The following is a 123,876-nucleotide window of genomic DNA, read 5'->3' on the forward strand; positions in this document are numbered from 1 at the left end:
GTCCTCCTGAATCAAGGGCCGATGCTCTATCCACTGTGCCACCTAGCTGCCCCATAGCACACAGTTTTTGTTTTTTGTTTTTTGTTTTTTTGCGGGGCAATGGGGGTTGAGTGACTTGCCCAGGGTCACACAGCTAAGTGTCAAGTGTCTGAGTCCGGATTTGAACTCAGGTACTCCTGAATCCAGGGCCGATGCTTTATCCACTGTGCCACCTAGCTTCCCCCCATAGCACACAGTTTTTTGTTTTTTGGTTTTTTTTTAAGCACACAGTTTTAAAGAAGAATATCATATATTCAAAATTAAGAGAAATTACTCCTTCTACCTTGGGTAGGATGGTGACAGTAGTATCAAATCTCTTGCACCTTAGGAGGTACCATTTATCAATTGGGGAATTGCTCTTAAAGCTGGAAATTTGACTCAATTCTCTGTATATTTTTCCTGTTTTATTTTCAATGTTATTTTTCACTATAACATCATTAGTTTTCACAAATTAGTACTTTCTGTAAAGCCATAATAGAAACATAGAATTTCACATATGGGAGAGCATTTAATCTAAGCAGGAATCTTCTCTGCAGAACTTCTGACAACCAACTTGAGAATCTCCACTGAAGGGGGGATTCACATCTCCTTTTATTTAAAAAAATAGTAAACATTTTTATTTGTAGTTTTGAGTTCTCAATTTTATCCCTCCTTCCCTCCTTCCTCTCCCCGCTCCCTGAGGTGGCAAACAATCAGATATGGGTTATACATGTGCAATTATGTAAAACATTACCATGCTAGTCATTTTGCACAAGAAAACTTGATTAAAAGGAAAAAAATGAAAGAAAATGAAAAATAGCATGCTTCAATCTATGTTCAATCAATATCAGTTCTTTCTCTGGAGGTGGATAGTATGCTTCATCATGAATCCTTTGAAATTGTCTTGGATCATTATATTGTTGAGAATAGTTGTCATTCACAGTTCTTCATCAAACAATATTGCTGTCTCTGTGCACAATGTTCTTAGTTCTGCTCACTTCACTATATATCAGTTCATCCCCTTTATATTTTAGAAGTGAGACCCTTGTCAGAGAAACTTGCTACAAAGATTTTCCCCCCAGTTTCTCATTTTTCTTCTAATTTTAGTTGCATTGGTTTCTCTTGTGCAAAAAACTTTCTAATTTTATGGAATTAAAATGATCTATTTTAGCTCCTGCAAGCCTGTCTTTTGCATGGTCAAGAACTTTCCCCTATTCATAGAACTGTACCTCAGAGGTAACTAAGTGGCGTAATAGATAGAGCATTGGGCCTAGAGTCAAAAAGATCTGAGTTCAAATTCTACTTCAAATTCTTACCAGTTATGTGACCTAAGCAAGTCATTTTCTCCAACAACCCTCTCAGACTCAGTTTCCTCATTTGTAAAATGTGAGTAATAATAGCACCTACCTCCCAGGGCTGTTGTGAAAATCAAATGAAATATTTATAAAGCACTTAACATAGTAAATGCTTGTTTCCTTCTTTCCTGTTTAGAATTTAGGATATTAGTGATTTGACTCCTTTGAATGTCAACATTTAGTGATAGTAAATGGTATAGTCAGAACTTGAACAGGGTTTGCCTATTGCCAAATCCATGGTGTTTTACCTCCACTATGATACATTGCCTCTCTGTTTACCATCTTGATAATACTTTGATGGGTCACTCTTGGTGAGTAAAATAGCACCAACTGCCTGAGTGTGTGAATGTGGTTAAGGAATAATGATAAAGGCAAGCTCATGAAATTTCCCCAAGCTTGAATTGCTCAAATCTTATTTTAAAACATTCATAGCAGAGGGGAAAAATGCCACTTACTGTATCCCCAAGAAGTCCATACCTAGCCTTCATCAGGACATGTACAGGAAGGAATTTACCCAAGGTTGAAAGTTCACTGAACATGCTGTGCTAATTATCTGAAAATGACTTGTTCCAAAAGCCAGTCAGTAACCAGTAATCCTATTAGCTTGAATTCTGGAACGGTTACCTACCTGCAGTAAAGAGTAATTACAACTGCCAGCCAGCAAATAATTGCTCCATCATCTAAATGTGAATGGGGAATCTTCTCAGGCATTTCTTACTATTCGGAAATGAGTCAACTTAGTCCATTGTCTCTGCCTCTTGTGCTAACAAATTTGGGCTCTCTGCCCACTTAAGAGGTAGAATGGGGCAAAGGAGCTCTTAATTTGGTGGAAGCTGGGAAGGGCAGGGATTACCCCAACATGCCAGCCCCAGGGCTTGCTTGGGCAGCTTCCAGGAAAGAGTCCTAAAGTCGCACCTTCTCCACAAGACTTGAAAGGAGTGTTCTGTTGCTCTTACCTACACTTACCTTTTCCCTGAAGGAGTGTGTAGCTGCTGCAAGTTCCAGTTTCAAATCTATAGTGTTATCTCTTAATCCGAGTGATTGGCCTGTGGTAGGGTTTAAAAATAAACCACATTTATGATAAGAATGCTAATGATAACCGGTATTTACATAGTGTTTTACTATACAGTATCTCATTTAAACCTCACAACAACCTTTTGAGGTATATAAGACAGACATTACCCCAATTTTACAGGTAACCTCTCCTAACTCCAACCCTCCTCCAGCATCGCATATGGAGCCAAGACACTCCTAAAGTAAACCTTAAACTAAACTAAACCAAGCTAACCTCCAAGAAATATGGTGGATCTTTGTACTCACTGTTCAAATACAACAGTTGCTTTTCTGTATTCATCACACACACCATTTCTTAAAGCACAATAATATTCCATTATATTCATGTATCACATTTTGTTTAGCTGTTCCCCAATTGATGGACATCTACTCAGCATTTCTTAGCTATCACCAAAAGTGCTTCTGATATGTTGGAACATAGGGGGCCTTTCTTCTATTGATGGCTTCCTTGGAATATAAGCCCAGCAATGGAGTCTCTAGTTCCATGGACATTTTAGTCCTTTTATTTGCATAATTCCAAATTGCTTTCCAAAAGGGTTGTAGCTCTGCCAACAATGTAATAATAGTAAATAATAGCTATACTTTATAGCACTCGTGCTAAGCACATTACGATCCTCACAACAACTCTAGGATGTAGGTGTTATCAATGTTCCTCTCTTACAAATGAAGAAACTGAGGCAAACAGAGGTGAAGTGACTTGCCCAGGGTCACACAAATATAATGTATCTTATCATTCCACAACCCCTCCAACATTGACTACTGCCATTTTGGGATAATTTTTGTCAATTTGTAGGATGTGAGATGAAAACTCTGATGTGGGATAGAATTAGGGTCAAATTGATCGTGAGTCCTCTCAAAAGAATTACAAGACTCAGTGACTCAGTTTCCAAAGTTTTACTGCAATACTGTGGGTGACCACAGGGAGAGAATCAGAATAGTGGAAAGGTATCTCTCGAATAGTTAAGAAAAGACAGTTATATTTATAATATGGATAAATTGATTATCAGTCTCATTATAATAATCTCCACCTTAGGGAGGTACAGAGGAGGGCCTGTCTTTCTCATTATAATAATCTTCACCTTTGGGAGGTACAGGGGAGGGCTTATCCTAATTTGGAGTTCCTGGGGTCCTAAGCCAACTCCCCAAGGCAGGTACCTTTTTCAGTGGAGGTGTGTTTTGGGGGTTTACACATCATAAGATGAATCTGGGGACAAATTTGGCCTTTTCTGCATATGTCTCTTTCTGATTCCCATGCTTAGTTTCAAAACATCTTCATTTGTGGGTGGCTAGGTGGCGCAGTGGACAAGCACCAGCCCTGGATTCAGGAGTACCTGAGTTCAAATCTGACCTCAGACACTTGACACTTACTAGCTGTGTGACCCTGGGCAAGTCCCTTAACCCCCATTGCCCTGCAAAAAAAACAACAACAAAAAAACCCCATCTTCATTTATCATTTATTTCTAGTTTAAATTTCTATAGCCTGTCATTTAGTCTAAGGTATTCATGGCCTAGCTCCCTCTGTTCCCGTTATGGGTACTGATTACTGTGGGTAAGAGAATTTAGCATCCTGACTTGTAAAGTTATTCATTAACTGGGGTCTGAATCCCTTTTAGGGCTCATATCTGAATTTGAGCTTGGGTCTTAGGTTTTTCTGTTAACCCCCTTTTTGCCTCCTACATCAAACTCTAGGTTGTTTTGATTATAATTCTCTTATTAGTAATTTGGAGCATTCTATCATGTGGTTTTGAATACTTTGTAATTCTTTTGAGAACTGTTTGTTTCATATCCTTAGACCACTTATTTACCTGTCTCTCTGTCTATCCAGCTATCTACCTAAATTGTTTATACCTCTTGTATACCAAACCCTTATCATAAAAAATTGACACAAAGATTTTTTTCTATTCAACCACTTCCCTTTTTATCCTGTACATTAGTTTTATCTATGCAGAACATTTCCATTTTCAAGTAATCAAAGTTATTTATTTTATCTTTTATAATTGCCTCTATTTCCTATTTGGTCTAAAATATATCTTCTACCTATAACTCTAACAGGTATTTAAATCCATTTTTCTTCTAGGTTTTTTAATAGCATGATTCTTAATATTAAGGTCACATATCTATTTAGAATATAGTGTAAGGTGTTGATCTAAACCTAATTTCTGCCAGTCTGCTTTCCAATATTCCCAGGAGTTTTTATCAGATAAGGAGTTGTGAGGATTAAAAATATGAGTGACATAGTTTCTGAGTAATTTAATCACTTTATTGATAGGCCAATAGGCTATCAATAAAAGGATGGCCAAGGGCCATCTCTCTCAGACCAAAGACCCCTAATGGTGGTGGAGTCACAGCTTAAATGCCTTTTGAAGAGGAGGTGTTCCTGAAGGATGCCTAATCACTTCTGATTGGTCAACTTAATTTGGAAGTAGGCTATATTAAAAAAAAAGGGCTAATACCAGACCACCCCCAACCTTGGGCTAACTAAAGAATTCATATCTTCTTTCAAAGAGGGGAATAGCCACTTTTTGGAGAAGAGGACTTCCTATCTACATAAAAGGTCTATCTCCTTAACAAGACACAATGGGAATGAATCTTCACCCCAGACCAAATTTTTATGGCCCTAATCAGAATTAAGAAGGGTCAATCTTATCAAGATTCCTAGAGATTTAAAGCCCAGACCAAGACCAAGGAGAGTTGATTTTATCTTATCAAGAAGGACTTTGGAATGGGGGGGGGGGGAGGCCAGGAACCATTAGGACTGAACCTCCAAGATATTGGTTACAAATAATAATTTCTTACACAGTTCTTTCCTAGGTAATTTATGTTTTCTACTTCATCAAACACTGATTTATTTAGTTCAATTTTTTTTCCGATTCTTTTTTGTCTAGTCTGTTCCATTAATCTATCTCTATTTTTAAGATAATACCAGATAGTTCTGATGACTGCTGCTGTATATTATAGTTTGAGTTCTGGAAGTGCTATTCCCCCCCTTGTCCCTACTTCTTTTCATGAATTCCCTTGATATTCTACATCTTTTATTTTTCCAAATGCATTTTGTTACTATTTTATTAAATTCTATAAAATATTCACTTGTTTATTTGACTGGTACAGTATTACAAGTATAAATTTATTTCAGTAGTATTGTAATTTTTATTATATTGGCATGGCATTGCCATGAGCACTGAATATTCCTCCAACTATTTTAGGCTGTTGTTGTTGTTTTTTTAAAATTTCCTTAGGGAGCACTTTGTAATCTATAATCTATACATACAATCTATACTTGTAATCTATGAAGTCTTTTGTGTGCCTTGGTGGGTCAATCCCTAGATATTTTATACATTCTATAGTTACTTGGAATGGGATTTCATTTTCTATTATTGCTACTTGTTTTGTTATAATTATATAGAAATATTGTTTTTTTGAGGATTTATTTTGTAGTTTACAACTTTTCTGAAGCTATTGTCTCAGTTAGTATCTATGCTGATTCCCTAGGATTTTCTAAGCAAACCATTATCTCCTAAGCACATAAGGATAGTTTTATCTCCTCTTTACTTACCTTTATGCCATCAATTCCTTTCTGTTGTCTTATTGCTATGTTAGAATTTCTAGAGTTACATCAAATATTAGTAAGGAGAGTTGGCATCCTTGCTTCATTCCTGTATTTATTGGAATTTATTTATTTGGTGTACCACCATTGCATATTATGTTTGGTTTTGGTTTTAGATAGGTGCTTTACACACACACACACACACACACACACACACACACACACACAAATTCCCTCAATGGTTTCCCCCCTGCCAATTATTAGCATAAAAGATTGTTGTACTTTGTCAAAGGTTTTTTCTGCATCTATTGATATGATCGTGTGGTTTTGAATTTTTTTGTTTTCAATATGATTAAATACATTTGGCTTTCAATATGATTAAATATATTGATTCTTTTCCTAAAGTTGCACCCCTGGTATAAATTCTACCTGGTCATAATGAATGATTTCTTGGATAAATAAACAAAGTCTGTTTGACAGGATTTTGTTTAAAATTTTTGAGTCAATTTTCATTAATGATATAGGCCTATAGTTTTTTTTTCTGTGTTTTATTTTTCCCTAGTTTAGGCATTGGAACTATTTGTCTCAAAAAAGAATTCAAATAGGAGTCTTTCTCAATTTTTGAGGATAATTTGTGGAGTTTAGTTATCATTTTTTTTTTTGCAGGGCAATGAGGGTTAAGTGACTTGCCCAGGGTCACACAGCTAGTAAATGTCAAGTGTCTGAGGTCAAATTTGAACTCAGGTCCTCCTCAATCCAGGGCTGGTGCTTTATCCACTGTGCCACCTAGCTGCCCCCTATCAAATATTCTTTAAAAGTTTGATAGAATTCTCCTGTGAATCCATCGAGATCAGGGTTTTTTCCCCCTTTGGTAGTTCCTTTATAGCTAAATCTATTTCCTTTTTTGAGGTTGAGTTATTTAAGATCTATATCTGGCTTTTTGATAATTTGGGTATTTTATATTTTTGAAGGTATTCTTTTATATATTTTATGTTCTTAGTTTTGTTAGCATAAAACTGCATCTAATATGTTCTAGTTATTCTTTTTATTCTGTTTTGATGTGATTTCACTTTATTAATTTGAGTTTTTGCTCTCTTCTTTTAAATCAGATTTTCTACAAGTTTATCCATTTTATTGGTCTTTTAATAGAGCCAGTTTTAGTTTTCATTAATATTTCTATGTCTTTTTTGTTTTCAATTTATCTATTTCCTATCTAAATTTTAATTTCTCCACTTTTTTGGCTTATTTTAAAAAAATTGTTAGATCCATTGTACATAGTATCAACAACATTGTGTGTTGATCAACTGTGATAGACGACTCTTCTCAGCAATACAATGGTCCAAGATAATTCCAAAGAACTCATGATGGAAAATGTACTCCAAATCCAGAAAAAAAGAACTATGAAATCTAGATGCAGACTGAACCATACTATTTCTATTTTTGTTTTCTGAGGTTTTTCCCTTTTGCTCTGATTCTTCTTTCACAGCATGACTAATGGAGAAATATGTTTAAAGTGATAGTACATATAAAACCTATATCAGACTGCTTGCTGTCTTGGGGAGGGGGGAAAGAAGGAAGGGAGAAAAATTTGAAACTAGAAATCTTATAAAAACAAATGTTGAAAACTATCTCTACATGTAACTGGAAAACAATAAATTTTTTAATGAAAAAATTGTTGGATTTCTAATTTTTAAAAATACACATTCAGATCATTAATCTTTTTTTCTCATTTAATGTACGTTTGAAAGAACACGATGTTTTCCCTGAGGACAGCTTTAGCTACATTCCAGAAATGTTGGTATATTGCTTATTATCATTTTCTTTTACACAGTTACTGTTTTCTGTGATTTGTTCATTGACCCACTCATTATTTAGGATTTCATTGTTAAGTTTCCATTTGGGTTTATATTTTTTGTTTGTGATTTCTGAAACAATTTCTATTTGTATTTTATTATGATTTATAATGGATTATTAACTATTCCTGCCTTTTTATACTTGTTTGTTATATCTTTGTGCACTTAGGTGTTTGATTTATGTTAAAGTTCAGTTGGTGCTGAAAAATCTGAATATTCTTTTGCTGTCCTATTAAAGGATGGCATGCAACTTTTAACTCTAGTTTTCCAGCAATTTATTTGGTTCCATATTTTCTTTTGTGTTTATCTTTCTTAGGCTTATCCAAAACTGAGAGAGAGATATTGAAGTCTTTTGTCACTATTGTGTTACTATCTATGTCTCTTTGTAGCTTAAATACTTTTTCCTTTATAAACTTGGATGCTAAGCCATTTGTAGTATATAAATTTATTACTAATATTTGTTGTCTATGGTTCCCTTGAGCATATGATTTCTTTGTTTTTTCCTTTTTATTTTTGAATGTTTGCATATAGCATAATTGCAACTCCTGCTTTTAAAAAATTCACTTGATGCACAGTCATTTTTTACATTCCCTCCTTTTTATCTTATGTCTTTTAAAAAAAAATGTGCTTCTTGTAAGCAACAGTTTGTGGAGTTTTTATCGTATCCAATCAGTCACTTTTTTTGTTTTATTGGATTGTCTAATCCATTCACATTTGAAGTTATGAGGGTTAGGTTTCTATTTTCCTTCATCTGTCTCTAATATTGGATTTTTTCCAGGTATGATTTTTTTCTCTTCTGATATAAATACAGTACTATGTTCTTTCAGCTACTTTACCTTAATCTTTTTAAGGTGGCCCTGTTCCCACTGGCTCTCTTTACTTTACCCATGGTTCCTTCCTTTAATTTGTTATCCCTTTTCTCTGGGGTTTTGCTTATTTATTTCTTTTTCGTTTTTATCTGGTTATGTGATTCTTCCCCCCTTTTTTCCTCCTCTTGAACTAGTCCTGCTCATTAGTTTTCTAAATTTCATTTTTTGTGTTTCTTTCCAAAAAGGATTTCTCTCTCTCTCTCTCTCTCTCTCATTCTCTCTCTCATTCTCTCTCTCCTTTTTGTTTTTGGTTTGTTTTTGTGGGACAATGAGGGTTAAGTGACTTGCCCAGGTCGTATGTGTCACGTGTCTGAGATCAGATTTGAACTCAGGTCCTCCTGAATCCAGGGCCAGTGCTTTATCCACTGTGCCACCTAGCTGCCCTTCTTACTCTCTTTATTAACCCTCTTCTCTTTTCTCTTTTCTCCTCTACACCCTCATTCTCTCATCCACAACCATTATAATTATCTGTTTTCTCTCTCTCTTTTCTATATTACTCAGGCAATCAAAGCTTCCAAGGTATCAATTCTAGGCTCTCTCCCCTAAACAGTTTCTGTCACTGCCTTGTTTAGACTCTTCCATGCAATCCCCTTTTTCATTGTGCCTCACTCCCAGAACAATACCAATTTTATAGGTTATGCCGCCCACCACTGATCTATGCCTCCCCTAGTTACCATTTTATTAAACAATTTTTGATTTCCAAATTCTCTTCCTCATTCCAGCCCCTTTGCTACTCATTGAGAAAGCAAGCAATATGATATAAATTATACATGTGAAGTCATGCAAAATATATTTCCATATTATCCATGTTGCCAAAAAAAGCAAGAAAAATAAAGTGAAAAAAGTATGCTTCAATCTGCACTCAGAGTTCAACAGTTCTTTCTCCTGAGGTAGATAGCATTTTTTATCATGAGTCCTTTTGAATTGTTTTGGATCATTGTATTGATTAGAGTAGCTAAGTCTTTCACAGTTGATCATCATTACAATATTGCATACAATATTCTCCTGGTTCTGCTCACTTCACTTTGCATCATTTCATATAAGACTTCCCATCTCCCTCATCATTTTTGTTTTTTGTTTGTTTGTTTTAGTGAAGCAATTGGGGTTAAGTGACTTGCCCAGTGTCACACAGCTAGTAAGTGTTAAGTGTCTGAGGTCAGATTTGAACTCAGGTCCTCCTGACTCCAGGGCTGATGCTCTATCCACTGCGCCACCTAGCTGCCCCCATCATTTTTAAAAAACAGCAGAATAGTATTCCATCACAGTCATGTCTCACAACTTATTCAGACATTTCCCAGTTGATGGGCATTCCATCAGTTTCCAATTCTTTGCTACCACAAAAAACTGATATAAATATTTTATACATATGTGTCCTTTTCCTTTTTCTCTGATCTTTTTTGGGGTGCAGACCTAGTAGTGGTATTGTTAGGTCAAAAGGTATATGCAATTTTATAGCCCTGGTTACCTTTTTATTCCCATTTGCCTCAAAATCTTCTCCCTGTGTCCATGCACTCTCATTCCCCCAGGTGTCAGTTGCCTTCAGAAATTCCAACCTCACTCTCTCAAGGGAGGACAAGCAGACTTTTCAAGCACTAAATCTCCCAGAATACACATAGTGCAAGGAACCTATCTATCTTCAGAGACCATAGGAGTATTTATCAGTGGAAGCCCCCTCCCACCATCAAAGCAAGACCTCATTTCTTTCCCAACCTTTTTAATCCTCTTTTCCTCACCCATTCCCATGTAGGTTCTTCTCTTCCTGAGACCATGAGGGTCACCTTCCACTGACTGCAGACCCTTGATTTAACCCTGGCACATCCCACATTCCTTTCTGTTCCCCGATGTCCCCCCTTTCACGGTTCTTCCATGTTGTAATGTACGACCACAAAACAAACAAATAAAAACATTAATTCACCTGGTGATAATGCCCAATGTCTACATTTTCACTGTTAACTCCACTAGGCTTCCACCTTTACCCCTGTCCCCTCATGTACATTGAGAAAATAATTTATTACTGGTCTCTCTGATGTCACTCTTTTTGCTGATGCTATTATTGGCTGTTACATTTATTCACTCCTTGTATTTCTGTTATTTGGGGTGATCGAGAAGCAAATAATCTCTTAATCTTTGATTTTCTTTCTAAAAATCCTTCAAACACCTCTTTATTATTTAATGTCCGTCTTTTTTTCCACATAAGGTTCATCTCTGATATGCAGGATAGGCCACCCTTGGGTGTATCCTGAGCTCCATTGCTCTTCAGATCATATTACTCCATTCCTTCCTACATTTTCTGGTGGATGCAGAATAGTTTTGCATTATTTGAATTACCCTTCCTTTCTATTTGAAGGTTTTCTTCTTATTGCTTGAAGAACTTGTTATTTCTGAATTTGTTAAATTTAAGCACTATATGTCTTGAAGTTTGTGATGTTGGGTATTTGTTTGTATTTTTCCTGGAGGTCATATGCAAATTTTTTCGATTAGCATTTAATTTTCTATGCCCAGAAATTCTGGGCAGTTATCTTCCATTATTTCCTGCATTATGAAATTAAGGATTTTTTTTTGTTCTGTCATACTCTTCTGGGAGACCTATGATCCTTAGGTTTTCTCTAAACATTGTCTTCGAGGGGGCAGCTAGATGGCACAGTGGATAGAGCACAGGCCCTGGAGTCAGGAGTACCTGAGTTCAAATCTGGCCTCAGACACTTGACACTTACTAGCTGTGTGACCCTGGGCAAGTCACTTAACCCCAATTGCCTCACTAGAAAAAAAAATTTTAAAAAAAAAAGAGAAAATATACTCACTATGCAAGCAAAACTTACTGATCTCAAAGACAATGTTTTTTGTTTTGTTTTGTTTAGTAAGGCAATTGGGGTTAAGTGACTTGCCCAGGGTCACACAGCTAGTAAGTGTCAAGTGTTTGAGGCCGGATTTGAACTCAGGTACTCCTGACTCCAGGGCCGGTGCTCTATCCACTGCGCCACCTAGCTGCCCCGAGTATATTTTCTCTTAATGTTATTTTTGTGTGTCTGTGTCTTCTTCTAGATTATCCTTCACTTCTGTATTTTGCATCCCTACTCTATTGTTCTCTCTTTTTTTACTTTGGTGAGATTTGCCATTGCAGATTCCAGTTTTTCTATCTGTCCATTATTTTTGCTATTTAACACATCCATAACTTCTGCTCTTATAATTCTCATTTCTCTTTTGAAATACTTAGGAACAGGATATTGTGGTTCCATGTTCTCCTCATATTCCACAGGGCCCTCTTCTCATCAAGTGTTGGATCATTTTCCCTTTTTTTTTACAGTGTTTATTTATAGATTCCTGAAATCATTTCCTAGACCTGGGGCCGAATTTCCTTCTGTTGTTAATGTGTTCCCTTTTGATATGCTGCTTATGTTCAAAGTCTTTGAATTTCCTTCTTCCTGAAATCTTTGGTTATTTCAGTCTTTTTTTTTTTCCACCCTGATTTCCCCTATTCACTTTCTGACTCTGTCCCTTTTGATGGTGTTTTCCTTTGGGGTTGGATCTCAAAGAGTGTCAACCTTTTCTCACACTGGAGAACTCATGGTTCACCAGCTGAGGTCTCTGGTCCAAGTGATTGTTGGGTGGTCTGAACTAGACCCAGCTGGATGCTATGCTTTATCCTTGAGGCTTAGTGAAGCAGGCCTCCACACACATGGTGTCCTATCCTGATGTCCTATCCCACTCCTTCTGTTCCTTAGTTCTCTTCCCTGGCACTGTCAATTTAGAGCTTTGCTGCTGTGGTGTCACAGGTTGTCTATCACTTCACTGGAAGTTCATGCTGGTGCTACAGGGTTGACCCAGGCAGCAGCAGTTCAGTGAGCTTCTTCACTGCTATTAAATTGTTTTCCAGCTTTGCAGAACTGGTGCTCTGGGTTTGTGGCTTTTGCTGTTGAAAGGCTGACACATGCTTCACTGGTTGTCTGTCAGTCACAGCCCAGTCCATAGGCTGAAGATGGGGTCTACTCATCACTGAAAAGAAGAAGGGTATACTGGAGTGTGGAGATTTTTTGGAGGGGCGGGGGAAGCATGGGTCAATTCCTTGGGTCTGGTAGTGCAGCCTTGCTGCCTGTAGCATGGTTGATGAGGGAATGGAGCTGAGTGAGTTCAGGGTCTGTGAGTGTTAATGACTTTTGGATTTTTAAAAACATTTTGGATTCTGTGTGTCCTACACTATGGAGACAGAGGAAGTTGCTTTATCTTTGCTTCTTAATTTCTGTTTTAGAGAGAGTTGAGAGGTCACAGAGGTAAGAGAAAATGTCTAATTCTCCATGTTGTTGCTCACATGACCCAGCAGTCTTTTCTTGTACATCCCTAAATATCTTAGAAATGGGACCTTTATCAGAGATATTTGCTGCAAATATCTCCCCCCACCAGTTTTCTGGGTTTTTTTTCTAATTTCAGCTATATTGTTTTTGTTTGTATAAAAAAGTTTTAAATTTTATCTATTCTATCTCCTTTGAACTGCTCTATCTCTGATTTGGTCATGAACAAATAGGATATTGGATAGATCTTCCCCTATTCATAGATCGGACAAGCAATTTCTTCCATGGTATGTTAATTTGCTTATGATTCACCCTTTATGTCTAAAATATATCCATTTTGAACTTATCTTTGCCTATAATGTGAGATGTTGGCCTATACCTAGTTTCTGCCAGTCTACATTCTAGTTTTCCCAGTAGTTTTTGTTGAATAGTGAGTTCTTATGCCAATAGTTGGGATCTTTGGGTTATAAAGTACTAGGTTATTGTGCTTATTTGCTTCTATATATTGCATACCTGATTTGTTCCACTGATCAACTTCTCTGTTTCTTACCTAGTACCAAATTATTTTGCTGATTATAACTTTGTATGTATAGTTTTATGTCTGCTACTGCTAGACCACCTTCCTTCTCAGTTTTTTTCATTAATTTCCTTGATATTCTTGATCTTTTGCTTTTCAGATGAATTTTTGTGAAGGTGACATACAGAGATGATAAATCAGTATAGTCTTTTCTATCTCCATTCTATATTTCCCAGAAGTATTTTTTTTTGTTTTTATTTTATTTTTTTGGTAGGGGCAATGAGGGTTAAGTGACTTGCCCAGGGTCACACAGCTAGTAAGTATCAAGTGTCTGAGGTCAAATTTGAACTCAGGTCCTCCTGAATCCAGGGCCAGCACTTTATCCACTGTGCCACCTAGCTGCCCCCTCCCAGAAGTATTGATATTAATTTGTTGTCTATGGTACCTTTTAGTAAAATGTAGTTTTTCCATTTATGTCTTTTAATTAGGTCTATTTTTGCTTTGTCTAAGGTCAGATTTTTTTTTTTTTAGTTCAACTAAAGCATAATAGCTTCTGCTGTAGTCCCTTATTTTTACTTTGCGGACATCTTTCTGTTTTAAGACTGTTTCTTGTAAATAATATATTATTGGATTCTGGTTTTTAATATGTTCAGCTATTCTCTCTTTTATGGTAAATACATCCCATTCACATTCACAGTTATGATGCTAAACATGTATTTCTTTCCATCTTATCTCTTGTACTTTTCTTTCTCTTTTTCCTCTGTCCTCTCTTTCATTCTGTTTTGCTTCTGATTATTGCCTCCCTTAATCTACCCTCTCTCTTATTACCCCATATTTTCCCTTAACTCCTTTCTTTACTCTTTTCCTATTGGATAAAATGAATATCTGTACCTAACTCTGTGTGTGTGTGTGTGTGTGTGTGTGTGTGTGTGTATTCTTCCCTCCTTTAACTAGTTCAAATGAGAATAAGGTTCAAGTGTTGGCAATTCTCCCCCTTATTCCCTCTGTTGTACAAACTCTTCCTTGTATACTCTATTTATGTTAATTTCCTCTATTCTTCCTCTCCCTTCCCCTGTCTTGAAGTGAACTCCTCTTCTCCAACTTTCCATTCTTCTTTTGAGGTCATCCAAACATGATAGAATCATATATAGACCCTCTGTCTAATTAGATTACAACTAAGACCCCTGGTGATCATAGAGTTCTGACAGCTTACATGTATAATCTCCCCCATGCAATAATGTTAATAGTTTAACCTTGTTTAATTCTTTATGATTTCTCATTCATGTTTATCCTTTATATGGTTCTTTTTCAGTCCTGTGTTTATATATCTGATTTTTTACTCCATTCTAGTCTTTTCATCATGAATACTTGAAATTAAATATCCATTTCCCCCCCAGTAGGATTATATTCAGTTTTGCTGAATGTTTTTTTTTGTTTTGTTTTTAATAATGTATATATTTTTATTTCAGAAAATAAAAATCAGTGACCAGAATACACATATATCTAAATTAATATTTACATAGGAAAGCATTTTTGATAAAGTAAGTGCAAAATCATAAATTTATCATTAAAACTGTAGACATTTTATTCATGGTTGAAAATGAAGATATATGCTCCAATGTGATTGGCATGTAATTGGAACTTAATATGTGTTGACTTGTTGATGTGATATTCCAATTGTAAGTACAAATACAGTGACCACCATCCTCAACAAATTTACAGGAAGAATGGGAAAATCTCATACTGTAATTACTATTGCAAAATATAGTACAAGAGTATTATCGGTTATCCTTTAGGTTACAAATAGCTGACATCTCATTTTGCTTCTATTTCATAGATATTTTTTTTCTTTCTAAAGGAGGAAAGAAAGGATTAGGAATTATGACTTTTGTATTTTTGTTTCATTTTTGTTCTTTTGGGTTTTAGGTTATTCTTGATTGTACACTTAGATCCTTTAGATCCTTCTGAAATATCATATTCCCAGATCTCTGATTCTTTATAGTGGTAGCTGCTAAATCTTGCATGATCCTAACTGTAGTTCCTTGAATCCTTTCTTTCTGACTGCTTACAATATGGTGACCACTAGATTTTTTTTTCCATTTCTACTTTGCTTTTTGGTTCTCAACTATCTGGGCAGTTTTCTGTTATTATTTTTTTTTTGAGATATGATGTCTAGGCTCCTTTTTTGTTTATGTCTTTCAGGTAGTCTGATGATTATTAAATTATCTATCCTTAATCTGTTTTCTAGATCAGTTGTTTTTCTGGTGAGGTTTTCCACTTTTTTTTCTATTTTAAAAGTTTTTTATTTTGTTTTATTATTTTTCCATATCTTATGAAGTTATTAGCTTCTATTTGACCAATTCTAATTTTTCAGGAGTTATTTTGTTCAGTAAAGTTTTGTACTTCTTTTACCAAGCTGTTAATTCTCTTTTCATATCTTTCTTCCATAACTCTCACTTGGTTTAAAACATTTTTTTAAAACAACTTTTTATCTCTTCTAGGAATTCCTCTTGGGCCTGTTTCCAGTCTACCTTTTCTTTGAGGCTTTAATCAGCCTCCTCAGACTATATTCAGAAACATTTTACACTAAATTATGACCCCTTCACATACCACTATGATTTTCTGTTATATATATATATCACTGATGTGTCATATGTTCATGGAACAAAAATATATTCAAAGCCTTTTTTTTAGGCTGGAGCCACAGTCAAGAAAAAGATATCCACACAATGGTCATATCAAAAAATGCATTTCTCTTTACCTTATCTTTAACACCTCTCTGTCAGGAGATGGGTAACAAGATTAATCATAGATCCTCTAAAGACTTGGTGAGTCATTGCATGGATCAGCGTTCTTAAGCCTTCCAAAGCTACTTATCTTTAGTGATACTGTCTTGGCACAATTGTTCTGGTTCTGCTCACTTCAGTCTCCATCAGATCATGCTATCCAGGATTGTCTAAAATTATCTATTTCATAAATTCTTACAATGCAATTATATTTCATTACAGTCTAGTGCCACAATTTAGCAATTCTCCAATTGTCCAAGTAGAGATCTGAGGCACCCCTCTTGATTCTAGTTCTTTTCATTTTTCCCTCCTTTAATTTCCTCTTCAGTATCAGGAAGTTTCTTTTGCTTGAAACCCTCTTCCTTCACCCTCTACTTCCCTCCATCTCCAACCAAGAGAAAAAAAGGGGGAAAAATCCCTTATAACAAGCATAGTTGAACAAAATGAATCTTCAGAGTGCCCATGGCCAAAAATATATGCTTCTCTCTGAACCTTGAGGTGATCCTTTTTCCATTAGGAAGTGAAGAATTGTTTTGTAACTACTGATCTCATCATACAGCTCAGTAAATAACCTTTTGTAAAACCTAATTGATGTAAACTATTTAGTCCATATTGGAAAACACAATGGAATAAGGTTTGTGAGTGACAGTAATAGAAAGCCCTTTCAGGTTTCCCTTAGAACTCTGAGGGTTGTGATAGTATTCTCCCCTCTGGGAATTTAGCCTGCAGTTGCCTTGTGAGTTGAGCGAGTGGCCTCAGAAAGTTTGCCACTCATGATTAGTCCATCTCTTTTTTTCTGGTGATAAATCTTTCTGAAGATTTCCTTTATAGTTTTCTTTGCACAAGATTTATCATTGGCAATATACTGCTGCTGAGTTGTATCCACTCTACATCTCTCCATTTTCCTTTGGATAACCTGCAATTCTAATTACTCAGATGGTGATATTCCATGATTTGTAGTCATACAGCATCACTGGGTGCCGGTAGTTGTAGAGTTCTATTGTGGAACCCTGGCAATATTGCCTTTGGAAGGTGACTATAACCCACATGACACTCCAGGGTGTGACTGTATATAAGGATTCCCAGGACATTTGCCTGATATGGGAAGATCGCTATGTCTTCCTGGGACTGCCAGTTTCTGGGAAGGTGGCCAAGGTGTTTCCCCTGCTCCTGGGTATCTTACATGTGGTGATTACAGCTGGTACCACCCAAATGGTTTGGGGTTAGTCTTCTGTTATTAGGTGAGTCTGTAATGTTACAGTCTTCCTGAGTTAATCTGGGGCTGTGCTGGGATACAGGAGCTGTCTAAGACTTGGTCCCATCCACCTGAGGGGTGGTCTCAGAACTCCAGCAGAATAGCATTATCAACACCATGGATCTTACTTCTTTCCTCCTTTCTCAACAGAGGACCTAGAGCAGATTGTGCAGAGGCTCAGGAAGCAGCTACCAAGCTTATGGGGTGTCCCTCTACAGTGGCATTGCAGTACAATCAGCTTATTCACATCCACCCTGAAACCCTGAGAAGCTGCAGCCCCACCTGAGCCTGAACAGAATGTATCAATCACCACTCATCTTCAAGGGACAGCATGAGCAGATGCTACCCTAACTGGATCTGCATAAATTAGCTTCCAAGATGCAGCTTTGTACCTTTGGAGCAGATCAGGCATGGATAGGCTTCCTGATAGGAAACTTTGGAGAAACCACTCTCAATTGGCTATTTCCTTTGATGAAAGAGAGGATTTCCCTTTCAGGGAGATTAAATGTGCTTTAAGAGTAAGCTCTTAGTAGTGGACAGGTACCCCTACAAAAATATGTTGCACAAACTATAATAATATTAGGGTTATGGCAAAAGGCCCTGTCACTAGCTCCTTTTATCAACAAATTTCAATAATTATGAACAGTTCTAGGTTGAAAAGAAAAAGAACAGGTAAAAATATTTATTTAGTAAGGGGGTGAAGGAAGAGTTAAAAGGTTTAATTATTAGGGCATCTGGTTCCTACAGTCTTGGCTAGAATAACAGGTCTTCCAATTTGGTTCAGTGACCAGATGGAGGAGAGGGGGGAGACAGCATGGGAAAGTGGGAAAAGCACTGGACTGGACTTGGAGTCAGGGAACCTAAGTTCAAATCCCATGTTAGACCCTTTCTAGCTGTGTGATCATGGGCAAGTCACTCAATCTCTCAAGGACCTCAGTTTTCACATCTCTAAAATGTGGATGATATTGATCCTATTGAGCTCACAGGGTTGTTTATGAGGAAAATGTTTTGAAAATCTTAAAGAGGTATATAAAATTTGAGTTAGTGTAGTTATTGGGCTCAAGAGTATAGGGAAGGGGGAAGCTAGGTGGCACAGTGGATAAAGCGCGAGTCCTGGATTCAGGAGTACCTGAGTTCAAATTTGACCTCAGACACTTGACATTTACTAGCTGTGTGACCCTAGGCAAGTCACTTAACCTTCATTACCCTGCAAAAAAAAAAAAAAGTCTAGGGAAGACAAGATGGGGGCAAGAGATTTCCAAACCAATGCAATTAGAGACAAGTAAGGGTCTTTGGGCTCCTAGGCTTCAGGAGCTGCAAGCTATAGAACTATTGGTCTTTGTTTCTGTTGTAGTACCCCAACCAGTGGACTAAGACTTGGGAAATAAGCCCAACCAGGAATGAGGTGGGAAATTTCTTTGTTTTCTTGATATGCCTTCGGCCATCATCTTCAGTTTCCTTTTACAGAGGTCCCCCTCTCCCAGGTACCTCTTTCCTCCTCCACTTCCAATGACTTTCTTTTTTTTTTCTTTTCTTTTTGGTGAGGCAATTGGGGTTAAGTGACTTGCCCAGGGTCACAGAGCTAGTAAGCGTTAAGTGTCTGAGGTCGGATTTGAACTCAGGTCCTCCTGACTCCAGGGCCGGTGCTCTATCCACTGTGCCACCTAGCTGCCCCTCCAATGGCTTTCTTTACTCCACCTTCTCCTGAGGTGATGATGTCAGCGGTTGGAGCCTGTGCCAAAGTGGGGGAGAGGAGGTACCCTCTCCTGGAGTAGCTGTGCCCTGTGGTCAGCATATCCTGCTACCATGTCTGCTCACCTTCTCATGCCAGTCATGGAGATTTTTGGGTTTAGCTTCACTGCTGGGGCATGCCTTCCCATACTCTAGGTGAGTTTTCTCTAGTCCAACCCTACCTGCTATCTCCCTTGGTAGCCACCTTACCAGCAGGATCCAAGAGTCTCTCTCCAAAGCTGCTGTTCCACTTCTAGGACCTCAGCCGCTTCCATCTGGCCTGCAGCTGAGCTTTCTCTTACGTGTTGTCCCCTCAATTAGAGTATGAACTCTTCAAGGGCAAGGACTATTCTCGCTTTTTCTTCTTGTATCCCCAGTGCTTAGTGCAGTTCTTGGCACATACTAAGTGCTTAATAAATGCTTTTTCATTTATTCATTCAACACCCCACACCATGCTTTCTTATCTCCTAGTACGGCATTCTCTACCACCCCACCAAATAATGGATAGTTTTTATATACATAGCAAACCACCTTTTAAAATACTGTTTTGGGGCAGCTAGATAGCGCAGTGGATAAAGCACCAGCCCTGGATTCAGGAGTACCTGAGTTCAAATCCAGCCTCCGACACTTAGCTGTGTGACCCTGGGCAAGTCACTTAACCCCAATTGCCTCACACACACACACACACACACACAAACCTATCAATAAAATACTGTTTTAAATAACAGAGGCAAGTAGCATTTTTGTAGCATGTCAAAGTTTTCAAAGTCAAGACAAGTAATTTACATATTCCTTATCTTATTTGAGCCTACTCATTTGAGTGTCCTATTTGAGTCTGTCCCTCAAATACTTGGGTAGAAATACCAGCACACTTACTCCCTGCGTCGACTTATCCCACCATGGAGAGTGTAGCCAAAAGAAAACTTCCTTCACTGTGGCAATTTATTCTCTTCCTCCCAATATCCTGACATGGACATATCAAGTGCCATCCTGGTACTTGATCTAAGGATCTTGATGAATGAAAGGAAAGCCTGTAGGGCATTGTTTGGATTCTCTATGGAGAATTTATTTCAAGATAGATAAGAAATGCGAGTTAAATAACTACTATAACACCTTTTCAAATACAAGATTATTTATAGTGTTTTATCTGGCCTGGTTTCAAATTTCTCAAGTGACAGAGAATTTACCGTTGGTTTGGGGGTAATTATTTAACAGTCCAGCATTCTAGAGTCAGGCCTATTATTCTAAGTAGAGAACAGCCAGAATTTCCTTTCCCCCATATTTATCTCACTACTATAAATTATATCCCCATGTGTCAAGGAAAATAATTCTTCTCCTTTTTTGATGTTGACACATTTTAAATATGTGTAGGTTGGGACCACCAGGCAGAATCAGATGAGCCAGCTAGACAAAAGCCCAGGCATGGCGGCTTCTTGGAATTTGCATGGATGGTATTTGTGTTTACTGTGGCCAGCTGGGCTTGCTGGTGCTGAATACAGACTCCTACAGAGTCCATTTGCTCCTTCTCTAGCCCTGCCAACTGTTCCAAGCTTCCAACTGGGCTTTTGTGCTTGTCTTTGATTGTTGGGGGCCCTTAGCAATATTTCCTTTAACCTTTTCCTGCTTTGGCCTTACAGCCCTATTTTCTTCCAGCAAAGGTGGTGTTCTACATTAGGCATCCCTCCAAAAGAACAACACAAGAGAACAAGAGTAAATCAAAAGCCCCTCGGGGGATGTTTTCACTATATTATTGTCTGGGTGGCCTCTGACTGTATGGGTCTAGCCACCCTTGACACAGGCATGCATGAATAGAAAAGGTCGCAGAAGGGGCTATCAAGGACACAGCTGTCACTGATCTTGTCACACAGATTAATCGCTGTCCAAACCCTTTGGTGATTTTTGTGCCCAGGACCTTGGGCAGCTTGTAGCACAGCCTGGAACACAATACTCCCTGAGGACACACACAACACAGGGAACAAAGAGACACAGAGGGAAAGCTTGGAATAACATACCCACAGCACTGTACTCTGCCATAAAGTGCTCACTCTCTCTCTCTCTCTCTCTCTCTCTCTCTCTCTCTCTCTCTCTCTCTCTCTCTCTCTCTCTCTCTCTCTCTCTCTCCCCTCACCTATTCCACAACAAATCAATACATAATTCTGTAACCACAATATGATTGTGGGACCTATAAATCTCAGCCCAGAGGTACTATTTCATCCATCTTTTTTCTGCTACTTATGGGCAGCCTCAAAATAAGAGAGAAGACAGTCCTCAGAGCTATGGACCATAGCTGCTGCCTTCCTGTTCCCTTAGCTCAGCTGCCCTGTTGCCCTTGGTATAGTTCTCCAATTCCCAAGTTGTCAGGGCAGGTTCAGGCATCTTAGCTAATGTGTTACCTAATTTAATCAAAAGAACTAATGAATTTCAGGTCCTGGTGCCAATCATTAAATAATTGTCACTTAAAATATATTCAAAGTTTGTAAGATATAGCACAACTACAGTACTTTAAAAATCTTAGAGTCAAATATAGATCATTACAGATCTCCCAGTGCTGGGAAGAGACTTTAGTGATAACCTAATTCAACTCCCTCTCTTATTTTACTGAATCTTGGAGAAGTTCAGTGACTTGGCTAAGGTTATATAAATAGTTAGGGCAGAGCCTTTAGTTTTCAACATTTGTTTTTATAAGATTTTGAGTTCCAAATTTTTTTCCCTCCTTCACTTTCCTCCCCCCTCCCCAAGACAGAAAGCAATCTGATATAAGTTACATATGTATAATCACATTAAACATATTTCTGCAAGGGCAGAGCCTTTAGCTGGGAATCCATGTTTAACTCCTATTCCACAGCTCTTTCCACTCTGTCACTTGATTCATTATTATATTACCTTGTCTATAGTTAGCTAAATTAACAAGGCAACGTACATTATTATTATTTATTACATTAAATAGCAAGGATTTAAAAAAATGGTTTCCTGTAAACACTAGAGGACGGGGGATATGTTTCTTATGAATCTTGAAAGCTGGGCTTTAGAATAAATAGTTTTTCACAAGTTCACTCATATCAATATGTGTTGGCATATTTGAGATGTAAATTAAGTCTTTTGTCTTTATTACATGTTCCCATTTTAAAAAATCCCCACCACAGTTCATCTAATTGCCCAGGGTCTCAAGCAATGATGAATAAAGTTTTAGAGTAATTGAAAATGTAATGAATAATACCCAGGGCAGTAAGTAAATCACCAAGTTCATTAATTCAAAACACCCAAACACAATTTACAGAACATTCCAAGAATAGTCACTATAAAATAACTTTACCTAAAAGAAAGGAATAACAAAGGAGAAAGTAATTTTCTTTTTTTTTTAACTTGCTTTCAACAGTGCAAAAAAGATATTAAATATTTTTTAAATTTTAAGATATTAAATATGAACAAAACTTAATATATGTTATTTTAACCAGAAGTTTATTAAACCACTGATTTGGGGATCAATGTAGCAACTTAGTAGAATTTTGTACTGTGAGGGAATGGGGAGGGGGAAGGTGAGGGATTGAATCAGGAAATCTATTATGGCCCTGCCATTAACTGTTTGACACTGGGAAACTCATTTAATCTGTCGAGGCCTCAGTTTCCTTATTTATAAAATGAGAGGGTTGGATTAGATGAGTTCCTAACCTTTGTCAATCCAATCCTCTCTTTGGCTTTCATTAAAACCTTCCCATGTACCCTATTCAAAGTAAAGGGAAATAATTCTAGAATTTATCATGTATATGCTCACAAATTAAATAAAATAAAGAGATTAACTATACATAAAGAAAACTTTAGTGTTTACAAACTTATTCAATTTACAGATTTCTTTTTCACTAATACTCTTCCTTCTGAAATATTTCATTAGGATGATATTATTATTATTTACCATACTTCATTGACAAGCTTCTTGTACTCTCTGGGGGTTTGCATACCTCAGGTCAGTTAACACCTGAATTAGATAATCTCTAAGGTCCCTTCAATATTTCAAATTCCATACTTTATATAATAATTAAGAAATCATTAAAGATTCAACAGCAAGAATTACCTGCAAAGACCATAAAATTTTCTATCTAGAGCAGTTCTTAACTTTGTTGGTATTATGTATGGACTCCTTTGGCAGTTTAGGGAATCCTATGGCTTCCTTTTCAGAATAACATTTTTAAATGTAGAAAACAAAATCCATAAGATTGCAAAGGAAACTGATTCTACTGAAATACAGTTATCAAAATATTAAAAAAAACAAGTTCAGGTTAGGAACCCTGATCGAGAGAATGAAGAGGACACAAATAATGATAATACAGATTAGGGCATTATTGAGTGCTAGGAGAGGTAGAAACAGAGAGGGTCATGAAAAGAGGGACCACTTTAATTGGGGGAATCAGGAAAAGTGTCATGGAGGAGGTGACAACTGACCTCTGCCTTGAAGGAAGGGAATGATACCAACAGATAAAGATGAGATTTGGAGTAGAAAGGCCATTAAAGGTCTTTCTCCTAGTTCAACCCTGTAACGATTGGAATGACGCCACCTGCTGGAGACTTACTGTAGAAGAGTTCTGCCCATGAAGTGAAGGTCTTTGAGGACAAGACCAGGTGTCTTTTCTTTGGCGTCAGGAAGTGACGTTGGCTAGTGGGAGGAAGAAGGAAGAGACTGGCGCTCTGTCTTGCTCTCTTTTCTTGGGGACGCTGGTGGAGAAGAGAGCTAGAAATGCGCTCTCCCTCTAATAGATAGGAATCTAGGCCTTTTCTTCTCTCTTTACCAATTCTTATTCTCCTTAATAAATGCTAAAAAGCCTAACTCTTGCTAAAGCTTATAACTTATTGGCGACCACTCATTAGATATTTTAGACAGGATAGCTAGAATTTTAGCCTTAACAACCCTCTCATTTTACAGAGGAGGAAACTGAGGCCCAAGGTCACACAAAGTATCAGAAGCAGGATTTGAACACAGGACCTTTAAAACCAATATTCTTTCCATTCTTCAATTTTTTTCTAGAGTTTTTTCTTTCCACTCTGTACCCCAGTTCACCTGGGAGCAGCTAAGTGGCATAATGGATAGAGCACTGAAGTTGGGAGGACATGAGTTCAAATGTGACCTCAGATACTTACTAGCTGTGTGACCCAGGGCAAGTCACTTAACCCCAATTGCCTTAAACATCCAGGGAGACCTCCAGTTGTTCTGATGTATATCTTGCCACTGGACCTAAATGGCTTTGGAGGAGAGAATGGGGTTGGTGACCTTGCATAGCCCTCCCTCACTTAAAAATCCAATTCGCTGCAAGTCATGACATCACCCTGATGTCATGGCCCTCTTTGAAAATGAAGGACCAACAATAACAACAGTTCACATGCTGCAAGAACATCAAAAGTTATATTCAGCTCTAGTTAGTTATATTCAGGTCACCCGAGAACCTAGAAAGACCATTGTGTTTGCTGTAACAAACCAGTTAATAGAATGTTGGTCTCAAGACAAAATCAGTGTATGATTCTAAGACATGGATTCTGCTTTTTTTTCCCTAAAATTTAATGTCTCTTATGTGAATGTAATGGGGTGAAAGTATCAGAAGAGAGTTCTATACCACATGTTCTGGAGAGAGCAAGAGTAGAAGTCATTTCTTCTTTTAAAGACTGATGAGCTCTCTCTGCCTCAGTGGCCAATGAGGGGATTCTCTCAAAGTGCCATGGTCTTTAGCACTGTGCCAGAGCCCAAATAGCCTAGTGGAAGTGGCCCAACATCTCAAAGATTGGGAGGTCACCTGTTTACCCCTACTGCATGTGCTTAAGAGAATCAAGTTATATCCTGAATGATTCAGTCTAAGGCAAGAGGTTTCCTGGGGGTGGGGTCTGTGAACTTGAATGGGGGGAAAATATGTTATTTTCATTAGCTCTAACTAAAATTTTAATATTTCCTTTGGTTACAATTTTAAAAAAATATTCTAAGAAGGGGTTCATAGGCTTCATTAGATTGCAAGAAAGGCCTTTGACACAAAAAAGGTCAACAACCTTTAGTTGGACACATCACTTATCGTGTAGTAAGGATACCTAAGGATTATACTGCCCTCATCCAATATATTTAAACAAAGATGTTAATGTTATGCCAGAGAAGTCTTTGGATTTTTAGAGCCTTGTTGACTTGAATTTTAATGCTTTGGCAGAGAATTGGAACAATTATTTAGATGATTCAGGCCAAAGAAAACAATCCACTCTGAATTACCTGGCTTAGTTATTTCTGTTTGATCAAATAATTGCCAACTCTCCAATTGATTTCATGTGTGGCAACCTAGCCCAGGCTCTGTGAGGAGATAGTCTGTTTGGTTTGGGTTTTTAATAACTGTGAAATGTGGGATTTAATCTTATAATTGCTCAAAGAAAGTAAAAAGTTGAGAGCAAGAAGAAAGAACCTAAAATAAATGAAAGCAGCTTAACTGATATATAATGAGGTCAGTTGCTCACTTGAATTTTCTCTCTGTGAAATTTGGCTGAGAAATTATCTCACTGTAATTTTGTCTTTGGGGACTGAATTATCTGGTTTGGTTGTCTACATTCATCATCCTAAGTAATTGTCAAGACTTCTATGTGTAGAGACAATCCAAAAGGTCCTTTTGCCAATTAATTTTTATCTTGCTTATAAAATGTCTGGTCTTCTTCTGATGAAACAATTCATCTACATTCAAAATTACATTTACATAACATCAGAACTTCCTAGAACATACAACTGAGCCCTCTTAAACTTGACCCTTATGTTAGCTTCCTTATTTCTATTTGAAGGTAACTTCATTCTTCTAGTCACATTGGAATCATCCCTACCTTTCCTCTTGTTCATTGTCTTTCAGTTATCATTCATTCAGTTATCAAATCTTTGTTGATTCTAGCTACAGACTTTGTGAGACCTGCTAGTGTTGTGGATACAGTGCTGTATCTAGAATCAGGAATGAGTTTAAATCTTGCCTCTGATGGCAGATGACCGCGAATAAGTTACTGAGCTGCTCCGACCCTCAGTTTTTACTTCTGTAAAATCCACAGTATCCAGGATGATCATAGATTTAGAGCCACCTCATAGGGTTGCTGAGAGGGTCAGTGAGATGATATATGTAGAATACTTTGAAAAGCTTAAAGTGCTAGATAAAACTGATTTTTTTATTATTGCCTAATATCTCTTGCATCTACCCATCTCTCCATTTTCAGTGCCACCCTAGTCAAAGCTCCCATCATCTCTCTATTGACCTATTGTAATAATAATCTTATCTGGTCTTTCTCCCTCCATTGTCTTCCCTCTACGATTTATTCTCCACATTCTTACCAAAACTACCTTCTTAGTCCACAAGTCACATCACTCTTCTCTAGTAGATCCTCTAGCAGATCCCACTGGCTAACAAATAAACATCTTAGTTTGGTACTCAGGGTCTTCTGTGATCAGATTTAAACCCACCTTTCCAAACTTATTTCATATTTTCCATCTGTTCCTATTAAACTGAGTGACTCCTGCCCCTGGGCATTCATGCAGGTCATTGCCATGCCTGGAATGGACTCCCCTTTCTTTGTTATCACCCCTCTTCCTTTCCCCGGGTTCTGTCTATTACAATCTTTTACCTCCTTCAAGGTCCAAGTCAGGTGCCAACTTTTTCATTTCATTTCTTTTCAATTCCCTGATATCCTCAAATAAAGTGATCTTTCAAACTTTTGACTCTCTCAATTTGACATCTCCTATGCACTAAATGATACATTATCATAATTGTGTTCTTGTCTTATTCCCTTGCAAGATCATTCTGGGCAGGGACTAGGTCACTTTAAATCTTTGTATATCACATACAGTTGCTTCACAGCAGTATTGTATAGTATTAAGAGTCCTGGGCTTGGAATCAGGAGATCCCTGGGTTTGGCCTGGCTCTAATACTTACATATCAGTAAAACAGGAATAGAATTGGGAATGGGATATAAAATAATATCTGTTTAATTTATCTAGCTGGGTTTTTTGCCTGCCAGAGGGGTCCATGGCACAAAACAGGTTGAGAACCTTTGGTTTAAAAGATTTCCTCAAAGAACTGATGTAGCTGTCACTACATGATATGGTGTTTAGGTTCCTAGCTCTCTCCATGTACCTTTGAATCCATCCCTTCCCCTTTTCTCCAGAAAATTTCCCCCACTATTCTCTCCACTGTCTAATCTTCAATCTCTGTCAGCTCCTTCCTTGATGCCTACAAACATGCTCGGGTCTCCCCCCATCCTACAAAGCTGGATCCTACCACATTTGCTTGTTATAGTCTATCTTTCCTCGCATAGCTGTTGTTGTTTTGTCCTTCATTCTCAAAGAGGACCATTGACATTGGGTGATGTCATGACTTGCAGTGAATTGGATTTAAGTGAAGGAAGGCTATGCAAGGTCACCAACCTCACTTTCTTCTTCAGAGCCATCTGGTTCCAGTGGCAAGATATATAGATGTATATACACGCACATATATATGTATGTATACACACACACATACACATACACGCACACTATATGTATATATATATATATATATATATATATATATATATATATCAGAACTGGAAATGGCCCCAGTGTTTTTATTTTTTTGCAGGGCAATGAGGGTTAAGTGACTTGCCCAGAGTCACACAGCTAGTAAGTGTCAAGTATCTGAGGCCAGATTTGAACTCAGGTCCTCTTGAATCCAGGGCTGGTGCTTTATCCACTGTGCCATCTAGCTGCCCCCGTGTACTTTATGATACACATATACTGGCCTGATTGAAATATCTCCCATTTCCCATTTCCCTTCTTGGTGCCTTTGCACTGGCTGTTCCCCATGTCTGAATTTCTCTCCTCCTTCACCTCTGCCATTGGGTTTTCCTGGCTTCCCTCAACATTCATCTCAACGCCACCTCCTCCAGGAAGCTCCATTACTGAGAGAGAAGGGCTATCTGATTACCTTCTATCTGCTCTGTATGTGTCCTGTGTGCATCTAATTCTTTACCTGTAGTCTGCCCCATTAGAGGTGAGCACAATGCCTGGTGCATAATAAGCAACTTAGTGTTTCTTTTTGTTGTTTTACTGACAGTTCTAACTAGGGCAGGGCAATTGACGTTTTGTCCCTGGGCACTGGAATTTAGAGAATATTGACAGCACTTGCTATCTTTCCAAAGCTTTGTGCCTAGTTACAAAGAATAATTAGTTAAAACAGGATAGTACCAGATGGCACTGGTGATCTCTTTTCTCAGGCCTTGACCCTCTATGCCTGTCCCAGTGGAGAGACATTTGATGAGCATTCCTTTAATGCTATTGTTAATATTTTTATTATTAGAGCATGTTAGATGGAGATTATGCTCTGCCAGAGCCAGTAGAACTTAAAGGGAAAAAGACAGCATACTGTAGTACATTGGGAATATGTCTATGTCTGTCACTTATTAGCTGTGTGACCTTACTAATAAAAGGTCACTTTTATTAGATTAGATTATTTTATTAGATTAGATTAGATTATTAAGATGATAGGTAGTTCTTTAGATCCATTATTTCATTTAATTCCTCCTAAAACCCTGTGAGAAGGATAGCACAATTATTATTATCCCCATTTTACAGATAAGGAAACTGAGATGCAGAGACACTAGATAATTTGCCCAACATGACATAGAAGGTGACAGAGTCAGAATTAGAATCCAGATTCTGTAACTCTAAATGCAGTGCTCTTTCTACTATGTAATATAGTCAGTCTCCCCTTGGGCAGTGGGGATACTGTATACACTACTCACCTTAAAGGGATGTTTTTTGAAGTAATGGGTATAAAGTGTTTATACAGCTCAATTTGATGTGGGTAGAAATACCAATAAGAGGTAGCACAGTGTAGTAGTCAGGGAGAGCCAGGCTCAAAGTTCTTTTTCTGACATATATATTGACTATGTGACCATAGGAAGGTCACTGAAACTTTCAGCCCCTCCAGGCAATTAACTCTCTCAGACTCTATTTTTCATTTGAGTTGCAGATTCACATCAACAGAAGGAGATTCCACAATTGGAGCTCCCAACACGGATGAAATCACAGGTCTAGACCAAAAATAGAAATTGCAGATTTTGGTCTCATAGCAACACAAGTCTCACAGACTCATTGCTTTAGGGCTCCTCCTCAAGTTTGTCCATAGCTCGATGTCATGTTTCTACCAGCATAGCACCTCATAAATATTCATGGTTAGTGTCACCCTATTTGTCAGCAAAGCAGTATAAGGTGGAGTGACTGGGGAGCCAAAATCTGGGGATACTCTTCCTCCTACAGCAACCTTTCACAATCCTCATGCTAGATGGCACCAGCCCATTGGTCCCCCTTCTTTCCTGGGCTCAATTTTCCCTACTTCTCTGTACTACACACACTTGCCATTTCATTCCCCTGCCTCCTCCTGAGAAGGTGGGAGTTGTGGAGTTAGGGTAATGTTGGCAATGGTACAGGCGCTCACACTGGTTTCTCTAGGTTGTGAGCCCAGGTGATTGGGAAGATGATAGTACCTGTGACAGTAATAGGGAAATTAGAAAGACAAGAGGTCTTGAAGGGAAAGATAACAAATTCAGTTTTGGACATGTTGAGTTTAAGATTTCTACTGGACATCTAGTGTGAGGTGTCTAATATGTAATTGGAAAAGCAAGACTGGAGATTGAGAGAGAAGTTACGGTTGGACAAACAGATGTGAGAATGATCAGCATAGAAATGATCATTGAATCCATGGGAGCTGATGAGATCACCAAATGGAATGGTATAGAGGGAGAAGAGAAGAGGCCTGAGCACAGAGCCCTGGGGACCACCCAGGGCTAGCAGGTTTGACCTAGATGAAGATCCAGCAGAAGAGACTGAATAGGATTCATCAGATAGGTCAGAAGAGAACCAGGAGAAGGCAGTGTCATGAAAACCTAGTGAGAAGAGAATATCAAAAAGACTATCATTGATAGTGTCAAAATGGCAGAGAGATCAAGAAAGATGCAGAGAAATGGCCATTAGATTTAGCAATTAAGAAATCACTGGTAACTTTGGAGAGAACCGTTTCAGTCAAATGATGATGTCAGAAGCCAGACTATGGAAAGTTAAGAAAAGAGTCAACAGAAAAGAAGTAGAATAAAAAAAGAAATAAAACAAAATAGAATTACAAGCAAAATTAGAACCAGGATATTTTTTGGAAAAAAAAAGTAATTTTCTGATAGTTAATGAAAAATAGATCAACATAGTAAGGACTTAATGGTTTGCCAAAAAAAAAAACAACTAAGCTACATGCAAGTTATTTTATTTTTTATATCATAAAAGTATTTTATTATTTCCCAGTTACATGTAAAGATAGTTTTCAACATTTGTTTTCATAAGATTTTTAGTTCCAAATTTTTCTCCCTCCCTCCCTTCCCTCTCCCCTCCCCAAGACAGCAAGTAATCTGATATAGGCTATATATGTACAATCACATTAAACATATTTCTGCATTAGTCATGTTGTGAAAGAAAAATCAGAAAAAAAGGGAAAAAATCTCAAAAAAGAAAAATGAAAGTAGAAACAGTATACTTCAATCTGCATTCAGAATCCACAGTTCTTTTTTCTGGATGTGGAGAACATTTTCCATCATGAGTTCTTTGGAATTGTCTTGGATCATTGCACTACTGAGAAGAGCCAAGTCTATCACAGTTGATCATTATACAATATTGCTATTACTGTGTACAATATTCTCCTGGTTCTGATCACTTCACTCATCATCAGTCCACTTTAATCTTTCCAGGTTTTTCTGAAATCTGCCTGCTCATCATTTCTTACAACACAATAGTATTCCATTACATTCATATACCACAACTTGTTCAGCCATTCCCCAATTGACGGGCATTCCCTCACTTTCCAATTCTTTGCCACCACAAAGAGAGCTGCTATAAATATTTTTGTACATGTGTGTCCTTTTCCCTTTTTTATGATCTCTTTGGGATATAGACCTAGTAGTGGTATTACTTGGTCAAAGGGTATGCACAGTCCCATAGCCCTTTGGGCATAGCTCCAAATTGCTCTCCAGAATGGTTGGATCAGTTCACAACTCTACCAACAATGCCTTAGTGTTCCAATTTTTCCACAGCTTCTCCAACATTTATTCAAGAAACTTATTTTAATCAGTGTGAAATGAGTGATGATTTTCTGATCAATATGATTCCCCAAAGTTTCTATTCAGATTACATTACTTTCTGGAGTAAGTATAACCAGAGCTATTTAAAATATTTTATATTATATTAATATGTTAAACTTAAATAATTTAGAAAATTTCAAATTTTTATCTGGGTATTTGGGGAAAATGTACTAGTATTAAATGGGATACTTAAGGAAGTTTGTCTAGTTTTTAAAATCACTTCACTACTTACAATGACTTTTAAAAAGTACCCTTAATCTGGCTGTAGGACTGTGCTTCTAGGAGATTAGACCTAATAAAATCCCATTAATATACTTCTAAAGATTTGTATTGGCTATTGCTTGTCATGTTTTAATGAAACAATATTTCTTCTAATAATTGCACATGACTTTTTAAAACCTCATTTATTTCAAACAGGTTCCTAAAGAGGGTAGTTGAGAATTTCTCTCCTTAGGGACAGGGAAGAATAAAATAAGCTAGATATGAGTTAGGTAAGAGATAAGAAACATTGAAATGTATTGTCTCAAGGTGTTTAGAAATTTGACTCTTGGTTTACAACAACAAGGGGAGTAGGGAATGTAGTAGAGATCAATGAAGTGGCTAAGACATCTTTCTTGCTGACACCTCTGGTTTTTACAGACAAGTTTTTCTTTCTTTCTTTTGTTAGGAACTACAGTAGGTATAAGAGAATCCCTCAATATTAAACAAGATGATAGACCAGTCCCTCCAGTTTTATAGGGATTGTCTTCATTTAGACAAAGAGGTTTTGCTTTTAAGTGATCCAGGGAGACCAGTTGAACAGTTTCATTCATTAATTTAACCAATCTGGAAGCTAGCCAACCTGCTGTGTTGTCATGACTTTAAATTCTTGACCCATTCACTTTTTAAAAGTCTTTCTCTGATATAAAAAGAAACACAGTTATTAGTAATCTAGCAACTAATATTTTGTGAGCATTTTACTGTGTGTAAAGCACTGTTAGGAATTATGGAAGCTAATGTGAATAGCATCAGCCTTTGAGGAACTTATGATCTCTTTGAAGAAGAAAACCACTAGACTCCATTGTTGGAGAAAGGTATAAAGCATGCTGACTGGGCACAATACAAATTCTTACTATCTAAGTTCAACTGGGCCTCTGTTGTTGCTCAACAAATCTTGTATATTCCTCCTTCATTGACTTCCAGAGCACTCCTACCACTGTTGTTTCAAACTGTTACCATACTCCATAAGAACCCCAATAATGCCTTCTATCATTTTGGTATTTGATCTTTCCTCCAACTTTACTGTGATAATTGTGGCCTTCCTACATCTACTTTAAAAAACAAACCTGGGGCAGCTAGGTGGCGCAGTGGATAGAGCACCAGCCCTGGAGTCAGGAGTACCTGAGTTCAAATCCGGCCTCAGACACTTAACACTTACTAGCTGTGTGACCCTGGGCAAGTCACTTAACCCCAATTGCCTCACTTAAAAAAAAAATTTAAAAACAAACAAACCAACAAACCGAACAACTCTTCTATCTAATCTAAATCCAACTGTTCACCTCAAAAACGCCCTTTTAATCCATACTTTCTTCCTGCTCCAGAAGACTAGGTTCTCCTATCTGAAGGTAAGCTCTTGAACTATTATTATTTGGGGGGGGGGGGCAGGCCAATGAGGGTTACACAGCTAGTAAGTGTCAAGTGTCTGAGGTTGGATTTGAACTCCGGTCCTCCTGAATCCAGGGCTGGTGCTTTATCCACTGTGCCACCTAGCTGCCCCTATTCTTTATTTTTAATTATAAAAGTATTTTATTATTTCCAATTACATGTAGAGATAGTTTTCAACATTTGTTTTTATAAGATTTCTAGTTTCAAATTTTTCTCCCTCCCTCCCCACCTCCCCAAGACAGCAAGTAATCTGATATAGGTTATATATGTGCAATTACATTAAACATATTTCTGCATTAGTCATGTTATAAGAGCAGAATCAGAGAAAAAAGGAAAAACCTCAAAAAAGAAAAACAACAGCACCAAAAACAAAAGAAATAGTATGGTTCAATCTGCATCCATACTCCACAATTCTTTTTTTTTCTGGACTTGGAGAGCCTTTTCCATCATAAGTCCTTTGGAACTATCTTGTACCGTTGTATTGCTGAGAAGAATCAAGTCTACCACAGTTGATCAACACATAATGTTGATGATACTGTACACAATGGCTTCCTGTTTCTGCTCATCTCACTCATCAGTTCATGCAAGTACTTCCAGGTTTCTCTGAAATCTGCCTGCTCATCGTTTCTTACAGCACAATAGAATTCCATTACATTCATATACCACAACTTGTTCAGCCATTCTCCAATTGATGGGCAGCCCCTCAATTTCCAATTCCTTGCCACCACAAAAAGAGCAGTTATAAATATTTTTGTACATATGGGTCCTTTTCCCTTTTTTATGATTTCTTTGGGGAAAAGACCCAACAGTGGTATTGCTGGGTCAAAGGGTATGCACAGCTTTATAGCCCTTTGGGCATAATTCCAAATTGCTCTCCAGAATGGTTGGATCAGTTCACAGCTCCACCAACAATGCATTAGTGTTCCAATTTTTCCACAGCTTCTCCAACATTTATTATTTTCCTTTTTTGTCATATTAGCCAATCTGATAGGTGTCAGGTGGTACCTCAGAGTTGTTTTAATTTTAGCTGCCCCTACTCTTGAACTATTATTATAGATCTTGACTCCATTCCTTCTACTCTGGGACCTTGATTCATCAATTATAATCTATTGTCTTAAAATAAATTGTTCATATTTCTGTGGTATCACAGTTTACAAAGTACTGTCTTCACAACCCTAATTACCTTTTGCCTAGACAACTGTAGTTTTCTCCTAACTGGTCTCCCTGACTTCAGTTTCTCCTCTCTCCAATCTTCCTACATCTGCCAAAATAATCTTATTTTTGCTTAAGGTAGTCATGTAACTCATCTGTTCAAAACCATATGTTTTCCTATTGCCTACTGGGTAAAATACAAATTCTTGAGCCTAGTGTTAAGGTCCTCCAAAATCTGGCTTTAACATAAATTTCCAGCCTCATTTCACCCTACTTCCCTTCACATACTTTATGTTCTAGCCATATTGGACTATTAGTTGTTTCTTGACTTCTGACTTCTACCTTCTCTGTAAATTCTGGTAGGTTGTCCTCCATACCCCAAATATTCTTTCTTTTTTCTGTCTGCTTGAAATCCTTTTCTTTCTTCAGGGCCCAGTTCAGAGAGTACCTCTTCTATGAAGCCATCCCTGATCTCTACAAATTAAAATAATTTTTCCCTTCTCAGGTACCTTATAGCACATTATCTAGACCTTTCTTCTATCATGATAACATTTTACTTTGTACCACACTTATCTGTGGATATGTCTTATTCCCCTTTATAATTTTGAAGGCAGGTTCTGTGCTCTTCAGTGTTTTATCCCTAACACCAAGCACAATGCCTTGCACATAGAGTGGTAGGTGCCTAATAAAGGTTTATTGAATTGAACAACCATATGAAGATAAGTCAAATTAATATTATGCCTATTTTACATATGAGGAAGATGAGGCTCAAGGGGGAGTACCTTGTCTAAGGTTATACAGCTAATGAATAGCAGAAATAAAACTTAAATTCAGATCTTTTGGTTCCAACTATAGTAGTATTCTTTCTACTCTTTCTCTATCATTGTCAATTTCTGTCTAGTTCAGCTTTTCTATCTTGAAAAAAAATGTTCCCTTAACCTTATTTATTTATAAGACTTATTTCTTTTCAATTCACAGAACAAAACAAAAGAACATAGCACAGTACAATAAAAAGATGATTGCACATAAAACTGCAAATCTACCATGTACCACTTGTTATTCACTCCAAATATATAATCAAGTTATCATGTAAAATTTTTCCTTTTTTTTCTTTCCTCCCCTCACCCCACCCAAGAGATGCCTCCATTAGACAGACAGAAAGATAGATATAGAAATAGATATACACACATATATGTAAAATTATTCTATACATACTTCTCTTTATCAGTCTTTTTCTGGATGCAGATAGCATCTTTCTTCATATGTGCTTTTTTTCCTGGGGGGGGTGGTGAGGCAATTGGGGTTAAGTGACTTGCCCAGGGTCACACAGCTAGTAAGTGTTAAGTGTCTAAGGCGGCATTTGAACTCAGGTCCTCCTGAATCCAGGGTCGGTGCTCTATCCACTGCGCCACCTAGCTGCCCCTCATATGTGCTTTTTAAAAAGTTGTGTATTTATAATAGTCAAAATGACAGTTGCTCAAAAAGTCATTCTTAAAACAATATTGCTCTTACTGTTTACAATGTTCTCTTGGTACTGCTCATTCTTCATCATTTTATGCAAGTTTTTCCATGCCTTTCTAAGCTCACTGAGCTCATCATTTCTTCTAGGCCAGTAGTATTCCATCATAACCATACGCCACAACTTGTTCAGCCATTCCCCAAATGATGAGGATCCCTGCAATTTCCAGTTCTTTGGGACCACAAAGAGAGCTGCTATAAAAATCCCATTCACATTCAAAGTTATAATTACTATTATATTTCCCTTAATTTTATCATTCCTTCAGACTGTGCTCTATTTTTCTACTTTTGCTCACTAATAAACTTGTAGAAAACATAGTTTGCATTTATTTACCCAGTTTCTTAATATTTACTCCTTTTTTAACCAACTACAATCTGGCTTCCACCTACATACCTCTACTCATACTAATCTCTACAATGTCATAAATGACTTCTCAGTGCCCAAATGCATTGGGTGCAGGCCTTTTTCTCAATCCTTATTTTTGGACTCTCTGTCCAGCATTCAATACATTTGACTCCTTTTTCATTTGGAAAATATGCTAGAATAGTAAGGCACCTCAGAAGTCATCTAGTCTAACTCCTTACCTGAAACATGAATTTCCTTTTTAGTATATCAAAATCCAATAAATATTTATTAAAGCACATAATTTTCTGACTAGGTAATGGGGATTTTTAAAAAATGAAAAACAAGACAAATTGCTTCTAGATTAAAATCCAAAAAATTCAGCCAGGCTTTTAAGGCCCTTTGTAATCTGAGTACCAAAAGGCATCTCAATTTTAGGTAGTAGGGACTAGTCCTGTGATTTATTGGTATAAAGAATTGAGGGAATTACTTCTGGCAATGCAAGTTAGCTTGCTCTCTACTACTTACAGAATTAGATGGTCGCCTAGACTTCCAAGAGGTTAAGTGACTTGCCCAGGGTCACACAGTCAGTACATGTAAGAGGCAGACCATGAACCCAGGTCTGCCTGGCTTCAAGGATAGCTTTTTATCCACTAAAGACAGGTTGTCTTTCATCTCAAATATGACCTAAACTAAAGAGAGTTCATTATCTTTCCCTCCAAACCTATTCCTCTTCTGAAATTCTCTGAATTGTCAAGGCCGTGAATTTCCTTGTAGGGGGAGGAAGGAATAAGCATATATATTAAGTACTGACTATGTGCCAGGTGCTGTGTTAAGCACTTTACAAATATCTCATTCGATGATATTCTTTTAAATTACCTAAGTTTACCACACTGATGTAATTCAACTCCTCCCTCTCACTTACCTCAAATATCCTATCAATTGCCAAATATTGTCCTCTCTATCTCCACACCATCTCTCACATTCCTTCTCTTGGGTGTTCACCCTCCTTTCATAGCTACCACACCCTAGTTCAGGCCTTCATCACCTCAAGTTTCCTACTTGGTTTTCCTGCTTCAAACTTCTTCCCACTCCAATCTATCCTGACAAAATTGCCAATCATTTCCTTAAAGTACAGATTTTGGTCATGTCATCCCCATTCAATATACTCTGTTGTTGTCCATTTGTATCTGACTCTTCATGACCCCATTTGGAGTTTTCTTGGCAAAGATCGTGGAGTGGTCTGCCATTTCTTTCTTTAGCAGTAAGTGTTTGAGGCTGGATTTGAACTCATGAAGATGAGTCTTCCTGATTCCAGGTACTCTATCCACTGTGCCACCTAACTGCCTTAAATACACTCTAGTAGTTCCCTAATATCTCTACAATAAAATACAAATTCCTTAGTTTTGCATTTACAACTTGGGCCCTTCCTCTTCTTTTTAGTTTTCTTACATCTTATTACCCTCTGCATTCTGCAATCCAGCCTTATAGATCTACTTGCTGTTCTGCATTATAACACTTCGTGTCTCATGTCAATGCACTGACTATCCCTTCTCCATGCCAGGAACCTCTGGTTTCCATCGTGCCTCAGCTTAAGCAATGCCTTCTACATGAATGAAGCCTTTCCTGCCACTATTACCCTCCCTCCCAACACTACTTTACATTCACTGTTTATAATATAGATATACTTACACATATGACACACATATATCTTGTTTATCCTATTAAAATGTAAATTCTTGGCAGGCAAGTACTTTCACTTTTGTTTCTGTGTTCCCAGCACTTAACATTGTGCCTGGCCCACAACAGCATTTAATAAGCATTTAATGTTTACTGATTGATCAATTGGTCTTGTACATAGCTATCATCTTTGAAGTCCTATGCAAAATATTCTTCTTCACCTACTCTCCAGTCAAATTGTAGTTCGATGTTCCCTGCATGTGATGTCCCATCTCCCACACTTATGCATTTTCATAACAGGCACCCCCCACCCCACATTTGGAATGCATTCCCTCCTTACCTCATCTTCATAGAATCCCTAGTTTCCTTCAAGGCATAGCTCAAATAGCATCCCTTTACATGAAGTCTTTCCTGATCCTACCAGGTATTAACATCCTGTATCCCTCTTTAGATTACTTTATGTTTACATCTCTATTTAAAGTATTGCCTTCCATATCAAGGGGGTTGGGGTGGGCGCCCCCATGATCCCCTTTGCGCCAGAGAAGAAGTCTGAATTATTATGGTATTAGAGATAAAATATGTTGATATCATACAATACTATACATATATTTTATGTCTGCTGGCCTTCATGTGTCATCTGCGACTTCCCCAAAACTCCCAAGAAATTCCCATTTAATTTTTTATGCCAATCCTGCAATATATCGAAACCGTGATGGGAAAAGTGATGTGGAAGGGATAATTGTACTTATCTGTGTTAATGTTATAAACATCCAATAGAATGTGCCCCAAGGGCATAATTTTGTGTCTCCATTGTATAGCTTGGTGCCTTGAAGACAGAAGGCACTTAATAAATGTTTACTGAATAGAATTCAATTGAAAACCTCCAGTAGTGGAGAATTCATTACCTTTCCAGGCAGCTTCTGTGAAGTTTTCTGTCCTCATCCCCTACCCATCCACCACCTCTCTAGCTCATCCTTTTTCTCCATTATTGGCTATGCTTCTTACCCCCATCTTATAAACAATCAGCGCTCTCCTCTTCTCTCTTTATGCTCTCTCCCTCTGAGATTTCATTATCTCTCATTGCTTCAATTATTTTACTCAGGTGACTCAAGTCCTGGTAGGCATTTTCCCTGTCTGCATCTTTAACTTACTGCTAGGTATTTCTATCTGGATGTTCTCCTGTTATCTTGAGGCAACATATTTAAATCTAAACTCATAATCTTTTCTCACAGATTTTCTTCCCTTCTCAACTTTTCTATTTCTGCTGATGGAATCACCATTTTTCCATTCACTTATGCTTGCACACTTAGAGTCACCTTGATTCCTCTTTTCCCCAATCCCCACAAATTCAATAACTATTAAGCTCCTACTATATGCAAATCTCTGAAGAAGATAAAAACCAAGACATGGTTACTGCCCCCAAGGAGTTCACGAATGTTTCCCAATTGGCCTCTTTATCCTAGTCTCTCTCCTCCAAGCCAATTTACACAGAAAATGTCAGATTACTCTTTAAAAAAAAATAAACATTTTTATTTATAGTTTTGAGTTCCAATTTTTATCTGTCTTTCCCTCTCTTCCCTCCCCCCTCCCTGAGGCAGCAAGCAATCAGATATGGATTATACATGTGTGATTATGTAAAACATTACCATGTCAGTCATTTTGCACAAGAAAACTTGATTAAAAGGAAAAAATGAAATAAAATGAAAAATAGCATGCTTCAGTCTGTGTTCAATCAATATCAGTTCTTTCTCTGGAGGTGGATAGTATGCTTCATCATTAGTCCTTTGGATTTCCTTGGATCATTGTATTGCTGAGAATAGTTGTCATTTACAATTCTTCATCAAACAATATTGCTGTCTCTGTGCACAATGTTCTCTTGGTTCTGTTCACTTCACTATACATCAGTTCATGCAAGTCTTTCCAGGACTTTCTAAAATCATCCCACCAGATTACTCTTACTAAAATATTGCCTTGTCTATGCTTCCTCTGCTCAGTAATCTTCAATGACTTTCTGTTACCTACACTTTAACTCCTTTTTTTTTTTTTTTTGGTGAGGCAATTGGGGTTAAGTGACTTGCCCAGGGTCACACAGTTAGTAAGTGTCAAGTATCTGAGGCCAGATTTGAACTCAGGTACTCCTGAATCCAGGGCCGGTGCTTTACCACTGCGCCATCTAGCTGCCCCCACTTTAACTCTTTAGACACACATTCAAAGCAATCCTCAATTTGGCCCCAGCTTTCCTCTATATTTACAGAGATTCTTAACTTGGGGATCATGAAACTGGTTTAAAAACACATACACACATATATAACTATATTTCAATATAATTGGCTTTATTTGTAATGCTATATGTTTTATTTTATGCACTTAAAAACATTATTTTGAGGTCCATGGACTTCACTAGACAAGGGGTCCAAGACTAAAGGAGCCCATATCAAGATTGCTATACATTCACTTATTCTCAGGGAAGAAAACACAAAGCAAAAGAGGAAACAAGGGCTTTGAGATGTAGTGTCAGGCTCTCCTAAACCAACACATGTGTTTTAGCTGCCATGTGCGAGCAGTGTGCCATTTTTGTTGAGGTGGGTAAAAGAGCAAGCCTCCCCTTCTCCGTGACTCATGGGAGACTCAGAGAACCACTTGTCATGTATTTTATAGACAGAAAAGAAGTGAGCAAGTCAGAAGCTGTTTCTCTTTTTAGAACTGGTACAGCCCTTTCTTTACCCACTGCTGTTGCAGGACTATGGGACCAATAAGAGGATGACTTCAATATCTCAGCTTTGATTTCAGCACACAAGGTTGGTTGGGAGCAGGCAGCACAGCCCCATATGTAGTCCATGGAGTATGATCCCCATTACACTTGAATTTCCTACATTGGGCAAACTGGCTTGCTCATTTTCTCCCAGACAACACACCATATATATTTCTGAGAATTTCTTTACTTTTTTCTTCTGGGTAGAACGCCTTCTCTCTCTCTCTCTCTCTCTCTCTCTCTCTCTCTAGGGCAATGAAGGTTAAGTGACTTGCCCAGGGTCACAAAGCTAGTAAGTGTCAAGTGTCTGAGGTCAAATTTGAACTCGGGTCCTTCTGAATCCTGGGCTAGTACTTGATCCACTGTGCCACCTAGCTGCCCTTCCTTTTTCTGATTAGGTAATTACTTCTGTTTCTTCAAGTTCTAGCTCAAGTGTTATCTCTTCCAGGAAACCTTTCCTAAATATTCCATTTCACCATGATATTTTCAACCTCTGTACTCCTATAACAGCTCTTTCTACTACTCATTTGGCATCTAGCTTCTGCACATGGTATATACTTGATAAATGTTTGTTGATAATGTTGATATAAAGGCATAACTAATACCACCAGGCACCATAGGGTAAGTACCAGTGCCAAATGAAGGAAGGGAGAGGTTATTTGGTGTTGGGAAAACTCAGATAAGGAAGATTTGATATGAGTACTTAAAAGATGAATAGGCTGTTATTACATATTCAATTAATTTACATTTATTATAATTTAGTAAAGGGATCCTTATTCTTTTTTGGATCATGAAGACCTTTGGAAGTCAGGTGAAGTCTTTGGACGAAGCTTTTTCCTAATAGTGTTTTTAAATGCATAAGATAATACATAGGCTTAAAAAGAAAACCAGGTTAAATGAAATGTAGTTATCAAAATACGAGAAAAAAAACAAGTTCACAGACCCAAGTTAAGACCCTCTGCTCTGGTATGTACAGAGTCAGTGAGATGAAAGGATAAATATAACACAGCTTTAGTTTTCCAGGAGTCTATAATTTAATAAGGGGATAAGACCTATACATGGTAGAATGGGGCCCACTATAAGAAAAAAAGCTTTCTAATGATTAGGGTTGTCCAAAAGTGGAATGTACTTTTCCAAAAGATAGTGAGTTCCCCATCAACAGGGATCAGGTAAGGGCTGAAACTGTCAATATTGTTAAGAGAATGCTTTCAAAGTCATGGTTTGTACTAGATCCTAGATGGGATAACTGAATGTGGGGGTCATGAAAAATCTGGCAACAGTAAAAGGTTATATATACCTATTTTATATACTTATGTACCCAGGGTTGCATAAAAATTTCTCTGGTGAAAAGGGGTCCCAAGGTTTAACATAATGTTTGATACATAGTAAGCACTGTACTAGATGACCTTGGAGGTCTCTTCCAACTTTGAGATACTATGATTCTATAAAGTTTTTTTATATCTTCAAGTAAGTCAAATCAATAAACATTTCTTAATTGCTTACTATGTATCAAACATTATGTTAAACCTTGGGAATGCAAAGAAAAATAAAAATAGTCCCTGCTTTTCTGGAGATCACAATCGAATGGAGGAGACAAAATATAAATGACTATGTACAAAAAAGAAGTATACAGGATAAATTGGAGATCATTTCAGAAGGAAGGCACTGGCATTAAGGGAGAATGGGAAAAGCTTCTTGAAGAAGGTGAAAATAAAACAGAATATGAGTGCAATAAAGTCCAGGCAAGGTAATATAATAACATGGAAATATTTAAGGTAAACAGCAGTTTACCTCATGTAATTCAATTCAACAAAGATTTATTAAGTCCCTGTCCTTGGCACTGGGAATAAAAAAGATGAAAAATGACACTATACAAGGAGGAACATGTACACAGATAAGTAAAAATAGGTAGTAATGAAGACAAAGGAGAGATTCAGGGACAGCACTTTAGGCACTTTGAAGATAGAGCCATCATTTGTGTGTGTGTGTGTGTGTGTGTGTGTGTGTGTGTGTGTGTGTGTGTACATATGAATGTGAACACATTTTTGCATGAAGGCTTAATGGAGGAGGTGCTACTTGAGTTGGGCCTTAAAGGAAGAGATTTTTTTTTCACCAACCAACATAGATGTCATTTATTTATTTATTTACAATAATAAACATTTTTATTTATGGTTTTGGGTTCCAGTTTTTATCCCCTTTTCCTTCCCTCCCCTCACTGAAGTGGCAAACAGTCATATATGGGTTAAACATATATGACTGTGTAAAACATCATCATATTTGTCATTTTATACAAGAAAACTTGATTAAAAAAACAAAAGAAAGTGAAAAATAGCATGCTTCAGTCTGTTCTTTCTTTGGAGGTGGATAGTATGTTTCATCAATAGTCCTTTGGGATTGTCTTGGATCATTGTATTGTTGAGACTAGTCAAGTCATTCACAGTTCTTCATCAAACAATATTGCTGTCTCTGTGCACAATGTTCTCTTGGTTCTGCTCACTTTCACAATACATCATTTCATACAAGTCTTTCCAGGCCTTTCTGAAGTCATCCTGCTTGTCATTTCTTATAGCACAATAACAATCCATCACCATCATATACCACAGTTTGTTTATCCACTCCCCAACTGATGGACATTCCTTTGATTTCCAATTCTTAGCCACCACAAAAAGAGCTGCTAGAAATATTCTTGTAGTTAGGTCTTTTTCCCTTTTTGGGGATGTCTTTAGGATATAAACCAATCAGTAGTAAAGAGATTTTTTTAAAAAGGATTTTAATGGGCAGTGATGAGGAGGGAAGGTGGCCTCGGAATGGAGGAGAGCCTCTGTGAAGGCATGAAAGTAGGAGGCGGCAGGGTGAAAGTTAGAAAGGTAGTAGGTGTTTTATTGAAACAGTACATAAAAGGAAATAGTATTAAATAAGCCTAAAAAGCACTTTGATGTGTGATTCTGGAAGATATTAAATGTCAAATAAAGCAATTTATATTTTATCCTATGGGAAATAGGGAATTATTGTTGGCTTTTGGATAGGAATGTAACAGATGAATCCTTATAATATAAAGGGTTGGCAGTTATGTATAGATTGGAGAGGGAGGAGAAAGCAGATAGGAAAACCTGTTAAGGAAAACCTGTTAACTAATTTTTTTTAAGGGAGGCAATTGGGGTTAAGTGACTTGCCCAAGGTCACACAGCTAGTAAGTGTTAAGTGTCTGAGGCCGGATATGAACTCAGGTACTCCTGACTCCAGGGCTGGTGCTCTATCCACTGCCCCACCTGTTAACTATTATAAAAGTCCAGGTGAGAGATGAACAGGGTCTGAACTAGGGTTGTAGCTGTATGAATGGATTGAAAAGGGATGGATGCAGAAATATTGCAGAACTGGAATTAACAGGACTTGTGGTGAGTGATAGAAAAATCAAAGCTATATTACATAACAGATGACACAGTTGTGCCTTCCACAGTGAAAACCTTAGCCTAGCTGACTTTGCCTGGTGTATTAGTAAGTATTAAACATGGAGTCAGAGGAAGTGGGTTGAAACTTCAACTCTGCTGCTTAACACTTATGTTGATTTGGATTCCTTGGGCCTTAGTTTCCTAACCTTTAAAAGGTGTGTGTGTGTGTGTGTGTGTGTGTGTGTGTGTGTGTGTGAGAGAGAGAGAGAGAGAGAGAGAGAGAGAGAGAGAGAATTTGGACTTAATGGTACTGAGTTCAAATTCATATTCTTTCACTTAGTTGTGATTATTAGCTATCACTTAGTTCTACCTTCACAACAAATCTCCTATACTACCCCTTTTCTCTTATAACACTGATATGACCTTGGTACAGACCCTTATCACCTCACACTCAGGTGACTGCAATAATAGCCTTTTGGTTTTCCTGCCTATCTTAGTTCTCTCTCTATTCCCCACCGTCCTCTGCTCCCTTGTCAAATTAACCTTCCTCAAAGTGGGGGTCAGACCATATCATCCCCTCATTCAATAAACTCCAGTGGCTCCCAGTTACCTTCAGGATCAAATATAAAATTCACTGTTTGGCTTTTAAAGCCCTTCCTAACCTGACTCTTTCCTTCCTTTCAAGTTTTCCTACACCTTACTCCTCCCCCCACCCTCTGTGCCACTGGCTTCACTGATGCTCCTCTCACAAGACACTCCTTCCAGCTTGTCCCGTCTCCCCTGCCTTCTCATAAGCACCTCTGGCTTCTTTCGGGTCCCAGCTTCTACAAGAACCCTTTCCCGATCCCCCTTAACACTAGTGTCTTCCCCTCTATCGATTATTTCCGATTTATCCTCAATATAACTTGTTTGTACTTAGTTGTTTGCCTGTTGTCTTTTTCATTAGACTGTGCTCCATGGGAGCAGGAACTGTTTTGGTTTTTGGTTTTTGCTATCCCCCAATTAGCGGGATTAGCAGAGCAAGTCATTACACCGTTTGCCTCAGTTTCTTCATATGTAAAATGAGCTGGAGAAGGAAATGCCAAATCACTCCTAGATCTTTGCCAAGAAAACCACAAATGGGGTCACCAAAAGTTGGACGCGAAAATTAGCAGTATGAATGACACATAATGGGAGCTTAAGAAGTACTTATTTGACTTGACTTGTGTAACTTTAGGCAACTTACTTTCTGGGCCTCAGTTTGAAGATACTTTAAAATGAGATTGGATTGGGTGGCCCGGAAGTCCCTTGCAGCTTGAAGTTAACGATGCGCTATTTCTCTCATACCCCACCTCCCACCCCCAGCTTAGACAAAGAGCCAAATGACTACATCTCCCACAATGCCCCGCGCCCGAGCGGACGCACGCTCACTGCTCGACGCCTCGTGTTTCCCTTCCGTGCGTGTTACGGAGGGGGGGCCGACGGCCCTGGCCCGGAACCATGGCCCTGTTCCCGGCCTTTGCGGGCGTTAGTGCGGCCCCTGAGTCCTCTGCAGGTGGCAGCTCAAGGAAGGGTAAGGCGTGAGTGGGCCGAGGATTTGGGTGGGGTGGAGGGCGTCACCGCTCGCCCCGCCCGGCGTGCCAGGCCTCGGGGTGTCGCTTCTAGCTCGACTCTCCCGACATGCCCCGCAGCGGAGCAAAGCCTTCTGGGAAAGGGGCCGAGGTTCACCCTGGGGTTCTGCATGGGCTTGGTGGGAAGGCAGAGGCATTGTGTCCCTAGAAGGAAGGATGAAGGGGAGTGGATGATGAAAGAGTCAGAGAAAGTCGATGTGTGGACGGTGTATGCGCCAGACTTGGGTGAACGGGGCCTTCGTTGTTGTTGCCTCCTGTGTGTTCATTATAATGAGTGTAGAGCTACAGATGAAAGTTCAGGCAACAACAAAAGACAGGGTCTTTTTAGCTTTTAATGTTAAAATCAGAATTAGACTGTGAGCTCCTCGAGGGCAGGGGCTGCCATTTGCCTCTCTTCATGATCCCAGCACCTAGCACATAGCTGGCACATTAGGGGGTGCTTGTTGATTGACTTAGCAAAAGACAAGGCAAAATTCCCCTAACTCAGTAGTTTTCAAACTTTTTAGTTTTAAGACACACCCTGCCCCTTTTTCCCCACAGGGGAAAGTATTTTATTTGTTTTTATTCTTTTAAAATTAGATATGGGGCAGCTAGGTGGCGCAGTGGATAGAGCACCGGTCCTGGATTCAGGAGGACCTGAGTTCAAATGTGGCCTCAGACACTTGACACTTACTAGCTGTGTGACCCTGGGCAAGTCACTTAACCCCAATTGCTTCACCAAAAAAATTAGATATAAAACCTATCCTCCAAATAGACACCGCATATCTTATACAAAGTTTCTGTTTAGCTTTGAAGTGTTCAAAGACTACTGTAGGAATTTTTGAAATACCATAAACATATGATTATTGTTCCTCAGAATTTTTTTCGGGGCAGTGGGAGTTAAGTGACTTGCTCAGGGTCACACAGCTAATAAGTGTCAAGTGTCTGGGGGTCGAATTTTAACTCGGGTCCTTCTGAATCTAGGGCCTGTGTTTTATCCACTGCGCCACCTAGCTGCCTCTGTTCCTCAGAATTTTGACGTAGGGAGCTATTTACAAAAACAATTGCAATTAGGTACCATTTTGGGGGGGAAATTAACTTCATGTAGTGTAGCAGTAGACTAATACATTTCAGTTAATTTTCTGGAATATGGGTACAGTGTATAAAAAGAATTTCACACCCACCATAACATGTACTACTTCTCTTATTTACATAACCATTAAAAAAACACTTGTTAAAATGGATTTTTATATTAGTTTTCCAACTTGTAGCCTTTCAGTAACATTTTCCTATTTTAAAATTTTAATAATGTATGCTACTAGCTTTTTTTTTTTCTTTTTTAGTGAGGCAGTTGGGGTTAAGTGACTTGCCCAGGGTCACACAGTAAGTGTTAAGTGTCTGAGGCTGGATTTGAACTCAGGTACTCCTGACTCCAGGGCCAGTGCTCTATCCACTGCGCCACCTAGCTGCCCCCAAGGAGCTTATATTCTTTTTTTTTGCTACTAGCTTTTAAAAAATATATCCTGTTTAAAAATAATTTAGCTCTCCCCCTTACATTCTTAAAAAAAATTTACTTCCTTAAGCTGGTAAAAATTATTGAGAATTGAGAACTCAACGAACTTTTATTTATATAAGTTAAAGTAAACTATATTTACTCTATTAATGAAAATTGATAAATTAAAAAATTATTTAATTCATTTAAAATCACAAGTCACCCTATGACATATTAACATAATATTTTAAAATGAAAAATATAAGTGGCCCAAAAGAAGACTTGTGTTTTCCAAAACAAAAAATTGTGAGAATAATGCCATTGTTTTACATATTTTTGCAAATCTCTTTAATGTGTGGCATAATAGGCAGCTCGATTCTCGTCTTCATCTTCATTTAATCTGTTGTCATATATCTTATTTTAGTTGAAGCATATGAAGAAAATCTGCACTCACACTGATATTTGGTTGGAGAGTATAGTACTATTTTAATAGATAATATCTTAGTATTATTTTTAAAATCTTGATATTGCACACCTTCTGAAAGGGTCTTTAGGATCCCCAGGGACCACACTTAGAGAACTGTTGCCCCAAATGAAAGTGTTTTCTCTGGTTTAGACTTTCCTAGAGCAATTTCCTAGGATAGTTCTTTTGTCCTCTTTACTTTCTGCATTTCCTTATCCTTAATCTGTGTATGTATGGTTCCTCTTAGTAGGTGGTAAAATATTTGAAGATCAGGATTATTTTTTTTTAAGTTGTGTGCCCCTGTAGTTATCATATTACTGTGTTCAGTTGAATTAAGCTTTTGCTTTTGTACATTAAAAAAAAATGTTTAGATTTGTTTGGCAAGTGAAGTTCCGGCCAGAATTCGGTGACAGATGGAGTAATAGGAAAAAGAAAGTAGGATGAAACCAAAGTGGTAAGAAAGTTGGGATGTGAAAAGCCAAAGTTGGAAGAAAGGATTAAGTCCTCCATGAATGTTTATATTTCCATTAAGAATTAATTAAGGGGGGGGGGTGCAGCCAGGTAGCACAGTGGGTAGAGCACCAGCCCTGGATTCAGGAGGACCTGAGTTCAAATCCAGACTCAGACACTTGACACTTACTAGCTGTGTGACCCTGGGCAAGTCACTTAACCCCAATTGCCTCAAAAAAAAAAAAGTTGCAAAGAATAAATGATGGGGGCCGCTAGGTAGCCCAGTGGATAAAGCACCAGCCTTGGATTCAGGAGGACCTGAGTTCAAATCCAGACTCAGACACTTGACACTTACTAGCTGTGTGACCCTGAGCAAGTCACTTAACCCTCATTGCCCTGCCCCCCCAATGATGATGGTAAGAGTTTAGATTTCGAAAATGGTAAAAATAGATTTGTGCTTGTATTTCCATTTATTATTATTATCTCACATTTTTATAGTGGCTTACTAAGTACTTCCCTAACAACAGCCCTTTGAAGTAGTTTGTACAAGTATTATTATCCCTATTTTACAGATAAGAAGATTATGTCTTAGATTAAATGATTTATCCAAGGTACAAAGATAATAAATGCTACAATTGTGATCTAACCCAGAGCTGACACCAAGTCTAATGAACTTTCCACTACACTTTTATATAGAAAAATATAAAATTAAATATCCCATGTGCATTTGTCACACTTAGATTGAATCATTCTTATTTGTGTTTGTGCTGCACTAACCATTAAATTGAAAATTTTGTGATTGTAGGGACCATGTCAATAATTTTTTTTTCCTTTTTGTTGCCCTGATATGTGATTTCTTTGATGTGGGATCTTTTGCTGAGGAAACTCCTATGAAGTTCTTCAACTGTTTTACAGTTTAAAGCCCTAGAAACTTGACTGGGGTCCTGGAGGGTATGACTTAGCCAAGGTCATGCCATCTGTATGTGTCGGGGGTGGTACTTGAAATCAGGTTTTTCCAACTGTGAGGCCAGCTGGATATCCACCAAACCATGTTTTTGGTGGGCAGCTAGGTAGCACAGAGGATAGAGCACCAGCCCTGGATTCAGGAGCACCTGAGTTCAAATCCAGCCTCAGACACTTGACACTTAATAGTTGTGTAATCCTGGGCAAGTCACTTAACCCCAATTGCCTCATAAAAACAAAAACAAGCCATGTTTTCCCTTTTAGTAATAATAATAACAGTTCATATTTAGAAGTTTATTCTCTATAAAGTGCTTTATTTTATCTGATTCTAACTTAACTCTTGTGAGATATATAGTACAAATATTTAATCTTTTATCTCATCAACCTACAGATAAGGTGACTGATAAATATTTGTTGAATTGAACCGTGAGGGTAATTAAAAATCATCTAGTCTGAATGGTCAAAGGATATGAACAGTCAGTTTTCTGATGAAGAAACAAACCAAAGCTATCTATTCCCATATGAAAAAATGCTCTAAATCTCTAATGATTAGAGAGATGCAAATTAAAACAACTCTAAGGTACCACCTGACACCTATCAGATTGGCTAAAATTACAAAAAAGGAAAATAATAAATATTGGAGAAGCTGTGGAAAAATTGGAACACTAATGCATTGTTGGTGGAGCTGTGAATTGATCCAGCCATTCTGGAGAGCAATTTGGAATTATGCCCAAAGGGCGATAAAGCTGTGCATACCCTTTGACCCAGCAATACCACTTTTGGGTCTTTTTTCCAAAGAGATCATGGAAAGGGGAGAGGGACCCACATGTACAAAAATATTTATAGCTGCTCTGTACATGGTGGCAAGGAATTGGAAGTTGAGGGGCTGCCCATCAATTGGGGAATGGCTAGACAAGTTGTGGTATATGAATACAATGGAATACTATTGTGCTGTAAGAAAAGATGAGCAGGAGGAGTTCAGAGAAACCTGGAGGGTCTTACGTGAGCTGATGATGAGTGAGATGAGCAGAACCAGAAGAACATTGTACACAGTATCATCAACATTGTGTGTTGATCTACTGTGATGGACTATATTCTTCTCACCAATGCAATGGTACAGAAGAGTTCCAGGGAACTCATGATAGAAGATCTCCAAATCCAGGGAAAAAAAAAAGAACTGGAATATAGGTGCTGAATGAACCATACTATTTCTTTTGTTTTTGGTGCTGTTGTTTTTCTATTTTGAGGTTTTTTTGTCATTGATCTGATTTTTCTCTTATAACATCACTAATGCAGAAATATGTTTAATGTTATTTTTTATATATGTATATATATATATATATATATATATATATATAATATCAGATTACCTGCTGTCTAGGGGAGGGAGGGAGAAAAATTTGAAACTGGAAAGCTTGTATAAACAAAAGTTGAGAACTATCTTTACATGTAATGGGAAAATAAAATAAAATACTTTATTAATTTTTTTAAAATCATCTAGTCTGGTGTTATCTTATAAATAAGGAAACGAAGGGTAAAATGACTTGCCCAAGGTCACAGAGCAAAGCCAAAACTAGTTTTCATTATTCCCAGTTCAGGGTATTACTTCCATTATTGTTACCCTTTGATTTGACATAGACCATGCTCCTTTATATGTTCTGTACTTTTGTAGTGTGTTCAGAACAACCTTTTTTTCTCCTTTGCTTAGCATAGATTTTTTTAAAATAGTATTTTTTCCAATTACATGTAAAGACAAATTTTAACATTCTTTTCTTTCTTTTTTTTGGTGGTTGTAAGGGGAGGAAATCAGGGTTAAGTGACTTGCCCAGGGTCATACAGCTACTGAGGCTGGATTTGAACTCAGGTCCTCCTGAGTCCCAGACCAATGCTCTATCCACTGTGTCATCTAGCTGCCCTTCATTTTTTTTTTTTTAAAAAAAGAGTTCTGAATTTTTTGCCTTCTCCCTAAGACAGTAAGCAATTTGCTAAAAGTTATATATATACAGTTATATAAAAATATATTTCCATCTTAGTTATGTTGTGAAAGAAAAAACAGACCAAAAGAAAAAAAAAAAGAAAGTGAAAATAGTATGCTTTGATTTGCATTCCGATTCCATCAATTCTTTCTCTGGATATAAATAGCATTTTTCATCATGAATCCTTCAGAATTTACTTGGATCATTGTATTACTGAGAATAGCTAAATCATTCATAGTTGGTCATCATGCAGTGTTGCTGTTACTGTGTACAATGTTTTCCTGGTTCTGTTCACTTTGTATTAGTTCATATAAGTTTTTCCAGGTTTTTTTTTCCTGAAATCTGCTTGTCATTTCTTATAGCAAAAATAGTATTCCATTAAATTCACATACAACAGCTTGTTTAGCCATTCCCCAATTGATGGACATCCCCTTAATTTCAAATTCTTTGCCACCACAGAATGAGCTGCTATAAATATATTTGTACAAGTAGGTCCTTTTCCCTTTTCTTTTTGAAGGGGGGCGGGGTTCTCTTTGGGATACAGACCTAGTAGTCCTCACATCATTTTCAAGTGTACAACTGAAAGCTGGATCAATGGGTAAGCAGTTTGATTACCTTTTGGGCATAGTTCCAAATTGCTTTCCAGAATGCTTGGGTCACTGGACCACCTTCTCAATACCAATTACAATTCACAATTGAATACTTTTACTCAAGCCTCAAAAAAAATCTGTGAAATAAATCGAAGTAAGTTGCTTAGATGGTGCTACATCTATTTTTGTAGATTAGAAAGCTAAACCTTGGTTTCAAGTGATTTTCATTCAGTAAGTGGCAGAGTTAGGTTTGGAACCCAGGTCTCCTGATTCTCATTTCACTTTACCACACTGTCTGCTGAAGAGCAGTTGTGTCAGCAGTTTTCTAACCCATAGCTCAACTCTGAAAACAAGGCTTTAGTGTTGTGCTTGATCATCACTCAGTATGACCGACTAAAAAGCCTGCGACTGGGTGTCCAGATGTTTTAAGTGTCAGCTCTACTACTTAAATAGCTCTGCGGCCTTGGGTGAGTCTATTAACCTGAGACTTAGTTTCCCTACCCCTAAAATTGGGGTGGAAATAGGATATAAAATATCTGTCCTGCCTTGCTGCTCAGTTTGAGAAATATGAGACAAAGTATATAAAGCGTTTTGTTACTATAAAGTACTAAGTAAATGTGAGCTATTCAGATTTTAAGGTTGTTGCATTTTTGTTGGCTTTTTTCAGACATCAGTTTGGTATGCCAAGTAAAATTCATCAAAGTCTTGAGTTACCTCTTCACAATGTTGACTTCTCATTTTTGTATTTTGGAATTCATAGGCAGTGTAGTGTGGTAAGAAGAGTACTGGGTTTTGATTCAGGAGATCAGAGTTTAAATTTCTTCTCTATCAAGCTGTATGACCTTAGACAAGTCACTTGACTTTTCTGAACCTTAAATTTCACCTCTGTTAAAAGCATATACTATGAGTTGTATGACATACCTCATAGAGTTGTGAGGAAAACCTTTTATAAACTTTTTTTTTTTTTTACTGAGGCAATTGGGGTTAAGTGACTCGCCCAGGGTCACACAACTAGTAAGTGTTAAGTGTCTGAGGTCGGATTTGAACTCAGGTACTCCTGACTCCAGGGCCGGTGCTCTATCCACTGCGCCACCTAGCTGCCCCTTTATAAACTTTTAAGATGCAGCATAATGTGATTTATTATCATTATTGATTTTTCTTAAATTTTGATTTTCTCTACACATATTTTAAATTATTTGTAAGCATAGTTATATAGTTATCTGCCCTGTGATCTGTTGTCTAGAGTTGGGGATCTAGGAGAACTTTCCTCATTCTTTAGTAAATTATATGCCATCTTCATCCCTTAATATTTGTTTAAATTTTTAATCTTCAGATATGGCTCACTTATCAGTCAACAAATAAGTTTTTAAAAATCTAAACTAATATCCTTTAATAACAATGGTGTATGAGTGCAAAAGTTCTTAGATTAAAAAAAATTTTTTAGTGAAGCTTAGTTCAAGGTTTGCTTTTAAATTTTAAATTGTTCATGTTAATTCTTCCATCTGTCCACATTGTAATTGAATTAAAGCACATTCACCATTGTGGGAGAGTGTAGTTACATAATAAAGACTTGACAAAAGTATTTCAGAGTTAAAGTATTCAGGTAATGAGTCACTGTATTATTTCCTATAAAATTACATTAGAAATACAAAGTCGGAGGCATGCCTTAGTCTTTAGTTCTTCTAAGATACCTGCTTGTTCTTTGTTAGGCAAAAGGCCAGAAGTGGTTTCCCATGTGTTGTTTCTACCCTGTTTCTTTCTCTGAATGTGTGTGGTAAAATAATATGAAAGTGTTAATTGCCTAGCAAGTTTCAGCCTGTCCATTCATTTTACTTACAGGGCCAGACTATTTGCCAGCCAATCAGATTCCTCCTTTTAAGTTCTCATTTAAGCATCTGGTATTCCAGTGGACCTTTTGATAATATGTAACATCCTGCTCAGTATTTGCACACTTATCCAAATAGATATTTTATTTCAGTTGTACACTTGAAAATGATGTGAGGACATAAATAAATACAAAAGTGGATCCTGTCATCTGATTTCAGTGAGACATCTCTTAATTTCAAATAATGTCTTCCAGACTTCAATTAGAATTGAAGTGATGTTGAAAAATTAAATTAAATTAATAGTAAAGTTAGGAAAAAAAAAACATTCAGTGGAGACTTTCCCGTGGGTTCTGCTGTTCTACTAATCTCTCTGCTAACCTCCAGTCTTGTATGAGATATTAGATGCCTCTAACTGGATGTGTAGGGATCTCAAACTCAATATATCCAAAACAGAACTCATTATCTTTACTCCTAAACCTTCTCTTCTTTTCAGTTTCCCTTTCTTTTTGAGGGAACCACCAACCTTCCAGTCACCCAGGTTCTAAACATGAGTCATTCTCACATTTTCCCAGTCCTTCAACCCTCATGTCTAATCAGTTGCAAGATCTTTTTGAGTCTATTCCATGATATTTTTCTACATACTTCTACTCATGGCTACCACCTTAGTTTAGGTTCTCACCAGTACCCGCCTGCCCTGCTGCAATTGCCTCTTTATTGCTCTCCCAGTCTCCAACCTCTTCCTTCTCCAGTCTATCTTGTAATGGGGGAAATGGGGTAGGGATGGGGTTCTTAGGAATTCCTCTTTAAAGAATTACACCCTCTTGCACACAAAAGGTAGTTAGAATAAGGTGGTAGTTTATTTAGGAGCAAGGGAAGGGAAGGGTGGGGGGAGGGAAACCATGAAAGAAATCCTTGGACTTTTCATGGGGAGATTGGCATGAAGCACATGACTCAGAGGTACCAAATCTCCTCGAACAGGAGACTGGAAGGTACTTTTATAGCGGACTGATGGGGGTGGACCATCTGCCTGTGAAAAGTTCCTTTAGTGAGAGATGACCATCCCCCACTGGTGGTAGCTGGGGGAATTGGGTGAGGAGTGGAGGACCATCCCCCACTGGTAGTGACTAGAGGAATTGGGTGAAGGGTGGCTACCCCTCTTCAGAACACAAAGGCCACAGCCACACCCAAATTTATCTCCCCAGGGTAAGGGAGACCAGAATGAAGGGTAGGAATCCGAAGCTAGCTCAATCGATTTGATTCAGTTTATCTCTCTAGGTGTTATCTGTCCTCTGGTTTAGTTTCTCAAGGAGTGCCCCATGACACTTTCATACAGCTATCAAATTGATATTCATAAAATTCAGGCCTGATCATGAGGAACACCCATTCAAGAAGCTTCAGTGGCTTTCTCTTGTATCTAGACTAAAAGACATACTCCTCCATTTGGTATTTTAAACCTTTCACAATCTGGTTCCAAGTGACCTTTTCAGGTTTATTTCTTTCTATCATGAATTCTGTGTTCTGGCCAAACTGGCCTACTTGCTCTGCATAGACTGCATTCATATTCTCTCTCTGTCTCTCTGTGTGTCTCTCTGTCTCTGTGTTTGTCTCTGTCTCTCTCTCTCTAGTTGGACTATACTTCCTCCTCACCTCCATCTTTTAGAACTCTTTACATGATTCAAAGCTCAGCTTATATGCCACCTCTTCCTGGAATCTTACCTTCCCCCGCCCCTCTTTTACTAATGTCCCTCCAGATGTTACTTTATATGCTCTTTGTATATATTTGGAATTTAACTTTGTGCAATGTTGTATGCCTTGCCCCCAACAGAATGTAAGCTTCTTGAGAGTAGGAACATTTTTTCGTTTTTGGATAATACATAGTAAGCACTTAATAAATGATTATTGAATGAGTGAATAAATAGCATGTTAGACTTGTATAATGCCCTGCATTTGAAGATGTTAAGGCACTTTTGAGAGTATTACTGTGGTTTCTCGGAGTCAGTTTGGGCTTTGTCAATAATAGCACCATGGCTTGAGATGTCATTTCCCTTCCCCTCTTGACTTCTAGTGAACTGGGCTGTAGGTAGGAATGTCTTTAAGGGTTCTTTTCAGCTCTGGCATTTTAGGATTTTAAGTCTTCACTTTTGAAAAAATATTTTCTCATTTGTTAAATATTTCCTAAAATTTTTTTAACATTCATGTTGAAAAATTTTGAGTTCCAGATTCTCTCACTCCTCCTGCCCCTACTTCAGTCCTTGAGAAGGCAAACAGTATTAATTATATATGTGAAGTCATGTAAAACTTATTTCCTTATTAGCCATATTGCAAAAGAAAGCACATAGACACACACACACACACACAAAAGCAAGAAAAATAAAGTTAGAAAAGTATGCTTCAGACTGCATTAAGTATTCATTTTTAACACTAGTCTAGAAAGATTGGGAAGTATAACAATGAAAAATACAACTATTTTTATTGTTATTATTTGTCCTTCTTGAAGAGAACCTTGACATTGGGGTGATGACTTTCAGTGAATTAGATTTAAATGAGGGAGGGCTGTGCAAAGTCACTAGCCTCTCTCCATCAGAGCCATTTGGGAGATGGATGGATGGATGGATGGATGGATGGATGGATGGATGGATGGATGGATGGATGGATGGATGGATGATAGATATCCAGACAACTAGAGATGGCCCTGGATGTTTGAGGCAATCAGTGTTAAGTGACTTGCCCAGGGTCACACAGCTAGTAAGTGTGTGAGGCTGAATTTGAACTCAGGTCCTCCTGACTGCAGGGCCACTGATGCATCCACTCTATTCACCTTGACACCTTGCTAACCAACAACACTTTTAAAGTGACTCTGAAGCACCAGGACATTATTTCAATTTATTGAAGGGCTCAGAGCAAGTTCTTGATGAGTTCCTTTGCAAACCCAAGAATTTTAGCTCCAGTTACCCTAGCCTAACTAACTTCTTTATAAACGGCTTCTTACAGGGTCTCATGTGGCAAAGCCTTGCTTGTTCCTTCTGAAAAACTCTGGAATAGAATTAGACTTTTTCTTGTTTAAATTTGTCTTTCTCTTAATTTTATCCTCTTCATCTCCATTATTAAAAAATATTTGCATAAAATAGGCTTTTCAGGTATATGTGTAGGTTTTGTTGCCCCTTTACCCTTTCTCTTTATTTGCTTGGAGAAGTTGTTGGGGAAATGACTGTGACCTCTGGTGGAGAATAAGTAGATACTGAGCAACAGGATCTGCTTTCAGGTGTATCTTCCTGGGAATTAAACCCTAGGGACTGGGGAACTACTTTAGAGGTGGGGTGGGAAAGAAGGGGGCTTGGGCCTGGGAATGACAAAGAAAGACTCCAAGAAATTCTCTTGTAAGAAATTCTATTTAGCATTTGTGCCCCAGTGATTTGAAGTGCACCCATTAGATTACAAAGTCCTTGAGTCTGGAGGAGTATACCTTTTTTCTAATCCTACCCACAGTGGTCATTCAATGAATGTTGGACCAATATAGCATTGTGAACTTTGTTCATTCGGGTCTCTTTCCTTTTTGTGCCAAAGGCCCATGTACTCTCTGTCCATTGTTGGTTCTGTTATCAGGGAGCAACCAATTTGAATAGCTTTAGATAATTGTGTTGTGCCCATGTGCCTATACTGAGAAAAAACAGCTTTGTAGATACAGGTTAAATAAATTAAAGAAAAGCTTTTGAGTGATAAAAAAAGAAAGAAAAAATAACAGTGGAATTTCATGATGATGTGAGAAGTTCTGGGAACTGAAGAGGCAGAGCTTATTAAAATGATTGCCACCCTGCTGCCAGAATTTGGTTAGGCCTTATGCACCTGCAGAGCATGGCTGGTGGTGTATTTGTACTAAAGGCAAGGCAGAATTTAAACATTTTCACCCCATGAACCTATTTCTATAACTACTTTAGCACTTGTTTCTTTTTATTTTGAGTTAATAAGAGAAGAAAAATGTAGAACTTCTAATTACAACTCAGAAATTCTTTTGTAGGTCTCTGTGTATTTTATAACCAAATTAATCTTCCTCAAACGCTGCAGTTATCATGTTACCCACTGAGTGGTTTCTCATTACCAGTAGGAGAAAGACTATAGTTTGACCTTTAATACCCTTTACAATCTAGCTCAATCTGAATTTCCTACCTTAGCCCCCTTCTGCTTTCCAATATGAATCATTCATTTGAATGATGCTGGTTATTCACCCTCTCCCAAATATTCCCAGGCCTTTGTCCATGTCATTTCTTCCCTTTCCCCCAGCCCCATCACTGGTCAGAAATGATCATTTCCATATATGAAAATCCTTCCCATTCTTCAAGGTTCAGCTCAGATACTAACTTTTTCACATTGTCTTCTCTGCCTTCCCAACTCATAGTGTCTCCCTCACTTGTAATGTTATAGCGCTTCTCTGTACATTCCAAGTATGCCTTTAACAGCTTTCTTTACTTTGGCCTGGACTGAGCCTTTCACCCCATCCATTTTGATTACATAAAAACCTACTCTTTTTGTGAGATGAGCAGAACCAGAAGAACATTGTACACAGTATCATCAACATTGAGTGTTGATCTACTGTGATGGACTATATTCTTCTCACCAATGCAATGGCACAGAAGAGTTCCAGGGAACTCGTGATGGAAGAGGATCTCCAAATCCAGGAAAAAAAAAAAAAGAACTGCGGAGTATAGATGCTGAATGAACCATACTATTTCTTTTGTTTTTGATGCTGTTGTTTTTTTTCTATTTTGAGGTTTTCCATCATTGCTCTGATTTTTTTTCTCTTATAACATGACTAATGTAGAAATAGGATTAATGTTATTGTGTGTGTGTGTGTGTGTGTGTGTGTGTATATATAACCTATATCAGATTATCTGCTGTCTAGGGGAGGGGGGAGAGGGGGGAGGGAGGGAGAAAAATCTGAAATTGTAAAGCTTGTATAAACAAAGGTTGAGAACTATCTTTACATGTAACGGAAAAAAAATAAAATACTTTATTAATTAAAAAAAAAAAACTACTCTTTTTTCAAGGCCCAGCTCAAGTCCTACCTGTTAGAGTATTGATCTTGAGTGAAGTATCTTATGGCATGCTATAGGGCCTTGTTGTTACCTCCATCCTGTTCAACATTTTTGTCAGTGACTTTAGTGAAAACACTGGAGACGTTTACCAAATTGTAGATACAGAATGAAAGTGATAACTATTATGTTAAATGACAGAACTCCAAATAGGATTTTTCTTAACAGACTGAAATGGGCCAGATTCATCAAGATGAACTTTATTACAGATCATTGTAAAAGCTTGCACTTTGATTAAAAACAATTATCTCTGCAAGGGTAGCACAGAAGCACAGTGTTCAGAACCAAGGGAGCTATACTTCCATTGTATTTTGTGTCAGTCATCACATTGTAGGATCTTGGAGTTGGACATAACTTCAGAAACCATCTAGTCCAACCTGTACATGAATATGAATTCTCTCTACAGTAAGACTATAAGCTACATGAGGTCAAAGCCTGCCTTGTTTTTGTCTTTATATGCCCAGCTCCTAGCCCAGAACCTGGTATATAAGAGTTACTTTGATAAATGCTTCTTTAATTTAATTAAATATATTTATCAAGTAGTTACCCAACCTTTGCTTGAAGACTCCTAAGTCAGGGAAGCCTACTACAGCCTGAAATAACTCTTTCCACTTTGGGGTAGCTCTGATTGTCACCTGGCCTCAGTCTTCTCCAGGATAAATATCCTTAAGTCCTTCAACCAGTCCTCATGCGTCATAATCTCAGGATCCTTTGCCATTCTTATTGCCTTCTGGATGGGATCCAGTTTATTATTATCCTTCTAAACATGTAGTGATCAGGACTGAGCATAACACTCCAAATGCATTCTGACCAGGTTAGAGTATAGTAGGACGATCATCTCCTTGGCTCTGGACTCTGTGCTTCCATTTAGTTTCAGATTCCACAAGATGTTTTCATTACCATTCCATACTTTTGGCTTGCATTGAATTTGTAATATGTGAAAATCCCTGTTGTGTTTTTTTTCAGCTGAACTACTAGCTAACTTTGCCTTCCCTTTCTTGTCCTTATAAAGTTGATTTTTTTTTAACCCAAGTGTAAGACTGCATTTATTGCTAATATATTCTATCAGCTTGGTTTCAGCCCAGTGCTTTAAGTTGTCAAGATCTTTTTGAATCATAAAATTTAGTGTTAGGTTTTCCTCTGTTTGTGTCATCTGCATAGTTAATAAGCATGCCATCGATACCTACATTCCAAGTCATTGATAATGTTAAAACAGTATAGGGCTGAGCACAAATTGATAGCAAACTTTTTATTGCCCTTTGGGACCAGCAAAAAAACATTTGATGACTTTGATATCACTTCCAAACCTTTTCTTAAGGCTAAACACCACTAGTCCTTTGCATTCATTTGCATATGGTATGGTATGTCCTCACTGGCCTCATTGCCATCCTCTGGACATATTCCAACTTTTCCCTGGGCTTCTTAAAATTTGATGCCTAGAAGGGGCAGCTAGGTATCGCAGTGGATAAAACACCGGCCCTGGATTCAGGAGGACTTGAGTTCAAATCTAGCCTCAGACACTTGACACTTAATAGCTGTGTGACCCTGGGCAAGTCACTTAACCCCCATTGCCCCATGCAAAAAAAAAAAAACAACATTTTTTTTGATGCCTATAGCTGATTACGGTGTTCTAGGTGTGGTCTGACCTGGGCAAAGTACAATGAAACTACTACCTCCTTTGTTCTGGACACCAGGCTTCTCTTCATGCAGTCTTGAGTAGCATTAGAGTGAGCTATTTATTTATTTACTTTTGGTTGCCATGTCACATTGTTGACCCATTTTGAACTTGTAGTGCATTAAATAACTCAGTTCTTTTCCATAGGCACTGCTATCTAGTCATGCCTCCCTCATCATGTACTTGTGAAGTTGATTTTTTTAAGCTAAATGTAGAATTTTGCATGTATCCCTGGACCTGTGATAGTCCTATTCAATTTTATCTTATTGGATTTGGCCTGTCATTCTAGCCTAAGATAGTTTTTCATTCTGTCATCCAGGGAGTTAGTTATTCTTCCTAGCTTCATGTCATCGGAAAATTGACAAGCATGCCATCTATGCTTTCATCCACGGTACTAATATATAAAATAGCATGCAATCAAGATCCAGACCCTTGGGACACACTGTCTTCTAGGGACTTCCTCCCATTTGACACCTAACCATTCATGGCTACTCTGCCAATCATTCAGACATTTCTAAAACCACCAATTATATGCATAGCCTATTTTCTCTGTCTTGTCCAGAGAGGAACATCAAAGACTTTGTTAGATGTCTCTCTTGAATGTAGATATACTATATTGACTATCTTTTTCTGTATCTGCCAATGTAGTAATCTTATCAACAAAGGAAATGTTGTTAGTTTGGCATGACCTATTATAGACAAAGCTATTCTAACTCTGTTGATGTTGTTCAGTCTGTGTGGTCATTTCAGTTGTATCCAACTCTTTGTGACCTTGTTTGGGATTTCCTTGGCAGATACTGGAGTGGTTTGCCATTTCCTTCTCCAGCTCATTCTACAGATGAGGAAATTGAGGCAAACAGGAAGATTAAATGACTTGTTCAGGGTCACACAGCTAGTAAGTGTCCAAGGCCAGATTTGGACTCAGGTCTTCTTGACCCGAGGCCTAGCACTCTATCCACTGTACCACTAGCTGCCCTATTCTGATTCTTAGTGATTATCATTTCCTGTTCTAAAAGCTCATAAACTGTTCCTTTAATACTATATTCTAGTGCAGTGGATAAAGCACTGGCCCTGGATTCAGGAAGATGTGAGTTCAAATCTGCCCTCAGACATTTGACACTTACTAGCTGTGTGATCCTGGACAAGTCATTTAACCCTCATTGTTCTGCCAAAAATTTTTTTTTTTAATTTTCTAGGATTTTACCAGAAATAGACTAACAACAACAATAATAGCTAGCATTTATATAGTGCTTTAAAGTTTGCAAAGTATTTTACATGTTATTACCCTCAATTTCATAACAGCCCTGTCTGATGAGTGTTATCTTCATTTTATAGATGAGCAAACTGAGGCTGTGAGAAGTCAAATGAATCTCCAAGGGTCACACAGCTAGTTAAATATCAGCCTGGATATGAATTCATGTCTTACTAACTCCAGTACCAGCACACTCTTTACTATGCTCCTTGGTTGCCTTCAAGAAGTCCAGCTTGTTGGGGCCTGGTTTACAGACTGTACCTTCTAATATATTTTAGAGATTGGGGAAACATTCACTTGCCTAGAGTCTGGTGACACCTCCCCTATTCCCCACTGATCCAAGATCACAACCCCAGCTCACCAGAATTAACACATATGTTGATTCTTTCATTGCCCTTAGAATTTAGTCTAGGTCTGTTGACTTGAACTTATTCAGGGCAGCTAATTCTTTTACCATCTCCTTACTTATTTTGATCTCAACTCCTTGTTAAATATTTTTGTTCCATCTCAGTTGAAAGATCATTCTTCTCAGTAGACAAAACAAGCAAACTAAAAGTTAAGAAGTTCTGTCTTCTTACTCTGATCTGTTGTTCTTGTGCCATATATCATAGGTAGGTATCCTGTCCTTTCTTTGATTTTCCTCTTTCCCCAAAGAGATTTTTTTAAAAAGCCATTTGTATTGGCCTTAGCATTCATCAGTCTTAGTTCATTCTAGATTTTAGCACTATATTTACAGGCCTATGCCACTCTTGTATGCATTCTTTGTTACCTTCCCTTTCTTTGTTTTTCATTGCACGCTTTCTAAAAGTCTAAATTGGCCAAAGAGTTCCCTGTGGAACCCCATTGATCCTTTAGATAGCTTTCTCCCCAATTTTCTTCATCACTGGAATAATTTCTGTTTGTGTTTTCAGAATTCTATTTTTGAGAGCTTCCCATCCTTCTTGGCCCTATTTCTGTATAGGATTGTAGACAATTAGGTCTTACCTATCCTTCCATTAGATGCTTTGAAATAATGTTCTCCCAAAGTCTAATGGATGTGTCAGTCCATTTCCTGGTGCTTCTCCCTGACTATCTTTGCTTTCTGCCTCATAAAATTGTGAGTTCCTGTCACTAGAATCAGTCAATTAATCAATAAGTATTTATTAACCACCAACTATGTGCCAGGCATTGTACTAAGCATGCTGGGTAATCAAAAAGAGGCAAAAGATAAGGAGCTCAAATCTAATGGGGGAGACAACAAACAAGTATATACAAAGCAAGCTGTATATAGGATAAATAGGAAATAATTTACAGAGAGAAGGCACTGCAATTAAGAGGGGCTGGGAGAGTCTTTCTGTGAAAGATGAAATGGGACTTAAAGGAAACCCAGGAAAGTCAGTTGGCAGAGTGGAGGAGAGAGAGCATTCCAGGAATGGGGGCACAGCCAGAGAAAGTGCCTGGAGCCAAAAGATGGACTATCTTGTTTGTGGAACAGCCACAAGAATACATGTAGAGGAGTAGGGTATCAGAAGACTGGAAATGTAGGAGGTGGCTAGGTTATGAAGGCCTTTGAATGTCTGTTTGTTTTTTGCAGGGCAATGAGGGTTAAGTGACTTGCCCAGGGTCACACAGCTAGTAAGTGTCAAGTGTCTGAGGCTGGATTTGAACTCAGATCCTCCTGAATCCAGGGCTGGTGCCTTATCCACTGTGCCACCTAGCTGCCCCCAGGCCTTTGAATGTCAAACAGGATTTGTATTTGATCTTGGAGGGCATAAAGATCCATTGCAGTTTATTGAGTAGAGAGGTGATATGATTGGACCTGTGCTGTAGGAAAATCACTTTGGTGGCTGAATGGAGGATGGATTGGAGTGGGGGGAGACCAGTTATGAGGTAGTAAGGGCCTGCACCTGAGTGGTGGCAATCATAGAAGAGAAGGGGGCATATTTGAGAGAGATTGCAGAGGTGGCATCAGCAGGCCTTGGCAGCAGATTGTATATGGGTGGGTGGGGGAAGTCATGAGTCAAGGATAGCTCCTGCCTTTCAAACCTAAGGGATTAGGAACATAGTGTTCCCCTCTACCATGATAGGGAAGGTAGGAGGCTGGTAGAGTTTAGAGGGAGAGAGAATGAATTTTGTCTTGGACACATCAAGATCAAGGATATGAATATCTTTGTATGTGTCTGAGATAGGGTGAAGGAGTAGCCCATGGGAAGTGATTAGGCTAGGGAACTGAGTGCTTAGGGAGTTTGAGAAAGAGGCAGTATAATTATTGAAGTCACCTAGTATGAGGACAGGAATTGAGGAGGAGAGAACAAGTGTGAGCCTCCTTGAGGAAGGAAAGGGAGTAGCTTAAGGTCTGATTTTGATCGGATGGTAGATAGGAATAACATGAGCCTCAAAGGAAGAGAGGTTACTGAGTAATGATGAAGGGAGGAGGAGAGCCTGGAAGTGGCAGTGGGGAACAAGGAGTATTCCAATTCCCCCCTACCTAGGCCACTGAGAGAGGATGAGTGAAGGTGGAGCCTGTATTGGATAGGGTGCCCTGGTGGGCTGTGTCATCATTGGGGAGCCAGGTTTCAGTAATAGCTAGTAGTTGGAAGGAGTGGGAGAGGGAAGAATTTAGGATGAAGAAAAGTTTGTTGCCTATGAAAGACATTCCAGAGGGCACAATGCTAGGAGAGGGTAGCATTTGGATGGAACTTTGGGGTGGGAGGGTTGAGGGAGCTGGAAATAAGCAACCAGGTGATGGGAGACAGGTAGGGTAGGTAGATAATGGGGTTTGGAAAATGATCTACAGGGGCTCAAACTGGTTTTGAGAATGTTCATCACTGAGTGGAGGGTGCCATTCTTCCTAAGGGAGGTTGGAGAATCTCCCCTTGTCACCCTCCTGTTAAAAATCTATAGTGACTTCCTTTTGCTTTTAGGGTACCATGTAGACTCCCTAGACGGCCTTTTAAGCTTGTCTACAATATGGCTTCAGCCTTCCTTTCATGCTCATCATGGACTTGAGTTCCAGTCAAGCTGGACTGCTAGCTATTCTAATTTGGCATCCAGTCTCCTGGTTCTGTATATTCCCACTGATCATTCTCCTGCGCCTTCAGTGAATGAATGAGAAAAGCATTTATGAAGCATACACTATAATGCACTTTATCCTCATTTCTGTTGTTCAAGATCCTCTTTGTTCAGGCTGGATTTAGGTGCCACTTTCTCTATGAAGCCTTTCTCGAATCCTGTAGTTGTTAATGCTTTCCCCCTCAAATTACTTTGTATTCCAAGTAGATTGTAAACTCCTTAAGGACAGGGATTATTTGAGTTTTGTCTGTCCTTAACACCTAGAATTGCTGAATTGAATTGATGTTGATTTACAATGTAGCTGGATAAGACAAGAAAATTTGTAGTCTTAAATATTTAAGCATGCTAAAACCCTGTCCTCTGCCAAATAAACATTTTTCATAACTCTTTTTGCTGTCCTTGACTATTTAGTATGGTTTGCTGACATTGGCAGTGAATTAGGTCATTGGCTGATTGGATGAATTTCCTGCTTTCTAGAACATATTGAGCTAATTTTATTGATCTTTTTTTCCCTTTTCTTCATGTGTAGATTTAGACTGGTTGAGCAACCCAAGCTTTTGTACTGGAAGCATACCAGCCCTACAACAAAATACTGTGGAGATTGCAGCCCTAACTTCTGAGAAGGAACTGATCACAAGGTAGCATCTTCTTTGACATTTTTCTTAATGGATTTTCTCTTACATGCTGTTATTTGCCATTGAGACTAGTATAAGAAGGAATTCCTGAATCTTAGCCTAAATGAAGCTCCTTGAAAAACTTTAATAAACACTGTACTAATTTTTCCAAACTATATTTTCCCTTATCTGACTCTGACGTTTCCTTTTTTCTTTCCTTCTCCCTTCTCCTCCCCCTCCTTCCATTTGGCAATGAAATCACAGGTAGTGTCTCTGTAATTAGGCCAGGAGGGAAATGTCAGTATCATGATTCTTAAGCAGCTTTTTTTTATTTTAATATTTATTGGTAACATTTGTTTTGATACAACAGACATTTCCAAACAAATCTCCAAACATCCTCCCTTCCTTACAAGGTTCATTCCCCAGAAAAGATATATCAATTTATTAATACAAAGGAGGGCGGAATTCTTAGACAGTATGGCACTACTACATTAAATGTTGTAGTTGAAGAGAGTTTTGTTGCCTGGCTGTGTTGACTTTATTTACATTGTTATAGACAATGTAGATACTGTTCTTTTGGCTCTCTCTAAAGCAGTTTTACTGACCCTCCTTAATAATCTCAAATCTTACAGTTAAGACAGCTCCTTATGATCTCTTTTCATAGAAATTGATTGTTGTGTCTTTTACATTCTACTCCTGGGTTATATGACATTGTAAGAAAGTGTTTTGGTTTTTTTTAAACTAATATATAATTTATATCCAGTTTTAAAAGTCCATTGCTGAAGATTATGGAAAAGACTCCATGGCTCTGTCTTGCTCCTTAAGTAGCATGCCTGGGCCTCAGTGCTATGAGCCTTTGTTTTAACTGAGGAAAGGTAAAGCAGAACTTGGGAAAGAACTGTTTAAAGTGCTCTGCTTTAACCTTCAGAAACCATGGACAAGACTTAGGTCCAGTTTTTTGCCTTTAAAACCATGTTAGTGGGAATAGGTAGGACTAAATATGTGCTTCTTAGAATGTTGCTTTTTTAGAGTACCCTATTATTTAATTTGGTAAATTAACCTTTAGTTGCTTTTTGTTCAGAGGTATACATTAATGATGGGTACATCTAAAACATTAAGCGTGGTTTGCTCAAAATTGGACCTATCATTTGATTAAAACCTCTTGCTGGGGCAGCTAGGTGGTGCAGTGGATAGAGCACCGGCCCTGGAATCAGGAGTACCTGAGTTCAAATCCGGCCTCAGACACTTAACACTTACTAGCTGTGCGACCCTGGGCAAGTCACTTAACCCCAATGGCCTCACTAAAAAAACCAACCAACCAAACAAACAAACAAAAAAACCTCTTGCTTCATTATTTTTTTCTTTATCTGTAGGACTTTATAAACTTAGCTGAGAATCTCTTGGAAAGATCCTATAAGAATACCTAATTTGAAGTTCTCTGTTTCATTTGTGGAAGCACTATTTCTTGTCCTGTTTTTCTCTCCCCCTTCCATCTGTGATTGTTTAGTTTTTCTTAATATTTCCCACAACTATTTGAGAAGAATTATAAGATTTGTTTTTCTGAACAGGAGCCCTTTGAGACCGGAGCTTTCAGAAGGCAGTGATACATACAAAAAGCTTAAACAAGCAAGTAGAAAAAAGAAGAAAGAAAAGAAGAGAAAGAAAAAACACCAGCACCATAAGAAAACCAAAAAAAAATATGAGCAGTCTAGTGACAGTGAATCGTATTCAGCTACTGACTCTGAAAAGGAGACATCTACAGGAGGCATCATTGACAGTAAAAAGGAAGTTGAGAAAACAAAGTATGTATTTTGTTCATAAATACCTATGACATTTGACATTTGGATTTTTCTTTCTCTGGAATCCTAATGTCATTTGCTCTCATGTGTGTCATACTAGGTGTTCCCTGCTGTCCATTTATTTACATAGGCCTTCTCTCCCACCTGCATATTAGAATACAGAGGGACCTCAGTGTTCATCTGGAGCAGTGGTGACAAACTCAGATAGAAATAGGGGCCACCAAACTCTGCCTAAGGAATCCTAGGGGCCACATATTTTTATTTTTAATTTTAATCAATTGGGTTTGGGCCAACACTCCCACCTCTGATTTAGTTTAGCCTCCCCCTCCTTTATTTTTTTTTTTAAACCAGGAAACTGAAATCCAGAGAGGTTGAATGACTTGCCCAGCATCACACAGCTGGTAATTAGAAATGATTTGAACCCTGTTCCAGTATAAAACTTGCTGAGTTTTTCATCATTTAAGCATAATCTTTCTTTTGCTTGCATACAAAAATTTGGAGAGAGAAATTTTAAATTTTAAATAAAATATGCATCTGATGTATACTTTAAAAATAGTTAAAGCACTTTGTAGCTCTTAGGGGACTTCCATCTTCTTGTTCTGTGCATGGAATTCCCATTGATGTCATTGCACACTACTTTGAGCCAAATATGGAATATAGCCTTCTGTGTTTCCACTCAACCTGTAAACAGTGAATCCTCAGGGGGGTATTTTGTCATCAGGTACCTGCTGTAAAGCGCTTCAGAGCTCTGAAGTTCTTTCTATGCCACCCGGATATGCCAATTTGGGTCTCAGATGTCATTAGTACACCAATCACCACATTTTACCTTCTTGCAAATAAGCAGCAAAGTAAGGAAGTTTCAAGTGGAGTTGAAAAGAAATAGTCATCCTGGGGGCAATTCTTTTCATGTGTTGTTGACCATTTCCTTGTTAGTTCTAATAAGCTGATTTTAAAGTTTGTTTTCAAAGGAATTTGCATGAACCCAAGCTGTCTCCTCCTGGTTTTTCTTCTCTTTGACGTTTCCTTCTCTGTCTTTATCTTCCCAGATTCTTCTTATCCTTGCCCCCTAAGTATGGGTGTCTTCTTCCTTGGCCCTCATCTCTCTTTATTCTCTTTATCTGGGGGATCTCATCTATTCCTATGGGTTCAATTATCACCTCTATGGAGGTAACTCCCAAAGCTGTCCATCCAGCCCAATGCTGTCCCCTAAGCTCTATCCAGTTCATCCTAATGCCGGCTGTATATCTCCATGAGGATGTCTCATTAGCCCCTTAGATTCAGTATATCCCAAACTGCACTCCTCATCTTCTCCCATTGAACTTTCTTTTCTTCCTAACCTCCCAATATCTGTTTAGAGTACCAGTATATCACTAGTAACCAAGATTCGACTTTTCCTTTGACTTTTCCTTTGCCCATACCATTCTACATCCAAATGGTTGCCAAATGAAATGTGTCTATAGGGTGGTCACTCACTATTGTAGTGCTTCACGCGTTTCACACTTGATGTGTGGACACCTATTCACTGTTTGCTTACTCTAATCCATTCTCACAGGCAGGTCTGGGTTCCCAGAGAAAGACTACCATATGCCTGTACTCATACTCTTTCAGAGTTCTAGGGATATTGCTATAGTGAGGGGAATACACTTTTCTTACTTTGCACTTCCACTTTCAAGCTCCCACTGATGTGTTTCCATTTATGCAAAACTAGCCATTCACAATCATGACACTTTTAGACCTTAAATATAGCATTTACTAAACATTTAAGCAAAAGAAATAATCATATTGCAGGTACTCATATATTGAAGCAAATGTGTGAGTAGCAAAAACATCACATAAACTTGGCTCACGCTTTGCCACCAGTTCACTCAGTATCTGTGTAGGCACTTAGAGAAAGGAGCATATGAAAGGAAAACCATTTTGCTCAGGTTAACTCACAGCTCTGGCATGGTCAACTTGAGTGTCCTCTTTCTCTCTTTGCATTGTCCATAAAAATTCCTTGATAAATGTAGCTTCTGTGTTGAATCACTACTAAGTGGAATTAATCTACACTCTGCTTAACTAACAAATCACTGATTATGACCATGCTAATTTATCTATCAGGTGACTTCTCTTATTCTTTGCATCCAAGATGTTCTTTATACCCAGCTAGACTTATCCCTTAAACAGCAACTGCATAGTCTCTATCACTTCCAGCTTCAGGTTCAGCTTATGTAGTTCTGAAATCCGACCTTTCACTTCACTTATCTTTCTTGGTTCTGACCTTGGGTCTTCTGCAAATGACCCCAGCTTAGTGTATGATTAGTAACCAAATTCTCATTTTCTATCTAAAATTAGGTAGATTATATCTGTTGTACAGTAATTGAAGTGTTTTAGTATCCATAGTTCCCAAGTTTTTAAATCAAAAGGTCTTCAATTATTCTAATCCAAATCATTGAAACATTCTTTGGTTTCCACTTACTTCAGTATACTATAACTTGTCACATTTTAAAATGAGCAACTGTGCCCCTAAAAATGAATTGTCAGTGCAGTCTTAACTAATGGCTGCTTCTCTCAGAAGCAGACTTATGTCTACTACTTCCTTAGAAAGTCTTGTCTACTCCATTTCCATAATATATTAAATATGTCCCTTCCTCCCCACTCAGACTGCCATCATCCTAATACAGGGCTTGGACTATAATAACAACTTCCCAATTGGTCTCCCTGCTAAATGGTTCTTTCTTCTTCAGGCCATACTTATTTTATTGTTGTTTCAGCTGTGTCTAACCCTATATAATCCTATTTGGGGCTTTCTTGGCAAAGATACTAGAATGGTTTGCCACATTCTTCTCCAGCTCATTTTACAGATGAGGAAACTGAGGCAAACAGGGTTAAGTGCCTTGCCCAGGGTGACACAACTAGTAAGTGTCTGAGGCTGAATTTGAACTCAGGAAAATGAATCTTCTTCACTCCAGGTCTGATGCTCTATCCACTGTACCACCTAGCCACCCACTTTACTTAATGGAGCTGCCAAATTAATTTTGCTAATGCACAGTTATGAGTATGTTATTCTCCTGATTAAAAACCTTTTGAAGCTCTTCAAATAAAATACAAACTCCTTAGCATGGCTTTCAGGACTCTCCACAGTCTGACTCTATCTAATCTATCTTTTCAGCCTTATTTCACATAACTCTTCTTCAGACACTCTTAAGTTCCAGCTGGACTACTAACTGTTGTTGCCTGTTCTTTACCTGTTGCCTCCCACTTCTATGCATTCCCATGGGTCATCCTCCACATACCTACAGTTGAATCAAGATTCTTCTTCTAGACTCAGCTCTAGACCTGTCTTTTCCATGAAACCTTCAGTGTTTTCCCTCAGTGTTCTGTTCTTCCTTAGGTTCTTCTTGAGCCCTTTGCTGCATCTCTGCCTCCACTCCCACCTCCGCCCTACCCCTATATTTTATCTTGAAGCAGCTAGGTTTGCTCAGTAGATAAGATTAATTTTCCTGAGTTCAAATTGAGCCTCTGATATTTACTAGCTTTGTGACCTTGTGCAAGGCACTTAATTCTGTTTCCCTCAGTTTCCTCATCTGTCAAATGAGCTGGACAAAGAAATGGCAAACCAATTCAGTTTCTTTGCCAAGAAAACCCCCAATGGGGTCACAGAAAGTCAGACACGACTGAAAAATGGCTGAACAACAATACTCTATCTTTGATTATGTTCCTCTGCATAAATGTCCTATTTTTGCAAGTAGATTATAAGGTCTTTGAAGATGGGACTTCTGGTTTTCTTCTCTGCATTTCTGTCTACTAGTACAGTGCCTTGCATTGTGTAGGGACTTGATAAAGGTTTCTGAAATTGAACCTTCATATGAAACAACTAGTGAGTCTATTTTACAGCTAGTGGAAAATGAATCTTTTTTTTTTTTTTCCTGCAGAGCAGTGGGGGTTAAGTGACTTGCTCAGGGTCACACAGCTAGTAAGTGTCAAGTGTCTGAGACCGGATTTGAACTCACGTACTTCTGAATCCAGGGCTGGTGCTTTATCCACTGCGCCACCTAGCTGCCCCCTGGGGAAAATGAGTCTTAAAGGAGTTTCTACAAGTCCAGGGAGAGCTGTGTTAGCAAATACACATTTTTCACCTATGCTTAACTTTGTAGATAGAACTTTCTCTCCATTGTATGTCAACACAAATAGCAGCATTTGTTTGATCAGTTTATTGACATTGTGCTGAAAATTAAAAGCTTTACTTAAGGTTGAGTTAGATGATGCATATGAATTATGCATATACCTGCTAGCTATCTACTTCATTATCTTTCCTAGAACTTGCATAGTCCCTTTTTGTCTCCCCAGGATCTGATCTCACTGGATAATTTATACCCAGGTGAGGAAAGAGCAAAGGGTACTGGTGAGGGCGGGATATAGGTCCATCTCCTGGCGTTCTATATTTCAATGCAGAAGGGCTGACTCCTTCTGGTTCCCTTAGGAGGGAATCACCTACTGTCACTTTTTCTCTGGGTGAAACTTTTCTTCTCCTTCTATTCCCCACCTAAATCAGTACCACGTACTGCTTACTAACCTTAATAACTAATGAAGGAGAGATACAAAGTTGTTGGCTCTCAGGGTGGTCTGCAGCTGCTTGCCTATCTTTGGAACATCTGGATATTGCTCTTTCTCCTCTTCCACCTTGGCTTCTCTTTTCCCTCTGGGATGGTTCCACACTTTGAATTGATGAGGTTTCCCTCCCTTCTTACTCCCTTCAATTTTTGTACTGGCAGAGAATATCTTCAGTCAGCTTTTCCCAAAGGGAATCATTCCAGAGACAGACCAGGAGTATTCCTCTTCTTTTATCTTCTGGGATTTCCATAAGATTTCCTTATATGCTTTGTCTAAGAACAGCATGGAACTTATTTCCATGGCAACATGGCCATAGGCAGTGATGGAATAACTATTAGTAATTGCTTGAACTTTCTTAACCACTTGTGTTGTCAACTCCATTATGAACTGGTATGGTTTTTGTTTGTTTGTTTTGTTTTTCCAAAGGCTTATCGGAGAGAAAAATCCTTATGGATTCTTCCTTATGTTTGGGTGACTATATTTCTAGTTTAACACTTCAAAAGCCTTTACAATTTATGTTAAGATATTTGGAGTAAATTTAAAGGTGGGATATTAAGAAGATGAATGTGTTTCCTTCAAAAGTGCTAGAATACAATGCTGGTAACTGGGTCTGTATCCCATTTAACCCCCACCATGTGATATAGATAGATAGATTTCTGTTTTGTAGCTAGATTGATAGATGGATGTGTCTATCAATCTATCTATCTATCTGTCTATCTATCTACAAAATAGAGAGTACTCAGAACATATATTCCAGATCAAAGATTCCAACCATGAATAATATCTAAGACTTAAATGAACCCTGCCAAGTTAACTTTTTTAGTACATTTTTAATACATTTTAATACTTTTTAAAAATACATTTTGAATATAATTTATTAGCCCTCTAAGATAAAACCGATAGCATTGATATGGTATGAACAGCATTGGACCTGCAGTCAAAAGTCCTGGCTTAAGAGTTGGCTCTCACTTATGAGTGATGTGAGTTACAGAATCTTAAGAATTGTAAGGTACTAAAGAAATCCTGTAGTTCAACCTTTATCTTAACAATAATTTCAGCTACAGTAACTTGATAAGTACTCAGTCACCCTCTAATAAAAGACCTCTAGTCACGGGGAACTCACTACCTCCTGATGAAAAAACATTTCACTTTTCAGTTTTAGTTGTTAGGTACAGAAGTTTTCATTAAGTGAAACTGGTATCTGCCTCCCTGCAACTTTCATCTGATGTTCCCAGTTCTGTCCTTGTACCTGACTTTGCTGGGCCACATTTTCCTCACCTTTAAAATGAGGAACTTGGATTAGATCATCTCCAAAGTCTTTTCTAGTTCTAATATCTGTGACGCTGAAGGCAGGCCACTTTTTGGCTAAAAGCTATGTTCCCCTTTGAAGTTGAAATAATTTAGATAGATAGACAGACAGACAGTCAGGCAGGCAGGCAGATAGATAGGTAGGTAGGTGCATAGATATAGACAGAGATAGACAGATAAATAGGAAGGAAAGAAGAGAAAGAAGTACTTTAAGGTGGGATGTATTTTGGTGTAATAGGAAAAGCAGTGGAAGACTTGAGTTTTAGGTTCAGCTCTGACATTTGTTCTTTGACTGTAGCAAGTCACTTTCAACTCATTTGAGTTTCAGTTTCCTCATTTACAAAGTGAGAATAATACTACATCCACTAACTACCTCATAGTTCTCTAAAAAATACTTTGTGAACCATAAATCCTAGAGGAATGTGAACTATTAAAATTATAATAATAGTCCTCTCCTAAAGTCATCTTCTGATTCCTGACCACGGCATAGAGTTGACCCTGTGTTCTCAAAGGCTATGCTTTCATAGCCCAACCCCAGGAAGTCTTGTCAGGTCAAGAAGATTTTAGGTACAGACCTAGTGATGGAGTGTGTTGTCTTTTGTCAGAAGACAGTAGCTAGTTTCAAAACTTTATCATTGGACTGATGGCTTCCAGGTGATATGTTGGCCACAGAAACTCATGAAGACCATCAACTAAAGTATGCAGAAGCTATAATATATATATGAGGAGGGAATGCCTACATTGATGAGTTATGTATCTTTTTGAAGTATAAAGTGATGAGAAGCATCATTCTATACATCTTAACTTGGGAATAAATATGTATGTGTGTGTGTGTGTATATATATATGTGTGTGTGTGTGTGTATATATATATATGTATATGTGTGTGTGTGTGTGTGTGTGTATATTGACAGTAAAGTTCATTTTTGAGATATGGTATGTGTGGTATGCATAGTTTAGTGGCCATTGTTCACGTCCTTAACTGTTTCACTGAGTTGAGATTCCTGTACTTTCTCCTTCCATGGCATGTGCACATACTGGGCATTTGGGTATGCTTGATACTATGTGGGATTTCAAATATTTAACTTTCCTTGTTTTTACAAATAATAAATATTTATCTGAGGGGTTTTTAAAAAGCTGTTTTTGTCTCTTTCCTTTCCTTGTTCATCTCTCCCCTTCTTCCCTTTCCCCCCCTCCCTTTGTCCAGCAGTCAAGAAAATAATGCCATTGACAATAGTGGAAGTCGCTTTGTTTGGCTTGATGACATTCAGGCTCTGACAACAGAAACCTTCAGAACAGATAAGAAACCAGATCCAGCAAACTGGGAGTATAAATCTCTTTATCGTGGGGATATAGCAAGGTACACATTATGTTCTGTCCTTAAAATTTCTAGAAATAAGTCATCGATTGTAATCCATTGTCCTGAGTTCTTCCATTTATACTTTTCTTCATAATTGGTATTATGTTGAAATATGTTGTCAGAATAATGTCTGGTTTTGCCCTAAAGTTGTCAGAAACATGTATGTGATAGTATTTCTTAATTTTTTTTTTTATTTAACAAGCACTTTGTTTACATAGGACACTGTTATAGACACTGAGGGCAATACACACATAAATAAAATATAGTTTTTGTTCTCAGGGAGCTTACAATCTGACAGGGGAGTTAAGATATGCACATAAATAACCATAATTCCAACAAGAGTGTAATAAAGGCATAAAAATGGTACAGAGTGTTGTGATAGTTCAGAAGGGAGAGAAATCATTGCTAGCCTGGGGAAGGGGTAGGTAGAGAGAGCAAGGGAAAGTTTCAGGAAGGAAATAGATGGTCCTTTGAGTTGGTCCTTCAAGGGTGGGTAGAATTTCAATAGGTTGAAACGAATGGGAGAGTGGGGTGGAAAGCGTGTTGGGTGTGAGGAATGTTGTGAACAGAATCACAGAGGTGGGAAAGCATGTTTGGAGAATTGATGAGTAGCCCAATTTAGCTAGCGCATAGAGTGTGGGAGAGTAATATGAAATAAGACTGGGAAGTTAGGTGGGGACCAGATTGAAGTGGACCTTCAATGCCAGGTGAAGGAGTTGAGACTTTATTTGGTGGCTTATTGTAGGAGATTTTTGCAGTGGAGAATGTGCATTAATGGAGTAGAGTATGGCTTGGTACAGGGGGACATGAGAATTAGAAAGAACAATTAAGAGTCTTTTGCAAAGTTGAAAGTATTGAAGTAGTTTTAGCTCTAGTACCCATTCCTCTGACGCCTGCTCTATCAGATCCCATAAGGTTTAGATTCATGGCATAATATAGAGACACTGAGCTCATGTACATATTTATAGACTCCATATGTTTCTGGCAAGTAGCTAGGGGCATGACCCTGAGGTAACTGGAAGAATGGTTCCTTGACACACTCAGGAAGATTCAGAAGAGGGAGAGGTTTGAAGGGAAAGACAATGGATACAGATTTGACATGTTGGGTTTGAGATGCATTCAGGACATATGTCCCAGAGGCAAATGATGATGGAGTTCAGGAAAAGAGATTTCAAAAAAGATGGAAATACAGATATGGAGCATCAGTTGGTGCAGGGAGATTTGAGAATCTGGAAGAACCATTAATAGCTAGTTCTTCCAGCTCTTCCAAGGTAAGAGGTAATGAAGGCCTCCTTTGTTGGCTGCCCATCTCTCCAGCTCTCTCTCTCCACATACATTCCATAGAAACCCAGAGTCACAGAATAGATGACCACTAGTTACACAGAGTATACTTTCATGTCGCTCTAGCAAGTGGGAGAGCAGTCCTTTTACTCCTCCCTAATTGAGTCTCTAATTCCATTCCCCACAGAAGCTGTCCCAAAACTCTCCTCTCTTCAAACCTCCCGCACCACTCCTTACTCATGAGATCAACGAGAGAGAGCTGAATAGACTAGAGGACATAGAAATAGCCTTTTAGTTACATCCAAGGTCAGGGGCCAAGATGTAGAGAAAGAAAGGACTTAAAAAGGGAAGCAAGATAGTAAAGAGAACCAAGAGGAAGCAATGTTGTGAAAACTCAGAAGAGAGATTATCCAGGAGGAGAGGATGGTTGATAATGTCAAATATCAAGGAGGATGAAAATTGAAAAAAGTCTATTAGATTTGGTACTCAGAAGATCATTGATGACTTTAGAAAGGGAAGCTTTATTTGAGTGAGCCAAATTGCAATGGTTGAGGAGTGAGAGAAGAGGAAGTAGAGACAACTAGCAAAGGAGTTTGGCTGAAAAAAGGAAGAGAGGTATAAGTTAATAGCTTGAGAGAATGTTGGGGTCAAGTGAAGGGTAAAGGATGAGAAGGGAGTCTTGGACATATTTGTAGGCAACCAGGACCATGAGAAATTAAAGATGAGGGAGGGGAAGATAGACAGTAACTTATAAATAGTGAAAACCTTAGACTAAAACAGATGAGTGGCATGAGGCTTGAACAGTAGTGTCAGGAAGCCTAAATCCCAGAAAGAGTTGAGTTTTGGGGGGTGGGGGTGGGAAGGCAGAGGAGGTGTTGTAACTATGTTTGAAGGAAATGAGGGATCCAACGTTGGTTGTAGTGTTAATGGATGACACACAAGAAAGCAGAACTATTCAACTTTTATTTTTTATTCCATCCTCCCTACCAAAGAGAATAAACTGTAAACAGCACAAGGAGTGTGGCAGAGAGGAACCGGAAGCAAAGGTAGCCAGAGTACCTAATTTCCCCTAGGACCACTGTGTTCAGTGGTCCAGATGCAGATAAGCTCTCTCCTAGGATACTGAAAGAACATATAGGTATCATCATAGAAAAACTGTTGGTCATTTCTGAGAAGTTGTACAAAACAAATGTTACCATATACTAGAGTTGGGCAAATGTGCCAATCTTATAAGATAGGAGAAAAGGTAGATTACAGAAACTAAAGATAAGTGAGACTGATGATAATGTTTAAGAAAAAATTTAGATTATTAAACAAATGGTTTGTAAGCACCTAGAAAAGAATGAAGTGATCACTAGGCACAAGCATAGGTTTGCCACAGTCATGCCAAAGTCATCTCATTTCTTGTCTTGATATTAATAGACTGGTTGGTTACCCAGGGAAATACGACAGACATAGTATATTTGGATTTCAGTTAGGCATTTGACAGTCTTTGGTCATATTCAAAGAAGTATAAACTAGATGATAATACAATTAGGTGGATTTGTAGCTTATTGAACAATCATAATCCAGAACATATTTAGACATTAAGGGTATAGAATTTGTAGGACTTGATGACATTTACTTCATGATATATTTGAGGCCTTTTTTCCTCATTCCGAAGTATTTATTGTACACTAGCAGAGCTCCCAGGGCTTTATTAGAAGCATAATCATTCATGAATATCATTTTCAGTCTGAACAAAGGGCCCTAGTGGCATGCCACAAGTCCCAATTCTTGGTATTTTGTTTTTGTTTTTGTTTTTGTTTAAAAAACAACAAACATAGACATAGAAATAGTGCTTTTCAAATTTATGGGTAACAAAAGGTTGGGAGAGAGAACCAATATTTTAGATAGAATCAAGATTCAGAAAGATCAGAACGATAGGCCCAAATTAACAAAGTGAAATTTAATAGGAGTAAATTTAAAATACTGCACTTGGGTTCAAAAAATAAACTTTATAACTATAGGACTAGGGAGGCAACACTTAAAAGCAATTCAAGTAAAAAATAACTTCAGCAAGTTTTTGTTTTTGCCTGCAATTTCATTGTGATCTATCCGAATGATGTGGCTGCAGTCTTAATCAGCATTAGAAGCATGGTCTCTAGATCAAGGAAGAGAATAGCCCTAATTCTGCACTTGTCAGTCCATGTTTGGAATATTAGGTCCAGTTCTTAGTGCAACATTTTGATTCACTTTTGTCAAATTTGCCACACTTGGTAGAGGATGGTGCAGGGTCTGTAGATCATGTCACTTGGGAGAAGGGTATGAGAATAGCTGATATTTAGTCTGGAGAAGAGAAGATGTGCCAGCAGTTTTCAACGAGTTGAAGGCTTGCTATGGGAAAGAAGCTCTTGTTTTATGTATTAGTTGAGGGCAGAATTAGGACAGATGTGTCAGTGATAGGGAAACAGCTCTTAGTTCAGTGTAAGGATGAATTTTCCACAACTTAGGTCTAAATAATAATAAAAATGGCCTGTCTTACAAGGCAGTATACTTCTCTGTCAGTGGAAATGTTCAGGCTGAGGCTGTGGCCGACCTCCTGTCAAGAAATGTAGAAGGAATTATTTATTTACTTATTTTGCATTGGGAGGAGTCCAGTAGATGACAGCCCAAAGTTCCTTATGATTCTTGATGATAAATGCAATATTAATATATTTATTATAAAAATAAGAGAATGCAACACTATTATGATATTAATAAGTAAACCAAAAGGTCTTTGATAAAGTCCATCGAACCTTTTGTTTAATACTATTGTTTGAGAGAAAGCAGATTTGATTTGGACTCAGCATAGCTCTTAGCTTGTCAGCCACTGTTAGGGTCTTTGCTGCTTGCAAGTAGGATGAAGGGTTTTTTGAGGGGACTGTGGCAAGAATTGGAAAAGAGGATTAGACGTTAGAGAAGTTTTAAGGTAAGAGAGGAAGAGGAGGAAGTTAAAAAGAAATATTCCATATTATGTAATATACATGTTACCTATAGACTGTGTCATATATTATTATTGCTATTCTTTTATGTAAAATATGAAACAATTTGCTTGTGGTGGAAATTAAGGAAGCTGTGATCATTAAAATACAGAAGTGATGGGAGGGTTTAGGAGCATAAAATATATAGCTAACCTACAGAAATAAGTTTATGTTTAAGGCTCATATTACATCCCTGATAGTATTGAACAGTGGTGCTTCATTTGTGCAGTGGTATTTTCTTGAAAGATTGAATATAAATCAAATTGTATTTTACTTCTAACATATTATAATTTTAGAGAGTCTATACATCTCTTTATGCCATAGCATGCTTAGAGATAACCTTTGATTCTCAAAGACTTCCCTAACCAAGCAAAAGATCTAGAAGGTCCAACCAAAGCAGGAAGCATTCAGTTATATATGGGCCTGGCAACAGACCACATGGTTGTTCACATATCAGCCTAATTAAGGGTTATCAGAGAGTTGGCCACCAGAGGAGTTGCTGTTTGAATTAGTTTGAGGAATACTGAGGTGAAATCGTGGATCTTTCAAGTAATGAAGTAAGTTAGTTTAATTTCTGATTAATTTTTGTTTTGGGAATGTGTTAACATGGTTATGTTAATGATTAGTATTAAATTTCTTTATTGACCCTACTCTCTGTCAGGTAGCTTATAAAACACACACCTAAATAGCCTGGAAGAAATCTATATAAAGATTATAATGTGATTAATGACTGCTGTTCATTTGTTTTGTAATTTGGGATTTTCACAATCTTGGATTTTCTGAAATTCCACACACTGTTCCTCAGAAAAATAGATGATTTCATCAGGAGAAGACAAAGTAAATATCTATCCATTTCTAGCCTGGGTTTTTATAAAATATGCTTTTACTTAGAAGAAGTATGCTAGCTTGATTTTTAAAAAAGCATACTTCAGAAGTTATGTTAATGATATAAAATATTGTCCAACTGTATAATATTGTCAAGGCCCTAATGTTTCTTAGATTTAACCTTCTGTAGGGTTTTCAACCTACATACACACACACACACACACACACACACATATTTCAGTATAATTGGTTTCTTTAATAGTCCTGTGTATTGTATTTTACGTATTTAAAAAACATTCTGGGAAGGGTGTCTATAGGCTTTGCCAGACTGCCACTAGTGAATGCTGGTTTAACTGAGAATTTACAAACTACTGGGAAAGAAATTATACATGAAAGAAATTAGTTAGAGGTAGTATAGTGGAAAGATGATAGGAATGCAAGAGAGAAGCCTTTGTTTCTGGTCCTGGTTCTGCCACACGGTCACAATGTGACCTCGATAGGTCTCTTCACTGGGCCTTAACTTCCTCCAACTGTTGATTTAGAAGTTTGTAACTTATTTAACACCTGTTATATTCAAGACATTGTATTAAGTGCTATGGATGAATATAAGGAAAAATATTAAATGGTCCACATTCTATTGATGCTTATTGTCTAGTAGGAGACCTCAGAAACCTTCTTGAGATCCAGCTATTTGTGATAATCAAACGTATACATATCCATTTAGTAACATTTGTTTTTTTTTTTTGTTTTTTTGAGGTACAAGAGGAAGGGTAACTCTTGCCTTGGCATTAACCCAAAAAAACAACGTATATCTTGGGAAGGTACCTCCACAGAAAAGAAACAATTGCATAAGAAATTTGAACGCTATTTTTCTAAGAAAAGCGTGCGTTCAGTTAGCATTGATGGAGTTGCTATTTGTAGCGCAGCTGAAGTATTCTTACCTGATCCCAGCCCATTCATACCAGTGAAAGACTCTGATGATGAAGTTCCACCTTCTACCTCAACTTGGGTCAATCCTCTGGGAGTTTATGATAAATCTACAACATTGTGGTTACAAGGACAGGGTCCTTCAGACCAAGAGACAAAGCAGCCTGTGTCTCAGAAGGATAGTGAAGATGCTATTCTAAAAGCTAAAGTAGAGGAATTTAACAGAAAAGTCCGAGAGAATCCCAGGGATATTCAACTATGGCTGGAATTTGTGTCTTTTCAGGTAAGTGTTATTGTCCAATGCTGAGTTTAGGTTCTCTCATTTGAGGTTAGCACCCCTAAGTATGGACAAATAAAATAGTTGTGCTGGTTGTTAACTAAAATATGTGGACACTGGGGTGTTTTGGGCCATTCATTTTGCATCATTTAAACAGTTGTTACTTTCTATCCCAGAAATTGAATGCCTTTTGTCAGTCCGATAAAAACTATTCAGTACAATTATTAACAGTTCTTTTATGATATAATTGGGATATAAACCCAGTATTTTGAATGATGGGACATAAACTAAAAAAAGGTTATAGCCCAAACTTGACTGATGTTATAGCTAGATAAGACTCTCTCAAATTTCATTTTTTTTCTTAAAAAGGAAATTGTTAATTCTCTTGTTATCAGAAAAGTGGGGATAATTGTTCCTTTTTCGTGCTTCTAAGAAGAGCTGTTTGAGATCGTGTATGTACTGTAAAACATTTAGAATGCCTCAGAATAACTCCATGTCGTTGTAAAATTGTAACTTAGTTTTCCTTTTGTTTTGAGGATGAAGTGATGAAAGGACCCAGCCTATACACCATCAGTGAAGGAGAGCAAGAGTCTAGAAGAAAATCACTGAAGCTAATTCTGGAAAAGAAATTGTCCATTTTAGACCGTGCCATTGAAAGCAACCAGAACAGTGTGGAACTGAAGCTTGCCAGACTAAAACTCTGTACAGAATTCTGGGAACCATCTACTTTGATTAAGGAATGGCAGAAACTGATTTTTTTACACCCCAATAATACAGCCCTATGGCAGAAATACCTTTTATTTTGCCAGAGTCAATTTAGCACCTTTACAGTATCCAAAATTCACAATCTGTATGGAAAATGCCTCAGCACCCTGGCAGCAGTACAGGATGGGAGCATCTTATCTCATCCAGCATTGCCTGGAACTGAGGAAGCTATGTTCGGTAAGAAGATATCACTGTGACATGAAATATAGAAAGATAGTTGTAATTAAGGGCATTTTTGGTGTGTGTGTGACAAAAAAATGTACTGAAAATGTCTTGAGTCTTGCTTCTTGAATTGATAAAGCAAGCATTGCTACCCCCATATGGATGTAACAGATGCTTCTCTCTTGCGAAAGTACTTGTAATATAAATTGAGTGAATTGCCGATATTTCAAAGACGAGCCCAGAATATTAATGTGAAAAGCAGATAGATGTAAGGTTTTCTAAAGATACATCCTTCCATCTTATAAAATAAATTGCTTTTGAATTACATTTAGTAGCAGTGTAATGAAAGTTCAGTATGTGATATTTTTTCTTAGTTTTTGAGGTTTTGTTTTGTTTTTTCTACTTAGTAAGATGCTGCCATTTGATGGATAAAAAAGTAGACATTTACTGAGTACGTTTGGAGCCAAATCATCAAATTGACAGACAGTAATCCACTACTCTCCTTTGAGTCATAAGAATCTGTACAAATTATTTAAAATGTAATAAGGGGCATGTGCTACTTCTGGTGAATGAATGTATTAGATGACTGGATAAAACATTTCTCTCTGGTTTTAGAAAAGCTGATATTTTATGTTCTTTTTGGAGAGAATCTACTAAAAAAAAAAAATTGAAAGCAGCCTGCCAAGCTAGATCCCAAATTTTTTTAGGAGAAAAAAATTTTACTGGCTTTTTTACTCAAGGATGGATTTACTGTTTTCATAAAATAATCAAATTATCACTTATCCTCTGCTCATGGATGATTAAATATTCTTATGTGAGTAATTGTTACTAGAGTGAAACCAATTCAAAGTTTCCATCATAAGATTTTGATTTGTTTATTCTAGGCCATAAGCACATGATAAAATTTGCTGGTGAATAATGCCATCTAGTGCTAAAGTGGATATAGGTCTCTTTAATTTTTGGTTAAAATCCAACATACTGTACTAGGCATTCATAAAGCTTTTCCAAGTACAAGTAAAACGACTTTGTGATAGTTAATAATTAGGCTAAATTTTCAACTCATTTCAAATACTGTGCCATTTTAGTTCTGATATTTTAGCCCAGAAGTAGATTAGTTATGAAAATGTGAGTGAATACATTTTGTTATTTGGTTATATAGGTATGCCAGAATGTTAAATAACATTTAAAGCTTTTAAAAATGTAAAGCTTTTTTTTTTCTCTTGAAAAAATAATAGAGATCTCGTTATTCTTTTTGTCTTTAGCATAGTGAAATCCTTCTGTTTTAGACTACAGAGGAAGTTTTTCCTAGATTGTGTATCTTTTTTGGAAGATGAGCTTCTTTTTTTTATAATGATGTTAAAAAGTAATTTTCTTTCTCTCTTCCCTCTTTTATAGCACTCTTTCTTCAGCAGTGTCATTTTCTGAGACAAGCTGGCCATACTGAAAAAGCAATTTCTTTGTTCCAGGCCATGATTGACTTTACCTTCTTCAAACCTGACAGTGTGAAAGATCTCCCTACCAGGGGACAGGTCAGTAATTTCTACCCTCTTATTTCTAGTATTTCACATTAGAAGGCCATCTTGAACACACTGGAACCTGAGGGCCAGGAAAGAAAACCAAGGGTGACTTGTAAAATGGTAGTCAGATGGAAGAAGTCATTTTCAGTAAGTCATTCTTCCTAGACTGTGCTGGTTAAACTAGCTTTTTCTTCTGAACAAAATTCAGTTATCCCTTATTTTTTAACCTGTAGTCAAAAACCATTTATTGACTGCCCAGTTTTTTGCCCAGGTACAGTGGGTAACATAGAAGAGGCCTCATGGCTTTTGAGTGAGGCTTCTGTTTCACATATGAGACAATTATGGAACAAGGTAGCAATAGCTCTAGCATTGTGTGTGTGTGTGTGTACAGACATGAGACAATTTGATAACTAGAGAATATGACATTACTGAAAGAGGAGCTAATATTTTTCAATGGAACATAATTTGGACTAAAATAGTTAATTCAAATTCACTGTAGTTCAAGTTCAAATTCTGACTCAGCTGTGTGACCTTGGTTAATTTACTCTAGCTATAAGTGTTGTAGATTCCTTACCTATAAAATAAAAGTGTTGGATTGGATTACCTTTAAAGTCCTTTCTGTCATTGATATTTTGTAATAAAGAACTTGTTACATGATTTCAGAAGCAAGATACTAAGATATGTGTGATAAAGAGTTTGAAGGATTTAAAAAGAATGGGATATAAAATCAAATGTAGTCAGAGAATGTTTGGGAGATATGTTTTAGGTTTGTTCTCTATCTTTATAGCAGCGGTGAAAGGCAAACCTAAAAGGAAAGAGTCCCATTTTAGGTAGTTTTGTGTCCTTCCTTCTCATATAGTACATTTTTCCCTACAGACTGACTTAACTTTTACTGTGGACAAACAGAATGCACAGTATTTATGGAGCAACACTGGAATTTGATCATTGCCTGGTTCTTCAACCATGTTTAACTCTTTCACACTCTTAATATTAATTGCCCAGTTAACCTTTAAGCCACCAGATATCTCTCTAAATTTATTCTTAGCTAGAATCAAAGATGAAATTAAATGTTAGAAGTTTTTTTTTAAAGTAATTCTATTTATTTGGTAGTTTAATCTTTTGCACATGAAGGTGCTTAATGCTGTTTTATGGTCACTGATGAATGGCAGCCTTGGGTTAGTTGATTTTTTAAGAAAGAACATTGGGGGGCAGCTAGATGGCGTAGTGGATAGAGCACCGGACCTGGAGTCAGGAGTACCTGAGTTCAAATCCGGCCTTAGACACTTAACACTTACTAGCTGTGTGACCCTGGGCAAGTCACTTAACCTCAATTGCTTCACTAAAAAAAAAAAAAAAGAACATTGGGTGTCATTTTGAACCCCTTTCAGATGGAATGTTTTGCTCACATATATTGGTAATTAAAGAAGTCAACTTCTTGAATCAGGTAGAGTATAAATATTAACCAATACATGTTGTTTAGCATTTATACTCTACCTGATTCTAGAAGGATTTTAGTCAAGTTTAAAGTTAAGCTTACTTCAAAAATACCACAATTCTAAATAAAAATAGAACAAAGATCAGCTAGAGCATAGCAGAGAAAGATGCTACAGGAGAGCTGAGACAAGCCAATTACTACAGTTGGATAAATTAGCTTTGCATTTCTTGGTAACTAAGGCAAAAAGAGAAGCCCTTTGCTACCTAATTACCATTTTTTTGGCTAAAGAAAACATACAAATTTGTTTGTAAAAATAAACTTTTTCCTAGAATCAAGAAGGAATTTCATAGATTCTTTTTTTCTTTTCTTTCTTTTTTCTTTTTTTTTTTTTTGGTGGGGCAATGAGGGTTAAGTGACTTGCTCAGGGTCACACAGCTAGTAAGTGTCAAGTGTCTGAGACTGGATTTGAACTCAGGTTCTCCTGAATCCAGGGCAGGTACTTTATTCACTATGCCACCTAGCTGCCCTAATTTCATAGATTCTTACCGTTAGAAGGAGCATTATGTATTTAGTTATCTGGTCCAAGTTCCAGTTATATACAGGAATCCTCAATATAATACCACTAATTTGTTTTGCTCCTTATGGCTATGTAGAAAGAATCTCTTGTCCCTTTTCAAGATGATGACCAGATGATAATTATCATCCCCTCTCCCCCCACTTCTCCCAATTCCACTCTAGGTGAAACATTCCTGGATGTTTCTACCATTTTTCAAATGGCATAGTTTTAAGACCAATCATCTGGTCACCCCTTCAGGATTTCCTCTGGTTTCTTAGTGTCCTTCCTAAAATATGATACCTAGAATTGAATTGAATCCTCTAGCTGTGATAACGGTAGTACAGAATGTAGTGGGACTATTTATTTTTTAATTATTTTTGATTGGCAAAAATCTTCCTTCTTTCCTTCCCACCATTCCCCCTCTCAAATGAGGAAGAAAAACAAAATCCCTGCTGCAACATGTATAGTCAAGCAAAACAAATTACATCATTGGCCAGATGCAAAAGAAATGCCTCATTCTGCACAGAGTCCTTCACTTCTTTATTAATTCCTTTGGAATTGTTTTTTCATTATACTTGTCACAGTGCTTAAGTCTTTCAAAGTTGTTTGTCTTTGTTGTCATTTATCTTTGTATTGTCATTGTATTAATTAAGTGTCACTTCATTCTGCATCATTTCATACAAGTCTTCCTAGGTTTCTCTGAAACTATCCCCTTCATAATATCTTACAACATAAAAGTATTCCATCACATTTATATATCATAACTTTTTCAGACATTCCCTAATTGATGGGTATCTCCTTAGTTTCTAATTCTTTGCTACTGTAAAAAGAATGACTATAGAAATTTTCATATAGTCTTAGAGTTTGTTTTGTTTAGGATTAATCCCTTCTTTAATCTAGCCTTCCTCTTATTCCTCCCTCTCCCTTCTCCTTCCCTATTTAGTGAAATGTATTTCTTTATTCAACTGCATGTGTATTCTTTCCTCCTTTGACCAGGACACAGGAGAGTGAGGTTCAACTGTGACCCCACTTCCCCCTTCTTCGTTCTCCTTATTTTTATAGACTTCTACTTGTATACTCTGGTTATATGAGATAGTTTTCCCTGACATTCTCCCCTCTTTCCCAGGTCTCCCAGCATAGTTCTCTTCTCTCTCCCTTTCTCTTCTTTTAAGGTCATCAAGACACTGCAGAACCAATTCCAGATCCTCTTAAGTCAGGGCTTCTTAACCTTTTTCCACTCGTGACCTCTTTTCTCCTGAGAAATTTTTACAAGACCTCGGCTATACAGGTATATAAAATAGGTATACATAACTTTTTACTGTTGCCAGTTTTTTTGCCATCTCCACATTCGGTCACACAACCCCACCAAGGGGTTGCAACCCATAGTTTAAGAAGCTTTGCTCCAAAAAGGCATCTTCTGTGTCCCTGATGATGATGATAATAGGGTTCAGAGTCGGCAAATGTATCATCTTATATCAGAATGTAAGCAGTTTATCTTTGTTCAGTTCCTTTTATGGTTGTTTATTTGTTTACCTTTTTATGCTTCTCTTCACTCCAGTGTTATACTTCAGAGTTTCTGCACAGCTCTGGCCTTTTTATCAGGAGTGCTTGAAGAATATAAACGTGTGTGAAATTTTATGGGAAGGTTGATCGACACTTGTGAGCAGTGTTATCTCATAAAGCGTAGAGATGTACTAGAGGTTAAAACAATTGAAAGTCTGGAATATTTGGGGTTAAACAAAGTAACCCAAAAGGCATTTAAGCATGAAAATAGAAGGAGGGCAACAGATAGAATAAAAATGGAGAAGATTTGTAAAAGTCATTAAAACAAACTTTTCTTCATTAAGAACAGTGGAGCTGTGATATTTAGACCATTACTGTCCCAGATGTTTTTGTAGACAAGGTAAAAAGGGCACTAAAAACAACAAGGCAGTTGAGCTGAACCAAGTGCATATAATAGAGGTCTAGCTGGAGAAGATGCAGGTGTGAGGGTATGACGCAATCAGTATTTTTGTTTGAGTGTCTGAAAGAGAAGATACCAAAAGCGTAGAAAAAATCTCAGACTTTCTAAGTGCCCAAAAATGATGACTGAAAGAACATCACTAACCCATACTCTATATGCCTTCTCTCCCATATACACAAAATCTATGCAAGTCACTCATTTGTGTGGACATTCTTGATAAGCAAACAAGCAGACTTTCACAACTGATAGTCAACCATAGCTTCACTGTGTCATAATTGACTTAAATAAATAGACTCTATGTGGTTCTATTGTGCTTACTTGTTGATTGAGGGGAAAAAATTAATTCACCAGCGCAAGACACCATATTATGGGCTGTTTTAAAAAAGTACTTCCCATCCCATGTCACAGTCCTTTAAGAGCCCTTGAGAGATGTAAAAACAGAAATGACTATTCAGCCATCCCCCAGTGATAGACATCAGGTGCAAGGAATGGGACAGGGAAGGAGATGCAGCATAGATCTGAAGTGGAAGAGGAATTCCTTATGGATGGTGAGGTTCTCCAGACACACTTGTTTGCACATGACATTGTTCTGATGGCATCAGTCTTCAGACACTATAGAGTATCCTGGAAGAGATCTATAGTCACTCAAATGGAGTTTGGTCTGACCATTCGCTTAGGAAAGAATGTTCATAAAGAATGATAAGAACTTGGATTTAGGTGGACAACACACAGAGCTTGTCGGGTATGTAGATCTGACTCAGTACAGGGGGACAGTGAGTTTAGTCCAGAGTTAAACAGGATTATGAGAATGGGCTGTATCATCATCAGTAAATTACAATGCTCCTTGATGACCCCATACTCCCTGTGAAAGCAAAGGCCCATTTTTTTTGGGGGGGGGTGTTAAGTGACTTGCCCAGGGTCACAGAGCTAGTAAGTGTCAAGTGTCTGAGGTCGGATTTGAACTCAGGTCGTTCTGACTCCAGGGCCGGTGCTCTATCCACTGCGTCACCTAGCTGCCTCCGACCCATCCTTTTAATAACAGCATTCTACCAGTGTGTGTGTAAGGAGGCAATACATGGAATACAACAGTCTCTGAAGGAATAAACATCAGTATCACATGGAGGGCAGTATAGAGGGATATGGTGGGATGAAGCAGGCAGAAACAGTATGAAAATTTATGGGTAAATGATCAAAATTGAAAACCAAAGGTCATAGAGAATGGAGAATGTCTTCATAGGTAGACACTTTACCTATTATTTGGGAGAACAGTTCTTTCTGAAAGAAATATGACTATTCAGATGAATCTAATGATGAGTGAGGCAGCCACAAATACCCAGTAAGGAGCTTCAGAGAAGAACATCAAGGAATTGTAGAAAAGGAAGGGAAGATGGACTGATCATGGCAAGGACAAAGGATGGCAGGTGGACAACCAGATTGCTCTACTGGGATTTTTGCAGTGGGAGGACAAGGCATGTTGGGTGAACTTCTTTTGGTGAGGTGATTGATGGAAAGAGACACACAGGATTGGTAGGGATCCATGGGTAACTAGGTGATATAGTTCAATAGAGTGCTGGACTTGGAGTCAAGAAGACATGAATTTGAATCCTGGGAAGTCAGTTAACTTCTGTCTGCCTCGGTTTCCTCATCTGTAAAATGGGGATAATAACACCTACTTCACAGGATTATTGTGAGGATTTAATGGAGAACATATGTTAAGCACTTTACAAATTTTAAAGAACTGTTTATGCTTGCTACTAGTGGGAAAAACTTCCAAATCACTGAGCTCACAGCTCATTTGAGAGTCCCTGTTAATTATAGGACCACAAAAATGAGGTCTGCCACGGAGAATTGTGAAATCCTGCCCTTTCCTATGTTTTCCTCAGTGCTATTCTGTGTGGACTAAGGACACTATCAAGAAGATTTTATAGAAATGAGACAGCAGGCATATAGGTCAGTAATTCCGATTTTTTTTTCCTTTATTTAAATAAAAGCACTATTCATGATCTTTTGCATTCTTTTGCAGCTTGCTTCTTTGGAAGTACTTGAAAATCAACCCCTGTTGCCTTTAATATTGTGTTTTGTTTTGTTTTTTCCTAAGTGAGGCAATTGGGGTTAAGTGACTTGCCCAGGGTCACACAGCTAGTAAGTGTTAAGTGTCTGAGGTCAGATTTGAACTCAGGTCCTCCTGACTCCAGGGCCAGTGCTCTATCCACTGTGCCACCTAGCTGCCCCTTTAATATTGTGTTAAATCCAGAATGGGATAACCTAAGCAAAGATCCTACTGGTATGCCTCTTCATGATGACATGGTGACCTAGAGTTCCCAAGTGACATACCAGTGAATTTCAGACTTTGTTAGGTTCCTCCAGATTGGAAAAGCTTTGACTAGAGACCTAGTAGAAGACTTTGATTCTGTTGTCTTAGAATAAGGTTAACTAAGTATGAAAGGCCTCATTACCAGAAGGTTGACTGTCAGGGAATAAATTTTGGAGCCACAGTAACCCATGAAATGGACAAAAATACAAAATGGCCCTGAGTCCTCTGTGACCCTCCTCTGCTTCTATAACAGTGGTAGCCAAATGGAGGAAAAGAGGGCAGAGGATGTCAAGAAGCCCACTGATTTTAGGTCACTCACAGAAATTAGCTTAGGCACTGCAACTTTAAACATAGTCTTTGTTCAGTGAGGAGCCCGATGACATGTTACTGGAGGAATTGTAACCACATGTTGCATTATTTTTTGTATTTAATTTGCCTTTTTTCCCTTCTCTTGATAGCACCTTCCCCTATTATTGTAAGGGTACAGAGTGCAGTTCTGAAATTTAATTTCAAGGGCAGATAATCCTCACAGCTCCTTCCTTAGCAGAGGTGAAATACATTTCAGAATACAATACTAGCATTGACCCATTTATCTTGGCCTACCCATATGTGACTCTGCAATTTTGAAAATACACAGGATTATTCAAGATTCATGTTGTATGATCTTTCCTCTCAATTCCTATGCTGTCCATAGCTCACAAACTGCATATTCATATCATATCTTTATTATTATTAACTAAAGAGCACAGAATCCTATTAATATTGCTATTATATTTATAATGATTAATATTTCACTAGATGTACAGGCTCATAAGTGTGATTACTCTGGGAATGCAGATCACCAGCCCATCCATGCCTACTCTTCCAGGGTGATTCTTCTTGTCCATCAAAGATGTATCAATCCAACACAAACGGATGACTTTTTCCTCTGGGTCTTTTAAACAACAACAACATTGTGTGGGTGGCAGGCTAGCACTCAGGCTCTTTTTAAGTCATCCTTTGTCCTTGCTACATGACCAGTTCACCTTATTGTCTGACCACACATTTCCTAAATGATATCTTTTATGACACACATTAATTGTTACTCATATCCTATAGCTCATTTACACTTATCATGTATCTCTTTTTGGTTCATCTCTATCCCCAGTACCAAGATATCATAAGATATAGAACCAGGCTTTTAGAAGCCTTTTTCATGTTTGTGTATATAATGATAATTCACATTTCTGTAGTGCTCTAAAGCTTACAAAGTACAAAGTATAAAGAACCATCCAGTGAGGTATAAATGGGGTAAGTATTATCCTTGTTTTACATATAGCAAAACTGAGACCTGGAGGGTTAGAGTGACTTGTGCATAGTCGTAAATGTTAAAAATCAGGATTCAGCTCCGTGTTTCCTGACCCAGTCCAGTGCTTTTTCTACCACACCAATAATTCTCTAAGTGCTTTCTTGGCAGCAGCAGCAGCATTACCACCATCATCACCTTCTTCCTTAGGCTCCTTGAACTTAAGTTATTTGTCTATGGTTTTCTAATTCTAAGTCCAGTGGTGCTGCTATTATGTTCCATGAGATAAATCTGCTCTGGGAGGTGAATATTTTTATTCTCATTTCAAAATAGGAAGTTTATCCTGGCCCATGATTTGTAGAACCTACCCAGTAGCTCTGTCGGTCTGTTTGCACTTTGCACAGTGACTACTCATTTCTAGAATTTTTAGTCATTTCTCTTCATCCTAACAGGTGGAATTCTTTGAGCCCTTTTGGGATAGTGGAGAACCTCGGGTTGGAGAAAAGGGAGCAAGAGGCTGGCGAGCCTGGATGCACCAGCAAGAAAGGGGTGGCTGGGTTGTTGTTAAGCCTGGTAAGTGGTTTAAATGCTCTTAGGAGTTTTTCAGGCTTGGAATTTTTGCATTATTCTCTGTTTACCTGTATAGGCTTTTGTTTATTGGTAGACTGGGGACACTCCACAAGTATCTGAATGTCAAAACCACATTAAAGCTGTTTGTCATAAGGGAATGTGACTCTTGTTTTTCATTCCTTCACAAGTTAGAAGGTATAAAGTCATCAACTGGACTTTCTTCCAGTAAGTTACACATGTGAGGGTTTCAGTTTCTTTCCAAATGAAGTTACTTTAATTTATCTTTTTTATAGATTGCTCCTGCAAAAGTCATAATCTTATTCCTAGCTTTTTTTTCCTTCTATTTTTAGTGTGCATTTAAGTCATTCTTTTTTGTTCCCTTTGCAGCTCACAGGCTGACAGATTATTTTAAAATATTTGCCTTTTTTTGAAGTGTTATAAAATAATTACTAACTAGCCTTTATGTAATTCTCACTCTGGATGACCCAGGATTATTTACACTCTTGCATTAAGGTATTTTAGGATAGTCAGCATGATGGAGTGAAAGAACATTGTTAGCATTAGAAGATATGGGTTTTCTCTATTAGAAGAAAAGTGACTTTTCTGCCTCTACCAGCTGGGTGACCTTGACCAAGTCACTTACCTTCATTGAGCTCACTTTCTTCTGTAAAGTGGAGATAATGAAGTGAATGACATACTTTTGAAGTTGTAAAACATGATATAAATTTTAGAGGTTCTTATATTGCTTTATCTACTTAAACTAGTGACTTAACTTAAAATGAAAATGTAGTAGTGACTTAAAAGATGGCCAGCTATACTGCTTATGCAGGTTTTCAATTAGAAATAAGGAAAGCTCATAGGATAATAGGGTTCGATCTGGAAAGGGACCTCTGATAGAAACTTACTTTACAGATGAGAAAACTGAGGCCAAGACCGTTTAAGTAACTTGCCTCCAGTCACACAGCTCATAAGTGACAAGACTGGAGTTTCAGTCCTGGTCCACTGTGTCACTTACTTCCAGTTGAAAGTACTGATAAATTCAGGGAGGAAGATGATGTTTCCACCTCAGAAAAGGAGCTGTGGTGGGTTTAGAATATGTCCTAAAACCACATAGTTTTTCATAAGACTTTGCCTTTATGAGTAGTGGTGTCTCTTGGGGTAATGTAGTATACACTGATTTAGGTGTTTGAGAATTTTTTAAAAAGAGAATTTGAGAGAGGGAGGGAGGGAGGGAGGGAGGGGGAGAGAGAGAAAGAGAGAGAGAGAGAGAGAGAGAAGGAAAGAAGGAAAAACCCAGATCTTCCACTCTTAGGAATAAATTCACAAGCATATCATTTAAACACATAATAATTTGTGTCAACAAAACTAGATTTAACTAATTTATATTTAAATATAAAATATAAAAATGTATACCACCTAATACATTGTGGAGTGAACAAATGAAAGAAGATATTTCCAGGTATATAAGCACTCAGTTTCTCTGAATGAATGAATCAACATTATTCAGCATTTTATAGTCTTTTAAAAAAAAGTAGCTTCCTTCTTTTGAAATCCTGTCACTTATTTTATCTCTCTCAAACAGTTTTAAAGTAGAAAAAAAATGTAAAATATACATCTTCACAGTAATAGCTAGAGAACATTTTTCAGAATTGCCAAGTTGACCACATTTTTTGTGAAAGCTACCCAAATGTATTTGGTCACAAATAGTCACACACAAAGTTAGTCTTTTCAGAAAGATTACTGCAGGGAAGCTTCTGTCTAAACTTAGTCTTCCCTCCTTTCTCAGGTTTGGTTTGGAAATTCTAAAGAAGTTTTACCTTAAAAATGCCTTTGTTTTTGGGAAACTAGAGTGTAGTAGTTTCTTCTAAGCACCTTTGTCCCTCCTAAGGAGGAGGTGACATTCATTAGACAAGTTTTTTGTCACATGTACTGCCTTCATTGTTTTGCCCTTTTTCTCTTTCTCCTGTCTTTTTCTTTTGGATCTTAACAGTTTTAAAATCTGGCTTTGACTAATAAAAACATTAGTGTTGCTTTTAAATAAACTCATTGCCTTTGTTCTTATATTGAGTGTATTTTTTCAACTTCATGTCACTTATTTGAATTCTTTAGCCAATAATAATTTCATGTCTCGGTTAAGAAACTGTGGGTCAGGACCAGTTGCCTTTGTGCTGAAAGTCTTTTAGACTGGTTCAAAGGAATATTTTATTTGTAGAACTTCAGGATAAGATAGGTAACAGATTATGTTGAAAACGGATTTTTTTTTCTCCAACAGCTGCCTAGGTTAGACTTTTACTGTTGTTCTGTAGAAAAACACTTAGAAAATTCTGATATTGAGTTATTTAAACATGCCTCTGCTTTCAATTTTAAATAGTTTTGTGGTATTTTTGTTTTTTTCATGGAAATTTACAAATGATTCAATAATGCTCTTTCTTATTCCCTATATTGCAATTTGGGAAACAAAATAAAGTGTAGTATAGTATGTTTTGAATTAGTTGTCTGATTTTCAGCAAGTCCTAATAAACATAGCTCAGTATCATTTCTAAGGCCCATAGTTGGTATCACCAACTAAGTTGGTATCACTGGCTGGGAATTCTAATTGCTTTAAAAAAATTCAAGTCAATATTGAAAGTTGAAGTTATGGGGCAGCTAGGTGGCGCAGTGGATAAAGCGCCGGCCCTGGATTCAGGAGGACCTGAGTTCAAATCCAGCCTCAGACACTTGACACTTACTTGCTGTGTGACCCTGGACAAGTCACTTAACCCCCATAGTCCCACTAAAAAAAAAATAGAAAGTTGAAGTTATATTCTATTCTAGTAGTCTTTATTGCTCTGCTTCTCTCATTATTTTAAAGATTATCTTATTACAAGCACTAGGTCTTCTTGTTCTCCATAGGATATCAAAATGAGAAAATACATGCTCATGTGTTTATATATCACATGTGAGATATATATATGTATGTGTATACATATACATATGCATATATGTATATGTAATATATACACACAACACAGGTCAATACTGGGATTTTGGTTGGTATTCACCTGGGACTGGTAATTCTGTGTTTTGTTTCTGGCTAGATGAGGATGAAGATGAACCAGAGGAGGATGACCAAGAAATAAAGAATAAGACTCTTCCCAAGTGGCAGATCTGGCTCAGTGTCGAGCGTTCCCGTGAACAGAGGCACTGGCTGCCCTGGCGCCCTGACAAAACAAAAAAACAGACTGATGAGGATTGTGAAGACCCAGAGAGACAGGTAAACACCCTCGCCAAAGGTGGTAGGGATTTGTTTCTTTCCCTGGTTTCTGGTTTCTACCCATTTTTAATTATGGAAGAAAAAGGCTCCTGGCTGAGTTACAAACTCTTTTTGAGGAATGAGTTGATCCTGAGGGAACCAGCCTCTTCCAGTTCATTGATGCAGAGCCTGTTATTCACCGATTCATAAATGCCCATCTGACTTGAACTGTGGGTATTGGGATAAAATGTCACTGCTCATTGGTAACACAGGGTGACTCAGTCTGATAAACATCCACTTCTTGAAAGATGGGGTTGTCTTCTAGGTTGTTGTTTGTGTTCCATGTGAAAATATTAGGGCTAAGATGGGGGAGAGGAGAACAGTAGTTGTAAAGCAGGCCTTTGGAAGGAACTGTGTGAGGTCACAGCTTACCCTCAAGCCACCTGTAGGAGCTCCTGTTTTATCATCCTCTTTACTGCCAACACTATCAGAAACAAAAAGAGAATTAACCCTGGGACAGTTTTTAGTCCATCGGATTCTTTCTTAAAGGAATTAGCCATTTTATTACCACTATTCAATCATGCAAAACATAATTACCTTATTAACCCTGTTTTAAGAAAAGATACAAACCCTTAGGGGAAAAAAACCCCAAAAAAATACAGAAAGTGAAAAATACTATGTTTCAGTTGCATTCACAATCCATCAGTTCTTTCTCTAGAGGTGAATAGCATTTTTCATTTTGGTTCCTTTGCAATTGTCTTGGATCATTGTATTGCTGAGGAAAGCTAAGTCATTCACAGTTGATCATCGTTCAGTATTGCTGTTATTGTGTATAGTGTTCCCCTGGTTCTGCTTACTTCACTTTATATCAGTTCATATAAGTCTTTCCAGATTTGGACAAAAATATTATTTAACCAGTCCAGCAATTTCTGATGAACTTTAAATTTTGCCTCAAATGAATTTTTAAAAATTGCTGAAAAGGTATTGATCCATTTTACTTATGCAAGGTTTACAAATATCAGTGATTATCAGTCAAGCATTCATTAATGAATTTGGAGACTGAGCAGGGAGAATCAGTGATGGAGCTGGCCAGGGCCCTCTTCTTCACTTTATCAGCAATGATCCCCTGTGACTGTGCATTGACCCCTTAGCAGGGAGTGCTGGTAGAGGAGTGCTCTGTCTTCTTTCTTCCCCAGCTCTCTCTCTTATCTCACATGGCCAGGAACAGTTCTGAAGGCAGTGAGTATATTGAGTCCCATTACAAAGAAGGGGTAAGGGGCGGCTAGGTGGCGCAGTGGATAAAGCAACGGCCCTGGATTCAGGAGTTCTTGAGTTCAAAATCCGGCCTCAGACACTTGACACTTACTAGCTGTGTGACCTTGGGCAAGTCACTTAAGCCCCATTGCCCTGCCAAAAAACAAAACAAAACAAAACAAAACAAAAAAAACAAAGAAGGGGTAAATGTTTGTGTGTCCCTGTGGGATTGAGGGGTGTGTTGGGTGGCTTTAAAACAGGCATGAAAAGAGTTTGTAGGGAGTAAAGAAGAGTTAAATAGACAGGAGGATGGGTCCATTGTGGCACCTCGCCTTTTATTTGTGAAGCAAATATCCACCTGGGTAGGTTTTGAATTGTAATGAAGGAGGGAATTCTATTTTGGTTCCTGGAATTGACCCAGTTTCACAAGACGGCAATTATATTGCCTCATGTGTGACAAGTTATAGGTAAAGCATGAAAAATTTTCTCAGTCAAGTCTCACTATCTTGGTATAGTTAGTCGTATTAATCATTCTGAAAAGTCAGAATATTTAACTTTTGGAACATCAGTCTAAAGCTGAACTAAGAAGTTGCCCATTTTTGCAGCTGTATTTTCAAAACCATGATGGGTAATTTCTGTGACTATGTCATGAGTGAGCAACAGCTGTGGTTATAGACCATCATTGGACAAGACAGTACATTGGTGAGGAAGGGCAGTGGTTTAATCAGGGAGGAGTTCCATCCTCAAAGTCAAAGAAGCCAGTTTTGGGTCCTCACACCACCATTTACACACTGACTGTGAACAAGTCACTAAACTTTGGGCTTCTCATCTCGGGGCCACAGTGGCAAGAGGGTTAGACTTGGTGTCAATATGGATCCTGTTTCAGACACTCAGTAGGTGAGACCCTGAGGAAGTCAGTTAATCTCTCTCAGCTTCAATTTCCTCATCTATAAAATGGATATAAAAATAGCATCTCCTCATAGGGTTGTCGTGAGGATCAATTAAGATAACATATGAAAATCACTCTGCAAACCTTAAATAGAAATGCTAGTTACTATTATCTAGAAAGTGGGGATGAAAGTAACACCTACTGCAGGGGTTTGTTAAAGCAGGGGTTTGATTAAGTAAGAATCTGCATAATGAAAGTGCTGTCTTTGTGAGCTGATCATTATTGTACCTGTTGATGCTAATGTCATGCTCACTGAGGCCCTTGCATCCTTGAGATCAAACAGTGCCCCAGTTCAAGAGAAGCTAGTGTGCTTCAATCAAGAATTGGAAAATCATATTTGAAAAGAATACATGGGGGCAGCTAGGTGGCGCAGTGGATAAAGCACCGGCCCTGGATTAAGGAGGACCTGAGTTCAAATTCTGCCTCAAACACTTGACACTTACTAGCTGTGTGACCCTGGGCAAGTCACTTAACCCTCATTGCCCCGGGGGTGGGGGGGGTGGGGAATACATGAGCAGTGATTGTCTGCTTCTACTTCTTACTTGTTCCCCTCTCTTGGCTTGAAGTAGTCATGACAAAAAACCTTTTAGTTTCAAGCATTCTGGTCAAAAGTCTTTCTTATTAGAAAAAAATCTCTTGGATAATTTTTCCAAAGTATTTTAGCAGTTTGCTGCTTTAACCAGATTGTATTGGAGATAATTAAGCTTCTGATGTTGGATTCATCAGTTCTCATTGTATAGGAATTAGATGTGGAAAATGTGGGAGATGGGCTTAAATATGCATATCCTGGTAGTTCCCTTTTTCTAAGACATCCTTGCTTTTCCTTGTCTCATTCTAAGAGAAGAGCATGGAGAAAAAATTCACTTGATATGTAATTAGTTGGGTTCTCTGTGACCAAGCTTTTACTTATATTGCCTTTCTCACTGTTAAAATCCAAGAATATCTTCCATTCCTATCTCACCATTTCATCATTTTACCACCACTCCCAAATCTCCACCCTCTCCCACTTAATCAGGATGGCTTATAAGACACTTGGGGGCTGTAGATTTTGAAAATGGTTTTGTTAAATCAATTTTAAGTACTCTATATTTTCTTACTAGGATCTTGAAATTGTTTAGTGTGGTCAATTGGCTGTGGATTTTCCTTTTGCTGTGTTTGGTTTATTGATTCTTTCAGCCTAATTTCCATTTCCTAGAGCATTTTTGCCCAGAAACTATAAAGTAGAAATGTGGTCTATTTTATGATTACAATGATGTACACTTGCTATTTATCTGAATAATTACTGAAACAGTTTTGCTGGATTTTAGAACTAATGGGATTAGATGTTTATATATGCCAGTTAAAGTGATTTTAAAAACACTTGGCTTAAACTTATTAACTTCTCAAAAATACTAATTATATTATTTTGAAGACATTTTTCCTCCCTCTCTCCAGCTCCAGATATTGAGGCCTGTCATCTTTGAATCTTATAGACAAACCTAACACTTATCTATGTACTATTTTTATACTTCAGATACTGAATCATCAGGACACCCTTATGAAAATAGCTGTGAATAAACAATGGGAAGTTGGTGGGATTTTTCCATTAAACTCTGAAGCCTTGGATATGTGACTAATAAATTTGTCCTTTTTTTCAGGTGTTATTTGATGATCTAGGGCTGTCTCTCATAAAACTTTCTAACCCGGATCTAAAATTTCAACTGATTGATGCGTTTCTACAATTTTTGGGAGTCCCTTCAGGCTGTAATCTTCCAACTTCATGCCTCTATCTTGCCATGGATGAAAATGGTATTTTTGATGATGGGCTTTCTGATGAAAAGCCATTGACTTTTTCCAACCCATCATTTTCTGGGGTTAATTGTGTAGGTCACATGGACCAAATGGACAGACAGGGACAGCGGATGGGTCACTGCAAAGAAGGCGAGGAGTTCATACAGAATATATTTCATCTTGTGTTGCCCCTATTTTCAGGGAAAGAAAAATCTCATCTATGCCTCTCATGGTTACAGTATGAAATTGCCAAGGTAATTTGTGTTCTTTCTATATTTGTCTGATGCTTCATTGATTTCTGGTTAACTTTTATGGTTTGTGTTGGTTGAAGTTTATGGGCTGTCTCTGGGATTACAGTACAGCATTGTGATGAGAGTGCTGGACTTTGAGCCAGGAGGCTGGTGTTAAATACTAGCCCCATGTGACCACGGGCATATGACTTCACTTCTCTGTCTCAGTTGTCCTGTCCTGTGTTCCCCCTCCCTCTGGCCCCTACCAATTACCCAGTAATATGAAGATAATACCTCTGGGACCTACCTACCTCATAGGGTGGTTAGGATCTAATAAGGTAGTACTTATAAAGTACATTTTGAACCCTTAATATTATTTAATTGCCAGCTATTATTATCATTATTGCATGTCATAGGAGTAACCCCCTTAATAATCCTTCAGAATAAATCTTTTAATTTGTTCTCCCCATACTTTGCAAGTGTGACTTCATGCTTGGGAGAACAATGAATAGGATGAGAGTAGATAATACGAAGTACCAAAATATAATGAATACTATGTTAGTGGTTTATTTTTTCAGATTTCTGTGGTTAGGAAGCAGTAAGGCTTAAGAATTTTGATTAAGTTTAGATAAAGTTGATTATATCCCAATTCTTTTGGGGGGGGCATCATATACTAAAAATTATGTGATTGACCTGCTCTGCCATCTGCTGGACACATTAAATATTGACTCTTCTTGCTTCAAATTCCAAAGGTTAAACTTTAGATTATCACTTCAGATTGTATTATTAAAGTAACATCTTTCATAAAATTGGGCTATTAAATATCTTGGAAGTAAAATAGATTAAGGATTGACAACCACGTGTTTCGAAATTTCAGATAGAAAAAGGATGATGTTTTCACTTCTGTGGAATAAATGGGTTTTTGCTGAATTAAACCTGCATTACTGCTGAATTAATGATAGTTGTACCATCTGTATCTCCAAAGTTGGAGGAGATGACCTGCCAGGTCCCTTCTACCTCAAAATCTATGGTCCTGTGATCTTAAGAATATAATGATGACATGATAAGAGCAATATAACATAGATGACATGTTTTTTCTGTACAGAGTTGGAAAAAGAAAGAAGTTCATTTAAAAGTGCAGAGTGAACTTAATTTTAAAAGTTGCCAGTGTTTTAAGCCATCCATTTCTTTTTTTCCTGTAGGTCACTTGGTATCTGCAAACCAAAAACAAGAAGAGACTGAAGACTCAAGGGAAAAAGTGCAAAAAACTGGCCAAGAATCTCCTCAAGGAACCTGAGAACAGAAACAACTTTTGCCTCTGGAAAGAGTATGCCCGTCTGGAGTGGTTACTTGGCAACACAGAAGATGCCAGGAAGGTTTTTGACACAGCTATTAGCATGGCTGGGCCACAAGACTTAAGTTCTAGACTCTATGACTTAAGTCTGCTCTATGCTGAACTAGAAGTGGAACTCTCAGGGAACATGGAAGGGTCTGCCACATCCAGGGCAATTCATATATTAACTAAACTGACTGAGAATGGGCCATATATACCGTATACTGGCCAGGTGTTACCTGTGAACATTTTGAAAGCCCGAAAAGCCTATGAGCACACACTTCAGAAGCATCTGAATGAAAGTCCAGCCTCTGACCCATCTCCTGTTAATTGTTCTGGTTATCTCATTAGCTTGGTTGGCTGCTTTATGCTTTTCCAGTATTTGACCATAGGGGTTAATGCTGCCATGCATGTATATAAGCAGGTGTTTGACAAACTTAAAGGGGCCATTTCATCAGAATTCACAGGGACAGGTGCAAATATTGGAGCCCAAAATTTGACCAATACCCTCGAAGCTGTCACACTGATGCACACGAATCTACTCAGGTATCACATGAAAGTTAGTGTGTTCCCTTTGAATCCCCTGCGAGAAGCACTTTCAGAGGCGTTAAAATTGTATCCGGGCAACCAGGTTCTTTGGAGGTCGTATGTACAGATCCAGAACAAGTCCCATAATGCTAGCAAGACAAGAAGATTCTTTGATGTCATCATGAGGTCTGCCGAATCCCTGGAGCCACGGCTGTTTGCAATCCAAGCTGAGAAAATGAGAAAAAGGCTGGTGGAAGCTGTTCTGAGGTAGCTGCATAATAATAGCATAACCCCTGTATCCTGCAAAGAACCATGGGTATTACAGAATGACAGATTTGAAAATGTATCAAGATATTTATAATGCAGTGCCACTAGTATCCTTAATTAGAAAGAGTTGGAGTTCTCTCTTTCCCAGTACCTTACATGGCCTCCTTTTGGTAGCGTAGAAAGTTTGATGAATTCTGATTATGCTAAATAAATGGCATTCACCAATTTCAACTTAAAGTTGTTTGGGTGGTTACAGTTAAATGTTTTTTTTAAGTGAAAATTGCATTGTTTTAAAGTCACTCAAATCCAATTGGGTAATTCTTGACTCTTTATTATAACTAAGGGTTAACCAGTGGTTTTGAGGTGAAGCATTAGTGATTGCTTTCATTTCGTGTAGGAGAATTATTTTGGGGTGTTTGATTAAGATATGTTGTGCAAAGAGGTCTGGTCTTCAGGCTAGAGGGACTAGATTCAAATTCCTGCTCAGCTCCTTATTGCCCGTGTGGCAAAAATGCACAAGTCACTTTGATTTTTTAATATATAAAATGAAGGGGTTGGACCAGATGATGTCTAGGTTTCCTTCCAGCTCTAGAACACATACCTGAGTAGAAACTGTGCCCTAAGAGGATCTTTTAAAGGAACTGGAGACGTATACTATGGAGAAAAGACATCTGATTTGGGGAGGGGGTGCATGGCAGCTGTCTCCAAAGACCTCGGAGATTGTCCTGCAGAAGAAAGAATAGTTTTAGGAGTAATGAGTGGAAATTGTTGAGAGGCAGGTGTGGGGACCATCAATATGAAGAAAATATTTCTTATAAATTAAGCTTTGTCTAAAAGAGCCCCTTCAGAGGATAGTAAATTCCTCATCTCTGGAAATGATCAGGCAGGTGCTGGATGGTTATTTGTTGAGGATGTTGTGAAGGGAGGTATTCCCTTCCTTTAGGTATGGACTGGATTAGGTAACCTGTGGGATTTCTTCCAATTCTCAGATTTTGTCATTCAAAACTCACACTGATTTGTGTAGATTACATCACTACCATTAGATTATAAACTCCTTGAGGGCAAGGATTGTATCATTTTTCATGCTTATGCATGCCCTAAGCCAGCACAGAACCTTGTTTAATAAATGTTTGGATTAGATTGGATTTTAATCATCCTGTATGACTTATACTTTCTCTACCTTAAATTTAAAGGAACAGTTAATTTTTTAGGTCTCTCAAATAAAGCATAATTGTATCCTACTGATTAAAAGCCATGTTTCTACCTCACATACATTATTCAGCATCTACCTAGGCACTGAAAAGGTCACAAGGTTGATAGGCCAGGTATGGTGGCATATGCCTAAAGAGAATGAGACTGGTGGATTATTTAATCTGTAGAGTTCTAAAATGAGCAGACTGAGACAACCAGGTGTCCACACAAAGTTCAACCCTGAGGTGGACAGTGGGGGACCCAAGTTGCCTAAGGACAGGCAAACCAGCCTAGGTTGGAAACAAAGCAGATCAAAGCTCCCATGTCGATAAGAGCAGCCCCTGCACTTCCAGCCTAGGCAAGGTAAAAATAAATAAATAAAATAAAAAAATAATAACAATAATAAAATTTAAAAATTTTTAAAAGTTAAGAAATTTAGATAAGGCATGCTCTTTGAATTATGTAGGGTAATTGTAATTGTGATCAGCTCTGCTTATAATTGGAACTTATTATTACCAAAAATTCTCTTTCTTCCCAGGCAATAAGACAAAATAATTTATCTCTTTAAGTCTCTATTTTATTTTTTCTTATAGAGTAGATGCTGGAGAAATCCATTCAACAATTCCTGAAACAGGCTTATCAAATCGAATCAAAGCCTTGTTTGAAAATGCAATCCAGAGTGATAATGGCAGCAACTGTCCCTTATTATGGAGGATGTATTTGAATTTTCTGGTAAGAAATTAGAATTTTGGGCTTTCTCTTATTTTGCAAAGGTTTAGTTGTAGAAAATGATCGTAGGAGTAATTATTTTTGTACAGTTAATCAGTTTAATTCCACAAACTATGTGTTTTAGATACCAGGTGGTATCTAGTGGTGCCAGGGATCCGAAAACAAAAAGCAAAGTGGTGTTAGCCATCAAGGCCAAGACTCAGATGCAGATATGGACATCACAGAGCAGATTGTGAGACATGTAAAGCAGAGGTCTACACAATGTTTTTAGAATGTTGAGGAGGGAAATAACATTTCAAACTGGGGAGTTCTTCAAGGAAAGGTTGGGTCTTGAAGAATTTTATCAGGTAAAGATGTAGAGAAAATAAGTTCCATGGGGAGATGGTCTGTATGAATATACAGAATTGGTGGAGCAGGATAAGAATAGGGAACAACTTAGTGGTTGAAGGGACACAGAATAGGTGAAGGGAATAATGAGAAGGAAGAGTGGAAGGTAGATTGGAGTGAGCATGTCTCAACTGCCAGGCTGTAGCATTTGTGTTTTACCCTATAGACAGTGGGAAGCAACTGACTGTTTAATTAATTAATTAATTGATTGATTGATTTTTTTTTTTTGGTGGGGCAATGATGGTTAAGTGATTTGCCCAGGGTGTCACAGCTAGTGTCAATCAAGTGTCTGAGGCCAGTTTTGAACTTGTCCTCCTGAATCCAGGGCTGGTGCTTTATCCACTGCACCACCTAGCTGCCCCAACTGACAATTTTTGTTGTTGTTTTGTTTTTGCAGGGCAATGAGGGTTAAGTGACTTGCCCAGGGTCACACAACTAGTTAAGTGTTAAATGTTTGAGGCTGGATTTGAACTCAGTCAGGTCCTCCTGAATCCAAGGCCAGTGCTTTATCCACTGTACCACCTAGCTGTCTCCCCCCTCCCCCAACTGACAGTTTTTGAACAAGGGGTCACCACAGTCAGATTTATCTGTCAGCTGCAAGGTAGATGGATTAGGTAAGGGAAACCAGAGGCAGAGAGGCTGTTGATAGAAATAAGGCATTTACAGTATCACAGGTGAGAGGAGAACAAGACGATTCATGAAATACAGGGCGGTTCTGAGCAAGAGGGCCTTGTAACTGATGGGGATGCAGAGTCAAAGCCAAACTTTAAGTCTTTCCTGAGTTGTTAGAGTAGAGAAATCAGTTTGGCTTGGGTTTTCAGGGCTCTGCTACAACAGTGATTTGGTTCTCTGCCATTCATTCCGCTCACAATTTCAAGGCCCTGGTTATCTTTTCACATATTTAAGTAAAGTGATTTGATTCAGATCTGGAGTGTAGACTCTGTGTGTGTGTGTGTGTGTGTATGTGTCCAGGTTATATTTTATGATTGTTTAAAAAGTTATAATGACTGTATCATCATAGAATGTTGTTGCATATGGTTTAAATTTCTTTTTACTCAACAAATATTACATTTCTATGTGCAGTATAGTATACTAGGGTCAGGGATAGACACAGAGATGATGAGACATGTCCTGCAAAGATAAAAATCTCCTGGCTTCTAGAAGAGGTTACAGTCTAGTAGGGGAAAATAATAATATATGAACACAGATAAATACACACATTTAAAATATAATTGTATGAGAGAGTATAAAAGGTTATGAAATTAGATGAAGGATAAATCACTTCTACATAGAGGGAATCAGGAGTTAGGGTTCATGGAGGTGATGGCATTTTAGCTGGACCTTTAACAGTAGGGAAAATGTCAACAGGTGAAGATGGTCAGAAGGGTATTTCAGGCATAGAGGATTATATGAAATTAGGTACAGAAAAAGGAAAGTTTAGAGCAATAAATAATCCATCTTCATTGGAACACAGAGAGATAAAAAGATATGTTAGAGTCAGATTATGGAAGATGTTGGAGGCCAGGTAAAGGAGTTTGGTCTTCATTCCTCTTTTGGGGTTTGAAATTAATTTGGAAGTGAATTTAAAGTAAAAATGAATTAAGTGTTAGAAATGAATTTAGAAATTAGGGTTAGGGCAGCTAGGTGGCTCAGTGGATAAAGCACCGGCCCTGGAGTCAGGAGTACCTGAGTTCAAATCCGACCTCAGACACTTAACACTTACTAGCTGTGTGACCCTGGGCAAGTCACTTAACCCCAATTGCCTCACTAAAAAAAAAAGAAAGAAAGAAAGAAAAAAAGAAGTTAGGGTTAGAAACTGGGGAATCATTTGAGAAGGTTTAAGAAGAGTATGATGTACTCCTACCAGTACACCAACAGTCTTTATGTGAGCATGAAGACAAAAACGGGCTGCTGTTTGCTCACTGCTGGGTGCTGGTATACAAAGATGAATAAGACACAGAGCCTTCTTCCCTCAAGAAGTTTACAATCTAGGAGGTTGGAGAAGATAGAGATAGAATTATATTACAAATAAAAGTGCACAGGAAGAGTACCAAGTGCTATGAAAAATTCAGGTAAAGGATGAGGATTTCTGGTTTCAAGGGATCAGGGCAGCCACACAGAGGACCTGACCTTGGACCTTGAAAGATAGAAAGCCTCTCAACAGGCAGAGTCGGTGAGGAGAATATGCCAGGTGTGGGGAGGGGGCAAGTGAAAAGCGGTAAGAGAGAACAGCTTGGGGAATGATGAGCAGTCTAGTTTGTCAGAGTTTAGGAGGAAAGACATGAGAAACTATTCTGGAAAAGCAAGTTACAACCGGATTTTGGAGGATCTTGCTTTCTGGGCTCAGGAGCTCATAGGTCACATTCTGAGTAAAGACTTGAGGGCAGGGGCAGCTAGGTGGCCCAGTGGATAGAGCACCGGCCCTGGAGTCAGGAGTACCTGAGTTCAAATCCGGCCTCAGACACTTAACACTTACTAGCTGTGTGACCTTGGGCAAGTCACTTAACCCCAATTGCCTCACCAAAAAAAAAAAAAAAAGACTTGAGGGCAGCTCATTGGAACTGATAGAGAAGACACCAGTCTTAGTTAATAAGTAGAATCATAGACTTCGAGCTGGAAGATACCTCAGACCATTTAATCTAAATCCCTCATTTTACAAGTGAAGAAACTGAGGCTGAGATTGGTTAAGTGGCTTGAGTTGTAGATTTGTCACTAGCTACTTGTATGACCTTACACCAGTCACTTAACCTACTTGGGCCTGAGTATTCTCAACTGTAAAATAAGAAGAGGATTTTATAGGTGATTTTTCAAGTCCTTTCTAGCTCCAAAGTTCTGTGATTCTTACCAAGCAAGTGAGCTTGTCTAGCATATAAAAAGTGGCTAGCCTGCTAGACTGGTAATTTATCCCTAATTTCTTATCCAAAGATAGAATGTCATTAAATGTCAAAAAAACATAAGACAGATAGTAAAAAGTCCTAAAAGGTCAGGAAACAGAAAGAACAGTGTGATGGGGAAGAAGAATTCATGAAGGAGCTGAGGTTTTAACATAGGTCATATAGGCCAGGTCTGCCCTGGAGAAGTTAGCTGGACAAAAGAAACGGCTGTGATTTACTCACTATGGGCTTAATAATGTTAAATTATAGTTTTACCATTTTTTTACTTTTGTAAAGATTTTCCAGGATGTTGTTTCAAACTTTTATTGTTGTGACTTCAGTGACTTAGCTCTTTTCAGGTTGGGGTTGCACAGAAGCTGTTTATCTCCCGAAAGTGCAAAGAAAACAAGTTGAATATGATGGTTTTGTTTGAGTGAGAAAAGAAGCATCAGTAAACAGAAATTGTGGGAATGGCACTTCTGGCTTGTTAAATGTGGGATCTTATTTTGCCATCCTCCCATATAATTTCCCCTCCCTTTTGCCAATCACAGACAGAAGTCAGTATAATTTCAAAGGCTGCTATTTTTAAATATCGGTGGGAGGGGAAAATTCCTTTTCATTTTGCCCTTCCCCATTTGATGAATCAGTATATCCATCTCGCCCACTGTCAGTCTTGCATAAGCACTTGCATGATTATTGTATAGCAGTAGTGTTTTCAATGATTGTTTGGTAGATATCACTGTTTTCTCAAATTCACTTTCTATAATACCATACAAACCTTCAGCAGTCCAAATTTGTTTCCCACTGAGGTAATAAAAAAAAAAGTCTGAAGAATGTGGCAAACTTCAGGCTTTTCTTTTTCTTAGAAAAGTTTCTTTTCCCTAAGTAGAGGCAGCATACATCCATCAGATGAGAAAACAGAAGAAACCAAAACCTAATCATTGTATAGCTTCTTTAAGTGGATAGCTGGATATGAACCATTAAGCATACTTATCTCTAGGAAGTTAATGAACATCTTATAAAAAGGTTGCCCAAACCTTTGGGACTATTGCTTGTTAGTCTAGACTCTGACTTGTTGATTTTTCTATGGATTGGGGATTTAAAAAATGAGTCGTTGAGAGAATTACTCATATGAGATCTGAGTTTAGGTTGCTAGCCTTGGCTACATACACAGTTTTCTTAACATTTTGCTTAGTCCTTTTACAAAGTCCAAGACTCTTAACCTATTTTCATTTGCCCACTCCCCACACTTGGCATATTCTCCATACCTATTGAGATCCTTTCTGTGTTTTGAGGTCCAAGATCAGGTCCTCTGTGTGGCTGCCCCTGATCCCTTGAAACCAGAAATCCTCACCCTATACTTGAGTTTTTCATAGCAATCGGTAGAATTCGTGTGATACCAACTAGCTTTCCAAGTTCTTAGATCTAATTGATATTAACAAAGAGAATGTCTGCTTAGCATAATGACATCTTTGTATTCAGCCTTGAAAGCGTTGAGTTATCAAAATGAGAAATCACCCTTCCTTCAAGTCCTTGCTCTAGTGCTGTCCCCAAGAAGCCTTCTTGGATGTCTCCCATCCTCTGCCCTCTTTCTTCTTGGATCTCATCAAAAGTACTATGTACTTTCTGTATGCAATTACATATATATATATATTTATATTTATTTATTTATTATATTTTTTTTTGTACAACTGTAAGCTTCTTAAGGGCAGGAAACATCTCTCATTCATCTTTGTATCCCACACAGTGACTGGCATTAGTACTTTGCACCTTATAAGAACTTAAGAAGTGTTACTGATTTGAATTAAAAGAGCTAAGTTGAATCTAATAATATATGAAGGCCTTTACTCAGGAGTTTAGCTAGAACCTCCTATTCTCACCATTAGCGACTTTTAGAGAACAAATAAAGAGGATGTCGAAAGCAAATCCAGATGTCATTTTCCATTGACTTTTCTTTTCAGAAGTTGCCTCCAAACTTGGTCAATGTTCTAGTCACAGGAAAAAAGCCTTTCCAAATTCATCTCGGTGTTTGAAGACTTGGATTTTTCTTTAAAAAAAAAAAATAATAACCTGGCAGCTACCATCACCAACTGTTAATCTTTGCTATATTTTATACTTAGGCATTTATTTCATCTATCCAAGTAACTCGGGCAAATTCTCAAAAGAAGACTTGAGAGAGAAATTACAACTGCCATTGAGCTTGAATTTATTGCATTTCTGGAAATATCCATGAAATTTCTCACAAATACTTTTTGGTGATTTTTGAGAAAGTATGGAAAGTATATTCTCCTTCCTCTCATCCTTTTTGTGAAAAGAAGAGTGAATTAAGTTCAAAGAGCATTTAGAAAGTAGTGAGAAGGGAAGGAGGAGATATCTTGCAGTAATCATTTTAGGTTAGAGAAGGAAAAGAGGGATTCAGACATAGAAAGTGTTTCTTCATAGGGGACATACCTAGGTTCCAGTGTTTCTGTTGAGCAAATGAATGAGTGAGTGAAGAACATGATCCTTGGACTCCATCTGGGGATTCCTGCTTTGTTTACTAGCTCTTGATAACAAGGAGCTACCAGGAACTGATTTTCAGTTAAGTCTCTAATTGTGGGTTTAATGGGCTCTTCCTTGGTTTTGCCAAAGTTAGTTTGTGTGGCACTGATTTTTAAATTTTATGTATTTAATGGGAAGAGGTGGAAGAAGTGGGCCTTTCAGTAATTTGGACTTTCTCATTAGCTAAGTTTCCATCATCTTAGTCAGTCAACAACACATCTCAGTCAGTCACTCTCAAGGAGGTGGCGTGGTACTATGGAAAGAGCCCTGGCTTTGCAGTACTGGGTTCAAATTCTGCCTCTAACCCTTCTTAGCTCTATGACCTTGGGCAAATCACAACTTCCCTTGGCCTTTGTTTCCTTATCTATAAAATGAGGGGGGGGTGTGGTGTGGATTATAACCTTTAAATGCCTTTAGGTCTGTGACCATATGATCCACTAATGAAGTATGATACATTAGAATTTACTTTCATGCTTTAGAAACTTATAATCTAATGGAGGAGAACAGACCAGTGAAAATTAATGTCTCTGGGGCAGCTAGGTGGCACAGTGGATAGAGCACTGGTCCTGGAGTCAGGAGTACCTGAGTTCAAATCCGGCCTCAGACACTTAACACTTACTAGCTGTGTGACCCTGGGCAAGTAACTTAACCCAAATTGCCTCACTAAGAAAAAAAAAAAGAACAAAAGAAAATATCTCTGATACCCAAAGGAATGTCCAACTCACACATCCATGTAATTCCATACACTTGTGATAAATCAGCATTAATGATTTTGACAAGATTCATCTTTGCTAGTTAGGATAGACTTTGGGCAAATTTGATACTGTCATTTGAAAGAAACTGGGCATCTGAACAAAGAACAGTGATGTCAGAGAGAAAAAGGTCTTTTTTTCCCCTCATTTTATAGTAGAAGAAGAATCACAAGTAAACATGAAGAACTAAGATTTCACTTCCTTATGACAGATTATCGAGTTTTCCAAAAATCTGGGTAAAAAAAGTTCTTACTCAAGGTAGACTCTAAGGGTGATACTTTTTAAGGAATAGAATTTTATTTTCTACGTCTCTTTTAGAAATATGGTAACACTTCATTTATCCAGATTTGGGCAAGGCCATATCTTTGTGCTTTGGTTTCTTGATCTGCAGAATAAAGGGGCTGAAAATAAAGATAACATAAAACAAAGGGGCTCGACTAGATGGCCCTAAAATTCCTTCCGTGTCTGTAATCCTGTCGTTCTATTTTTTGTGTGTGTGAGGCAATTGGAGTTAAGTGACTTGCCCGGGGTCACACAGCTAATGTCAAGTGTCTGAGGCTGCATTTGAACTCAGGTCCTCCTGATTCCAGGGCCGGTGCTCTATCCACTGCACCACCTAGTTGCCCCTGTTGTTCTAATTGTTGAGGGATAGGCTCTTTCATAGTAAAATTTTCAGATAATTGAATCCTGACTTATTTTAAGTATTGGACATTTTTGGTTTTTTTATTTCAATTCTGTAAGCATCAGATTAAGTGCCTACTCCATGCCAGGCACTATGCTGGGTGCTAGGGATATAAAAATTTAAATGGCAGTCCCTGTTCTTAAGGTACATTCTGCAGCAGGGAAGTGACAAACACTTAACATCACGGCAGTCATCGACTTGCCTGCTTACTTCTTACCACTTATCCTGTGTGTCTGCCTCTGGTGGCCCTGCTTCCCTGCTGTCCTGTAAAGAAACTCTAAAAACTCTAAGCTTATTAATTTGGGGACTGTGGATGAGGCTTTGAAGATGGTGCCAGTCTGTTTCAAATCAGTCAGCATTATTAAGTGCCTCCTATATGCCAGGCATCCTGCTAAATGACAAAATGAGGCAAAAGACAGCCTGTGCTCTGAATGAACTTATAATCTAATGGGGAGACAACGTGAAAACAAACATGTTCATAAAAACTGTGTGCAAGATAAATAGGAAATAATTAACAGAGGATGGGGTGAGAATTGAGAGGGCTTCCTGTAGACTTTTAGTTGGGGTTTGAGGGAAGCCATAGAGGTCAGGAGTTGGAGCAGAGAGAGTTCCAGGCATGGGGAGAGCCAGAGAGAATGCCCAGAGCCAACAAATGGAGAGTCTTGTTTATAAAATGTCAGAGGCCAGAGTTCCTGGGTATGTGTAAGGTATGAGAAGACTGGAAAGGGTAGGGTGAGGAGGAGTAGAGTTGAAGGTTATGAAGGGCTTTGAACACCAAACAGGATTTTGGTTTTGATCCTGGAGGTTATTGAGAGCCACTGGAGTTGTTTGAATAGTCTTTTGATTGAGTCTGGATGATTGAGGCCACCCAAGAGTTGACCACAGGTAAGGTTGGGCCATCATGAGGTTTTTTGGGCCATTGTAGGGTGTTTGGTTCTGACTGCCTCATTGCAAATTACCCTATTTCTTTGTTCTCCTTTTTTTCTCTTTGTCCCTTTAGGTTTCTCTAGGAAACAAAGAAAGAAGCAAAGGTGTGTTTTATAGAGCCCTTCAGCACTGTCCTTGGGCAAAGGTAGGTTAAAATTAAAGGCTTACTAGCTGTGTGACCCTGGGCAAGTCACTTAACCCTCATTGCCCTGCAAAAAAAAAAATTAAAGGCTGATGCACAACTGAGTCTCAGCCTGAAGTTACATCACCCCCATCTGTTGGGGAAACTTCCATGCTTGTTGCTGATAGTCTGTTTTAGAAAAAGCATGCTTACATTGCTCTGTTGGGAGTTTGCCCTTTAATGTGACATTGTTTTTTCCTTTTCATAGCCCTTTAATTTAAAGTTTGAGGAAAGAATTTCGGGGGCGGGGGGGGGGGGGGGCGGTATTTCCCCAAGTTGTTTTTGTTATCTCAGGCTAGGTTCTGGGTTCAACTCCAGATTCTATATTCACCTTGGGTTTTACATCCCTCTCTTAGAGTGTTTAATCAATACTGTTGCCAATTGACTACTCCATTCTGCCTGTCTTTGAGAGTGTCCACGTTTAGACACCATCTTATTTTTTTGTTTTGAGTATCCTTCCTAAAAGAAGACTTCTCACTGTATCTGCACATGTGCAGAGGAGGGAGAAGAAAGGGTCCTTGCTTTTATCATGTTAGTTGAAGCTATTAACAGAAAGGTCCATGTTCTGTTCCTTTCCAAATGCTGTTCTTTTTTCTGCTTTTGTTTATTGAAAATTGCTCACTAATCCATTGTTGGTGGAGTTGTGAAAAGATCCAACCATTCTGGAGAGCAATTTGGAACTATGTCCAAAGGGCTATAGAACTGATCCAGCAGCACCACTGCTAGGTTTATATCCCAGAGACATCCCCAAAAGAGAAAAAGACCTATTTGTACAAAAACATTTATAGCAGCTCTTTTTGTGGTGGCTAAGAATTGGAAATCAAAGGGATGCCCATCAATAGGGGAGTGGCTAAACAAGCTGTGGTATATGATGGTGATGGAATAGTATTGTACTATAAGAAATGATGAGCAGGATGACTTCAGAAAGGCCTGGAAAGACCTGTATGAACTGATGCATAGTGAAGTGAGCAGAACCAAGAGAACATCGTGCACAGGGACTGCATGACTATTCTCAGCGATACAATGATCCAGGATAATGATGATGCATACTCTCCACCTCCAAAGAAAGAACTGATATTGATGGAACACAGACAGAAGCAGGCTATTTTTTACTTTCTTTCATTTTTTTCTTTTATTCAAGTTTTCTTATACCAAAATGACTAACATGGTAACGTTTTACATAATCGTAAATGTATAACCCATATCTGATTGCTTACCACCTTAGGGAGGGGAATAGGGAGGGAGGGAAGTGGGGATAAAAACTGGAACTCAAAACTATAAATAAAAATGTTTATTACTTAAAAAAGAAAAAAAATAAAATTGCTTAACTTCCCCCCCTCTTTTTTGTTCTTTCTTCTTATAGGTATTATATATGGATGCAGTGGATTATTTCCCTGATCAAATCCAGGAAATACTGGATCTAATGACCGAGAAGGAATTAAGAGTTCGGGTGCCGATAGAAGAGCTAGAGCTTCTCTTGGAAGATTAATGACAAATGGAACAAGAGAGTTGGCGTCTCTAAACTGTCCTGTGATAGCTTTGGAACACACAAATTGAGAAACTTAGACTAGGACTGGGAAGCTGCTTTCCTTTTTTTTTTTCCCCCCCAGGACTTATTGTTTAAATTTTCAAGGGTTCTAGCCCAGTAAAATGTATTTTTAGCATTCAACAGTCTCTCACATCCTGCATATGTTTATATGCCCTTATTTCCACAGATACCAGTTATTTTAAAGGTTATATATGTGAATATCATGTATATAAATATATATATATATAAATACAAATTTGGGAATAAATAATAAATTTTTTGTAGTTGGTTCCCTCTGCTCAGTATGGTTCATTATCAGCATCTTAACTGTATCTCTTTAGTGGACTTGGAGATCAGGAACCAAGGCCCCTTAGCCTGAATTAGATGTGGGTTATGGATGAATTTGGGGCTAAAGAGCTAATCAAATTATGACCATCATCTTCCAAGGATCTTTTATTTCTGCGCTATTGTTCAGTCATGTCTGACTCTTTATGCCCTCTGGTCTGTGGGATTTTCTTGGCAAAAATTCAAGGTTGGATCACGTCTCGATTCTAAAGATGGCTCCATAGCTCTGTGCATTGAGTTGGTATTCTGTTTCCTGAGGCATCCCTAACATAATCAAGACCCTCTTTCATGGATTAGCGATTTTCATTGTAAAGGGAAAAGTATGAAAGTTACATGTCAGCTCTTAAACTACAATCCCATTCCCTGCCATGGAGATGTTCCCCTTTTTCTCAGTGTTATTTTTGCTTCAGCACTGATGCAGTGCTTATACAGGAAGAATACCAGTCTTGGAGCCAAAAGACCTCGTTTTGAGTCTCTGCCTTGACGCTTGCTGTGTCATCCTGGCCAAGGCACTTTGCTACTCTGCCTCAGTTTCCTCTTATGTAAAATGGGATTAGTGCTTTCATTAGCCAAGGTAAGCTTTCTCTAGTAGCATAGAAATGAATGCTCTTTTTACTTCCAGAGACCTGTGGCTAGACTTGTAGTGATGAACCTCTTAGAATTTAGCCAGACCTTCTGGGCTTGGGACAACAGACAGCCTTTCTGGGCCATCTGGGCCATCAGGAGTAAAGCCAAGGTCACGTCCATGCTATAATGAGGTTTTGGAATCAGTGAGAAAACACACCTTAACTTTTTGTTTGTGTTTTCCCAAAGTTGACAGTACTCTTGTTTTGCTGCTTAAAGCTGGTTAGTAATTATGTAAAAAGTCAACATGCACATTCACAAGGAGAAAACATTGTGAGGAGGTTTTGATTGATTTCACTGCACTGTTTAAACCCATAAAGTAGTTTAAACTTGAAGAAAAACAACCTTGAAGAAACTCGCTATTGAATATAGATTATAGAGCTGTCTTTTTTTTTTTTTTTTTGCAGTGTTGCTTTTAACAAATGTCATTAGCTTTTCTTTGGCTATTCTAATGCTGTGTTTTAATGTTGGGTTTTATTTATTTTTTGCTTTGTAGCTCCTCATTTAGAAGACAAGCAGCCCTTTATGAAGACTGAGAAATAAGAGGTTCTAATTGCAATTACAGACCACAATGCCCTATGAGAAATAGTTCAAGGAACTGGGAATTTTTAAGTCTGGAGAAGAGATTTGGTCATGGTAGGAGATAATGTAGTGAAATAAGCTCAAGACTTGGGATCGGGAAGATGTGGGTTCAGATCCCACATCAGACCTTTAATTATCTCCATGGCTTTCCTGTGTGTTTCCTCATCTGTAAAATGAAGGGTTTAGACTCAGTGGTCTCTTCCAGTTTCAACTCATTGATATAGGTGTGATGAATGAAAAACCCAAGAGACAGAGTTTCTGGGTAATTAATTTATTAATTATGCTAGATGATAATCAGTACATTGATGGTGATTGGTTTCACTCTGTAACCAAAGGCAGAAACCATGGAGAGACCGAAAGCCTTAATATACTTTTGGAAAGGGAGTGCCCCTGACAGGTGAAAATCAACCCTGATTGGTGGACATTTAATGAGGAAGGTGAGCTTGAAGTCTTCAGCTCCATCTACTGAGAACATGGCTAGACCATGAAACTCAGCCCCCCTCAGCAGTCTGGACATGGGACTCCATCTCCACCCAGACCAGTCTGGTTGGTTTTCTTCTTTCCCATCTTTCTGATCACTTTTTACTTCTCTGGATTGAAATATGTAAGTCTACAGCTTTAGACCTGAACAGGGTTCCCAAGAGTTTTTTTAGGACTGATCTCCTTGTTTACTTCTCTAACAAAGAAAACACCCATTGCTTTCTGGGGAGAACACATGCTCCCTGCATCAGGCTCTGCTATCTCTGGACTGGAACTATATTCAAATGTCAAGACCCTTGGCCAGGAATTCCATCATAGTCCAGGTGAAGGCTTATTTTTAGCTCTGAAGTTCTGTGCCACCGTATATTACTATTTCCACTATAGTATTTGTTCCACTCGACTTATATACCTTAAACCCCCCCTCTCTGCCCCCTGCAGCCTGGTGAAGCCTGTGACCCCCTTGTCAGAATCGTGTTTTTAAATGCCTAAAAGAAAATACATTAGAATTACAAAGGAAACATACTATGTCAAAATTCAGTTATCAAAATTGTTTTTAAGTTCACACGCCACAGGTTAAGAAATCTTCCTCTAGAGAATTTCCCTTCCCCACATACACATCTGCAGTTTGCCACAGAGCTGAAATCCACACTGGCTACCGGCTCAGGCATCAGCCGCCCCAAACCCATTCACATACACAACCTCTGTAACTTGCCAGGGTAACAAATGAGGAAGACTCTGAAAACTGCCCAGAGAAACAGACTTTGGCACATTCACACTGACATGTACATTAATGAACAGATGGATGGATGGATGGATGGACTCTTCTGATTTAGGGTCTTGGGCTGTCTCCATTGAGGTCTGAGGGGATTTGATGATAAGGGTGGTGGTAGTGGCTTGCCTGGACATACTGTCTCTCCCATGTAAATGCATCCACTCATTGATAAGTCATAGAGACAAAAAGTGCTTGAGATCCACACTTTTGTTTCCAATTCTCAAATCAGTTCATCATCACATCTGCTTGACTATGCAGGGCCTGGCTTAACCATACCTATTTCTGCTGGGAATACCAAGGTCAAGGGAAGATCTTGGTCCTTCTCCTGTAGTCCGGAGGGAGGGAAAGTTGAGGAGGAGAAAGGTATTAATCGGAGCCATAGGTAGCTATGAGCTTACTCGGTCCCCTCAGTGGCTGACCCTCCACCTTGTGATAAGTGTACAATGAATTTCCAAGTGGGCAACCAGAAGGACCATAATACATATATAATAATACAATATGGTAACTTTTCATACATACTATGTAATACATTTCCAGAGACCAGGAAGGATCAGGGCAGCCTTTCGGAGAACTTTATAATGGGTTCCGGCCTATACGTATATCCTTTTTGCTGCCGTTTTCATTCCGTTTGCCAGTGCTTTGCCCCAAACCAGCGTGGGTATCAATAGAAAAGGACAGTGCAGAGAACCTCCTCCTGCCTTTTGGGAAATCTGGGAACATTTGCTTAGCTCTGAAATGAGGCCAAACCTGAAGGAAATGTGCAGGCTTACCTAACCAACCTTGTTTCTCAGTGTCACTAGAGAAGGCAGGATGCTGGCTTTGGAGTGGGAAGGCCTGGGTTCAGATTCCATCTCTGATACTGCTGGTGTGGCCACGGGCAAACTTCCTGCACTTGCCTTTTCTCATCATCTTAAACAAGATGCATCCAGGTGCTCTATTGAGTGAATGGAGATCTAGAGTTGGGGGTCAAGACCTGAGTTTAAATGTTACACTTACCAGCCAGGCAAATCACTTCACCTCAGTCTTAGTTTCCTCATATGTAAAATGGGGATAATAATAGCACTTCACAAGGTGGTTGTGAGGTTCAAATGAGATGCAATATGCAGAGTGCTCTGAAAACCTTAAATCTCTCTATGTGTTTGGTTTTTTAATGAGGGGGGTGAACCAGGTGGTGTCTAAAGTGTATTCCAGCTCTTAATCTCTGCTCCTAAAAGAGATTTTTAAAATAATACTAAACTCCAGTGATGCTTCTCTACTAATTGCCTGGGATCCGTATGAGATGGCTGGTGATAATGTAAGGGAAATCCTTTGATTAATTCCCCTGAGCATTTTCCCTGACATCTTTCTTATTGCGCATACATCAGCATCATTTCCCGGGACCAGCTGCCCTCTCTTGAGTGGTTTGGAAAGATTCCCTGGCCTTGAAAGATGGATAAAGTGTAGATAGATGGGGAGGACATTGACAAGCAGAGGGAAGGCTCCCTAGAGGATGTGGGACTTAAAGAGTGCCTTTGAGGATAAATAATAGTAATAATGATGGCTAAAATGTATATAGTGCCTTAAGGTTCGCACAGTACTTTGCAGATACTGTGTGAAGTAGATGTGATATGGCTCAGGTGAAAAGGAGATTCCAGGAAGGGGGAACAACAGAAACATTTAAAAGCATGGCAGTGGTAAAATGCACGGCAGCATTAACAATAACAACAACCCGAGTTCAGGGGTCATTAAGTACAGTTTTACGGGTTCCAGGAATTTGGGAAAGTGAGTATTTGGAGATAAGGAAGCAAGCTATTAAGGAGTATGAGAGCCCTCTAAGCCAGTCACTCAGGGCCTGGTTCTGTGCTTACACTGCTGAGTGCCAACTGATCCACAGATCCATGTGGAAATGCTCCATAATAAGCATTAGAATGGCTAGAACCATCCTGGCAAGGACTCTGTTCTCTGTTTTTTGGGGGGTTGTTTTTTTCCCCTGGGGCAATGAGGGTTAAGTGACTTGCCCAAGGCCACACAGCTAGTAAATGTCAAATGTTTGAGGTCAGATTTGAACTCAGGTCCTCCTGAATCCAGGTCTGGTGCTTTATCTACTGTGCCACCTAGTGGCCCCTATTCCATTCTATGTTGGAACAGGAACAGCAGTAGCATCAGGGTCACAGGCAAGACAGGAGATGACTTAAAGTGAGACAGGTAGGTTGGGCTACAGTAAGTAACCTTGGCAGGGTTTGAGAGGTGATGTCACCGGTGGGGAGGGGACAAAGACGAATGGATGGGGACAAACTCTCCCTAGCATAAGGGGTCTTAACCTGGGGGCCACAGAATCCATGGATAGATTTCAGGGGGGCCAGAAACTCAGATGGGGAATTTTGTTTTCACTAACCTCTAACTGAAATGAAGCATTTCTTTTCATTATTTAAAACCATTATTCTAGGAAGAGGTCCCTAGGCTTTACCAAATTGCCAGAGTTCCATGATACAAAAAAGGTTAAGAACTAACAGATTGGGCCAGTTCCTCAGATGTTCCAAGTGTCAGAGGCTGAGACCCCAAGGGCCAGGGTGTACAGTGATTGGTGACATCAAGTTGTGATTTGCCTCCTTTGGTTAAGCATGGTTCTTCTTTCATAGCAAGGACTTAAAAGTTGAGTGATTGTAGTGGGCACTCTGAAGCCATCAGACAATTGCTCTAAGTAGGTTAAGTCAACATGCAGAAGTATATGGTAAGGGCAGCTAGATGGCACAGTGGATAGAGCACTGGCCTTGGATTCAGGAGGACCTGAGTTCAAATCCGGCCTCAGACACATAACACTTACTAGCTGTGTGACCCTAGGCAAGTCACTTAACCCCAATTGCCTCACAAAAAAAAAGAAGAAGAAGAAGAAGTATATGGTAAAATGAGAAATGGTGGGCTGGACCAGGAGTCAGAAAGACGTTAGGTCAAATCCTACCCACCATTTACTGATTGTGTGATCCTGTGCAAATAACTTCCATCTTTCTGTTCCTTAAGGAACAACATAAATGTTAACTAGTAGTAGTGGAGGTAATATTAAAAAAAAAGAACACATTCACTATGTAGAGCACTTCATACTTTTAAAGCAGGTGCATATATATCATTTGACCCTTACAAGTCAAGTCAACAAGTGTTTACTAAGTGGCTACTATGTGTATCTTTGCAGCAGGAGCTGCAGCTCCCATATCGGACTGCATAGCCACACTGTGGCCTGTGGCTCTTCAAGGCGCTGATCCATGGTCGTCCTCGACTGGTTGGAAGCCTACTACTACTACTACTACTACTCCTATGTGTATGGGTGTTCAAGGAAGACTAGCACTTCCGGTATGAGGGCTAATTAAGGCCTTTTCAAGGGTTGCTCATCAACCTTTGGTGTCCACCTTCACCCAACTCTCACCAGTGTTGCAGAGGCCACACCCTGGCATAACATCTCAGCAGAGGTTAAACCAGCTTGAGTGACCAATGGGCCACAAACTTGTCACTGAGTTAAGAGTGTGTCTCTTCCAAGTATGTGAAGACTTCCCCCTGTGGAATGGGTGGATGAGAACAATTTGTTACGGTGGCCATGAAGGAAGCAGAAGCAGGTGCTGTGGAATGTGTAGAACTTGGTCAGATATTGAAGACAAGTTTTCCCACTGCATCCTGGGTCATTGCCAGTCATCCTGACTGGCCATTGCTACTGGATGTCAATGACTCTGGAAGAGAAAGTGAGGCTGACAACTTTGTGCAACTCTGCCTCACTTAAATGCAGTTCACCCATGAGTCAAGAACGGAGTTTGTACAATAACATTTGTGGGTTAAGAATCACTGGGATGGAGAGGGTAGGACCAGGTGGGTGTATGTTAGTCCTTGGGAAATGAGTATCAATGGCTGGAGAGAAGTTCACTGAGGGAAGCTGGTGATTTGACTGTTCAAGGACCACCTTCAGTGTCCAATCTTGTGGCTGTCCAAGATGTATCCTGTAAGACCCAGGTTGCCTTATTCCCAGCAAGCAGGAGCAGGCAAAGGCACAATCTGAGGGAATCCAGACAAGAGACAGCAACTGGCAATTGGAGGGAAATCTGATTTTTGAGACAGCCTCAGGGAAACTAGAAAATGCCAAAGGCCCGAGGCCCATCCCTGGAGCTAGATGCTGTACTCTCTGGGAAGACTTAGGAGTAAGGTGGCTACAAAATGGTGGGTTAGATCTGGGGTCAGTTCAAGACTCTGGGAATTAATCCCTAGAGATGAAGACTCCAAGATCCAAACTCTTTCATTTTCCCTTCCCACCCCCACCCCCCCTTTTAAGTCATGGATTGCATTTATTTGCTTATTCATTAATTTATTGATTGACGCTGCTAATCCTCCTTAGTTCTTGTATACCGAGAGTCAGGAGACCTGGAGTTATCTGTGCTACCTTAGGCAAGTCTTTTGAAGTAATCTTGTTTTTTGGTCTTGGGCACCTCATCAATAAAAACGAGGATCACATCTTCCCAATGCTCCAATTTATCTTGGCTGTATCTTGCTTGTACATAGTTGTTTGTGTGCTGTCTCCCCACTTAGATTGTGAGCTCCTTGAGAACAGGAACTTTTTTTTTTTTTACCCTCTTTGCATTCTCCCCACTTATCACAGTGCCTGGAAATAGCATCACCCTGGGATTGTCTTCTTTATTCTTATCCTCAAAGCTCCCCCCCCTCCCAATCCCACCCCGAGTGTCCCATTTTAAAGCTACTTATCCACTGTGCTCTCTGGAATGCCTGCTCCAGAGGTAACAAATGTACTTTCATCACAAATATTTTCCTTTGACTTTCCTTCCATCTTCTCAGTCAGTGAGACATAGCTTCCTCCTGATGACATGGCATCTCTTGCTATCCTCTTTTTTTTTTTTTTGTGAGGCAATTGGGGTTGAGTGACTTGCCCAGGGTCACACAGCTAGTAAGTGTTAAATGTCTGAAGCTGGATTTGAACTCAGGTCCTTCTGAATCCAGGGCCAGTGCTATATCTACTGCACCACCTAGCTGCCCCATCTCTTGCTATCCTATCCAGCACTGGCTGCACTTTCACTTTTTCCCCCAATAAACTGGTCATGGTGAGTCTACTTCTAGACTGTCCTCTGCCCTCATAACTCAGTAACCTTTCCTCCTTTGAGGTTCACTCAATCTATCATCAATTTATCACCCAGCAAGATTCTGGCAGCTGTTACCTACCAACCTCTGAGACATTCCCCTTCCTTCCTCAATGAGTTCAGTATCTAGTTCATAGTCTTTCTCTTCTCCCCAACCCCTGCCCTCTTACTAGGGGATTTCAATGTAAGTTTTGGACACCCTCATTTCCCAGATCCTCAACTTACTCATTTCTTGTGACTTAGTTCTCCATTTCCTCTCAACCACACACAGAGATGGCCATACTCTGGCTTTTGCCATTACTCACAAACCATTTTTTTTTTTCCATTTCCACATTTGTGAACTCTGAAACTCCTTTATCTGATTACAATCTGCTGAGGACCCTACCGTCCTCCTAGTCACTTAGGCTCACAACCTAGGCATCATCGTTGACTCTTCATCCTCTCACCCCCTACACCCAATCTGTTGCCAAGTCCTATGGGTTCTACCTTCAAAACGTCTCTTGCATACATCCCTTTCTTCTCTGATGCAGCCATCACCATGATGCAAGCCTTCATCATGTCACATCTGGATTTTAGGTATGCAGGTTGAATCATCTGAGCAGCTCCCCCTAGATATTTCCTATAGGCTATTTCCTGATCCTTTATTAACCCACTGGCCTGAATTTCTGCTTTTAACATCGGTTTCCTGTTCTTTCTCCCACCTTTGATTCTGGCACACCAAAGAAGCCCCGGGACAGATTCCGCTCCAGCCTTTTGGTTTATTTCTTGTTTGGTTCTGGCCTCCATTACTCTTGCTGGGAGGGGACTAGCCTCCTCTTGCCTGCCTGTCAGCATTCAGTGGTTCCTCCTCGGGCAAATACAGCACCATCCTTTTTATCTAGTTGTGGTGGATTGGAACAACCCATCTCAGTTCCCTCATCTGTAAATGGAAGGGGACTAGACTAGATCAGCAAACATTTATTAAGCACCTATGATCTGTGCCAGGCACTTGTGCTAAGCACTGGGGGTGCAAAAAGAGGTCAAAGTCAGTCCCTGGCTTCTAGGACCTTGCACTCTGACTAGGAAGCCTCTAAGGTCCTTCCAAGCTCTTGGTCTGTGATCTTTCCCATGTATCATTTGTAACCTGGCTGCTGGAAGGGGAACATGATGTAATAAGGCTGGGAGTGAGGGTTCCACAAACACGGCTAGATCTAGGCCCAGGTGGATTTCCGCCTGGTGGTTTGGGTATCGTGTAGACATAGCTTGTGTCATTCAGAATCATAAGATCCTAAATCTAGAAAAGAAAATCTAGATTCCTATACAGGATTTCTAGGAAATCAGAGATGCTTTGTGGCACATGGTGCAGCAAATAGAGCGCTGGAGTTGGATTTAGGAAGACGAGTTCAAATCCTGCCTAGGACAATGACCTGTGTGACTCTGAGCAAGTTATCTAACCTCAGTTTCCTCATCTGTAAAATGGATAACAATAGCACCTACCTCCCAGTATTGCTGTGAGGACCTCACAAGATAATGTTTGTTGTCAAGCCTCAGTTCTCTTATCTGTAAAACAAGGGGGTTAGGCTTGAGAGCCTCGGAGGTCCCTTTCAACTTTAAATCTATGATCCCACGGGAAATCACTTAGCTTCTCTCATCTCATCTGAACTCAGGAGGAGCTACGTGCTGAGGAGAGTAAGCCATCCCTGGCTCCCAGGAAGCTCACGTTTGGGTGGGGGAGACAACACACACAGAAGGTCTCAGGCGTAGACACCTAAAGCTGCATCTTAAAACTTGGTGGATAGGCCTGGATTCTATGATTCTATAATTTTTATCGTACAATAATTTGTGGAATCATCAGATAGCAATTCTCTTTCATTCACTACAGGCTAATCAAGAAAAGTGCTCATGGTCTTTTTTTTTCTCCCAGAGATAGTTGCCGTCAGAGGTGCCAATGATACTTTTTTTTCCTTTTTCTTTAAAAAAAAAAATTAAGTCCAAATTCTGTCCCACCACCCACTGAGAAGTCAAGAAATATGATGCTCATTATTTTATACAATATTTTGAGGCCTGGAGTATGAAATATCAATTTCTGGTATTTGAGTCTGTTATGTTTTGGGCCTGGGGGATGGGTTCAGATGAGAAATGCAAGATTCCCAAATGGTGCTGAATTGAACACAGTAAGGATAGAATGTAATGTTTCCTTCCCTGGACTTTAAGCAGGGGGTCAGATATCTCTGTCTGCTTGGGATGGTTCAGGTATAGCCTTGATTGGAGACAGAGGAATGGACAAGTGGAAAGAGCTGGATTGAGAGTCAAGAAACTTGAATTCTAGTGTGAGTTCTACCTGAGTTGCTCTGTGACCTTGGCTGAGTCACTTTTTGACCAAGCAATAAACCTGGTTCTGTGAACATACTAAATAGATACAAATCGTCATCATCATTATCACTGTTATTAATTCTGAGTCTCTTTGATGGCCCTATGATCTACCCCCACCCCCAACCCACTACCTTAGTTGTTTTGGCTGAATAGGAATTTAGGCAACTTCCCTATTTTAAGTGGCAGCTATTATTCCTCAAATGTCAAATTAATCACATTTCCAGAACTGTGAACAGAACTTAAAATAATTATATTCCAAATAGGGAGTGCAAACAGAGAAGTCAAGGACAAGGTAATTAATTCATAAGATCAGAGAGCTGGAAATCCAACCAACCCTCTCATTTATAGATGAAGAAACCAAGCCTGGGTTGTGTCTGTGTGTTAAATGACTTGTCCAAGGTCACTCAAACCAGCGGTAGGATTTGATTCTGAACCAGTATTCTTTCCATGTACCACTGACTTCCCTGGGAAACAGTCGGCACCATATTGCCTTCATATGTGATAACCATGAATACCATACTTCCCCAACAGAAGCACCTGGTAAACTGAGCTGCCAAACAAGCCAGTGAGTACATAGAGCCGTGTCAACAGCCATTTGATGGCACTTCAGGGTGGAAAACTGCCCTCTTTATGGCTTTTCAGATATTTATTGGAGGTCAGTTCATATTTCAGCTAATTTGAAGGAAGCAAGCAATTATTAAGTGCATACTGCATTCCGGGCACTGTGCTGAGTGCTTTACAAAAATGATCTCATTTGTTACTCACAACAACCCTGGGAGGTAGGTGCCGTAATTACCCCCATTTTACAGTTGAAAAAACTGAGGTGAACAGAGATTAGGAGACTTGCCCAGAGTCACACACCTAGCAAGTGTCTTAGGCCAGATCTGAACTCGGGTCTTCCTGGCTTCAGGCCCACAATCTTGGGATGCCAGAATTATATCCCCAAAGGAAATGTTTCCCTTCTCATAAAGAATCATTTAGGGGGGGTGGCTAGGTGGTGCAGTGGATAAAGCACCAGCCCTGGATTCAGGAGGACCTGAGTTCAAATCCAGCCTCAGACACTTGACACTTACTAGCTGTGTGACCCTGGGCAAGTCACTTAACCCCCATTGTCCCACAAAAAAAAAAAAAATCATTTAGGGCAGCTAGATGGTATAGTGGATAGAGCACCATCCCTGGAGTCAGGAGAACCTGAGTTCAAATCCGGCCTAAGACACTTAATACTTATTGGCTGTATGACCCTGGGCAAATCACTTAACCCCAATTGCCTCACCAAAAAAAAAAAAAAAAAAAGAAAAGAAAAAAATCATTTAGAGTAGCCAAGAAGAGGAGGCTAGAGTTAGCTGCTACAGTATTATGCTGCTTTGTGCTGGTAAAGTGGGAAGC

At 38.5% G+C, this 123,876-nt stretch overlaps 1 protein-coding gene across 2 annotated transcripts; it reads left to right on the plus strand.

The window, feature by feature from the left end:
* The first annotated feature begins 45,336 nt into the window (after positions 1 to 45,336).
* NRDE2 (NRDE-2, necessary for RNA interference, domain containing) lies at positions 45,337 to 112,486 on the plus strand. 2 transcript variants are annotated; one of them, XM_043980007.1, is made up of 14 exons: positions 45,337 to 45,462; positions 64,854 to 64,962; positions 66,507 to 66,740; positions 73,845 to 73,997; positions 79,862 to 80,315; positions 80,846 to 81,251; positions 82,632 to 82,765; positions 90,759 to 90,879; positions 93,954 to 94,129; positions 97,949 to 98,335; positions 99,514 to 100,439; positions 102,224 to 102,362; positions 110,595 to 110,666; positions 112,066 to 112,486. In XM_043980007.1, exons 1-14 carry the CDS (start codon positions 45,390 to 45,392, stop codon positions 112,189 to 112,191), a joined length of 3,510 nt encoding a protein of 1,169 aa, XP_043835942.1. In that variant the 5' UTR covers positions 45,337 to 45,389; the 3' UTR covers positions 112,192 to 112,486. The 2 variants fall into 2 exon arrangements, with proteins under 2 accessions (XP_043835942.1, XP_043835943.1); XM_043980008.1 differs by having other exon boundaries at positions 73,848 to 73,997.
* The last annotated feature ends 11,390 nt before the right edge of the window (positions 112,487 to 123,876 follow it).

Source organism: Dromiciops gliroides, chromosome 2 (assembly GCF_019393635.1).
Source record: "Dromiciops gliroides isolate mDroGli1 chromosome 2, mDroGli1.pri, whole genome shotgun sequence".
Classification (NCBI taxonomy): domain Eukaryota; kingdom Metazoa; phylum Chordata; class Mammalia; order Microbiotheria; family Microbiotheriidae; genus Dromiciops; species Dromiciops gliroides.

Bases quoted from the DNA above. Each gene is read 5' to 3' on its own strand.
- NRDE2 (XM_043980007.1), top strand. From the start codon at position 45,390: ATGGCCCTGTTCCCGGCCTTTGCGGGCGTTAGTGCGGCCCCTGAGTCC. The intron at 45,463-64,853 runs GTAAGGCGTGAG...CTTCATGTGTAG, and splicing joins AGGTGGCAGCTCAAGGAAGG to ATTTAGACTGGTTGAGCAAC. The intron at 66,741-73,844 runs GTATGTATTTTG...CCCTTTGTCCAG, and splicing joins AAGGAAGTTGAGAAAACAAA to CAGTCAAGAAAATAATGCCA.